The sequence below is a fragment of the Wyeomyia smithii genome, chromosome 2, assembly GCF_029784165.1.
Source record: "Wyeomyia smithii strain HCP4-BCI-WySm-NY-G18 chromosome 2, ASM2978416v1, whole genome shotgun sequence".
NCBI lineage: Eukaryota > Metazoa > Arthropoda > Insecta > Diptera > Culicidae > Wyeomyia > Wyeomyia smithii.
This window is the reverse complement of record NC_073695.1, coordinates 165,649,321-165,783,937: the sequence shown is the minus strand read 5'-3', so window position 1 is coordinate 165,783,937 and position 134,617 is coordinate 165,649,321. Positions and strand designations below refer to the sequence as shown.

Genomic DNA, 134,617 nt, shown 5'->3' with positions numbered 1-134,617 from the left:
CTGGGAGTGCTTCAGTTTGAGCAGTTTGCCTTGCGTTGCGGCTAGAAAAAATAGCAGAGAAAAGAAATTAAGAAATTGAATTGTCGAAAATTTTCAGCCAAAAGAAATGGATTTCGGAAAATAGAAGTTTAGAAGGAGAGGAAAGTAGACTAATGTCCAAGAGCCATTTACATTTTTGAGAATTCATTTAAACATGATTCTCAATAGCATGGACGTGTTTCTTAGGACATATTATGCACGTTCAGACATGTTACTGTCCCGGTATTATTATACAAGCGCTACATGCATTCTCTACTGATACTGTTCATTAGGGTGGTAATGACTTGTGTGGTAAAAATTGTCCTTTGTCGCATTTAGAAGTTCGCTCAGTCGAAAAGTGAAACTTTGACTGCTTTGAGCCATCTCTTCCCGGAGTCCGATTGAGCTGGAATTGAAAACATTTTTTGAGTAGATGAAACTGTTAAGCTTTATTGCTAAACGAAACTTGAAGGTCTCATTTTCCTATTCGTTCCACTGACCGCAGCTCAAGAATTTTCAATTCCAAGAAAGTCGATTTTTTGAATTTTTATTTTTGGATAACACCAAATCTCGACGTTTCATGCATTTTTAAGACATTTGGCATCAAACATTTTTTGATATTGACAAATTAATGAACTACCTGTGTATATTTTTCATCGGTCAAAAAAAAAAAAATACTTACGTGTTCCTAAAGTTTAATTTAGCTGAAGTTTAGTATGGGGCTTTTTTCGAAGACAAAACTTTTGAGTCCTACTCCTAAACGAAATTTGGAAAGTCGATTTCTGTTGCCACCCTACTGTTCATGTACGAGACATATTGCGGCTATCTCCGAGAAGAAGCCATTTTTAAGTTTTGAAACAAAACCCATCGAGCGGCACTAAAAATTAGCTCAATATTATTTCAGGGCAGGTGTCAAATTAAGTGCCAAAACCAAAAGTAAATTTAATACTAGAATTGTTAGATCAAAATGAACATACCGCGTAAGAAATGAAATAATTACACAGCATCAATACATCCAACATTAAGAGAGCCGAGTGAGTGAATTACCAAAAAAAAACGACAAACCAACATTAGCATACATATAAATGTCATAGATTATTGCACACGTTACTCAAATCCGGTAATCATTGCCCCAAGCAACATACAAAGAAAGGCACAATATGTGGTGTCGCACATTTTGGCAAATGCACAAAGAGTACTCAGTCGTATATTTTTGGTGCAAAAGAAATGCAAAAGAGCGAATGGGGAAAAGAGAACACAAAAGAAATATCGGGAGTGGCACACACGGTTTAATGGCAAATGTGTTGTGTTCAAACTTGTGTGGCTCTGTCTGCACTGAGGTGAATTCCAGTCCTGGCTACGGTATTAATCATTAAAAAGTGTGATTACCATAAATTACACACTAAGAATAATTTGCTACTCTCGGACACATTTTTCGTTCGACTCAATTCGTTAGTATGCGTGATAGTTCACTTTCGTCACAAAATGACGACACTATAACATTCGCGTACAACAAAAAGATGTCAAATGACACGGAAGAAGACGACGCGATAGCAAGCATTCGTTTGACAATTTTGTTCAAGAATGTGTTTTAGTTGCGAGACGCTCGCAGTGTCAAACGCAAATGAAGATTACATACTAATTTTTTTTTTTTATAACTCTAATATTTATTTAGGCCCAACCGCGAAGCATAACGGGGCCGAATGTCTTTTGGAGTAGGGAAAAGCCAGCTTGAGTAGAGCCTGTATCCCGACTGCTCCTCCTCAAACAGGCATAAAAACCCTCTCATCTTTTCTTTTTTATAAATACAATTTAAAAATACATGTCATTTAAACCTACGACTAACAATAACATGTAATTCCTTCTCTATGTTAAATATCAATTCTTAATACTATTCATTGAGGTGAGATGGTTCCTTATCTCTTCGAAATCAAAACTTATACCTAAGTTTGGTGGATCATGTCTCTCAGAAAGAAGCAATGATTCATGTTTCTAAAAAAGAATAACACAAGAAAGAAGAAAAAAGGAACAGAATTAGTGTGAAACTTTTTGAGGGTAGTTGTGTTGGGAAAAATAAGCAGAAACAGCAAGGAGATAATCAAATTTGATATTTGATATCTTTTAAAAAGTCATAAATAGGTATTACAAGCGCGGGGTTGCGGCTAGCAAGCGCATCCCGTACCTGAATCGTAGACGTCACTTTCTGTTTTTTGAGAGAATCTTTAAGCTTGGTCCTTGCTCTATGATACTTTGGGCATACGAAAACTATGTGGTCGATGTCTTCGTATCCTCCACATTCGCACATATTACTATCGACCAAGTTAATTCGATAGAGGTGTGCGTTTGCAACATAGTGATTGGACATTAGGCGCGAAATAACTCGCATAATTAATCCCGAGTTAAATCTAATCCTTTAAACCAAGCTTTTGTAGACACTTTGGGCGAGATCGAGTGCATCCATCGCCCAAGGTCGTCTTTATCCCACCTTTCCTGCCAGTTTGCCAGGGCCATTTGTCGAGGCAGGTGAAGATACTCGATATAGGTGATCGGTCTATCAAATATATCTCCTTCCATGGCACCCCTTTTCGCTAATAGATCAGCTTCTTCATTGCCTGGGATTGAGCAATGAGAGGGGACCCACACAAAGCAGATAATGAAAGACCGATCAACCAGCACTTCTAATATCCGTCTAATTTCTGGGAGGAAATAGGACGGGTGCTTGACCGGTTTAATCGATCGGAGAGCTTCGATAGAACTGAGGCTGTCCGAAAAGATGAAATAATTGCCTGGTGTCTTGAGCTCGATAATTCGCAGCGAATTGTGTATGGCAGCCAATTCAGCTACGTATATGGAGCAAGGTTGTGCCAATTTGCGGGATATGCGATGATCCGTGTTGAAAACGCCATATCCGGAATGTCCATCCATTACAGATCCGTCCGTGAAGAAGGAACTATCTTCTGGAAGGTGACCAAATTTTGCCGAAAATATTGATGGCACAACTGTTGGTCTGAGGTGTTCGGGGATTCCATGGATTTCATGTTTCATCGTCAAATCAAATACAACAGAAGAATTGTTAAGCGATGGTGAAATCTCACGGTATGGAGCAACAGCCGAAGGGTTTATCTCCATAGACATGAACCGCTGGTATACTGACATACAGGGTTTTTGAACAATTTCCAAACATTTCTCATAGTTCTCGATTAGCATTGGGTTTGCTATCTCCGATCTGATGAGAAAACGGAGAGCCAGCTCGAAAAGCCTCTCTTTAAGTGGTAGTACTCCCGCAATGACCTCTAGAGACATGGTATGTGTCGATTGCATGCAACCTAGAGCGATACGCAAACAACGGTATTGTATCCTCTCTAGCTTCAGCATGTGTGAAGCTGCGACACCTCTGAAGCATATGCTGCCGTATTCTTTACGGGCAGAATCGTGGTTTGGTAGAGTCGTATCAAGTCCTCTGGATGAGCTCCCCATGTGGTTCCTGTTACCATCCTAAGAAAATTAATTCTCGGTTGGCATCTTTGTTTCAGGTAATTGATATGTTTTTCCCATGTGCACTTAGAGTCATACCATACTCCTAGATACTTGAAGCTAGGTGACTGAGTGATGGGTTTTCCGGACAGAAGTAGCTCGAAACGAGGTGGTGGTCGCTTCTTTGAAAAGACTACCATCTCCGTTTTTTTCAAGCGAGAATTCGATTCCAAAACAACTGGCCCAACCGGTCAGATTATCTAGCGTATTTTGCAGGCTGTTTTTCATGTCTTCAGTTAGATTCGCCGTGACTGATACAACGCAGTCGTCAGCTAACTGGCGCATTGTGCAGCCGTCCGTCAAGCATGTGTCGATGTCACTGATGTAGAAGTTGTACAACAGCGGACTAAGACAATAGCCTTGGGGGAGACCCATGTAGCTGGTTCGTGTTATTGTTGAAGAACCGTGGTTGAAAAGTAAATGCTTTTCAGACAGCAGGTTGATCAAAAAGTTTGTCAATATAGGGGAGAATCCTCTTTGATGCAGTTTCTCGGAAAGAATTTCGATTGAAACTGAATCAAATGCGCCTGTGATATCCAAGAAAACCGAAGTCATTTGTTGTTTGCTGCCAAGAGCCATTTCCGCTTCTGTGGCTAGCAATGCCAGGCAATCGTTAGGGCCCTTGCCCCTACGAAAGCCGAACTGGGTCTCTGATAGTTGGTTAGTTGATTCTGCCCAGTTGTCGAGCCTACGCAGGATCATTTTTTCCAGCAATTTGCGTATGCATGAGAGCCTGGCAATCGGCCTGTACGAGCGATGATCTGCAGCAGGTTTGTCTGGCTTTTTGATAGCGATAATCTTAACCTGTCTCCAACCATATTGTTCCTGATAAGTGTATTGAACAGTTTAAGAAATCGTATCTTGGCCGAATCCGGCAGGTTTTTCATCAAATTAAATTTGATTCTGTCCGGTCCTGGAGCCTTGTTCCTGCAAGACGAGAGGGCAATTGAAAATTCCAGCATTGAAAATTCTGGTTCTTCAATCGCTGTTGTGTCTCTGAATTTCTGCTGTGATGGGACAGCATCTGGGCATACCTTTTTCGCGAAATCATATATCCAACGTTCAGAGTATTCATTAGCCTCATTGTTGTCGGACCTATTGCGCATTTTCCGAGCCGTATTCCAGAGGTAGCTCATAGAAGCATCTCTGGGTAACGTGCTTATGAAATTTTGCCAGTACGATCTTTTTTTCAGCTTGTGTAGTTTAGACTGTTTCAGTTCCAGCTCTCTAAACTGATCAAAAAGTTGAATGGAATGATCTTTCCTGAATGCTATGTATGCTGCTTTTAGAGTTTTTTTCATCTCGGTGCATTCTTTGTCCCACCATTGTTTGTTAGGACGAACTTTCAACTTGTTCTCAGGGGCGGGCCTCGTCTGAGATTGCAACGCGCTATCTAAAACTAATGTTGCAAGGAAGTTGTATTCGTCGGATGGAGAAAGCTCTTCGTTTGTTTCGAGCCCCTGGGATATTATGTTCGAGAATTTTTCCCAATCAATATTCCGGGTGAGATCATACTCTACTTCGACTGTGGTAGCAGACTGGAGCCTGCTCATAATCGAAATACTTATTGGCAAATGGTCGCTACCATGGGGATCTTGAATAATCTCCCATTTACAATCCAAAGCTATTGAGGAGGAACACATAGACAAGTCTAAAGTGCTCTCTCGTACTGGAGGCCTTGCTATTCTTGTAGCTAGCCCAGGTATATTCAATAGGGTCATATTGAACTCGTCTAGTAAGCTTTCAATAAGAATAGCCCGGCTATCATCTCCAGGTGCTCCCCACGCCATACCGTGAGAATTGAAGTCTCCCAAAAGAAGGCGTGGTGTCGGAAGCAGTTCCGTTATTTGTGTTAGCTGCAGCCGATTAATATTAGCTCTGGGTGGAATGTAGATTGATGCGACAGTGAGGCTCTCACCAGCAATTGTTATATGGCAAGCAACAATTTCTATACCATAAATTGCTGGAAGAGGAATTCGGAAGAATAGGTAGCATTTCTTGATACCAAGGAGCACTCCGCCATAAGAGTTTCCGCGGTCTAAACGGACGATATTGAAGTTTTGAACTGTTAGTGTTGTATCAGTTGATAACCAAGTTTCCGATAGCGCGAAAATATCGCATTTGCTATCGTGAAGCAGGAGTTTAAATTTATCTAGTTTGGGAACCAAGCTTCGACAGTTCCATTGAATGATCCTTGTTGTCGATTCGTCACTTCTGTTGTCTGGTTAAGACATCGAAGGATACGAACGCGAGGAGGGGCCATTTGGTGCTTAGTTGCTTACCCAACATGCAAATTGTTGGAAGCCAAGCCGAAATCATACTTTTAAGAGCATCGGATAGACCAAAAGTGGTGAATATCCATTCAACAATCATTTTGAATGAAATACGTCCATCAGAAGACGGTATTTCTGGTTCCGATGACAACTTAGCTGTGGGAGCAGCTCGTTTCCCTGGGAGTTTGGGAAATTCTTTTTCGCAATCAACCTTAAAACCTGGTGGTGGCGCTTTAGCATTTTGCTCAAGGGCGGGACCACGTGGGGTATCATTATGCGTCTTCTTCTGCTCCTTTCTAGGGAGTTTAGGAGAAGTTGCACTTGGCCGTTTTCGCACAGCTCCGGTTGACGGCAGAGGTTGATAGTCCTCTTCATCATCATTGGAATCAACGTTCTCCAAACTGGAGTAACGATTTTCCTCCTGCTGTAACGCAGTCTTCAGCATCTGTGCGAAGGACTGCTTAGTGCGTAGTTTGGTCGATTTTTTTAGTGCGTCAGAGCGTTGTTTGTATTTTGCACAAGTTTCAATTTTGTGTGGGTCGCCACCACATAGAGAGCATTTTGCCTCCTGTTCGCTACAAGCGTGGTTACTTTCTTTAGTTTCCCCACACTTGCAGCATTTAGTTTTGTTGCTGCAGTAGGTTTTTGTGTGCCCTAGCTGCAGACAATTTGTACACGACATGACTTTTGGGATGAAAAGTCGTACCGGTAATCGAAGCTTGTACAGCTCGAAGTAATCGGGGAGCACTTTCCCTTCGAAAGTTACTCTAAAAGAGTCATTCGGGGAGTAGTTGCCCATGTTGTTCTTAGAGTACATTCTCCTGCACTCTAGAATTTTGATTTCCGGAAGATTTGGATTTTTAAAATACCCAAATCCTCTCATAACTTCTTCCTCTGTGAGATCGGGTTCTGTTATTACGCCCTCGATCTCGATTGCGCGTGCCGGAATATATACCCGGTATTCAATTGTAAAGTTTTGATCTTCGACGACCGCATTTGCATGTCCGAGATCAGAAAAAGTCGCTTTTAATTTATCAGCTTTGACTTTATAAACCTCAATCAAGCTGCTGTATTTTGTGCGCAGAGCTTTACAGATCTGCACAACCTTGAGGTGTTTGTTTTTTGGCCGGAAAAATACTACCCAGCGGAGCCCGGGTTGACCCTCCTGGTACTTTTTAACCCGCGTTGGCGCATCAGTGGGTGTAGTAACCAAAGCTGTTTTGCGAGGTCTTTTGCGCTTTTTCACAACGCCAAAGAACTCACCATTGTTATTTTCGGGTATTTCCGAAAAGTCCATCCCGGACTCATCCACTTCAGAGGAAGATGAAAGGTCCGGGGTGATAGACAGTCCACCTACCGCCATTTACGGTCGGGAACTGTCTGTTCTCAAATGTTATCAAATGCACAGTTTTAATATGAATGTAAAGGTAATCACTTTATATAAAGAAAGAAATACAATGAGGGATCGGAATTTATATATATGTAAATATAAAATACTGCAGAATGTGTGAATGAAAGGAATAAGAGAGAGAATGAAAGCACTTATCTTGTATGTAGATGTAATTCGCTTGCACCGGTCGCGTTGCCGCTGCACTGAATGAACGCTGAGCGGCAGCGCCCCTTACTTTCCTTTGTTGGGGTTCCACCCCAGTTGAGTCGACCTTCACTGCTGCGGGACGGGCAGTTTGAAGTCGAACCAGCGCGACACCTTTCAGCATTCGCGCCAAAAACAACCACGACGCCACTACCACTACTGCGCAGGCGAGCACTAAAACAAAACGGTATATGTATGAGCGTTAGCTGTAGAGCACACACGAAAGTTAACTTCCCTGTACGGCAGCCGACTAAGCAATGACATACTAAATTTGTTCTGCCGAATTCTACAAGAACTGCTCCGAGAAGACAGGAATGAGGGTGTAGTGAGAGACCCTCGCCGTACGATCAATGGGGATGAATTTGGTTTCTGTATGGACCAAGGTCGTGATTATTCCAAACAAAGAGAAGAACGCTTATTTCATTGATGCCGGTTCGAAAAAAAGTTACTGTCAAAGTTGTACAACTCAGCGGGTATGAAGATACCTCCATGTTTCGTTTTACCTTACCACAGGATTCCATTCAACGTCACTCACTGTTTACCAGCTGATTGAAGGATAGGGAAATCAGGCAGCGCCTGGCAAACAAAGGAGACATTTTCGGCCTACATCGAAAATGCTTTCCATCCGTGGATTCTGAGGAAGCAGTTCATCTACCAGTAGCGTTCTAAAACGTCCGCAGAGTATGCAAAACTCGGGATCATTCTAGTATGGGTATGGGTATATGCTAACAGTTCAACCGGCGGATGTGGCAATGTTTTACCCTCTGAAAACTGAGTGAAGATCAGAACTGCGCTCATGGCAAGAGAACAATCATGGCATGATCACAGACAAACAGACGTGCCACTCGATGACGATTCCAGCGACCAGAAAAATAACGATTGTTTTGAAACTTTGCGTAGTGGGCAATAATGCCGCTAGTGTCGCTATAAGCAAGCGTGCACATGCATTATCAAAGACAAAAACCGTCAGTAATGCCGCTGGTGTTAATTTAAGCAAGCGTGCACACCCATTAGCAAAGACAAAAACCGTTTTACTAAAACAAGTTAGTAGGCAATAAGCTCACATGGTGGCGCACGAGTGTAGCATTTCGAATAAGGACGAAGATTTTTCAGCATTTTTCTTCGAAGAGGCACGTCTGTTTGTCTGTGGTATGATTATGTAAATACATGTAACAATACATGTTTAAAAAAAACTTAAAGATGAATGATATTATATTTATAGGTCGAGTAGTACGAATGAACCTATTACCTGGTATACTTCAGCCTGCGATTGAAAACCCCTTCAAAGATGATAACGTTACCAATGGATATCGAGCTTGCCGACTGTTCTCTTTCGATGAAAATGCAGTAGATTACTCTAAGTGCATTGCTGGTTCGAAAGACTTGGTATCCCGTTCCAAACTCCTGAATGTGCTTCCGAACTCAATCTTGGATCCCTTCACAAGTTAATTCCAGAAGCCGTTCCTGATCTGCGATGCGGATCGTGCAAATCCTGGGTCTAGTCGAGATCATTATTGCACGAAAAATGTTTAAAAAGCTAAATATTTCACAGATTAGTTCGGTCGATGATCATAAAATGAACTTAGAGATGTATCTTCTATGGTTCAAAATGAGAAAGAATTGATAAATGGTTCTGGTTTTAATTGGAAGCATAGACGTATTGACAGATACAAATGTTGACGAAATCGCCGAGGACTATTTGAGTAGGGCTTCGGTAGATGATATTGATAAGTATGTATTGATTTACGACGTTTGTTTTATCACTTATCTGACATTTTCATCTAGAGCAACACCTACAAACCATATGATGGGAACGCTGGAAACACAATTTGAAGTCAATAATTATGACTTTGGAGAACTACAAATCACTGTAGATGCAAGTAATCAAGAAATCTCAGAATCATTTATGGATACATCCGGTGGATATTTTTATGACAGTTTTGAAAGTCGGATAGATTCTAATACATGGAATGAATCTTAAACGAGCTCCTAGGCAAATACAAATGACACTCCTGTAGAACAAACATCTTGGCTCCCAAGAGAAAAATCGAAATTGCCTGAAACCAAACAGCCCTCCAGTTCTAACGTCGCGAAAACGTATGGAATTGCACCAAAAAATGAAAGAAGAGAATGCAAAAAAAGAAAAGTCTCTCTTTCTTTCAAACAATACGTACATTGTATACACTTCTTCAGAGTTCCGAAATAATAGGCCATCTATGGCCCACATTAGCACAGTTTTTAATTCTCTTGGGCCGCAGTCAATCGTCTACATAAACTCTGAAAATTTTATATGGACTGTATTTATTCAATGAGGTGTATATAAGGCAGGAAAAAGAAGACATTTTTCTGTGTTAGTAGCGAATAATAGGCAAAAACCACGTGCTATTGGACGTAGATATCCAAAAACAAGGAAATGTCATTTGAAATTGTATTCCGCATTGTTTATCGGCACAAGAAGGAAGTTTCTTATTCTTTTTTACATGTTTACATATAATAAAATACTTGTTTTAATTGAGATTTTTATGCAAAATATAGGACTGAATTTTGTTTTCGCGAGATACTAGAACCTGAAAATTTACAATTCATGACGAAAGACTTATATAGCTGAGCAACTTCTTGTACTGAACACGAAAGGATATGCCTGTACTAATGAATCAGCAAATGCCACCATAGTGTTTGATTCATTTCTAATATTCATTTGGACGATGTCTAGTAGGTTTGAAGCCTTGCAAAGTTATATAAAAAGGTGCTTCGAACAAATCATCAGAAATTATCAAATAGGTAAGTGGAACATAACAGAGGTTTCCAAAGAAAAATCATCCCCCATACTCTTTTCTCTACAAGTAACCCAATCTACTTTAGCTTCTTGCATTTTGAAGTGAAAGATTTTTCTACAAGTTAATTAAATATGTTTCCATCGCCTCAAACGAACAGGCTGTCACTCCACATAACAGAGAGAATGAACTGTCTGTCGGAGGTACAAATTGTGCTTGGAAAGTGAAATGCAGCAACTTATGCGGCACCAGTAGCAGAAACTGCATTCTCATATACATATACCTAGCACCAGAACATCCAACAAATGTCAATGCAGTGAAATAAGCTGAATCAGCCATGAAATACTATTTCAATATTCACATATGCGTTAAATTACTCTACTTTGGATGGCGACAGTCTCGCATGGAACACTCCGTTTTTTTTTGTGCACTTCCTCTGAGCGCGTCGGTTTTTGGATGGGGGGAAACCCACGAATTTTCGGAAGCAACCTTCTCAGTATGCATGAAAATGTATACCGGTCAGCACGATCCAGCTAAGAATCTCGTATGTGAAAATTTGAGAGACGCCGTCGTTAATTATGTCGAATTAATCGTGCGCAACAGCGTGAAATTATGAACAAACACAAAAAAATATAGTTTAACATTGGACCTATCGTTGACAATCTTCTACCAATGATTAAAAAATATACTTTAAAATATATTTTTATTTCATAGTGTCAATTTATGAACATAGTCAATTCAAAAAGGTAATTTGAGAAAGGGTACTGTCATCCTGTTCCAAGATTGACTCGGTAAAACTACTATCCCACAAACCACACTAAACTGTTGTTTTTTTCAGTCCAATAAAATAAATCTGACGCGAAATTTGGCAATAACACCTTTAATTTTTGTTTTACTAGGTCGATTATGAGTACCATGAACGAGTCATGATTGTTTACAGAGCACGAATTTAATGATGAATTTGAAATGGTATAGATGACAGATGATGCATAATATTTTTTTAAGTAGAAAGTTAGGTCTTTATGATTATAAATACCATTAGAATCAAATGGAATTTGGAAAAAGTTGATATTGAAGAAATTCACTTAGCTTTCTAGTAAAAATTTGCCTTCTACTTCTTCATGTTAAAGTTATTACGAAAATTTTAACTCTTTTTTGTATTAATATGAAATTGAGTGTTTGTTTTCTGCTACAGAAAATAATTGCTATAATCTCATTATGAAATATTCAAATGATTTTGTTTTTTTTCACGGAAAAAAGCTTATTATTTTTCACATCCACTGGGATAAATAACTCAGTATAAAAAAAATAACACTTTGTTCGATTAGGTAGCACGTTAGCAGTTCAAAATAACTTGAAAATGGATGCATTTAGGAAGGTAAATATTAAAATTTATTTTTGACGTAGAATACGTCTTACGGCAGGGACCCAATTTCAATACAAGGATCCAATTTCAAAACCGAAAACATTGAGAGCGTCACAAAAATTGTCCAATTTCAAACGCTTTAAACCCAGTCAGTTTTCAACCAATTTCTGTTATTTTTGCAGCAATCGATTGGAAAATCATTTAAGCAGCCGACCAAATGCAGAAAATTGTAATCTGATTGTTAAAACTATTGTAATATTGAAAATTGTTGAACATTGTCGAAACGCAAATGTCGACTTTTGATTGGTCGCTTGCTGTCTTTCCCTAAAAAGGACGACAGAATGGAGTACCTAGTTAGCCGGGAATGCACTCTTCGGGCTATATAAGAGACAGTTTCTCCTCAAGCAAATCAGTTTACTAGCAGCAGGCAGCAGCAGCGGACATCAACACCGATGGCAGTAGGCGAAGTGGATCAGCATCGGGCAACAGCGGCGGTGGTACTGGTTAGCTGCAGTTCTTACCTATTTCAGTTCGGCTTCCTTTCGATCTGAGTTGAACCCCACCAGCGGTAATCCGATTCAGATATCGTTGGGTGAATACAACCCGAAACTGAAAGAGACTCGCACCGCCAGATGGTTTGAGAAGCCACCATCATCCAGCGTATGTATATATAGGGTGTGTGCACATCACGTGTGTGAATAATCGTAGCGTGTGTCCCTAATATATAAGGTGTGTGGCTAGCGTGTGTGGCTTGCTATATAGCGTGTGTGTATGTTTATGGCGTGTATGCACGTCTGTAGCGCGTGTGTGCATGTTTATAGCGTGTGTGGCACCACCACCGCAACCACCACCGCCACCGCCACCGCCACCGCCACCGCCTCCGCCACCGCCACCACCACCACCACCGCCATCGCCAACGGCACCGCCAGGTGGTTTTAGAAGCCACCATCATCCAGCGTATGAAACAGTTTACTAGCAGCAGGCAACAGCAGCGAACGTCAACACCGATGGCAGTAGGCGAAGTGGTTCAGATACCGTTGGGTGAATACAACCCGAAACTGAAAGAGACTCGCACCGCCAGGTGATTTGAGAAGCCACCTTCATCCAGCGTATGTAGGGTGTGTGCACATAACGTGTGTGAATATTTAAAGCGTGTATCCCTAATATATAAGGTGTGTGGCTAGCGTGTGTTGCTTGCTATATAGCGTGTGTGTATGTTTATGGCGTGTATGAATGTCTGTAGCGCGTGTGTGCATATTTATAGCGCGTGTGGCACCACCAATATAATGAACTTAGAGATGTATCTTCTATGGTTCAAAATGAGATAGAATTGATAAATGGTTCTGGTTTTAATTGGAAGCATAGACGTATTGAATGTTGACGAAATCGCCGAGGACTATTTGAGTATGGCTTCGGTAGATGATATTAATAAGTATGTATTGATGTACGACGTTTGTTTTATCACTTATCTGACATTTTCATCTAGAGCCACACCTACAAACCATATGATGGGAACGCTGGAAACACAATTTGAAGTCAATAATTATGACTTTGGAGAACTACAAATCACTGTAGATGCAAGTAATCAAGAAATCTCAGAATCATTTATGGATACAACCGGTGGATATTTTTATGACAGTTTTGAGAGTCGGATAGATTCTAATACATGGAACGAATCTTAAACGAGCTCCTTGGCAAATACAAATGACACTCCTGTAACACAAACATCTTGGCTCCCAAGAGAAAAATGGAAATTGCCTGAAACCAAACAGCCCTCCAGTTCTAACGTCGCGAAAACGTATGGAATTGCACCAAAAAATGAAAGAAGAGAATGCAAAAAAAGAAAAGTCTCTTTCTTTCAAACAATACGTACTTTGTAAACACTCCTTCAGAGTTCCGAAATAATAATCCGCGTGTGGCACCACCACAGCCACCGCCACCGCTTGTTTGTTTTCATACAAAGAAAGATTATTTTAGAAATCTTTCGTTGTATAAAAATAAACAATTTTTTTTTGTAAAAAGTCCAGGGTGGAGATAGGAGGATTGGATAAAGCATATGCCCGAATAACGGTCTACTCAAAAATGAGAATGATAATAATGACAATACCTTTCTATACTAACATTCGCAGAATGAATCCTTACCTTCTTCAAAAAATAGTCACACACTATATTGCACAAGAGGAAAAGAGGTAGCGGCTGTCCAAGAGAGATAATGAATAAGAAAGCGCTCCGCTCCCTACACAACATGTTCAACAACAAAGATTCGGTAAGTTAGCGGGAAGCAACCAGAAAGTTCCGTTGTTTTGAGTCATACATTCGCAACACTGAAGACAAATCCACACTACTCCTCCAAAAATCAAGTAAAAAATGGAAGCAAAAATTTCAATCGAAGGTTATGTTGTACATAACAATATCCGATAAGAGAATTTGGAAACCGTGGTTCAAACCAAGCTAGGGTTTCACGAAATGATTATTATGAAACGAAGAAAAAATGGAGTTCTTTAACAGTGAAAAACGAACTAGTGGAGTGAGCACTCGAGACAGCAGGAAACTATAATAGTTTCGGTTCAAAGTCCGACGAAAAAAGGAAAACCCATTACTGATAGTTGCAAAAAACTGTAAAAAGTAAAACAATTCACCGAAATTCACCTCTAATTACCCAAATTCATTCAATTCAATTTGATTGTTATTACAAATAAATTTTGTTGAAATATACATAAAATATTGCATTTTTTCTCGCAATGAATCACGAATAACTTTGTAGAGGTTAGAGATAGCCATATTCTGCCTTCGGCAATGTTATTCTCTAGTGACGTAGCGTGACCGAGTGACACCTGGGGCGGGAAATTTGAGTGTCACCCCTTTCCCCCTGGGTGTCACTTCCACCAGGTTGCAATGAAATCATTTTGTTTTTAAAAACTGTGAAAGTTAGAACGTTCGTTTTCAATTGCACTAAATCTACCCATTTTTGAAAAATTGGTTGAGATTACAGTCGAATCCCTTTATAGCGACATCGCAAGGGACTGTCGTTATAGCGAAATGTCGCAATAATACGAAGAATTTTTGCATATGTAGAACAGAGGGTACCGTTGAGAATGTCGTTATAGATTTAGCAATGTCGTTATAGAGAGATTTGACTGTACCGCAATAAAGAATGACAAGTATTAGTTTTGGTATGCCGTTATAGAGGAAGGTCGTGATAGCGAAATGTCGCAATAAATCCACAGAGAACAGACGTTCATCTTCTTTTCAAAAGATGTGTAAAAACTTGCAACCGTCATTTACCACTAAGTGGTAATGCTCCCGCTATGTGGCGCTTTTGTCACTTACAAACCAAGCACTGATATCGATAAAATATTTATGCAGTGCAACTGGGGCACCACAAGACAGATGTCGTTAGTGTATTACGTATTTTGATTCAAATTTTTACACACGATTTTCAAATTTCTTTATATAAACATGAATGTCTGTTCTCTGTGATAAAACGAAGAATTTATTTTTTATTCCCCATACAATTTTCCATCTTTTGACAATGTTCAATCCTATATGGCTCAATGAACGGTATCCACTTTGGGCGATTAAGTGCCGAAATGTTTAAAAAAATATTCTTTTTTCGCAATTAGAGAAAAAATATTTCTTGCTTGGGACCCTAAACTTCTTCGAAAAACCATTACATTACAAACATGCTGCGTAAAAAACGGCTTTCCTGGGAAATCCGTGTGTAAAAAACACGTAAATTCCAATATCCGTGTAAAAAAACTGCGTGAAACGGCGTAAAAAAAATATTTTAGTATACACAACATGAAAATAAGGCAGTAATAGTTTTTATTCTGATACAACATTTATTACTTGCATACAATCAATCGCACGCAACATATAAGCGAAAGCTAAACTAGAACCTTTGCTTGTTTCAAACGGGTTGAAAACAAAACTGCTACTACATTTTCCATACCTACTAGCAGCTTATCTACAAACCCGTGACAAATGTTGTTGTCTTGCTCAACCAATAATGGGACACCGCCGCTAATTTTTGCTAATAAATCACACCAGTGAGCGCAACTGTTTGTGTATTGCCATCTATTAAAAAATTTCTGAAACTATCGATTTTTTCATTCACACCAGAACTAGATGTCGTTGCTTGGCTAAGAGTATTAAAGCGGTTCATCGTCAGATGGTAATGTAAAAACTTGATAGCAAATAGCCAGAACAAAATTTCATTGCTTCCATTCGAGCCCTTAAATATCCTAAACTTATCGGAAGTCAATTACTGGTGACTCCGCTTATCGTATTGCATTTTAAATTTGTATAAAGATTTCTAAGAGATAACTTGCTTTCTGCAACCTTGAACCACCTTAATGAGTATTGTGCGCATCCGCTTTCAACCACACGGCTCTCGCCCTAATTTTGATCTGTTGTCAAAATCAACTAGGAACGTTGCAATACCATTTAACATCGATACTTAGGATCGATACCTGCATCGAGAGCAAGTACTGATATTCCGATAGTATCGAGGCTAACGTATCGATACCTAAATGTATCGTTGTGAGATACCAGTTCATTCAATATATAAGTCATATTTCTTTTTTATTATTTATTCCTCAAGATAAAATGTTTAATTCAATTAAACTATTTATATAGAGCTTTTTGCGAGACGTTTCTGAACTCAATCTATGAATGAAATTTTGACAGAAAGCTCGGAACCGCTGACACTAGTAAAAGCAACATCATCAATTATCTACTGTTGACACGTGACACCTGTCAGTTCGTAAAATGGTCTATAAATTTACTGAATCTAGAAACACCAGCTTCTGCAGAAACTTAGTCGAAAGTCGATTACGCTTTTCCTTAATAATTGATCCTGTTTTCGAAAAAAGCCGTTTGCATGGCTCTGTAGATTTTACCTTCGGATCTGCATGACCGTAGGAAAGGATCGTTCCCGTAGGTTAATCTATATTTCTGTTAAATTGGCATTGCCGATGAGATGGCATGCATGCATACGATGCATCAAAATGGCACAGAAAACAGCAAGTTTTCTGCTTCGTTCGTTCTTCTTTACAGGGTTGTTGAGTTTTTTCGATACTGAGAGGTGTGTATCGATATGGATGAAGTATCGCTGGTAAAACATCGATACCAAATATCCGAGTATCGGAAGTAGAAGGATCGATTCTGTATTAGTATCGGTGGTATAGCAACGTCCCTAAAATCAACACAACGGGCTCATGTACGAATGGTAATAAGACTCAATGGATAAGACTCAATGGAGTGAATATAGGAAAAACATGTGTTTTGATAAAAATAGGTTGCATTTAGTGAAAGTTAGTACCAGAATGATAGAATTAAATTTATAGAAGACATTTGATAGCTGTATTCTCGGTCAATGAGCAAAATACTCGGAGAAATTTCGATTTTACTACTAATAAAAAAGCGCCATCTCTTGCCATTGGACATGTTTTCAGGTGTCCTATTGCAACTAAGGAATTCCAAGACAAATGACATAATAGAGGGAGTGGGTTGCTTGTTGGGGATATTTCAAGGGTTGTGTGGTTCTCCCATATACCGTACATGGGCGGGCTGTCATTTAAGACATTTCAAGCAGCTTTTTATTCGTCATTTAAAAATCACGTTTTGCTCAGAAAACGCGGCTTTTTCAAATAATATATAAAAACTGGTATAGCTTATGGACCCAAATCGCTTCATTATTTTTTCAACTTGAAATGTTTAGATGAAGATTTTAATTATTCAGATTAGACATATTTAGATTCTAGCAAAGACAAATTTTTGTATATGCCGGATCTTAATCTAGTTTTGGAGAAATATGAGTCTGAGTTCACTAAGGTACATTTTTTTATAGAAACTTTGCTCAGTCCTCACGGTAAGTTTCATGATATATTCAATTTATTTCCATTTCTTGAAAACAAAACAAATATGATTTTCCAAAATATTGTACAAATAATATGTACAGTATTTATTCAAAACTATAGAATACATTCTAGACAAATAAAATATATGAGAGAAACCATCCCGGTTCATTAATTTTGTATGTTTAGCATAATTAGTTTTGATTCGAAGCGATTTTAGTTTGTGATTCATGTGTATGTCAAATTGTGTTTTCGAAATGTAACTTCAACTAGCAAACATTCGGCTAGTATTTCTCATGTAAACTTAAAACAAAAACTCGAAACTAAGCTGTTAATCTATATCTAATTTTCGGAAATTTCCATCCACACCAAATATTTCCATAGCTGTTTTAGGTTTACCCGGTCGTTTCCCCTCATCAACGCGCCGAGTCTTCTCTTCCTCCAGGAAATAATCTTTTACTTCAATTAATCTTCCGTAGTATTTATCTAAAATTAATTATATTATCAAACTAGATACAAAATATTTAATATTTAATATACCTATTAGTACTTCACGACTGTCTTGATCACCTCCACAATCACTTGGCAAGCACTCTTTTCCAACATACGAATACATGTGTTCATTTGAAGTGTGTAGAAACAAAATATCAAGCAACTCTTTTTTCATGAACGGTTTTATCAACGCCAGTATGGTGTCCATGAAAGGAACAATGTTAGTAAAATGAAGTCCTTTCAATCGAATTGGCATAGCGTCTTGCAGATAGTACAAAAAATGTTTAATTGGTAAAACTCCCAGGCGTGCGACATGACCAAAAAGAACACCTTTCATATCAATTACTATTCTATACCCTGTCGCAGGACCTTCTTCCAGAAAGTTAAGATCAATAACATAAATCATTCTGTAAATATTTTAAATAAGAACATGTTTAGGTGATACAGTTTAAATAGTCTTACAGTTTGAAAATTTCTGCTAAATCAAAATTTGAAGGATCAAAATCCTTCAAAGCGCCGTAAAATACTACACAATCTTCCTTAGTTCGTTGAGGGAAAGTCAATCCATAGCTGTGAGAAAAAATGATGAAAAAATATTTGCATTAAAAGATAAGCGAATTGCTTACATGGTATTCATGGCCTTCTTCGTTCCTTGGTTCGTGACATCTCTTTTCGCAAAGAACATGGAAACATGTGTTCTGCACGTGTAATAGGCTTCTATTGTTTGTTTGGTGGCTTCTATCTTGAAATAATTTGAATGCAGAAACAAGATTCTTTCGAGCTCTGTAAAAGAAAAATAATCATTGAAACGATAAGGTTGGTGACAACTAAAATGCTGGATTTATTCTTATGCAGTTAAAAAAGGATGTACTAGAACAAAAACTGATTTATTGCACTCGAAGATTCAAGATGATTATTTGTGAAAGTCCCAGAACCAGCTATTCGACGAAGCTTTGTCAGAATACCAGAACAAGAGCGTTGTACGGTATTCACGACAAATTTTCGGATGCATCTCTTGATTCTATCAATCAACTGTTTGCAGTTCCTAGCTCTCAAGTTGTTTTTGTATACCAAGGAACTGTAGCGAGTACATGTACATAGAATTTATATTAATTATTGTTTGTAAATATTAGTTACTAAATATTTGCAAGCTTCAAATGAGGTTTCACTTTTAATATTTAAAAATGGTTTTCCAAATAAAATCGAATCATTTGTAGGTACCATGATGTGTAGAACATCATGATTTTTAGTACTACCTATGTTTTATTACGACGTTCTCAAGCGAGCCGCAGTATTTTGGGTAGTCAATGATTTTATTATTGCACCTTTATTTGTTTCTGTTGCAAGGTTTTATGCAAAACAAGGCGCTAAAACTCATTATTTCGAGTAAATATCATTCAAAGTTTGACCACCTCGTATGCTTTCTGCAAGCGGCTACAGAGAATTTTTGTTTTACTGTCATTATGAACTGTTCAATGATTTCAAATTATAATTTAAATTTAAGTTGTGTAACAACAATACATTCATTCAATTTGCAGGACAAAAGGCAACTCCGTGTTCAATATTTAGAAATTGAAAGACTTCTTACCTAGGGTTACCATTTGGTCGGAGTACTGAACAATTTGATACTTTTTTGAATATCCGGCATCAGTCAGAAAAATCAGGACAAATGCTAAAATATGAAAAATAAATCAGGACGTTCCAAATGGGTTTCAAAATCAGGACATGTCCTGCTAAATCAGGACGGATGGTATCCCTATTCTTACCGAAATTCCAATCTATCTAAAATTGGAACAGTCGATCAGATTTACACAATGCTTTTAAAATAATGACAAGTAGTCTTCTTAAACTGAACATATGAGGCAATAACATAAAATCTTTCATATTCACGCATTCATATACAAGCCCCGTTCGATTTTGGCAACTCGTCCAGAAACAGACAGTTTTTTTTTCATCCTATATTTTTCTTTTTATGTGGTTTATGATGACTTAGACTCTAGATACGTCCACTAATAGACCGGTTTTTGGATTCCAAGTCGTTACAGATGTCGCTTGATGGTTTTTGGTTCAATAATCCGGAGGTATCCGGAACATAACCGGAATAGGTCCGCATGTGGCCTCACACCAAAATTTCTCTTTATGGTTCAGCAAAGTATATTGCTGAAAGTGTATCAGCAAACCATTTGTTTACTGAATCACAGCATTTTTTTCAAAAGTTTGCTGTAATTCAGTTCTACAATTTACTGAATTTCGTTCAGTAATTTTATTTTTGCTGTAAACCAGTATTTCATTGATAAATTTACTGGAAACCAGTAATCGATTCAGTGATTCGCGAAAATACAGCAAAACTATTTGCTGAACAGAAAACAGTAAATGAATGTTTGCTGGAATCCAGCGAAAGAATTGATGTCAAAAAATTTTACTTCAAGCTGTCATTAGTAAAACGCGCCAAATCGCTGTGCAGCTGGTACGGGATCATCGCTAAGCTCTTGATAGCGGATATAAAACCATAGCTTAGTCACTGTTGGACTAGATAAACTTAAAAGTTGACATGATAATCATATATCTCTAGTTTAACAGTAATTTGGATATGATCCGATGGGTGTATGGAAGCTGGTGGCTGAAGGAAACATGGTTCCCTTGAACTAACTGGTTAACCAGTAAATTGATTTATGCTTTGCTGAATGTACAGCAAATTGTCATAGCTGATAACCAGCAAGTTGTATTTTGTTTTACTGAACATACAGCAAACGATCTGTCACTTTTATGCAATTGGGCATTACTGAATAATCAGCAAATTTTATTTTGCTGAACAGTTTGTTGGAAACACAGCACACCAAAAATCAGCAAAATTTTGCTGGTTTCCAGCAATGAAAATTTGGTTTGTATGACGATCTAGACACTTTATATGAAGTGTTCGAAGTAATTAGAGGCCTGGTACGGTTCTAATCACTGCTTCGATCATGAATATTGTATTACCGGAACATGTTCCGGCCTTATTCCCGGAGCTAGTTGACCGATTCCGGCTATCTTCGTTAGCAACACTGAGGACCATAATACCTTACTTTTGGCGGCCAAAATCGAACAGGGTCTGTAACGGAAAAAGAATTATCGCATTCTCCGTGTAGCATACAAGTATACAAGTTGGAGCACAACACGTACAGTACATTTGATCTTGTATTAACCTATTCCCCCTGACATCTATACTTTGATTATGGTTTATCGACTATACTTGCATTTTTCACTAATGAAACTGTTAACTTCGGTTTGACAATCAATAGATTGTATTGATTGCATATAATATGCAGCCATTACTTCACAACCTAATTTTTGATATTACATCCCTTCAAAATCAGGTCGGCGTGGAGCCTACCCGACATTATTTCAAGAAAAGCGTTCAAAGTTTAACCACTCCGTACCTATGATTTCTTCTTTGAAATCAATTTTTACCACAAAAAATGAACTCCAAACTCTTATTAGTCATCAACACAATTGACACAAACTGGATTGCAATTTTAAGATCAATCTTTTCTCTAACCATACTGAATAGTTTCTTCGTGCAAAATTTCAAGTATAATTGTTAAATTAAAATCAAAGTTTGAATGTCAGGTAATGCCATATGGCATCACCCGCCGGGATTGAATTAAAAAAAAATGGCGCTTGGTTCGGTCTGGTCGCACGCCGATCATCTCAAAATCACTTTCCATCGTTCTTTAGCTTCAACACAATTGATATTTTTGGCGGTTTTTGTCGTTGCAACTGGAACAGAATCTATAGCCACATGCTAACGTATCACGTGTGCCAAAACAGTGAAGACATAGTACACTGTGATTTCCTTACAGTCCGATGGCTTCATACCAGGCGAGACGTACGATGCATCGAAAAAAAGCACCTGCCAATCAGAGTCTATGTTTATGATATAGAGTCGCGCAAAGATGAAACCAAAGGAACCAAATCAGTGTCAAACGAGAGTATCAATCGAGCAATGTAAATAAACAAGGTGATAATGTTAGGTTAGGAGTAGATGAAAAGTGTTGTAATTAGACGTGATAAAGAATATGTGTTTTTCCGAAGTTTTATTACACATTTTAAATCCAACATTTAACCTGTACACTAGACTGGGACACGGTTATATGGGAAAAGCGATGGTGTTATTTTTCCGCTCTCATGCACTTTTCGTGTTTCTTATGGGTCCGATAACAACTGTGTAACTTTTCAGATCGACCGGTGAAACGCCCGATTTGCGCCCGATTTTTAAAGCTTCCATACGATTTTATATAGGAAAAACCACTTTTTCAAAACTTTATTTATAGAAATGTCCAGTTGGCTCCTAAAAATATATCAATACATGATATTTATAAGAAATATTCCTGGGAAAACCTTCTCTGAAGACCGCAAGACGCTACCTTGCTTGTGAAAAAAGATGTTCACCCCAGACAGATTGAATATCTGACGAACGGCTCACCATTGAATTTTACTAGCAATACTGCTGCAGCATGCTGCTGTTGCAAATTAAACCATGTGATAAGAAATTATATCGCTTAAATTTATCTTGGAAGCTTCCCCGAAGATACTATGAGCAAAAATCACACTTTGAAAATTAATTCCACGAGAAATTATTTCTCATACTTAAGCAAGTTTGCAATAGCAGCATGCTGTAGCAGTGTTGCTGGAAAATTTCAATGGTGAGCCGCCCGTCAGATATTCAATCAGTTTGGGGTGAATAGCTGTTTCTACAAGCATCGTAGTGCCTTACGGTCTTCAGAAGAGTTTTTCCCAGGAAAATTTTCTACAAATATCATGTATTGATATTTTTTTTTTAGAGCCAACTTGACATCTCTAGAGAATAAGTATTGAAAAATTGGATTTTCTCATATAAAATCGTATGGAAACTATAAAAATCGGGCGCAAATCTGGCGTTTCACCGATCGATCTGAAAAGTTACATAGTTGTTATGGGACCCATACACGAAAAGTGCATGGGAGCTAACATTTATTGACGTAGAATACGTCTTACGGCAACAATTACAGGGACCCAATTTCAATACAGGGATCCAATTTCAAAACTGAAAACATCGAGAGCGTCACAAAAATTTCCCAATTTCAAACATTTCAAACCCAGTCAGTTTCCAATCGATTCCTGTCATTTTTGCAGCAATCGATTGGAAAATCATTTAAGCACCCGTCCAAATGCAGAAAATTGTAATCTGATTGTTCAAGCTATTGTAATATTGAAAATTGTTGAACATTGTCGAAACGCAAATGTCGACTTTTGATTGGTCGCTTGCTGCCTTTCCCTAAAAAGGACGACAGAATGGAGTACCTAGTTAGCCGGGAATGCACTCTTCGGGCTATATAAGAGACTGTTTCTCCTCAAGCAAATCAGTTTACTAGCAGCAGGCAGCAGCAGCGGACATCAATACCGATGGCAGTAGGCGAAGTGGATCAGCAGCGGGCAACAGCGGCTGTGGTAGTAATTAGCTGCAGTTCCTACCTCTTTCAGTTCGGCTTCCCTTCGATCTGAGTTGAACCCCACCAGCGGTAATCCAATTCAGATATCGTTGGGTGAATACAACCCGAAACTGAAAGAGACTCGCACCGCTAGGTGGTTTGATAAGCCACCATCATCCAGCGTATGTATATATAGGGTGTGTGCACATAACGTGTGTGAATATCTGTAGCGTGTGTCCCTACTATATAAGGTGTGTGGCCAACGTGTGGCTTGCTATATAGCGTGTTTGGCTAGCTGTATAGCGTGTGTGTATGTTTATGGCGTGTATGCATTTCTGTAGCGCGTGTGTGCATGTTTAAAGCGTGTGTGGCTTGCTAAATAGCGTGCGTGGTTTGCTATATAGCGTGTGCATGTCTTGCGTGTCTGTACATGTCTATAGCTTGTGTGGCTTGCTATATAGCGTGCGTAGCTAGCTATATAGCGTGTGAATGTCTATAGCGTGTCTGTGCAGCGTGTGGCTAGCGTGCGTGGCTTGCTATATAGCGTGTGCATGCTTATAGCATGTGTGGCTTGCTATATAGCGTGTGCATGTTTATAGCATGTGTGGCTTGCTATATAGCGTGCGTGGGTAGCAGTATAGCGATTGAAATTTTCATATATAATTGCTAATAAATCACCTCATGTAGAATTTAGTTATCACTGTAAATCATTCAAAACTAAATAAAAAAAAATTTGCCATGTTGAAAAAAAATTATTCAGTTGTCAATTAATGGCATTGACAAACACAATTAACCTTTTTTGATTTCAGCTAAGCCTAAAAGTTTATCTGAAGAATTTCTGAGCTAGTGAGCCTGAATCACAAAATTTTTCGCGCAAGTCTTACTAAGTGCAGCAATCAGTTGTAAAATTATCTACGCTATCGTATAATGCAGAAAATTGTTATTTGAACTGTTATATCATAGATGGGGAATGCTGCCTGAACACACTTTGGCCTTGTCTATAGCCTCTTCGTAGCCACTACCTAAATTAAGATATCTTAGTGCAACTTGATACAAAAGACAGCCTCAAAACAATTCAATTTCATTCTTGTTTTGGATACGGCAGCAAGTGAAACCGCGGTGCCGGCTACAGAGGTAAACGTCATCTGGAGCAAAAAGACTTTTAAATTAACCCCAATTGAGTGTATTCCCAAACCTATTCCAAGAAATACATTGACATAAGACAGGCTGTCGTATTCTACGTTACCTCTGCGGTCGTGTCTTATAAACAACCTCTTCAACTATTTTTTTTACTGGTTCAGTACACTGGTTTAGTTAAATTAATAAAGGGGCCGTTCCTAAACCACGTGGTCATATTTTGATCACTTTTTATACCCATCGTACCCCCCCCCGTGGTCTTTCGTGGTCTCTTGGCCAACCCTTGTGACTTTAACCACGTGGTCTTTTCGTTTGTCAAGTGCCAAAAATTCGCTTAAATTTTTTACATTTTCATTATCAAACTTTCAGTACATTCTATATTTCTAAAATGCGAAAGCTTCATTCTTGACTTGATGCTTACCTTACCAGTCAGCTCCAGGTTTGCTGTTCGAAGAAGTCGTCTCCGCGCGCCCCGTCGCCTTGTTCCAGTCGGGTTGTTATCAAGAACCATTTTCACCGGGTTATCGTCCGACATTCTAACCACATGCCCAGCCCACCGTACTCTCCCGATTTTCGCCGTTTGTAGCTGATAGCTGATGCAACTCGTGGTTCATCCGCCTCCGCCATGATTCATCTTCCATCTGCATTCCACCACAGATGGTACGCAACACCTTTCGTTCGAAAACCCCAAGGGCGCGTTGGTCCTCCACGAGCATAGTCCAGGTCTCGTGGCCGTAGAGGACTACCGGTCTGATCATTGTTTTATAGATGGTTAACTTCGTGCGGCGGCGGATTTTATTCGAGCGGAGCCTCCTCCGGAGTCCAAAGTAGGCACGATTTCCTGCCATAAGGCGTCGAGGAATTTCTCTTCTCAAACTGCAACAAGGTATTCGCACTGCGGTAGGTGCGAACGTTGATGACGTCAGAGAAGAATTTACCATCGATTAGAACGTGGTCGATTTGGTTCTCCACTTGTAAGTCAGGTGAACTCCAGGTGGCTTTGTGGATGTCTTTGCGGGGGAAGAAGGTACTTCTGACTACCATACCGCGGGAGGCTGCAAAGTTCACACATCGTTGGCCGTTATCATTTGATGCGGCGTGCAGGCTATTCGGCCCTATCACCGGTCTGTACATTGCTCCCGTCCTATCTGAGCGTTCATTTCACCGATGACGATCTTAACGTCCCGTTGCGGACAACAATCATACACCTGCTCCAGCTGCGCATAGAACGCTTCTTTCTCATCGTCGGCTCTTCCTTCGTGTGGGCAGTGCATGTTGATGAAGGACCGGCCCTTAATTCTTTACTTACACATCCTCGCACTGATCGGCTGCCACCCGATCACGCGTTGGCGCATCCTACCCAGCACTATAAAGCCCGTCCCAAGCTCGTTGGTAGTGCCACAGCTCTGATAAAAGGTAGCCTCTCGATGTCCGCTTTTCCATACTTTCTGTCCCGACCAGCAAAGTTCCTGCAGTGCTACGATTTCGAAGTTGCGCAGATTTAGTTCATCATATATGATCCTGTCGCAGCCGTGAAAGCCTTACGATCTGCAGTTCCATGTACCGAGTTTCCAATCGTAGTCCTTATTTCGTCGCCTAGGTCTGTGCCGATTGTTCCGATCCGTATTAACGTCTTCGATATTTGCAACGTTTGGTGTTTTTCGGGGCGGCTTGTTGGGCCTTCCCCAACCCCCTGTCACGCCATAGGGCAATCATGTCAGCTCTGATTAGAGTCTCACGCTGACACCAGGACGTTGATCAGCCGCTTCTAACATGGAGATCAGGCGCTGTTTTGAGCCGCACCATCTTGGTGAACAGACGCTCGGGTTGGCGAAGCATTTCCTCTACCGCCGAGATATGGTTACCGCGCCAACGATCGCGTCGCACCTTCTCACTTAGCTATTGTCGGATGACAACATTGCCCAGGCAACGCCAACCAGTTGTGTCCATGTTTAAACTGGTAGTCTATTGTATCATATGACTCGTGGAGGCGTGAGATAGGAACTTGTGAGGACCGGAGCTAAGTTTGACGCTACTTCCAAGTTGTCGACTCACCATTTGACGCCCAAATTCTTGACTTGATGGCTATAATAAATTATAGGTAAAAAAAAAAGACCACGTGGTTATTTCGTTAGCCCACCACCCCCGTGCGTGGTCTTTCGTGGTATTTTGTCAAACCCCCCGTCCCCCTCTTTATGACCACGTTGTTTAGGAACGGCCCCAAAGCATCGGCTGTGTAATCTTTCAAAACTGTGTACCTTGTGAAGAATTTCAAAAAATGATATTCGCTTATGCATGGTGCAAAATAGAACTGTTTAGTTCTTAGCAACGAACGGCACAAAAACTGTGTTGCCGAAACGATAGATTTTCTATTTGCGCGACTCTATATACACATAGACTCTGCTGCCAATTTAGCACCGACCGGCACCGTTCTGTTTTACAAATTTTAAAACCTATGTGCCCAAATTTTCGAACATCGTGTTCAGAACGCGTGTCATCTCAACATGTTTATGTGTGTCTTATATTCGGGCATATTAGTAGCAAACGGTGAACTACGATTAAAATCGCGCGCTCGTTCAACAAAAACGTAGGATTTTTACACGGTGTGCATATGTGGGCATGTTTTGCAGAAGACTGTCTACAACAATGTCCAAAACACTATACCAATCAAACGAACTGTTTTTGTTCTACATTTTTATCAACAAAAGACACGGAAAAAGTTGAGTTAAAAACCTCGAAGTTCTTTGTGCTGACACATAAATCTAATTCACTGCGCCGAGTCCCTATTAATGATAAAAATATTACATAATTTTTGAAAAAAAAAAAATAGTAAGTGGGTTCTCTAAAATATTTATTTGATAACTAACTGACCCGGTAAACTTCGTCCTGCCTATTTTACTGTTTAATTTAATAATTTCAACCATTTAAAATTCATTGATTCCTTGCGATTTGTTTATATCGTTTGAAGAGAAGTACATAATTTTTCTATTTAAATTTTTCTATTTAAACTCAATGTTAGTGAAAAATACAGGCGAGTGCATCCGATTTCCACGTTGAACTGATTCAATTACATATTTTTCGAAAGTAGCAGGCCAAATATCTCTCATTGATAACATACCATGGCCAAAACCGATGCTTTTACCCTACGGACATATCCATATGTAGTAGTATTCGGTTATTTTCGACTGTTTTTCAGAAGTTGCCATTTTACAATTCCAAATGGTGTCTGAGGTCAATTTGTAACTCCATGCATCATTCTGGTTCCGGCGATACTCATATTGGGTGGAATTTGATCACCTTAGGCTATTTTTCAGAAACCGTAAGTCGCCATCTTGAATTTTAAAATAGCATTTGGAGACAATTTCTGGTCCCTGAGCGTCATTCTGGTTTAAGAAACACCCATATTGGGTGTTGTTTGATCATTTTCGGCTGTTTTCCAGGAACCGGATGTCGCCATATTAGAATTCAAAATGGTGTCTGTGGTCGATTCTAGCTCCTGTGTATCATTTTGGTTCCGAAGATACTCATATTGTATGGAAACCGGCCATTTTGACCGTTTTTTAGAAACTGGAAGTTGCCATCTTACAATTCATTATGGTGTCTGAGGTCGATTTTCAACTCCTTGCATCATTCTGGTTCCAGAGATACTCATATTGGGTGGTATTTGGTCATTTGAGGCTGTTTTTTAGAAACCGGAAGTCGTCATCTTGGACTTCAAAATGGCATGTGAAATTAATTTCTGATCTCCGGGTGTCATTCTAGCTCCGGAAACATTCATATTGAAGGGTATTTGGTCTTTTTCGGCTGTTTGCCAGCCACTGGAAGTAGCCATCTTTGAATTCAAAATGGTGTCTGTGATCGATTTTTAGTTTCAGTGCATCATTCTGGTTGCGGAGATATTCATATTTGATGGAAATCGGCCATTTTTGGCTGTTTTCCAGACACCGGAAGTTGCAATCTTCCAGTTCAAAATGTTGTATGAGGTCGATTTGTGACTTCAGTGCATCATTACGATTCCGGAAATACTCATTTTGGGTGGTATTTGGTCATTTTCCGCTGTTCTTCTGAAACCGGAAGTCACCATACTGGATTTCAAAATGGCATTTGGAGACAATTTCTGGCCTATTAGCGTCATTCTGGTTAAAGAAACACCCATATTCGGTGGTATTTGGTCATTTTCGGCTGTTTTCCAGACACCGGAAGTCGCCATCTCACAATTCAAAATGTTGTCAGAGGTCGATTTGTGGCTTCAGTGCATCATAAATATTCCGGAAATACCCATATTGGGTGGTATTTGGTCATTTGCCGCTGTTTTCAAGAAACCAGAAGTCGCCATCTTGGATTTTTTCGGTTGTTATCCAGAAACCGGAAGTCGCCATCTTACAGTTAAAAATGTTGTCTGAGGTCGATTTGTGGCTTCAGTGTATCATAACAATTCCGGAAATACTCATATTGGGTAGTATTTGGTCATTTGCCGCTGATTTTCAGAAACTGGAAGTTGCCATGATATTTGGAGACATGCCAGAAGAAGGAAGGGTGTCGAAACATTATGTACATGTTTGTTACCACTAAAAACATTCACCTGCCAAATTTGGTTCCATTTACTTGATTAGTTCTCGAGATGTGCAGAAATTAGTGTTTCATTTGTTTGGAACCCCTCCCTTACAGAAGAGGCAGGGAACCATTATGGACATATTTGTTATCTCTAAAAACATTCGCATACCAAATTTGGTTGTATTTGGTTGATTGGTTCTCGAGCTGTGCGAAATTCGTATTTCATTTGTGTGGGACCCCTCCCTTATAGAAAAGGAAGGGGTGTCAAATCATTATGGACATATTTGTTACCCCTACAAACATCCGCCTGTCAAATTTGATTCCAATTAGTTTGTTAGTTTTCGAGAGATGCAGAAATTTGTGTTTCATTTGTATGGAACCCCTTTCTTTCAGAAGAGGAGGAGGGGTATCGAACCATTATGGACATAATTTTTAACCCTGAAAACATTCACATGCCAAATTTGGCTCCATTCACTTGGTGAGTTTTTGAGATGTGAGAAATTTGTGTTTCATTTGTATGGGACCCCTCCCTTCCAGAAGAGGGAAGGGTGTCGAATAACCATGGACATATTTGTTACTCCTAAAAACATCCACATGCCAAATTTGGTTCCATTTGCTTGGTTAGTTTTCGTGCTGTGCGAAATTTGTGTTCCATTTGCATAGGACCCCTCCCTTCCAGAGGTGGAAGGGGTGTCAAACCATTATGGACATATTTTTCATCCCTTAAAACATTAACCTGCCAAATTTGGTTCCACTTAGTTGGTGTGTTCTTGAGATGTGCAGAAATTTTTGTTTCATTTGTATGGAACCCCTCTCTTCGAGAAGAGGGCGGAGTGTAAAACTTATGTGGACACATTTGTTACCCTTAAAAGCATCCACATGCAAACTCCGGTTCCATTTGCTTGATTAGTTCTTGAGTTGTTCAGAAATGTATGTTTCATTTGTATGGGACCCCTCCCTTCCAGAGAAGGGAGGAGTCTCAAACCATCATGGGAACCTTTCTCGACCCCAAAAACTCCTACATACAAATTTTCACGTCGATCGGTTCGGTAGTTTCCGAGCCTATATGGATCAGACAGACAGACAGACAGACCGACAGACAGACAGACAGACCGGACTGCATTTTTATAGGTATAAAAAGAAGAAGAAGAAAATAATAATTTCATGTTTCTTCCTTGAAAATCTTTGTTATTGTCTTAAGGTATAATTTTACAAAATTGCTGTATACGACTTTTCCATAGACGTTGTATCAATCAAAAAACCGTACGGGAGTACGTCTTTGTTTTCTATATTAGATTACATTTTGTGAAATTGAAAATGAAACTGGCAAATGTTGCGTCAGATTTCAAACGATTATAGCAAGCGAACGACTTAATGCATCTTAGTCATTTATGTCAGTGGATAGATAAAATGTGTGACAATTGTTTGATATAATGTTGATATTGTTACTTTACTACTTAATGGTGAAAAAAGGTGAAAAGTTCCAAGGTCAAGCTTTCCCATACATTTTCCTCGCTATTGGCTTGCTTCCCGAGCACGGATATCAATAACATAGACGGAATGAATTCCACTGCCTAAATAATTTGACTCAACAAAGTGTTTTGTTCCGTTTGTCTTTCTCGAGACTACGTGGCCACGCCCTCATAGCAAAAATCTACACTGAACTCGATACAAAAGACTGCGTATAGAAAATTCAGCTTCAGTCTAGTTTGTCATACAATAGCGGGTGGAGTATAGCTGTTAGAGGCATGCGACATTGAGAAACGAGAGCTGCATACGAGTCAACTTTCAGGCACTGCGGAGCATGTTGCCTTTATTTTGCATACGGCAGCAACAGTTACCATCGTACGCTGCAGGATATTTTTCTGGCACAGCTACTGGAGGGCACAGCGTTTTATTATGCGCGGTCAAGCAAAATATTCAATGCTACCGATGGTGCGATCATCAGCGTTCTGTAGCACACATTTCGAACTGGAGATTATGAAATCAGTTCTTTTCAGAACTATAAATGCTTGCACGGCGTGTAAAATGAACAACTTTATTTTAAAAAAAAAAAAAGGGCATCGCCAAAACCTTCACCATTTGAAAATATAGCTTTTTACCTTTCATTTGAGACCCTCCGAAAAATCATTCATCGCGGGCTTTCGAGCAACTTTTTTTTTCATTAAAAAGTATTCTGACAACAAAGCGTCTAACTATCGAGAGGATACTACGATGCTACAAATAAAAATAAAAATGCTAGAGCTTTTGTAGTGACACAGTGAAGATTGTAAGTTTAGTCGAGTGCAACTTTCGCTCATACTAGAATTTTTTCAAACACCCCTAAAATTTGAAATTATGGTCAAAATGCCGTTTTTTCCATCTCAGCGCATGAAAATTATTTTTAACTCATCTGGTTTCTAACCGATTTGGAATGTTTAAGCCGTTTTGGAAAGGGGAAAAATACAGTTTTCGAAATAAATACAGGTTTGTACTAACTTCATTAAAATATGTGAGTTATTCGAGCGTAAATCTCATTTCTTAAACTTCTCCACGAGTTATATGTTTCTTAAGAAAATCAGAACTTTTCACTCTTATCGAAAAATAATCTTTGGACTGTTTATTTTACGGTGCTATAAATGGAAAAAATGCAAGTACTTTTGATGTGACCAAGTGTAGGTTGTAGCTCTAATCGTGTGTTAGTTACGCCCAAACTTGAAGTTTTTCAAATACCCTTAAAATTTGAAGTTATTGTCAAAACTCCGCCCTTGGACCATGGTTCACATGTTTATTTTCAACTCTGGCATTTTTTCATCAATTCTTTATATATAGATCGTTTCGGAAAGGGAACATCCATAAATGACGTAGCTTTTTTTTACACCAACCCCATCGGAGCAGTTTTCTTAGTTTCATATTTGCTACGTAGTTTGGCTTGACCATTCCCCTCTTCCCACCATCAACTTTCGTCACAAAACTGCAAACCCCCCTCCTCCCTCGAATGCTACGTCATTTATGAATGTTCCCAAAGGCGAAAAATCAAGCTTTTGAAATGTATAGATAAATCTATAGATATGACTTAGGTGTACGTGTAATGAGTAGTTTTAAAAAAATTAAAATATTTTTTTTTTAATCTGAGAACAAATTTCCACACATCTTTATAAAAATGTACCTTAAATGCTCTATAATTTGTTACAATCCACACTAGGTGACATCAGATGTTTTTTTTTTTTAAAACTCTAATATTTATTTAGGCCCAACCGCGAAGCATAACGGGGCCGAATGTCTTTTGGAGTAGGGAAAAGCCAGCTTGAGTAGAGCCTGTATCCCGACTGCTCCTCCTCAAACGGGCATAAAAACCCTCTCATCTTTTCTTTTTTATAAATACAATTTAAAAATACATGTCATTTAAACCTACGACTAACAATAACATTAAATTTCTTCTCTATGTTAAATATCAATTCTTAATACTATTCATTGAGGTTCCTTATGGTTCCTTATCTCTTCGAAATCAAAACTTATACCTAAGTTTGGTGGATCATGTCTCTCAGAAAGAAGCAATGATTCATGTTTCTCTAAAAAGAATAACACAAGAAAGAAGAAAAAAGGAACAGAATTAGTGTGAAACTTTTTGAGGGTGGTTGTGTTGGGAAAAATAAGCAGAAACAGCAAGGAGATAATCAAATTTGATATTTGATATCTTTTAAAAAGTCATAAATAGGTATAACAAGCGCGGGGTTGCGGCTAGCAAGCGCATCCCGTACCTGAATCGTAGACGTCACTTTCTGTTTTTTGAGAGAATCTTTTAGCTTGGTCCTTGCTCTATGATACTTTGGGCATACGAAAACTATGTGGTCGATGTCTTCGTATCCTCCACTTTCGCACAGATTACTATCGATCAAGTTTATTCGATAGAGGTGTGCGTTTGCAACATAGTTATTGGACATTAGGCGTGAAATAACTCGAATGAAATCCCGAGTTAAATCTAACCCTTTGAACCAAGCTTTTGTAGACACTTTGGGCGAGATCGAGTGCATCCATCGCCCAAGGTCGTCTTTATCCCACCTTTCCTGCCAGTTTGGCATATGGCAGCCAATTCAGCTACGTATATGGAGCAAGGTTGTGCCAATTTGCGGGATATGCGATGATCCGTGTTGAAAACGCCATATCCGGAATGTCCATCCATTACAGATCCGTCCGTGAAGAAGGAACTATCTTCTGGAAGGTGACCAAATTTTGCCGAAAATATTGATGGCACAACTGTTGGTCTGAGGTGTTCGGGGATTCCATGGATTTCATGTTTCATCGTCAAATCAAATACAACAGAAGAATTGTTGAGCGATGGTGAAATCTCACGGTATGGAGCAACAGCCGAAGGGTTTATCTCCATAGACATGAACCGCTGGTATACTAACATACAGGGTTTTTGAACAATTTCCAAACATTTCTCATAGTTCTCGATTAGCATTGGGTTTGCTATCTCCGATCTGATGAGAAAACGGAGAGCCAGCTCGAAAAGCCTCTCTTTAAGCGGTAGTACTCCCGCATTGACCTCTAGAGACATGGTATGTGTCGATTGCATGCAACCTAGAGCGATACGCAAACAACGGTATTGTATCCTCTCTAGCTTCAGCATGTGTGAAGCTGCGACACCTCTGAAGCATATGCTGCCGTATTCTATTACTGGCAAAACCGTGGTTTGGTAGAGTCGTATCAAGTCCTCTGGATGAGCTCCCCATGTGGTTCCTGTTACCATCCTAAGAAAATTAATTCTCGGTTGGCATCTTTGTTTCAGGTAATTGATATGTTGTTCCCATGTGCACTTAGAGTCATACCATACTCCTAGATACTTGATGCTAGGTGACTGAGTGATGGGTCTTCCGGACAGAAGTAGCTCGAAACGAGGTGGTGGTCGCTTCTTTGAAAAGACTACCATCTCCGATTTTTCAAGCGAGAATTCGATTCCAAGGCAACTGGCCCAACCGGTCAGATTATCTAGCGTATTTTGCAGGCTGTTTTCCATGTCTTCAGTTAGATTCGCCGTGACTGATACAACGCAGTCGTCAGCTAACTGGCGCATTGTGCAGCCGTCCATGTGTCGATGTCACTGTCAAGCATGTGTCGATGTCACTGATGTAGAAGTTGTACAACAGCGGACTCAGGCAAGAGCCTTGGGGGAGACCCATGTAGCTTGTTCGTGTTATTGTTGAAGAGCCGTGGTTGAAAAGTAAATGCTTTTCAGACAGCAGATTGATCAAAAAGTTTGTCAATAAAGGGGAGAATCCTCTTTGATGCAGTTTCTCGGAAATAATTTCGATTGAAACTGAATCAAATGCGCCTGTGATATCCAAGAAAACCGAAGTCATTTGTTGTTTGCTGCCAAGAGCCATTTCCGCTTCTGTGGCTAGCAATGCCAGGCAATCGTTAGGGCCCTTGCCCCTACGAAAGCCGAACTGGGTCTCTGACAGTTGGTTAGTTGATTCTGCCCAGTTGTCGAGCCTACGCAGGATCATTTTTTCCAGCAATTTGCGTATGCATGAGAGCATTGCAATCGGCCTGTACGAGCGATGATCTGCAGCAGGTTTGTGTGGCTTTTTGATAGCGATAATCTTAACCTGTCTCCAACCTTTCGGGACCATATTGTTCCTGATAAGTGGCCGAATCCGGCAGGTTTTTCATCAAATTAAATTTGATCCTGTCCGGTCCTGGAGCCTTGTTCCTGCAAGACGAGAGGGCAATTGAAAATTCCAGCATTGAAAATTCTGGTTCTTCAATCGCTGTTGTGTCTCTGAATTTCTGCTGTGATGGGAAAGCATCTGGGCATACCTTTTTCGCGAAATCATATATCCAACGTTCAGAGTATTCATTAGCCTCATTGTTGTCGGACCTATTGCGCATTTTCCGAGCCGTATTCCAGAGGTAGCTCATAGAAGCATCTCTGGGTAACGTGCTTATGAAATTTTGCCAGTACGATCTTTTTTCAGCTTGTGTAGTTTAGACTGTTTCAGTTCCAGCTTTCTAAACTGATCAAAAAGTTGAATGGAATGATCTTTCCTGAATTCTATGTATGCTGCTTTTAGAGTTTTTTTCATCTCGGTGCATTCTTTGTCCCACCATTGTTTGTTAGGACGAATTTTCAACTTATTCGCAGGGGCGGGCCTCGTCTGAGATTGCAACGCGCTATCTAAAACTAATGTTGCAAGGAAGTTGTATTCGTCGGATGGAGAAAGCTCTTCGTTTGTTTCGAGCCCCTGGGATATTATGTTCGAGAATTTTTCCCAATCAATATTCCGGGTGAGATCATACTCTACTTCGACTGTGGTAGCAGACTGGAGCCTGCTCATAATCGAACCATGGGGATCTTGAATAATCTCCCATTTACAATCCAAAGCTATTGAGGAGGAACACATAGACAAGTCTAAAGTGCTCTCTCGTACTGGAGGCCTTGCTATTCTTGTAGCTAGCCCAGGTATATTCAATAGGGTCGTATCGAACTCGTCTAGTAAGCTTTCAATAAGAATAGCCCGGCTATCATCTCCAGGTGCTCCCCACGCCATACCGTGAGAATTGAAGTCTCCCAAAAGAAGGCGTGGTGTCGGAAGCAGTTCCGTTATTTGTGTTAGCTGCAGCCGATTAATATTAGCTCTGGGTGGAATGTAGATTGATGCGACAGTGAGGCTCTCACCAGCAATTGTTATATGGCAAGCATCAGAAGATGTTGCATTTTCTTCCATTTGTAGCACCGTTTAATAAACAGCCCAAATATTGTTGTTCGATGAAAGTCAAAAATTCTGATTTTCTTAAACAACATGTTACTCAGCGAATTATCAGCCAATTTACAAAAAAAAGCTTCTGTTTTATATCGTAATTGAATATAGTTTCAAACTGCTAGTGTACTTGCAGTACTTTTCTTACAAAAATAACTGAAAATTTTCAAGTGAAGTTGAAAATTTGTATGAAGAAGTTTAAAAAATTAGATTTACGCTCGAATAACTCAACGTATTTAAAAGAAGTTAGTATAGACCTGTATATGTTTCAAAAACTCCATTTTTCCCCTTTCCAAAACGGCTAAAACATTCAAAATCGGTTGAAAAATGAATCAAATGAAAAATGAAATCAAATGAATCAAAAATAATTTTCATGCGCTGAGGTCAAAATACCGGCATTTTGACCATAACCACAGAACAGATATGCAACTTCGAACAAAACTCTGCAGCAAATCAGTGACCAAGCTTTCGTATTCATTTTTTGCTGTTCCATCCTACATTGATTTTACAATGCATCGTTCGAACAGTTCGCTCCAATAGTTTGAACAACACCAAAAAATTATTTTTCTTTGCTTCAATGAACAGGCAAAAAGGTGACCTTGAATAGGTGAATCTATCAAAATCAAGTTAAGACAGGACCGCATTCAAGAGATCTTTAAAGCGGAAATTCAGTAACAATTCACAATCAACGTCAATAGAACAAATTGAACTAAAAATCTTTCAACCATTTTAACAAATTTTCTTGAATTGTACATCTCGCGACTGTTGAAACCATTTCAACCTGTTAGCTGAATTACTTGACTATCTTCGTTGGACTTGGAAACCAAATTTCTCAACCAACGACAATATTTTTTCTCGTACCGTTTTTTATACTTAACATTGCAAGTAATGCATACCATAGCACTGATTACGACATTAGGTATAATGTAGAAAAATGATTGTCGTTAGTCAAGATATTCAGTTTTCAACTTGGGCAACAATGAAATTCATTAAAAATATATCTACTGTACGATTATCATGAAAAGGCACCCTCACTATACCAGTACTGGGAAGAACAAAGGATTCTCTCGGCGAAAAGCGGCGAGAGTCTTTTTATTGAATGAATTGAATAGAAGCGTAATAAAATTTCGAGTGTAAAATGCGTCCTCTCCACCGCTAGATGTCGATACTTAAAATAAAGAGATTTTGTCTCATTTTTGGTTCTTCAGTTGAACAGATGTGCCATAACATCAAATTTTAGGGATGTTTGGTAAATAGTATGAGCGAAAGTTGCACTCGACTAACTTACAACCTTCACTGTGTCACTTCAAAAGTTCTCGCATTTTTATTTTTATTTGTAGCACCGTACTATCCTCTCCGTAGTAAACGCTTTGCTGCCAGACTACTTTATAATGAAAAAAAAAATGTTCGAAAGCCCGCGATGAATGATTTTCCGTAATGAAAGGTAAAAAGCTATATTTTTAAAAGGTGAAGATTTTGGCGATGCCCATTTTTTTTTAAATAAAGTTGTTCTACGATACACGCCGTGCTTGAAGATAAGAGTTATGAGAATTTTCACAACTACTACTAGTGTGGAATGTTCATCTATTTCTCAATAATCATTTTTACAATATCGACCAGGGCGCACCAAAGATAAACGTAGTGTCGCCTATGAATAGTTTATCACAGCAAGATATAACCTTCATTTCAAGAATTTTCACTGCTAAATTGAGTGATGTTCCGGTTTAATTGTTGTGTCCACTCGAACACCGTTATCAGTCAAATATTAGTAACAAAAATTAGTTAACCTAAGAACCAGAGTGATTTTCGTATCGGGAGAGCAAAAACTTTCTTTCAGTGCTTATGAAAATCACTTAGTAGTATCAAAGGTGTTTTGTTTTGTTTCTCTTTCTCTAAGCTGCGGGGCCACGCCCTAACGGCAAAAATCCACGCTGAATTCGATACAAAAGACTGCGTGTAGAATAGCAATGGGCAAGATCGATTCGATATTTGCAAAATCGATCTTTTCGGGTCGATTCATCGATTTTTTGAATTGATTTTTATGCGCACGATTTTCTACTGAATCGATCCTTTGGATGGTAAGATCGTTTTTTTTTTCGCCTGAAAAATAAATGTGTGCAAAGCGGATTGAAGACAATAGTGATTGCATTTATTGTTGCTAACGTAATCTGCGGCCGAATTCCGAGAACTCTTTTCTTTGAAGAGAAGAAAATTTCTTCATTTCTTTTTTTTTTCTCTCCGAAGAAGTGTGTCCTCGGAATTCGGTCGCTGATCTGAAAAATGTGTAAATTTTTTACCGGGATGACCATAGTTGGAGAATGGGCTAAAATTCAATAGACATGAAACCGAGAAAAACGCATTTCAAATGTTTTTGTTGGTTCAAACAATTGTCTACGTCCATGACAACTTTTTTCATGAGTATGTCACCACCCCCACAAGGTTCCAGCATATCCAGCTTTCCACGAGCGGTCATGGCGGATAGTGCACGCAGCCCATTTTGACGTTTTCTGTAGGTTAGGGAAGCTGGATAACCTTGTCGTCAAGTTGAAAAAGAACAATCCGCAGCCAAATTAAGTCCCTCCAGTATTTTTAACGCAGTAACCATTTTTTTGCCTTTGTAAACGCGACATCAATAGACAAACCCGTATGAAATTTGGTTAATACGCATGCGTTGTGAAATATATCAAGGATTAGGGGTGGGCGAAACGGCTCTTTTGCAAGAGCGGCTCTGAACCGACTCGTGGTTCACAATGATTCACGAGCGTTGACAGTTCGTGTTGTCTCGGTAAACTTCGGGTTCGCGCGTACCAAACAGTTCTGGTGCGCCCAAAAAACCGTGGTTCTTTTGCGTGAGCCGTTCGTTCTTTCGCTCTTTCCTAAGAACCAGTTAATATTAACGGCTCGTGAGCCGTTCGCCCATCCCTAGCGAGGATGAAAAGAACGACGAGACAAGTTTGCACCTCGAACTGAATAGCATGCCTTAGAATGTAAATATTCTCAACACGGAAACAGTTACAATTTTCAATCATAGGATCGTTAACATTGTTTTTGCTGTCAAAAAACAAATTTAAGTCGCAGCAATTATTCTTCGTAAAACAGCAATATTCGATGCAACAATCTAACGTTCGCTTACCTGACGCCCCTAATTACCAGACCACAAGACCGTCTCGAAGGTTGACGTATTTAGAAGTAGTGTTTAAAGTTTCGCCCTCACAAACAGTTAGCAAAATTTCGATTTTTTGGATAACACCCGACCTCGACGTTTTATACATTTCTAATAACCCGTTCACATGATGTAGTATCGCTCATCTTGATTTCAAATCCCATACTCCAAATTTTCCGTGAAAACTAGATGTTTGTTTGTTACAAGATACGCGATGTCACGTGATATCTGCGTGATATAGTGTGAACAAGGCATAAGACATTTGGCACAAAAAAAAACTATTACAAACTGTGCTTTTCTTCATAAGTCGAGAAAGTGGAATTTAGACCAAATACTCCTGAATTCCGATTGAGCTGAAATTTTGCATTGCATTGGATATTTAATTTACCATTTTAGATATTAGCCAATATTATTTCATATTTGCTACCTCTGCAAGTGCACTTTTTGAAAATTGGCTTCCGTAGGGACGTTGTTTACTATCGTTGTGGGTGTTTACTATCAGGCACCAATTTTTTGATTTAGGTAGAAAAGACATATGCGCGGAGTATTCGTTAACTCAAATATTGCAAAAGTTGAATTGAATGGTCGTGTATATAGCGTGCTGTATTCTGTTCTGCATAGTGTCGCGCTCGCCATTTTTGTTTATTTGCGTTTGGCTGCGGATGTTCCGATTTTTTTATGAATTGGGTTGTTCAGCTATATCAGTTTTTTATATCATCTGAAAGATATAAATTTTTTAAGTAGAACGTGATAGAAAAAAAAATTTTATCATTGTCCTTCGCTTTTTAAATCACGATTTAAAACTGCTTGAAATCTGCTCGAAACCGCTACAATGACAGTTCGCCCATCTACCAACTGTCATTGTAGCGATTTAGAGGGAATTTTTATATGTCATTGAAAAACCGAAAGAAAATGATATAAAGTTTTAAAAAATCACGTTTTGCTTAGAAAATTTCACTCTTCTGGATGATATATAAAAATCGGAAATCCGTGAATAGCTGAACAACCCAATTATACAGGTTTGGATTGCTCTTAGTGCATCCGAAAAAATAGACCATTTCACGAACTGACAGGTGTCACGGATCCTGCTGATGTTGATAATGCTTTCACGTGCATTATATTTCGTTCATGAATCAAGTTCACAAACGTCTCGTGAAATGGTCTATGGGATGAGCGACAGCGAAAATTCTTAGTAGAAAAAAACCGCCAAAAGAGTACACGCGGTAAAAAAAAGATGGCAATAAACTAAAAATGCCGTATCGTTAGTAGATGTTGTATACGAAAACTCGTTGAAAATGATTGATAAACCAGAAAACGCAAACAAAACAAAATCTCCATAATAGTAGCCAAAAAAGGTCGCAAAAAGCTTATACCGAACAAAAATCGATTTTTTGTTGGATCGATTTTTCAGGCACGATTTTCTTATAAATCGCTGTTATTGAATTTGATTAATCGATTTGGGAAAATCGATTATTTTTCAAAGATTGCCCATTGCTAGTGTAGAAAATTCAGCTTCAGTCTAGTTTGTCACATAATAGCGAGTGGAGTATAGCTGTTAGAGGTACGCGACATTGAGAAACTGAGAACTGCATACGAGTCATCTTCCAGGCACTGCGGAACATGTTACCTTTATTTTGCATACGGCTGCAACAGTAACCATCGTACGCTGCAGAATATTTAGCTGGCACGGCTACTGAAGGGCACAGCTACTGAAGGGCACAGCTACTGAAGGGCACAGCGGAGAGCAAAATTTATTATGCGCGGTCAAGCAAAATATTCAATGCTACCGATGGTGCGATCATCAGCGTTCTGTAGCACGAATTTCATACTGAAGATTATGGAATCGATTTTTTTCAGAACTAGTGATGCTTGAAGATAAGAGTTATGAGAATTTTCGCAACTACTACTAGAGTAAAATTTTCATTTATTTATGCATCGTTAGTTTTAAAATAACGACCATCAAATATAAACGGTGTGTTGCCTATTAACAGTTTATCGCTGCATATAATATATACATTTAGTCCTACGTCAATATTTCACCATTTAGGTCTGTATACCTTGTAATATTGTCATTTCTCCATGATTGGACATTTATTAATGTTAAGCTAATTATTTGTAGTTTTCATAAAAAAATAAGATACTGAAAATAATTGATTTTTGAGATAATAAAATAAATAAATAAACCCAAATCAATCCACTTAGCGGTGAGACCCAGCCTTTCACATACGAACTTTCTGCTGGATTTATTTTTCACTCTAAATATTTGGTAGCCAACAGCACTACTATACCGAACATTTAAAACATAACATTCAAACGCATATGAACATGCATTAACACCAGGGATGTTACGGATGTGATTTTTTAGACATCTGCAGATGCGGATGCGGATATGTGATTGCGGATGCAGATGTAGTTGCGGATGTCAATTTTCATGCGGATGTTCCGCCTTTACGGATGCGGATATCCGTAGCATCCTTTATGTTTTATTTTACCCATTTCGCATGACCATGTCGCTCTCCAGTGCAAAAGCTAATTAAACGAGCAGCAAATAAACCAAGGGAAATTTTTCTACAGCATTTTATGAAGCGATATTTTTTCTCAACATCCGCATGGTATGATGCGGATGCGGACGCGAATGCGGATGTCAATTTTCATGCGAAAGTTCCGCATTTGCGGATGCGGATGCAGATATCCGTAACATCCCTAATTAACACATACAAATTGTGACCAAACTCTTCGACGGTCACCATAAAATCCTATGGTCACTGAGCCAGCTTGACCCCTATTTATATTGTAATTTTTTAGTGTTAGCGAACCGTAGTGCCAGGTCCACAATTTGTGTTTGACGATGCCTGTTGTTTTTTTACACGTATAAATAATTGAGCTTGAGCTTTGTTTAATAGCCTCGTTTGGTGCCATTTTGCATATTTTTTGTATATAAATCATTTCTATTGTTTGCTTATATGAATTATTTATTTAAACTATTTCGTTATATTTGAGTCATCGGGTACACTGGGTTCGCTTTTTACGCGGGTTGTTTTTATGCGTTTTTTTAAACGGGATATTTTTACAATAACGCGGATTATTTTTACCTGATTCGGATGATTATTTGTACGCGGTATCAAATAAGTTTAGTATAAATATATCGAATCTAATCTTTTAAATGCGGTACAACCAACCGCGTAAAAAGCGACCCCAGTGTACAAACAACGGGGCGGTGCGCTACGCGGCAGGAGAGTCTACGATGAAAAGCGAGAGAATTTTTTATTATAACCCGGAGGAGTGCAGTCGCGCGTTTAAGGCCGTGTTTCGGAAGTTCTGGCTCAATAACGCCTTAAGTGAGACCCTTTGTGGCAAAATTGGAAGGCCATTTTGTACGCTAGTTTTGGCGCGTCGTTGAAAAGCGCGGCAGTGTTGGTTTACGTTTACACCTATTCGATATTGTGATTCGACATTTGAATTTGAAATTGAATATATACACATTGAACCGTTCAACAATGCAATATATTGAAAAATATCCTAGAAATATCAAAATTTCTACGAAGTACTAAAAACATATTTTGGTCCACCAAATTTTTACTTTGGCCCACCTTTATATCTACAGACGTGTATGGAAATGGTTCGGACTAGTTATATTTATGATCTTCATCGGTATTTTTAGAGCAACAATAGTGGGTTTGAGAAGAACATCCTTCTGCTGTGAATTTTTGTAAATTTTATGCAATTAAAAATGAAATGATTTGGCTTATAGCGGTTTGACAGGCATTCTCAACCAATTTCATACCGTTAAATGTGATAAATTAAGAAGTAAATTGTCACAAGCTGCTTCTTTGTTCACGTGCAACGGCCGAACGGTAATCAAAGAGATGTCAAAACTTGGCATGGCCAAAATATTTTTGCTTCAGAAAGAGGCAAACATATTTCGACCATACGTTTAACCACTTTTTCAACATTTTCCAACATGTTAGAGTATACAAACTGTTTCTATGACATTTTATTGATGTTACTACAACAACGAATTGTTTCAAAAGTATACATATTTGTTACAATAGCTTCCGGACGTTGACTTGTATATTACCACTTCCTCTTGACTTTGGGTTGACTCAGCCATGACTTTGAATATGTATGAACTAATTCCAAAATAACACTACTTAGAGCCAGTTTTTCGCCGAAAATTATAGTGTTGTATGATTCTTAGGTGTGTTATTCAATGTTGCATGCATAGTTTTCTAATGTTCATTGAATTTACCAATGAAATGCGTAAAATGTTACCGGGTGGGCCAAAATATGCATATGGGCCAAAATACCCCCGTTACCCTATGGGTGCGGATATTGAAATCGAAACATTATTAGACGTATGAAAATGTTGACTGGGTTGATCCCCCTTCTTCCTCCCGTCACATTTCGTCACAAATCTGCAAACCCCCTCTCCCCCCTCGAATGCTACGTCATTTATAAATATTCCCAAAGGCGAAAAATAGGGCTTTCAAAATGTATAGATAGATCTATAGATTTCACCTAGGTGTACGTGAAATGAGTAGTTTAAATAAAAATATATATTATGTTTTTTTTAATTTGAGAAAAACGGAGACGTTACCAACCACGCTAGGCCCCCGCTGATGTCCCAAATATTATTGTTCGATGAAAGTCAAAAATTCTGATTTCCTTAAAAAAACATGTTACTCAGCGATTTATCAGCCGATTTACTTAAAACAGCTTCCATTTTGTATCGTAATCGAATATAGTTTCAACGTGTTAGTGTACTTGTAGTACTTTTCTTACAAAAATACCTGACAATTTTCAAGTGAAGTTGAAAATTTGCGTGGAGAAGTTTAAAAAATTAAATTTGCGCTCGAATAACTCAACATATTGTAATGAAGTTAGTACAAACCTGTAAATATTTTGAAAACTCTATTTTTCCCTTTTCCAAAACGGCTAAAACACTCAAAATCGGTTGAAAAACAAATGAATTAAAAATAATTTTCATGCGCTGAGGTCAAAATACCGGCATTTTGACCATAACTTCTAATTTCAGGGGTGTTTGGAAAATTTCTAGTATGAGTGAAAGTTGCACTCGACTAACTTAAACCTTCACTGTGTCACATCGAAAGTTCTTGCGTTTTTATTTTTCATTTGTAGTACCGTACTATCCTCTCGGCAGTTAGACGCTTTGCTGTCAGAATATTTTTTGATGAAAAAAAAAGTTGTTCGAAAGCCCGCGATGGTTGATTTCCCGGAGGGTCCCAAATGAAAGGTGAAAAGCTATATTTTTAAATACTGAAAATTTTGGCGATGCCCATTTTTTTAAAATAAAGTTGTTCTACGATACACGCCGTGTTAGCTTATGTTTCAACACAGATGTACTCATGTCAATATTGATGATCTACTGCAGTGTGTTAAAGGTATTCATAAATCAAGTAGTTGGCTCGTTCTGCGAATAATTCCTGGATCGGAAAGGAGGGTCGAACGTTCTACGTTGTCTAAGCGTGACTTGACTGTTGTTAAAAATTATTCTTTCAGCAAGAAGTTGGCTGCCAGTGCGTCCGGATAAAATGTTCGTAAAAAAGACGATGTCGTTTATCTTGTGTCGTGAGTTTATCGTGTCAAGGTTCACCAGAGAGCACAAATTCTGATAGGGAGGTAGTTCTTCTCCATTCCACCCGAAATTTCTAAGAGTAAACTTAACGATTTTTTTCTGGACTGCTTCGATTCGCTGTATGTGAGTTACGTAGTAAGGCCGCCAAACGACACTTGCGAAATCGAGTTTGCTTCTAACAAGTCCTTTGTAGATTGCTACTATTGCGTGAGGATCATCAAGGTCTCGGCTATACCTTCTGACGAGAGAAAAAAGTGAAAACATGCCGTTCAATCACATCCCTGTCATGAACGTCATCCCCATACATTTCGCTTGAAGTAGTTTTTCTCTGGCTCTCTGGCTCGATTATACGTCAAAAGGCTGTCAGTGCTTGTGAAACAGCCGATTAAGCACTGTCCATGCGAGATCAACTATTGCTGCAAGTGGTGTGAAGAAATGCAGAAAGCGAAAAACGATTGTTTTGTTTTGAACGTTACATGGATTTTGTGCAGGACATAAATGGTCACGCTCAAACATGTTTCAACACGTTCCGGATAGCCCTACATTCAATATAGTTAGAAGCACGCAACAAATCCGTACAGTAACACATGCGGCACAATGAACGGAGCTTATGACCATATTTCCAACAGTAGCGCCATCATCATCGGCGGCGGCTTCAGGAAACTGTTGCCATGACATCGGTCTGCGTTCAATATGTCAAATGGCATAGGAACGTTTCTATTTTTCGTTCGACTCCAAGAACATAGCAACCTTTGATGTTTTTTTTTTATATTGGCTTTCCATAACAAACATTATTTTAATTTTTTTATTTCATACCTACTTAAAACAACGCTGGCTTTTATGAAAACTTGAAAACATCACACTGCATTGTTCAATTCGCTACACTGCCGCCTACTAAAAGGCCAATTGCGATAGTAGCAGGAATAAATAATTCTTACAAACCAACCTAACTGCTAATATCCTAGTCTGCAACATGTTTTACTACTACTATATGGTGGCGAACCAGCCTGTGGCTGAAAGCTACCTTAATAAAGTAATAAAAAAAATGTTTTACTACAGATAACCATACAATCTTTAAAAGTTATAATTCTATCATATTGATATGTATGCTCGAATGGATCGGTTACTAAAAAAATAAGAGTAATGTCCTCAAAAAAAAAGACTAAAAATAGCTTTATGATTCGAGTCGAAGCATCTATGTTGTTTTGTTGAACTTTTGAATTCGTTATACGTAAGGCAACATTATAATGATGATGTACCCAATATGTTTAGGTACAGTTGAATTCCTCACGCGTTTCTACATCATAGCGATTCGATTATTTAATTGCAATGACTTTGCGAAGTGAACCTTTTTTCAACTATTATACTCTGTTGGTGATGATGATGTATGGATGATTGCTCAAAAAACTACACAGTTGGTTCAATCAAGCGCATTAAACGTATAATCCCAAATAAATTTATTATTTCCTCAGTTATATACTATCACAGCATATGCCACCAAAACAATATGTGCATTCCTTTCTATTGTCTAGTTTTAATTGTCTGTACTTATTATTGCTAAGCTCAGTCAATATCGAGTTTCTTGAAATTTCCCTCCATGCCAAAGATTGAGCCAGAATCTTTCGGTTTGCCTGGTCTTTTTTCCTCTATGGCCTTCTTTTTTTCCTCCTCTAACAAGTAATCCCGTGCCTCCACCATATGCATATTGAAGTTATCTGCGAAAAAAATTAGTGCAAATATTGAAACTGTAAATCTGTATGTAGTCATTCACACCAGTACCTCTGAGTGTCATTAGTGAACCAGCCTTTCCTCCTAATTCGGACGTAAGACAATCTCTCTGTACAAATGGATATAAACTCTCGTTAGTACTATGGAGATGCAATATGGCTAGTAGTTCCTTTTTCATAAAAGGTTTAATCAATATTAAAATCTTATCAATAAACGGAACAACGTTTGTCAGATGGATGCCCTTCAGTCGTACTGGCATCGCTTCTTGTAAAAAGTGCAAAAATTTTTTAACCGTTCCGATTGAAAGTTTTGTTACATGACCCATGGTGACACCTTCCATATCTAGCACAAAAGTATATCCATGTACGGCGCCATTTTCCCGTTGAACAACTTCAGCGATCATCGTGAGGCTAATAAATATGGATAATAGTTATTCAAACACATCTAGGTTTACAGTAGTTACACAAATCAATACAACATACAACTTTAGCGTAGACTCGAATGAAAATAACGTTGCATCACTAATGAGCAATTTCCCAAAGATCACCGTATACTTATCTTTAGTTGGAATAGATAATGGAATGATAGTTCTGAAAGATTAAAAAACATTATGACCTACTGAAATTGATTTGACCTTAATATTTTACACTAAATCCATGACGGTATGCAATTCACGTGATGTAATATCCCGTGCATCAAAAAATTCAGGCACATGGGTGCGACAGGTGTAGAATGAATCGATCGTCGTTTTTGTTGACTCAATCCGGTGATAATTGGAATGCAAAAATAGTATTATTTCCAAATCTGGAAGAATTCGATTGCATTTAGTGATACGTTTACTATTGTGGAGAAGCAATAATTTTTCACAGTGTCCAGGCATGAAAAATACTTACACCAGAGCATGCAGCACAAATCAATAATTGTGTGACGATAGAGGAAAATGTGCTATGGACCGCACCTTGTACATTAACAGAATCACAATGCAAGACACATAAAACACCACTGAGAATACTACCAAACTAGTATTTATTCTAATTCAAAGCAATAGAAAAACACCAAATTAAAAAGAATAATCTTTAAACTCTCAATAGCAACATAAATGGTCGAAATGGTATGATATACTGCCATTTACAAGCACAGCACTAATTAGAAATCGAATAACCCGGTCAACATCGAATTTATGAACGATAACTGTTTATCTTGTTATATCATCCATGCGATAACAATAATAATATTAATGTGGCATTGAAGGAAGCAAAAAAAACTGGCAATCTAGCTAGAGAAGCTTCAGCATAAAATTTTATTAGTCCGTAACTTTTTTATGGAGCCCCGAAGTGTGCTCTGAGGATTGAAACTAGAATTTACGTATTGTCCATGATAGAAGCAAATTGGAAAGCAGTGAGCTCACCCAGCCAAGCCAGAAGGTATACTGCCGCGCATAGCATGTCAGTCTCATTTGCATTTTCGGCAAGCCGAGAAAAACGTGTTTTTATATGATTTCATACCATTGCTTCTTATGAGATGGGACGATATTTTTAGATGTTTTCCTGAAGTTTTTCAGAACAAAGTTGTTGAGTCCATCCATTGTTACGAGACTACCCGGACGAACACACACGATTCGCATAGATTCTCTAGGATTCCTCACATTGGATTCGTGAGCGTCCTTGAAAAGGATACCTGAAAAAAGAATCCTCAGGAATGCTTTGTATATGGCTCTAGGATTCTTGAATAAGAATCGTGAGTGGGAATCCTCGTGCTTGCGATTCCTTTCACGACTCCGTCACCGTGTTAATCGGTATCCTGGGGATTCTTACTCAGGATTCTCTGCGTGTTAGTAAGGGTATGCATAGTTAGGCACCATTTCCGCATATTAACTCAATTTTGGTGAAAATGCAAATGGGACTGACTTGCTATGCGTGGCAGTATACTGCCGTTCCAATCGTAGTAGTCCCATGTTCTACACAAACCTTATGCACGCTGGGACAACCATGCTTGGAACGGGAGTATAGTCGACTATTCCATTATGTGGCAGTATAGTCCACTATTCCATTATGTGGACTATTCCATAAGCACTGGACTGGTTCCATAAGCACTGAGGAAAACTGTACGTCACAGTCGAAATATATATTTGCGGACTGAATTTCAATATTTATTTCCAAAAAAATTAGTAGAGTATAACGGAAACCGATAACTATTTCTTTGATTTCTCAATCACTCTGCTAAGACGCTCGTTATAGATTTTCTAAATTTGAACTTAAAAAATGTTTTTCAAGTATTAAAGTGATTTTTTCGAAGTCCGTCCAAAAATTAATTTGGGCACTAGAGGGCTAATAATATAAAATGAGTCAATCCTACTATATCAACCAGCATCATGTGCTCAGGTATGATGCACATTGTGATAAGATATTTGGCTAAATAGCAATTGAAATATATACACCTGGTAAATGTATGCATGATATGTTTTAACCTAAAAGTTGCCAGCTTTGTCACAAAAGCTCAAAAGCTGCCAGCTTGAAAATATTTTTTTCCACACGAATTTTTTACTAATTAGACTAACGATCATCCCCCAGAATCCAATGAAGCGTTCACTAGCAACGACTTTTTTGTAGGACCCCACTGCGACTAGTATGATCTTCTGTGGCATTATTCGAACGTTTTTTTGCTGAACGCACTTTTTTTCTTTTTGAAGTGTCACTTATAGTGCTTGTATTCACCAAGACTTATCATTTTCTCATCTTTTTTATCGACTTGCGACGACAGATTATATCTCACTAAGCAGTTGTGGACTTCAAAATACAAGTTTCTTTAAAAATATTGATTGCATTTTTATTTTTGAAACTCAATCTGCACTTCTGAGAAGGGTTAACATTATCATTAGGTTATTGTTGTGAATAATATTTGGAAATCAATTATACTTGTACGGACTTCATATAAAATATTTTGACAAACTTTTCAAAAACTAAATCAATTCTAAAAAGATTATGCCTGAACAAGATTTTAGGTGATCAGCATGTATCACTGAAAGCTAAAATTAGTGTAGTGTATAAAGGGGTACACACCAAATTTTCATTGCTGGAAACCAGCAAAATTTTGCTCATCTTTGGTGTGCTGTGTTTCCAGCTATCTGTTCAGCAAAATGAAATTTGCTGATTATTCAGTAATGCTCAATTGCATAAAAGTGACAGATCGTTTGCTGCATTTCCAGTAAAACAAAACACAACTTGCTCGTTGTCAGCTATGACAATTTGCTGTACATTCAGCAAAGCATAAATCAATTTGCTGGTTAACCAGTAGTTCAAGGGAACCATGTTTCCCTGAGGCACCTGCTTCCATCCGCTCATCGGATCATAGCCAAATTACTGTTGAATTAGAGATGTATGATTATCATTTCAACTTTTGAGTTCATCTAGCCCAACAGTGACTTAGCTATGGTTCCATATCCGCTATCAGGAACTCAGCGATGATCCCGTACCAGCTGCACAGCGATTTGGCGCGTTTTACTAATGACAGGTTGACGTAAATTTTTTTTACATATCAATTCTTTCGCTGGATTCCAGCAAACATTCATTTACTGTTATCTGTTCAGCAAATAATTTTGCTGAATTTTCACGAAACACTGAGTCGATTACTGCTTTTCAGTAACTTTATCAATGAAATACTGGTTTACAGCAAAAATAAAATTACTGAACGAAATTCAGTAAATTGTAGAACTGAACTACAGTAAACTTTTGAAAAAAATGCTGTCATTCAGCAAACAAGTAGTTTCCTGATACACTCAATATACTTTGCTGAACCAGAAAAAGAGAAATTTTTGTGTGAGTGTCGTAAAGACAGTTTGCGCTTCAGAGAAGATTCTCTTATTAGAGTAATTTATCGTATTAACACATTCTTATTGATTTGAATCATTTACTTTAATGGTTTATGAAGGATTCAATGATTCTGAATTTAGGTACTTTGTTTAGATAAACAGTTAGTCCCTTAGAGTTTGAAGCTTATCTGCAGCCAATTAAAGGTAAAAGGTAATATTACGTTTCTTTGTTTCTTTTGCCTTTTATTGCGAAAAAATCTGGTCGGCGTGCAGCCAAACCGAACCAAGCACAAAAAAACCTAAATTAATCCATCTAGTGGTCGGACTCAGCCTTTCTCATTCAAACTTATTATTTGTAAAAATAGATTTACATGAATGCTTAAATCCAAAAAGGTATATTCACTCTTTGGGTTCTAAAATATTGATGTTGTAATTAAAGTATAAAATATGAAATTTGACGTAATGTAGTGCTTCAGAAATAGCGAAATATAAGAAATGACTCTTAATTTCGAACAATTTAATCACGAGCGATACCGGGAACGTTCAAATAGTACGATACCACATTTAAATCATGTTGAGGCCATATATATTGTTCAAAGCAGCTATAGTGTTGAATAGTCTTTGAATTTCTTTTCTTTACAAAACTTTTGAACAGTATATCAAATTTTTACGAAGTTTGTTATTTGTAAGTTTGAGAGATGACTCGTTTGTATGACACTAGATATGTTCGAATAAGTCGTGTAATACTTGAGATAATAGACTTTCGTTGTTTTACAAATCAAAACATAACGGTTGCTTAAGTTTGATTACAACCAAATGAAAAGGGAATGTATGGGGGAGCCAAACTTTGAAACCAAGTGTTCAATCATAATGCATCAGTTAATCCTTAACTATCCCGTTCATTCGATATCAATATTGTTCAAATCTGTTGTGTAGTTTCTAAGCTAATGAAGTTTGGTGATTTTCACATTTCGATACATTACAGACGAAGTTACATTCCGATTACAGCAAAATTCAACAGGGTGTTATGAGGCAGCTAGACCTTTCATTTGATACTAATTCTGTGGAAATCGGGTCAACCATCTCAGAGAAAAGTGAGTGAGCTCAAGTAGTCATCAGAATGTTTCTTTTCATAGCTGGATTTCACATTTTTAAACATAACAGGAAAAGTAATAATTCGTTCGCTAAAAAAATCATTAGGGTCTTATGGGGCAACAAGACTTTCCATATGACACTAATTTTATGAAAATCGGTCCAGCCATCTCTGAGAAACATGAGTGAGATTAAACAGTCTCCAGAACACGTTTCTTTCTGTAACTTCTAAACCATATATTCAATCTTCATAAAATTCAAAAGTTGAGGGTTTTTAGGTAGACCGTTCATTTGAAACCAATTTTGTTCAAATCGGTTGTGTAGTTTCTGAGATATTGATGTTTCGTGATTTTTACATTCAATGGGGTCTTATAGAGCAACAAGACCTTTCATTTGCAATTGATTTCATTAAAATCGATTCAGCCATCTCTGAGAAAATCGAGTGAGATTTGGAGAGCGTTACACACACACATGCAGAAAATGCTCAGCTCGTCGAAATGAGTCGAGTGGTATACGACATTCGGCCCTTTTGAGCACTTTTAAACCTTTAGTTTTTGCAGTGATTGCTATACCTTTCTAGGAGAAAGGCAAAAAATGAAATGATAGATATGACTTTTTATTTCATTTTCAATCCCGAGCAATGCCGCAAACATTGAAATAGTACAATATTAAATTTAAATGATGTTGAGGCCACATATTTTGATCGTAGCTATAGTTGTAAACAGTTTGCGGGTTTCGTTTCTTCCCGATCAGAAGAGCATAACTAAAAAATTACAAAATTCTATCAACGGGAGATACAAATAACATATTTTGATACGATGTCGTATTTTACCATTTGCCTTTGATAACAAAATTAGATCTGAATGAGTTATAACAACAAATCATGAAATGGAGTTGTCCTGAAACAAATCTAACATTTATTTCGTCACTATCAAAACCTGTTGTTCATAACAATGGTTGTTATTATACTGTTCTGTGTGCTATCTAATTTTGTTAGAAAGCTGATACGTTAGTAACAAAGTTTGATATGGGTTTGATATTAATAGAATATTTTTTGTTATGATTTCTGTTATTTTAACACCTAACGGGATCAAAAATAAAACACAATCTGAAAGGTTTTTCACATAACAAATTAACAGCCTCTGTTACATTTTTGTTTTGTCTTTCTGATCGGGTTTCTATAACTTTCAAACCACATGTTTAAACATGATGAAATTCATTGTTTAAGGGTTTGAAAGCCCATTTATTTGAATTCAACTATGTTCATAGCTTCTGAGATATACAGTGACACAAATCCGTATTCGTGCATCACCAAAAAATTTAAATCACCTAGTCACACGTAAATATCCTTTGTCATCTATTGAGTAGGCCATGAGTATTTTGTAGCGTGAACACAAACTGTCATTTCCAGTTACATTTGAGTGTGGAAAGTTGTTTGGTTTTGGTAAAATCTTTTCAAAACTCGTGAAAATTAAAAAAACAGTCCAAAACCATATTCGTACTTTTGTGTTTTAGACAGGTATTTCGAGTTTTATTTACAGAATTCTTCATTTGACACCAATTTTCGCGTAAGTATAATAGAAAACTTCCATAAGAATAGGAAAATATGTTTTTTTTTCGAATTCGTCGCTCGATGGTTATAGGTCGAAATCCTCACAATGGCGAGAAAAGGTAAAAATACTGCGATTGTGGAGAGAGAGCTTGTTGTTGCACACTACAAAGATGGTAAATCACTTCGGGAAATAGCCAGCTTGTTGAAAAGACCCAGATCAACAGTTCAGTACATTGTTAAGCGGTTTGTTGAAGAAAATAGGAGCATCGACGCACCAAGGAACTTAAACAGAAAAAAGTTGACCACGCAGGATGAACGATTACTGATCAGAAAAATACGAGAAAATCCAAAAACAACAGCTGTTGATATCGCGAAAGAACTAAATCAACGCAATATTGTAAAAATTTGTCCAGAAACGGTCCGTAACGTACTGAGAAGGAATAATCTTAACGCTCGTGTACCGAGAGAAAAACCATTTATCAGCCAGAAAAATAAGAAGCTCCGATTAAATTTTGCCAAACAGCATGAAAATACCCCAATGTCGTACTGGGAAAATGTTATTTTCGTTGATGAGTCCAAATTCAACATCTTTGGTTCGGATGGTCGTCGTTTTGTATGGAGAAGGCCAAACGATGAACCAAACATAAAAAATTTGAAAGCAACCGTTAAGCATGGTGGTGGTGGGGTTATGGTATGGGGGTGTATGTCTTCTAATGGTGTTGGCGATTTGGTTTTCATCGATGGTATAATGCATCGAACTGCATGTTTGAACATTCTGAAAACAAATTTAACGCAAAGTGCGAATAAAATGGGATTGGGCGGAGGATTTAAATTTTACCAGGACAATGACCCGAAGCACAATGCGCATAAAGTACGCATGTGGCTACATTATAATTGTTCAAAAGTAATAGATACTCCACCACAATCTCCAGACATCAATCCTATTGAAAATCTATGGGAATATTTAAATTAAAAAAGCAGAAACCACCAGATTTCCAATAAAAATGATCAAAAAAAAAAACATTTACAGGACGAGTGGAGTAAAATTCCAGCTGAATACACTAAAAAGCTGGTTAAAAGTGTTCCAAAACGGCTAAAAGCTGTGATGAAGAGTGAAGGTTACCATACAAAGTATTAAACACATTTATTCACACATGTTTATAAAATATAACTAGTTATTATTAATACTGTACGAATATGAATTTGAGTAAATATTGCTGTATAAATCAGTTCAAAACAATTCTCAGAGAAATAAAAATCACTTTCCCAAAACCATATATCACGTATTGTAGTTTAACATTTGCTTCATTATCGCACTTAAACAAACCATCTGGAAAAAAATATATTCTCTTGAAAAAACTGTTAAAAAAAATTGCATGGTGGTGTACGAATTCGAGTTTGTGTCACTGTAAGAGCGTTTTTCACATTCTGACGCAGCGCCAAAACTAAAAGTTTGATTACAATGAAATTCAATAGCAACCTAAGCGGCGAATAGACCCTTCATTTGACACCAAGATAGAAAGAATCGGTCAGACCATCTCTGAGAAAAGTGAGTGCGAAAGAAAGGTGCACATACACACGTACACACCCACACACAAACATATACACCTATACATGCATATATGCAGAAAATGCTCGATTCGTCGAACTGAGTTGAGTAGTATATGACATTCGGCCATTTCAATCATTTTTCTACCTTTTAATTAGCCAGTGATCGTTAGGAGAAAGTCAATATGTTTACTTTCATGATGTGATTTCACATTTTTATGAACAACGGACAAAGTTACAATCGGATTGCAATGAAATTCAATAGCAACCTATGGGGCAACTAGACCTTTCATTTGACACTAATTTTGTGAAAATCGGTTCAGCCATCACTGAGAAAAATGAGTGAGTTTAAACATCCTCAGGATAACTTTACATAACTTTTGAACCATATGTTCAATCATAACGAAATTCAAAAAATTAGGGTTCTGGGGACAGCCCAATCTTTTGAAACCTGTTTTATTGAAATCGGTTGTGTGGTTTCTAAGATATTGATGTTACGTGATTTTTACATTTTGATACATAACCTCTAAACTAAAAATCCAATTACAATGAAATCCAATAGCAACCTATGGCGCAACTAGACCTTTCATTTGCAATTAATTTTATGAAAATCGGTCCAGCCATCTCGGAGAAAAGTGAGTGAGAAAAAAAAGTTGCACACACACACACACATATACACACATACACACATACATACATACAGAAAATGCTCAGTTCGTCGAAAGAAGTCGAGTGGTATATGACATTCGGCCATTGGGACCACTTTTATACCTTCGGTTTGTCCAGTGATTGCTATACCTTTCTAGTAGAAAGGCAAAAAACAACATTTCGAGTTATCGGCCTTCCAACCTTAACCACTTCGTATGTTTTCTGCAAGCTGCAACAGATAATTATGTTGCAAAATCATTATAAAATGTTCAAACGATTTCATTTTTTCATGAAAAATAAATTATGAATTTTCCCATCCACTGGTGTTAATAATTCATTTTTTTTAAATGGCGCTTGGTTCGGTATGGCCAAACGCCAACCATCTGAACTAGAGGGCTTCGATCTGCTGGACTGCTTCGATTGCTTGGATCTGCTTTGTGTATGTTTCGCTGGTCTAAATCGAGAAATGCAAATAAATTTTGGAGAATATAGTTAAATTGCTTGTGGTAAGACGAACATTTTTCCCTGTATTTTTCCATGTCCCAGCACTATTTTCAGGCTGTTTGATAATGGACCCTAAAGAGCTAAGTGACTTTCTTCCGAACGGTAAATCATCGCATCCCGTTGCTCCGATTTTGCGACATTATTTGCCGTTCACATTCAAAAGCTTCCTTCAATTCCTGGTCACGGATGGAAAATATATTTAAAACCGATATTAAAACATTCAATACGTATTCAACTGAATGTTTGTCTAAGTGCTCAAAACGTAGCATTGCAAACAAAACAGCGATATTTTAATATTTACATCAACTTCTGGCTCTAACATACACGCAAGTCTATTACAGAGAACGAGTCGACTTGACGCGACCATGTATTTCAAATAAGTCGAGTTGCTCGACGAAGCTTCTGTGATATGGCCTTTTCTTCCTCGAAAACGAAAATTATCAAGTTCTCAGATAATCTGTATGAAAAAATAAATGATTTTCTGAAATAGACTTCAGATCTTTTTTTTTTCAAGCATTAACCATGGCATTTTTTCAATGCTTTTTTAAGTTTGGATGGTTTTCCTAGCCTAGTTGGTCTTGAGGTACGATGCTGGTCTAACAAACCAGCAGTGGAGGGCACCATTCCGCTAATTCGCTAATTCGCTAATTAGCGACGCTAAAATTTAGTTAGCGATTTAGCGATTTCGCTAATTTTTGAGCTGGTTAGCGAAACTGTTAGCGTCGCTAAAATTTTGGCCTTCGAAACGCTAATCGCTAATTCGCTAAATTTTGTAGAGAAGCGACAATAGAAATATTTTTAAAAAACTGTGAATTGCTGATGGCGTACGTAAATTGCTTCGAAAGATGAACATACTTTATTGCGAAAGTTACTTTTGTCAGTTTTTTTACCCTAGAATGGAGTTCCAGTTATCGTACAAGCCACAGGAGCATTTTGAAGAACGAGCACAAGGTCTAGATTAAATTTTCGGCACACCAAAAACTTTGGTAAATGGCAATGCGCTTGAAATTATGACAACTTTGGTTCTACTTTTTCGATTCAGATAATAATTGAATTTTTATGAAAACATTCCTAAGAGTATCTATTTTCAATGCAAGCTAGATAACTTTTGTTATTCTTGTTTTTACAAAATCAAATAAGAATACCGTTTCGTGAACCTCTTATTGTAAATACTTAGCTTTAAAAAGAAATTGTTTTCGTTTGTTTAACCAAAAAAAAAGATCAAAGTGGTCCAAATCTTACAAAACACGAGCAATAAATATAGCGATATGACTATTTACATATTAAAAAGTTAGCGATTAGCGATTAGCGAAAGTTCCGCTAATGTGGGTTTAGCGTTTAGCGTTTAGCGATTATCGAGCTAAATTTTCCAGTTAGCGGCTTAGCGATTAGCGTCGCTAAATTTTCGATTAGCGGTGCCCACCACTGCAAACCAGTCATCGTATTATTGAATCCTGGTTCGGGAGAGACTGTTAGTATTATCAATAGGGTCGTAGCCTCGCAATTATCCTGTATGCTAATAATAGACTGCAAAGTCTGTGTCCAATAAACAGAAAAGTCAAGTGTCGACAGTGAAATGTTAGTACCTACCTAAGCTTTTTTTCTGGTTTTTTTTTTCTTTTTCCAAGAGTTTGTCGTGTTGCTTAATGGGAATCGATTAGTCTTTCCAAACAAAGTCACTAAGAGAGAACTGTGAACGCCATGAACTATTAAGGATTGTAGTTAATGCGTAATGTAACTGTACTGAGATTACTCAAAGTATAGTCCATCGCTTTCACTACCTTTTTCCATTGTTCTGCCAAAGAGCGGATCTCACGTAGGAAGAATCCTTTATCGTAAGATATACCTACTGAATGAATCGATCCTCTTTTTGGTATTTCCGAAGTTGTCAAAGTGTTTGTCTGATAAACCATACCTTTATTCTTTTTCTTCATATATGAACCATGCTTTAAGTTCTATAATTAATGAAAATGGAGTTATGGAGTGATACCTGGTTAATATGACGGGAGGGGGAGAAGTTGCTATATGAATAAGTTTTCAACACATTTGCAAATAATATTTGACATTTTTATGGAGCCAAATCACTTTATCGTGTCGATATGCTCGCGGACGTTTTTTTTTTCTTTGTTTCCAGAATAAACATATCAATTGACGTCTGCAGAGGTTCCAATGACGTATTTACCCAATCAGAGCGGCTGATATTAAATTATGTATAGCTGGTCGTTCCATATGCACAGCACAAACTTTCGTCATCAGTTACTATTCGATGCAAAAATTCTTTTCTTGATCACCGTTGGAACAGTTGATCACAGATTACTTATAGCGAATTTCTTTATTCTATGAAGAAAAAAAAATTTCTATATTCCACCAGCTCACCTCGTTTTGACCTGGAAGCAACCTAACTGCTGTCAAAACCCAGGGTACGTTAATGACAAGGTATTCTGGACTGACCCCTTCATCAGTAGCAGCGAGGCTTTGACGTGTTAGCTTTGCAAGTTGCACGGTGTTCTATTTTAGTTTAATGTACATGTTTGTTCATTGCAGCGTAAAGGAATGTTATCTTGGGCTTTTTTTTCAACAAAAACTTGGTTATTTAGAGTGCCTGTATGAGTAGACATAATCTAAATCTCCCAAAAACCGACACTGATTCTGGTTAAATTTACTGAAGTCTCGTGTTCACTATTTATTTGAAGAACCCGATGACACATGTACACACATAAACCACACAGAGTTGACCTGCCCTATCTTCATGAACTTTCGCCCATACACGTTTTTGAAATTCAACTAGAGCGTAGATTCTGGTCTAAAAGCCTCTCCAACTTTTCATATGTCGACGTTTACGGAAACATTATCTCATACATTTACCTGCTGGATAATAACAAAAATCTATGTCCCTTCTTTTCATCTGAATGTAGTATCATACTTTAGCCTATGGATATTCCGTCGAAGTCGCATGATCAGTTTGTTTCAGCTTTAAAGATACACTTACCACGTTTTACTAGAGTACTATCGAGGAAAAAGTAGTAAAGCAAGTAGTATTTGCAGTAAAAAAATACTTTCGCGAAAAAACGAATTACGAACGGTTGATTGTAAAAATCGAGAGATGCATCCGAAAAGCGGACTTGAAGGCTGTAGCTTCTTAATTTGAGCAAAATGCCGGTATGAAGAAAGCCAAAGTTCCACCTATTGTGGTGATAGTTGCAAATTTTAAAGCTTTTCGTTCAGAACTTTCATCGTTTCTTTCTGATGTAAACGTTAATTTTCAAATAGGCCATCGAGGCGAAATTCGTATTTTGGCCGAATCTTCTGAAGGCCATAAACATCTAATACAGTATTTGACTGAAAAGATGTACAAATTTTATACCTATGATGCCAAAAACGAGAGACCGTTTAATGCTGTTTTGAAAGGTCTTTCAAATGATCAAACTATTGATAAAATTAAAGATTGTTTGACAGAATTATTTGGTTTTTCCCCCAACCAAGCAATTTTGATGAAACGTAAATCAAACGCAAAAATTAATAATACTGGAATACACCAGGAAAATTACTTGGTACATATTGATCGTACCAATGTAAGTAATTTGAATTTTTTAGAAAAGGCACATGTTTTTTTCAACGTGCGAATAAAGTGGGAAAACTTTAAGAGACTAAGAGGCATCCATAATCTCACGCAATGCCGGAATTGTCAAGCCTATGGGCATGGTACTCGTAACTGTCATATGAAAACAAAATGCATGATTTGTGGTGACTCTTCTCACACAAAGGACAACAAATTGGGAGGGAAAGTTTCGGTGAGGTAATGAACTTCATACGAAGTGCGTTGCCCAATGTGCAATGTAGCAAGGACATCAACTCGCCAAATAGTGATGTACCTGCTCGTACGCACTTAGAGTAAGTTGAAGCATACCACAATAGATCAAAAAATGGTCGCAGTGGTTCAGTCTTCTACAAGGGAACGCTTCGTCAAAAGGCCGGTAACGAACCTTTCTCAAATGTTCAATATTTTTTGTTAGTTTATAAAGAATGTATCTTCATGAGAAATAAATGAGTTTTTCTTTAAGTTCATCCACCTTTTTTGACAGCAGTTGAAAAAAATTCCAAATTTTTAGTCACCCGTTAGCTTTTATGCCATTTCGATGGCTTTATAAAATTTTACAACCATCGATAAGTAAAATCTTAGAATTTCGTACAGCTCTACAAATGTTTGACACGGGGTTTTATCGACAAATGTCACCAATTGTACATCTTAGAACTTTTAAAGCTATTCGGGATGTTCTTTACCTGTCAAATCAAAATTTCTACTTTTAAACGGCGCACACCGCTTTGCGAACGACAGCTCAGCTAAAGCATGCTCATCATAAACATTACCTAAAACACGATGACTATTTGTGGCACTCAATTCATATGTAAATGAAAATGTATCTCTTATCGCAATACATCATTGCACGATGACGTCACAAAACAGGAAGAAGAAAGAGATTTGACAGTTGTCGCGGGTTTGTTTACATAGTAAAATTTTCGGCTCAAATAAAAATGCGGAAGTGTCTTGTTAAAAATTGCGTTTCCAAGAATAAACTAAAAGATCACAGTAATGAATTCGCATAGGCGGAGAGTTTTTCCATCTTTTTCGTACTCGAATCATTCATTTTTACTCCTATCACATGAAAAGTGAATGGAACACCCTGTAAACAAACCCATGGGAAGTGTCAGAAAAGTGAGGTTATTTTTCGTGTGCAATGATCTATGACATGTTCAAAAGCGCACAACATCAGTAGTTTCACGGAAAATATTTACAAATGAAATTGTGAAAAAACACAAATGAAAAAGTGAAAAAAACTACTATGATTTCTGCACTGGTGATGTAAGCCTCCTTTTCCCTGTCGTGCTGTTTTAACCATAAACTGTTTTAAAATAGAAGGGGCCTTCACATCGAGCTCGTATACAAATACTCAGCCGTAAGCTGTGTATCTTCCATTACTCGCCAATGGAGGTGAGTATTTTTACGGCTGGGTATTTGTATACGAGCTCGACATGAATACCCATAGAGTGAGTGGTTATGATTCGATGAAGTCAATACCATCAATTTGTTTATGATACACATACAACTGTAAGACATGCTTGATAAAAAATGGTCTGCGTAACCAAAACGAACCAACTGGTGGTGAATAATTGATATTCCCGTGTATTTTCTGCAACCTCCCAAGAGAATTTTCGTTATAATATTATTATAAACTGTCGATTTCTTATTTTGATGAAAGATAAATTAATAATTTCCACATCCATTTGTGTTGGTAACACATTTTTCAAAAAATGTTGCTTACTTCGGTTTGGTTGCAATTTAACAAAGCACGATACAAAAGCGCTGTATTCACATAAAAAAAGATTTTGCAGAAATGTTGTCAGTGTTGAAATCGTAGCGCCACAACATTTATTCGACAGAGTTTGGTTTAAGCAAAGATAACTAGAACAAGATACCTAACTTCCATATTTTTCATACATTTTTGAACACGACTGATTTCCAACACTGCCATCTGATGACTTAAATTCTCATAAAATTGTCACTATGAGCAAAACCGATTTATCGTGCATAGACCGTCATCGATCGTTGAGCTGTTCAAGATTGTATATGAAAAAAATGTAGCAGTATGGTCAGCTCTAGTGATGGGAAATATCGCCCAAAACCGACATCGATAACAATCGATAATTTCGGGGCTTTTATCGATATTATCGATAAGTATCGATAATTTGACAGCTAACGTTTGCGGTAAAATTTTTTTTTTCAGATGGTGATGGAAAAAAACTATTTCAGATGGTGATGAAAAAAAAACTAAGACAGATAACTGAGTTGGATGAATTTCCCGTGGAAGGTTATCATGTTAGCTTCCTCACAAAAAAATATTACGTCCTTGCGTGCAGCCTTCCGGCAGTTAACCGGAACATTCGCCATGGCGGACGAAAACATGCGTGTAGCCGTGTTTTTTAGCTCTTTCTTCGTTTTTTTTGTTATTAATGCCTCCTCCGTTTTCGCGACAAAATTGTTGGAATAGATCTTGCGCTTCAAGTTTGTCCAGAAATTTTCGATGGGAAGCAGATGGGGGACAATATACCCAAGTAACAATACTGGTTTTATCAAAGTTTTATAGCGCTGTTTTTGCTGTATTAGACGCTATAAAACTTTGATAAAACCAAAATTGTTACTAGGGTACCTAGCTAATGGTAGCAGTGGTCATAGGCTCCTACAAGGGAGATGGGGGACATTGGGCGGATTCGCCGACTTCAGTACCACATCGATATTCAGCCGCTCCATCTCCTCCAACGATCGCTTCGAGTAGTTGGCCGACGTCAAATCTAGCCAGAACACCGTGTCTTCGCGCTTATGGTATTTCTGGATGAAGGACGCAACTTCTGTCAGGCACTTCGTACTATAAATTTCCCCATTCACGGCCAGCCCGGAGCGAAAGAAGAGCAACTTTGAAATACCTTTCTCACTGATTGTCAGCCAAAGCCGCACCTTCTTGGGGAACTTGGTCTGTGAAATAAACTTTACCTCGGTGCTCACTTCCTCCGTGGGGGAGGTAAAACACGAAGAGCCCTGCTAGTCGTTGCCATCCATGGTGAGATAGGTCTAGTCGTCCAATACCACTGCCGCGTCGCGATTCACCGGGAAAATTGACTTGACCATCTTATTCAACCGCTGTTGCTGCGTCATTGTCTGCAGCTCCGAGACCAGTGGACGGGACTGCCACTTCCTGCATGTATGTCCATGTTCTCCACACTGTTTAGAGCATGCACCAACCTCTCGGCCAAGTGCACGCAGCGACTTTTCCTCTCGGTCTTCCTCTTCAGCATCCTTTGAAGCTTCTTGTCGCTCAGGGTCGTTTGCCGTCCGGAACCGGGCTCTTTACGATGCTCTGATCGTTGGCCAATAGTGTCAAGATGTTGTAGCTGCCAGAACCGGCATACCCGGCGTTCACAAAGTCTTCGGGTTTTATGCCGGGAGTGCTTTCTACGAAGTAGTTTCAAGCCGAAGTTCGTTTTGAAGGTTGTATAATAAGGGAAATAATTGAAGCAGGCAAAATTCTGTCAATTTTTAAATGGCCAAAACTTCACGAAAAATGAATCAATTCTGACAAAACAGGTTTCATTTTACTGGAAAACTGTCCTAGTTTCCTAGTATTACTTGAGAACTGGACGTGACCAAGGGTCACTGAAAATGTTTCGGATTTCCGGAGTGTGTGCCAAAGTGTACATTTTTGCAACGCGCAGAACTTTTTCTGACATTCTGTTTCACTTAAGTTTATATGTTGTCAATAAATCAGAATTTATTTCGGGTTCATTTGTAGCCAAAGATTGAAAATTCGCCAAGGAATCATCGAGGTATGAATTTATTAAGTATGGGTGTTGATTTTGGCGGTTTTTTCCCTGTTGGGTACTAATTTCCTTTGAGCTTGCAGCATTCTAGCAGAATTCAATCGAACATTGTGGGTGTGTAGGTCTTATTAAACCAAGCAACTTTGCAAACTTGCGTTTGAAAATTTATCTGGATTAACATTTAAAAAGGTCAGCTTATTTTCACGCGGATTTTCTCTAAAAGGTTATTTAAGCAGATTTAAATTGACGTGGTTTTTTACGCGAATTTTTGAATTAAAGCGGTTTTTCAAGCGGATTTCTGAATTAACATGGTTTTTTCACGAGGCATGTATCCCCCGCGCAAGAAAACCTAACTGTATTTGAACTTTTTTCTTATGAAACAATATATCTTAGTAAAAATTATCTGAACTTTCCTTCAAAAATATAAAAAATGAGTTAAAGATCTCTACTCTGAAAAAAATATAATTTTAAAAACAAAAAATGCTTTAAGAAAAGATCGGTGATCTCAGATTTTTTCAAATGAAGTATTTTAGATAGACAATTTAGTTGCCTAATACGTTCTATGCGTTGCAAAAATGTACACTTTGACACACACTCTTGAGTCCGAAACATTTTCGGTGTAGGTTGGTCACACCAAGTTCCCAAGTAATACTAATATAAAACTGTTTTCCAGTGAAATGAAACCGGTTATCAAAATTGATCCATTTTTCGTAAAGTTCTGGCCATTTAAAATTCGAGAGAATTTTATTTATCTCAATTATTTTGTCTACCCCCTGTATAAATCAGGATACTTTTTTGGCGCAACAATTTCGTTGATTTGGTTTTTTAGTGGAACTAAAAATTGTTTGTTGGGTAACAGATACTTTAAACTTAAACAGTTCCTAGTTAAACTAAACAATTACCAGAGAATCACCAATAGACTGCCGCTATGCATGTCTATGATATTATAAGAGTTGGCAAGCCATAGAAAATGCATTTTATTACAATTTCGTATCATTGTTTTTTATGAGATGGTGCAAAAAGTTTGGATATTTTTTTAAAGTTCTCTAGTACTAAGTTACACGAACCTTTACACCACCCGCAACAATGCTAAATCTTGTCGAATAGCAGCACCCAACAAATACCTAGCGGCAAAAGCAACTCCTGGGGTAGGGTAGGAGAGGTCTCTTTTGGGTTTCCTTAACGTTAACGTCAAAAAATTAACGATAATATCGATGACCGGCGTTTATCGATATTATCGATAAGTATCGATAAGTTTCCCATCACTAGTCAGCTCAACGCTTAAGATAACATGCAGATCAATGATATTGTCATTTTTTGCACTTAATGCTATTGCCATATTTTTTGCACTTCAAAGTACGAAAGAAAAGTGTGAAGTTGACTGTCAGAGTGGGACTTTATATTGAGGAATTATTTATTTTCAGGTCTCATTCTACCAAAACTTAAAGTTTTATATGTCGCAAACCAGGTTTCAGAACCATTGTGCATATTATCAGATTCACCGGGATACCCGATTTTTGCTTTATTAACCTCGGCAAGAGTGGTAAAATTTGGCTGTAGAGCGTGCTCATAGCGGTTATCAGGAAGTTCTGATGGTACGCTCAATTTTAAATGATGCGCCGATAATTCTTTATTTTTCCGGAAAGTTTCATGTTTGAAAACTAAACATTCGTACACGTTATTATCATTTTTCAGATGGCAGCACCGTAAAGTCGTCCACATGGATACTGAAAAAATTGTTTCAGCAGTCATGTCTTGGTCTTGTCGTCAGTTGCTTTTGACGTTAAGTCATATTCTATATCATATTAACAGTGTATAAATTAGTTCGACTTTTGCTTGCGCGCAGCGACAATCATGTCCAATGAATTCTGCAAGAGTCAAGTATCTTGTTCTAGTCATCTCTTGTTTAAGTCTTGTCTGAAATGCAACAACATATTTATTGCCTGTTATTCAAAATTGTTATCCTAAATGAAACTACTCTGCAAACGTTTCTTTTTTTTTTTTTGAAGATTTTTCAGTAAACTAGGGTATAAATGAAAATGCAATTATAAGGCAACTACAATTGCTCCCCGTTGAACATTGGAGTCATTAAATGTGAATCACCCTGACTCGATCATCAATGTATATAACACAAATCACGTTCAGCTTATGTACAGATCTGCAATTAGTGAGCTCCGCGAAATAATGCTATAAAACTGCTTGGCTTTGAATATGAACAAACAAGTCTAATTAGCAAAATACTAAAACATCAGCAAAGTTACTAAGTAACTGGCATAAAAACAGCAGCGAAAAGCGTCGAACGATTAAACTTGTGTTTAAGAATGCATGCAGCTTATCTCTAGCTTGATAAAAACATCGCGCGTCGTTATTCGATAGGATCTGAACTTTTTCCGGTTAGGTATACTTTAAAATATTGAGGCACTCGTTAGCATTTAAAACGTGCCGAAAAAAATTTTATTGAAACCGTCTAGTATGGGGGGGAAATTAAAATTGTGCATGCGATAATTGAATTTCCTCTATTGGGTTAACTAAGAAAAATGTGAACGAAAAGTTGTACCGACTAAAAAAATACCGCGAAACACGTAGTTATGTTTGATATCATTGACAGTATACAGATGTAATGAGGAAATACAGTATAGATCATACGCAGTATAGAAAATTACATATAGAACAATAGTTGTATGACAATTTTTTTACTAATATGAAGTAAGTTAAATCCATATACACATTACATAAGCAAAGGGGAAAACTTCAGCCAATGAAACGAAAAACGAAAACGACTCTACATCTACAGTGCTAAGTTTTTAAAATTAGTACTAATTCTGTTACTATCAACCTACCAGTAATTTTGGGTAGATGGGGCTGCTTTTCCATCCATTCACGAATCTTCTGCACATCCTCGCGTTTGAGCTCCGGAAATTTTTTGTACTCATTTTCAACATCTGCCAGCTGCAGTTTTCCCATGTTTAGTATACGCGATTTAAACCTTTCTTCTGTGTTAGGTTCAGTGGGTAATGCACAATATTGAAACACGCACTCTGGATCTCTTGGAAGATATCGTGTAACCTCACACGCGGTTGCCAGTAGAATGCCAGCCACTCAAACGTATCTGGTCTTATTCAGCACGTATGGGAAGTGAACGGTGCGTTGCGTACCTATATTCAGCGATGATTATCTGATACATAAGCGGGGCTCACCTCCCTGTCACTACTGCTCAAACACCGGTTCGGGTAATAGTTGCTAAATCATTTTATCACCATCATTAGAATCATTACAAGCAGATTGATAGCATTGACCTAGCCGTTCACTACGCTAGCAGACGCTAGTAGTAGTATCTGAATATATAATGTAGATAACACCAAAATCATGAAGTAATAATTTTTGCTAAGTATTTTTGATGGCGCGTATACAAAATTGTACATAATAGAAAAACGTAGTATTTACTTACATTGAATATAGTCGATGAGATTGCATCCTTCCGAGAAATTTTGAAATTGGTACTTTTTTTTATTCCCTCATTAGAATTGGTGTATTTGAGAGGTTTAAAAACCATCATTTTGTTCATATGGCAGATTTGGAAAATTCATAATTTTGCAATTACCTGACCAACATGAACGGTTGCAAGTAAAAGTTTTCAAGATACAAAATAAAGCAGCAAGAAATGATTGCGTTTCTTTTATGATTTAGTACACTGTATTACTAATATAAATTACAAACGACAGCCTAAAGAGGCGCGTATTTCTTGTTCACCTATTCACCTGCTTCTCGGAAGCTGATGAGCAAATTTTTACGGTACTAGTTGTTTTAAAAGTCACAGTCTAAATCTTCAGTTTTGAATTTCAGTATTGTCAGTCCTTTCCCTTCACTATTGTGACAGAAATGTATATACTTTGTAATCTTATTGCTACAATATAATTTTAGCAGGTGTACGTGATTATTAGGGCGCCAATAATCGTATGGAAAAAAAGTGACCAGAAAATTTCAAAAAAAAAAAACCTATACAAAATGTTCACCTGCTCGAAAAAACACCCTGTGCAAAATTTCAGCTCAATCGGACTTAAAATGGGGTGGCGCAAAGCGATTGAAGTTTGGCTGTTTAGAAAACCGAAAAATCACCCAAGTGGGGGTACGTGAAATTTCGGTTTTCGAATTTTTTTTTTGATGCCAAATGACTTAAAAACGTCGAGAATTGGTGTCATCTGAAAAAAAAAATTTTTGCGAAAATTTACTCTCTAGTCTCTGGGACTTAGTCGTTTTTTTAATTGTGGTAGGCGGAGTTCAAAATGTTTAGAATTTATCTTTTGAAATTGATCACTAGTCTCTCGAAATAGCTTGCATAATGATATACACTATAACTAGCATCGAATACATTATGTTTCATTAGGGCGGTTCATTTATTCGACATAGGGTGGTTCATAATATTGTGTAAAAATGAGTATAAAATGGAAAAAATTACTTTTCACTGAATACCAATAGAAAAATTCCTGAAAATATAATATTTGTTATATCATTGTCGTTAGGGTGGTAATGTTGAATGGGGTTCTAAAGTTTTAAACGGTTTTCTGATTTTTATATATCAGCTGGAAGAGTGCAACTTTCTGAGCAAAACGTGATTTTAAAGAATGCTTACCGTTTTCCTTCGATTTTTAAATGAAGAATAAAAAACTGCTCGAAATGCCTAAAATGACAGTTCTCTCATATACCGTACATGGGCGAAACGTCATCCAAGACCTTTCGAGCAGTTCTTTCATTTTTCATTTAAAAATCGAAGGAAAATGATAAACATTTTTAAAAAATCACGTTTTGTTCAGAAAACGGGGCTTTTTCAAATGATGTATAAAAACTGGTATAGCTTTAGGACCCAATTGGAAAAATTATATGTAAAATGGCAAAACATTACAAAACAAATTTACAAAATGTATCAAACTACTCTGTGCAAAAAAAAAATATCTCAACCAAAATTAAGATTGTGTCTCGTGGAAAATGTTGAATGCCTTCATGTCATTTGCAAAATCACACACGGGTGGTAGGTACATGGAATTTTAATATTTGAAAAATGTTTTCGATTCCAAGTGTCTTAAACTTTTAAATGAAACGGTGGAAACTGATGGAATAAGTTATTACTTTGTTTGAAAAATCTACTCTCTAAGACACTTGCACTCGTCTTTCGAATGTTGTACCAGACAATTTATTCGTTTTATTTACCACAATAATGTCTTTTGCCAACACTTGATTGAACACACAGTGCTCTGGCTTATATAATCGAACAAAAGACTGTATCGATGTTATTCAGTGATAATAAGAGTATAGGGATCTCAATCAGATAGGCAACACAATTGACTCGTTCTTTCTGGGTTTGCGTCGTTTTGACAGTTCGACCATATATTTTCTGTCAAGTTTACATCATCAGAACATGAACGTGCCGGTGTGCGGTGTGACATCTTCGGCAAAGTTGTAGATAATAGTTTTGTTTTTCAAAAAAATATATAAAAACAAATTACTAATTTAAAAAAATATAAAAGAAAGTTAAAAATTAATTATCGAAAACAGCCCATTGAAAAAAAACGGATTTTTTTTATAAAAACTGCGAAAGTTTTCCTGAACAACGAAACCGGCCATGGAAAAATCAGAAAAAAAAGTTATATATTTAAATTATTTTTTTTTTCACAGGGTACATTTTTTTTTTTTGGAGGAACAAAGTTATTATTTACAACTTTGCCAGATACACTATGCCAATCAAATAAACCGTTTTGACTGTAGAAATATTCTTGATTCCTCATAGCTCTATTGGAAATTAAAAATATGTCTACAGTCGAACGGCATAGTGTCTTCGGCAAAGTTGTGAATAATATTTTGTCCTTCCAAAAAAAGTTGCCTTTTAAAATAAATAATTGAAAATAATTTTTTTTTCAAAATATGATAACTTATTTTTTTGATTTCTATATGACGGACTGGTTTCATTGTTTCGGTAATCTTTCGTAGGTTTTATTAAAAAAAAATCAAGTTTTTAAAAAATGAGCCCTTTTGAATAATTAATTTTTAATCTTTCTTCTAACTTTTGAACGAATAATTTTTTGAGTGTAATTTTTTGGTAAGACCGAATTATTATGTACAGCTTTGTCGAAGACGTCACAATAATCAAACGAGCCGAAGTGCTTTTTTTAATTTTATACTTATTTTTCACAATATTATGAACCACCCTATGCCGAATAAATGAACCACTCTAATGAAACATAATGTATTCGATGCTAGTTATAGTGTATATCATTATACAAGCTATTTCGAGAGACTAGTGATCAATTTCAAGAGATAAATTCTAAACATTTTCAACACCGCCTTCCACAATTGAAAAAACCTGAATTAATCCACCTAGTGGTGCAGAAACCTTTGTTATACTAACTATCACTTTATACATATTTGGCCATACAAAACGTATACCATCATAAGTCCAATGTCAATAATGAGTGAAATAAATTTAAAAGATAGTTTTCAGAGAATTAACCAAGGACGATCACTGAATTGAAGCTTAACGTGGTTTTTGCAAATAATATGAATGTTATCACTGGAGTACATGAGTCTTATTTTTTCGATCACAAACCAATTTTTAGATGCTGGCTAGAAGCAATTTTTTTTTAAATAATCGAACGTGGGGAAACAGTAAAAAATAACAATGATGCTGATTTCACACTAGAACAGTGAACATGTATGTTAGTTTAATGCGGTTCTTTTTATTCGCTTTATTTTCAGAAATCGCTGGACCTAGATTTATGAATCAGCATCAAGTTTTATTTACGAATTGAAGCAAACTTCTACAAACCTGCTCTCGAAATATAGTTTAGAATTATACAGAAAAAAATATAGCTATTGATGAAAGTTGTCAATTCAATTCTATCTCAAATGCATTATCTGAAAATGAAGGTTCTCCACGATCTTTGAGAATTTTGGCTTTTCAGAGTGTAGGCGAGAACATTATTGTTTTCGAAGGCCTAGGCTGTGTGAAAAAATCCGAAATAAAGACTTTTCAAATCTTGCTGCGATAACGAGATGTGGAATAACATGGATACTCTGTTTGCACTTAATCTTAAATTAGAAAGCAATATTTATATCTTACATGAGCATATTGTATCATTCATAGAGTTAAGCGACTTTTCACCTGCGCACACTAGTAAACGTGTATAGCCATGTGGAGTTGCTTCAACACTTTTTTCTAATTTTGCCGATTACGTTCACCAGCTACTTTAGATTCCTGGTCACAAATTTAAAACATAAAATAAGTATTCAACTGAAAAATTCTCCAGCTGCTCGAAACGTAGCATTTCAAACAAAACAGCGATTTATTTGTGTTTTTCTCCAATCACAAATGGTGACTTCTCAACACTGTTAGAAATTTGTAATTTTAATTGTTTGGATTTGTTTGCTTTCGCAATTAGGACTTATCATTCGTAGGGGTTTAAACCTACTTGTCAAAATAGTAAAGCTTTTCAAATTATCTGCATCGCATATAATTGTGTTACATGTTCACACTGTGGGATCAGATTTTGCTACAATGCTTGGCTCCCGAAAGCTGTAAATGTTTCTTACTATTTGCAAATCTAGGTTCAACGTACAATATTTTATAAGAAGTGAGGACGGAAGCTTCGGAAGAAAAGGAGCTAAGTAAGCATTGCATTGCAGTTTCTTCTAAAATCTGGTTCAAATTTTCAAGAAAAAGCTAAAGGGTAATTTATTTACACCAGTTAAGACGCACTACGAAGAGTGTAAAGATTATGAAAAGTTGTCCATGATTGTTGATTTCCTTTGAGAAATAAATAGCGATTTGAAAAAAAAAGGATAGAGAAGAAGAAAGAGCAGTGAGACAGAAAAATTATCCAGAAAGTAAAATATCCCATGTCTAAAATATACTTTGGTCAAAACTCTACAGTTCAAGCAACCAATAAAAGATCGCACAGTATGATTTTCAAAGATCTCTGGGGCTTTCATTTGAGCCAAAATCGGATTAAGCGTTCTGTAAAAAGAGTGTTGTTTTGTTATTTTTCTTTTTTGGGTCGATTTTGATATACTACACAAATAAACAACATATTTACACATACATACGTACAGGCACACATACACAAACATACATAAATTGTTCAATTCGTCGATCTGAGTAAATTGGTATACAACACATGGCTCTCCGTGCCATTAATTTTGCCTTAAAAGTTAAATGTCTCATATAAAAAATACTCTTTGATCAATATTTTGAAATCTAAGCCACTAATCGAAAATCAACTCGGTAGCATTCTGGGGGAGCACAGTAGCTTTCGTTTGCGTATAAGATCAATAAAATCGGATATTGCGTTCTGTAAGAAAGGTGCGTTAGTATTTTGCGGCACATACATACAGACAAAATACATACACACACACACACACACACACACACACACACATACACACGAACAGACATTGCTCAGTTCGTCGAGCTGAGTCGAATGGTATATACGATTCGGCCCTCCGAATCATGGATCTATTTTGCGTTTTTCGACCGATTTTATAACCTTTGTTTAGTATAACAAAGGTAAAACGACTAAGTCCCAGAGAGTAAATTTTTGCAAAAAAAAATTTTTTCAGATGACACCAATTCTCAACGTTTCATGCGTTTTTAAGTCATTTGGCATCAAAAAAATTTTTTTTCGAAAACCGAAATTTCTGCAAATTCGGAACAACATTAAAAACATTCAGCCCTTTTCAATTCATGATCATGAATTTCGCTAAACTGATTGAAGTGTCAAATACTAGCAGCAAATTTATACCATCAAACTCCGGCTAACAATAGCCCGTTCGAAGATTGCTTTTGCTTCGCACTAGTTTGCACACAAAAGTTAAGCACACATTTTGCTTTTTACAGAGCCGGATTTATGGGGGGGCCCAGGGGGCCCGGGCCCCCACATTTTTAGGGCCCCCACAAATCGACAAAAAGATTTTTTCTCTTTAAAAAAGAGATTTAATCAAAAGTTCGATTTACAGTAAGAAAATTCGAACAGACCATTACAATCTGACACTTTCCTTAAGTGTTATTTTTTCGCGAGCGCCAATATCGCAACTACATCCATAAGAGTTCACCTTGGATTCTCTTGGAATGACACACATTAACACACCATTTGAATCGAACCAGCGCGCATTAAACGCCTAGAGTTAAAGTTTGGCCGACTGTCATTAAAAGCGCCAATCGAAGTGTCAAAACTCGTTCCAATCGAACATCAGCAATGTTAAAACTATGATGAAAAAACTGTTGACTGTTTGATTGGAACTTTTCAATGACAGTCGGCCAAACTTTAACTCTAGGGCTTTAGCGCGCATGGGTGGTAAAGCAGATAAAGAAAATAACCCACAAGTTTTTTAATGCATTGCTTTTGCTCACTGGTCCGAATCAGGGATACCAGATGTGCTTTGCAAAATGCTGATTTTCTGAGCTCGTGTGCAAATTTAATTGACCTGCAGATATGTGTAGTTTTTTCCTAGTTTCCATTATTGTCAGAGTCGTCTTATATTTGTGCAGTCTTTCTCAAATTGTGTGCAAATTTTTGCCTGTGGATCGCATTTTTTTTCAAATTGCGGTAGTTTTTTTTCAGGTATCAAGAAAAAAGTTTGAAGATGAAACATATTAAAAATAGGTTGCGTGCGACTGTGAAGAATGAAAGGCAGTCAAACTTAGCATTATTAAGTTTCGAGTACGAGTATACTGAAGAAGTTATGTTGATTATTTAATTAATAAGTTTTTTTGCAAAAAAACTCGTAAAGCATAGTTTCCAAGCGAAGTGAAAAATTTGACAAGAAAAAAGCGTAAATTTTCGCTTGCGAAATCTGTCGTGAAAACCCGTTTGTGGAACACGCAGGTATTTCACCAGTCTGCAATTTACAGTTTAAGTGAAGCGAAATCCACGAGTTTACACTCCGAGCGAAGTGAAAATTGGCTGCAACTGACAGAATATAAACGCACGCAAGTTTTTGCTTGCTGCTGCTTTTTTCACTAGCGTTTGCATGCGTGGAAAAAGTGAACACAAGAAAAAGATGAGATCCACAACCTTTCGCGATCGCACAACGATTTCGCTTGATCGAATTTGTCTACAGTTCCTAGCGAAGTGAAATTTTTGCAGGTTGCATTTTTCACGAGCGTAAAACAATGATCATTTTGTATGAGATTTTCACTTCGCTTGGAACTCTAAATAGGACTTAAGAAAAAATTCTAACAAATTTTTGGTAATTTTTCAATAGCAAATGAATGCTTTTAACTCGTACGATAAAAAACAGTTTTGTTTTATTTTGGGGCCCCCACTATAACTGGGCCCCGGGCCCCCACAATCGTAAATCCGGCCCTGGCTTTATAAGAAAAAAAAAACAAAGAACATTCGTCGCCCTCCGCATCTTCTCGGATTCATTTAGAACGTTGTGTCATTCCAGTGTCTTGGTTTTCAAATTCATAAATTCGTTAGATTTTATTATGGAGCCTTCAACTTCAGCGGCACCACCTAATTCAATGTCTAGTAAGTTGTCAAATCATGGTTTTGTCCTCTTTCAACCATAGAAACCGGATTAGAAAGACAACATATATATAAAACAATGAAACATTGAAAAACACTAGAAGAAATGCAAATTGCAGCGAAAGAAATTTTTCCTGCTGATAAGTATAATGAATTTCAAATTTTCTGGAAACAATTCAACACAAGATTCAAGCGATCACAGCGGAAGATGATGATGATGACTTTTTCATTTTGTAATTAGTTTGTATTACTTATGTTGTTTTAGTTAATTTAAAAAAAATATATATATTTAGGCAAAATTTTTTTAGTTCGAGGGGTCGTCCATAAATTACGTATTTTTTTTTTCAATTGGGAGGACGCCCGGTGGCACTACTTGTGGTCAAAGATCATATAATTCTATAAAAAAGGAAAAAAGTGCCAAAAAATATTTAAAATTGGGTTTCGTGCTTTATGGACGGCCCCAAACGAAAAATGGATGCCAAATTCGTGTTCAGCGCTCCAAAGTTATGTAAATACCAAGTTTTTATCACATTTATCGACACTTTTTTTGCTTGGCCAGCCTTTGTATGGAGTCGCCCCACTGTGCGACCAGGTGTTTTCGCCCTCAGTTTCGCTCGAACTTTGCTCTCTTGCAAAGTGCGTTTTCGTCCGGAACCAGATTTTCTTTTGAAGTTATTTATATTCTCGAAGAGTTTGACAATAATGTATATGCATATTTTTTTATATCCAAGATTTTCAAAAATAGTAGAACACTTTGTAAGTTTTCAGCTTACCACCCCAGCTTTCACGGGGTCGATTTACCCGGCGGGCGGCGATGCACGGGGGTACTTCTACACAACGTAGATTTACTTGGGTGGAAATCAATTTAAGAAAATAAATAAATAACAAATAGAACAAAATAAATGAAAACAAGAAAACCTAACACTAACCTTCCGTCCTCCTCGCCGACTCTTCGCAATGGCGGGTTTGTGGAAGGCAGCCGTTGGCAGTGAATTATATCGATCAAGCACTCTGTAGCGACTTTTTCCGCACTGACGGGGTGTATTTCACGATGGGGCACACACACGGTTTCACTCCCGGCGGTATCGGTTTCTATCACTCCGACTCGCGTTGGTTCACGGTCAAGTCGCGATTTCTTTTCAGTTGGGCCAAAAAAACGCGTCCTTTTCTGTTGGCGGTTCACTGCGATCTCCCCAAATCAAAACACCGCCTGACGTTTCTGCTCGATCGCGTTTGAAACCCACACAACCGCACTTGTTTTTCTTCGCCGTTAACGCACATCACTTTTTCGTCGCGGGAGGAGAAACGGGACCTAATTTTATTTAACACGCGAGACAATTCACACCGATAATTTTAACCCTATCTACTAAAACACTTATCACAAATTTTTAAAAAAATCTAACAAGAAAATAACTAATTAAAATTAACATGCAGTGGCGAGTATGTTGCTTGCCACAACAACAAAAATCAAAACAAAACTCCTACACACTGACAAGCAACATATCTTTACACGCTCGCCGTTTGTCACACAAATTTGGGTTAGTTGCAACCTCGAGGGTTGCAACTTCAATTTTAGATTTTCCTTTATTTCGCTCACAAAAATTGCAAATCAATTTATGGCGGTCTTCTTCCAACAGCGCCTTTTTCTCAACTAAACGTCACTTGACAGAATCGACTGGTCGTGTTACCAGTTATATAAAAGTGAATCTTCATTTTGTGAAAAAGGATTTTCGCTTTGTGCAGCACTTCGAAATCGTAGACCAATTTAAAAGTTGTTCGGATTTTTTTCCTTACACGTTAGCAGGTCCGTCCCATTTGCATTATCACCGAAATTAAGTTAATAGTCGGAAAAGCTTTGCAAAAACATATAAGCATATTGTCCCATCTCACAAGACGCATTGGTATAAAATTATAAAAAACACGTTTTTCTCGGCTTGCCGAAAACGCAAGTGGGACTGACTTGCTGTGCGCGGCAGTATGGGGATTGTAAATTATTATACTAAAAAAATCGCCTCTTTTTTCGGCGACTTGGTTAGGCTGGCCCAAAATTGCGTGATTTCAGGAAACCCGAGGCACAAAAGCCCAGGGTGTCAGAAACAATCTTTACTATGGCGGCAACATTAGGAAATGCAGTTTATAGGGTGCTTAAGTTCGGCTTTTGAAAAGAGACAGGTTTTTGACGATTTTTTGTTTGATCTAGCACTTGCCCTCAGGTCAATAAAATAAGAAAGATAAAATTCTTCATCGCGTTTGGACCCCGAATGTGGAATCAGCAACTATACCCCACATGAATCCGTTTATACCCGAAGAATACAAGACTTCCATGATATCTTGGCTCAGTGGTACTCACCATATAGGCTGCTTATCTATGGCTACTTGACACGAACAATAACAACGAACCGCTACTTTAAAAAAATACGTTAGTTTTAATTGGGTTGTTCAGCTATGCAGCGGCAGTGAGGTATACAAAGGTGAGGAAGAAGAAGACATTTGTCTGTATTAGTAACGAAAAAAAAGGTAAACAGAAACACGTGTTGGGGTTGTGACGTAGATCTCCAAAAACAAGAAAATGCCATTTGGAATTGTGTTGCGCATCGTTTAACGAGGCAGGTAGGAATTTTCAGCCGTAAACTCTTATAACCTGTGAAAAATTTTTGAAAAAAATGTACCGAACATTGATTTTTGGGCATTGTTTTTTGACTTCTACGTCATCACTGTTAACAAAAACGAAGCCCTTTGAACCCGAGACTCAAACCATCTCCGTACCTTTCTATATTCCATTGATGCAGCGGAACGCGCACTCGGGGCAGCAAGCGACTGGAATGGTCCTGATCCAAAGTCCGATGAAGAAAAGGAAAATGCACTACAAGTGGTTGCAAAAACGACAAAGCAAAACAATTCATTGTCAGTTACTGGATTACATAAATTCATAATTTATGATTAAATTTCCTCTGACTTTTGTTATTGGTTATTACAAATATTTTTTGTTCAAATAAAAAACCCAAATTAATCCACCTAGCAGTGAGACCCACCCTTTCTCATTCAAACTTATTATTTGTTTAAATAGATTTACACGAGCACGAAAAATACACCTTGATAATATTTGCTGGATTTATATATAATTCTAAATAACAAATTTTTGGTAACCAACAGTGAAACTATATCGAACATTTAATCATAACACTCAAACACATACATTAACTTTGCATGTGTTACATGAACATGAAATAAATATGTTTCAAATATATGACGCGAAATTTTTTTTTCGATCGTGGTATAATCAAAACGTCACTGTACTCATATTTAGGTTGGACTCTATTATATATAGATAGACTCGATTATCGTTCGATGAAATATCATTTTAGATTCGAATATTCATAGTAGGATTTTTTTCTATTTCAAATATGACTTTCTCATTACAACTTTTGAACCGCGTGTTCGATCATAAGAATTATTCGGTTAACCCTTCACTAGCCCATTCATTTGATATCAATATTGCTCTAATCGGTAGTGTAGTTTCTGTGATAATGAAATTTCGTGATTATCACATTCTGATACATTACAGACGAAGTTACAGTCCGATTACAGTAAAATTCCATAGCGTGTTATGAGACAGTTAGACCTTTCATTTGACACTAATTTTGTGGAAATCGGTTTAGCCACCTCTCAAAAAAGTAAGTGAGTTTAAGAAATCTTCGAACTATGTTTCTTTTTATAGTTAGATTTTATATTTTTAAACATAACAGGAAAAGGAAAAGTCCGATTGCAAAAAGAATTGTGGGGCAACAAGACGTTCCATATGACACTGATTTTATGAAAATCGGTCTAGCCATCTCTGAGAAAACCGAGTGAGATTGAAGAGTTGCACATAGACACACACACACACACACACACACACACACACACACACACACACACACACACACACACAGACATACACACGAACACAAACGAACACACATACACGCACAATCACACACATACTCACACACACATACGCACACACATACGCACACACACGCATACACACACACACACAAAATTCATCAAATGCCAAAGGGCCAAACACAACGGATATGTTTGCGTTGCGGTGACGTTAATTTGACAGAAAATGTACGGGCTAACTGTCAAATTGCCGCAACGTATCTATTGTGTTTAGGCCGTAGTACCGTACAGGATCACCGGACAGGGTAGGTTAATCAGGGCCTGCCACAAAAGATAATTAGTACGATGGTCGCAGTGGCTCTTTTAGCCCCAATGCCTTTCAGGCATACAAAAAAAGTTTAATCAGAGCAACGAATAATTGTTTGCATGCTTTTGTTAGTGAAGGTTTCCAAAAATCAATCTTATCATGTGTCCCGTTTTTATCCCGAGAAAATCTGATCAGCCTAAAATAGGCTCAATGCAGAAAACATGGATTTTATCTCAGTATCCACGGAATAATATCTTATTAAGCTGAAAATCAACAAAATTGTTTGCTGGGTATTAGCAAACAGAAACTCTTGATCTTCTGAGCAACTGAAAATCGCAACTCACTAAATGGTGGAATTATTGAGCTAAATAGCGTTCAAAACACTCAAAATTACATGCACACTAGCGCTGCGTTGTGGCAGAATTCCGAATTACACTCTCCCCCAATCACAAGTCCTTGACCTGCTGAGCAACTTTGCCGAAGACCACAACTCTCTAGGTTTCCGGAATAGGCGTAATCTTAAACTCCAAACTTACATTCATAGAACATTAAAATACAATTATCAACAAAGCAAATAGTATGCTGAGCTTTATAAAACGCTTCGGCCACAATTTTCAAGACCCATATACAATCAAACTATTATATATTACATACATCCGACCAATTCTGGAATACTGTAGTATTGTATGGAATCCCTGTATTGTAACACATGAAGAACGCATTGAATCTGTCCAAAAACAATTTCTTTTGTACGCGCTTCGTAAGCTAAATTGGACAGCATTTCCCTTACCATCATATGAAGCACGCTGCATGCTTATAGACATACAAGCACTTAAAGAACGCCGCGAACTTTCAATGCTTTATTTTATCAATGACATCATTTCTCAACGCGTGCAATCTTCTAAATTATTATCGCAACTAAATTTTTATGCACCCAGTCGTAAATTAAGAAATCGTGAAATATTTTCGGAAAACTCTCACAGAACTAACTACTCAAAAAATGGCCCAATAAATCGCATGATGCGTCACTATAACCAGCACTGCGAAAATATCGACATCGCTATGGGCAGAAATCAAATCAAAAACCTAAATTAATCCACCTAGCGGTCAGACCCAGCCTTTCTCATTCAAACTTTTATTTGTAAAAATAGATTTACATGAACGCTTCAATCCAATAAATGTATATTCACTCTTTAGGTTCTAAAATATTGATGTAGTAATCCATACATATAAAAATGTAGTCCGGTCTGTGAGTCTGTTTGATCCATATAGGCTCGAAAACTACCCAACCGATCGACGTGAAAATTTGTATGTAGGGGTTTTTGGTCCCTATAAAGGTACCTATGATAGTTTGAGACCCCTCCCTCTTCTGGAAAGGAGGGGTCCAATACAAATGAAACATACATTTCTGCACAACTCAAGAACAAACCAAGCAAATGAAACCGAATTTGGCATGTGGATGTTTTAAAGGGTAATAAATATGTCCATAATGGTTCGACGCCCCTCCCTCTTATGGAAGCACATATGTCTGCACAAATTTCTGCACATCTCGCGAACTAATCAACTAAATGAAACCATATGTGACAGGTGAATGTTTTTAGTGGTAACAAATGATACACAGCTGCTGAAATTGACCACAGACCCCATTTTGGATTCTAGGTTGGCGACTTCCGGCTCCTGGGAAACAACGGAAAATGATCGAATTACACCCAATATGGGTGTTTCTTCAACCAGAATGACGCTCAGAGGCCAGAAATTATTTTAAATACCATTTTGAAATCCAAGATGGCGACTTTCGGTTTGTAAAAAACAGCCTAAAATAACCAAATACCATCCAATATGAGTATCTCTGGAACCATAATGATGCAACGAGCTAACAATTGACGTCAGGCACCATTTTGAAACGCCAAATGGCAACTTATAGGAAACAGTCGAAAATGACCAAATAATACTCAACATGGATATTTCCGTAATCGAGATGATGCATAGAAACCAAACATTGACCCTTGACACCATTTTGAATTTAAAGACGACCACTGTTAGTTTCTGGAAAACAACCAAATTAACTAAATACCTCCCAATATGGGTATTTCCGGTGTCAGGTTGATGCCAGAAAATCTGCTGAAAATGACCGAATACCACCCAATATGAATATATTCAGAATTAGGGCGCCAAAAGCCAAAAGTCGAAGATTTTGTCATTTCGATAAAACCATTCATTCAAAACGATTTGTCTTTTGACTTTGATCATATCCTATGGCCGATGCGTCGTGCATTTGCAGACTTTAAACACATCGCAAGGAATCAATAAATTTGGAACGTTCAAATAGTACAAAACCACATTCAAATTATGTTGAGACCACATATATCAATCAAAGCAGGTATAGTTTTAAATAGCCTTTGAATTTCTTTTCTTTCCATAACTTTTGAGCCACATATCAAATTGTTATGAAGTTTGTTATTTGTAAGTTTGAGAGATGACTTGTTCGTATGACACTAGTTATGTTCAAACTAGTCATGTAATCTTTGAAACAATAGACTTTCGTTGTTTTATTAACAATTTAATGCATAACGATGGCTTAAGTTCAATTATAATCAAATGAAATGGGAACGTATAGGGCAGCCAAACTTTGAAACCACGTGTTCAACCATAATTCATCAGTTAACCCTTAACAAGCCCGCTCATCTGATATTAATATTGATCAATTCGGTTGTGTAGTTTCTGAGATAATGAAGTTTCGTGATTTTCACATTTCGGTACTTTACAGACGAAGTTACAGTCCGATTACAGTAAAATTCAATAGGGTGTTACGAGGCAGCTAGACCTATTAGTTGACACTAATTTTGTAGAAATCGGGTCAGCCATCACTGAGAAAAGTGAGTGAGTTCAAGTAGTCTTCGGAATATGTTCCTTTTCATAGCTGGATTTCACATATTTAATCATAACAGGAAAAGTAATAGTCTGATTGCAAAACAAATCAATAGGGTCTTATGGGGCAACTAGACCTTCCATTTGACACTGATTTTATGAAAATCATGACATGAGTGAGATTAAGTAGTCTTCAAAACACGTTTCTTGTTATAAATTTTGAACCACAAGTTCAATTATTATGAAATTCAAAAGTTAAGGGTATTTCAGGTAGCCCGTTCATTTGAAATCAATTTTGTTCAAATCGGTTATGTACACTCAAAATAATTTTCACGTTATAATTACCGGAAAAGTTATGTGAATATTTTCCACTGTCATTTCCACGTAGATTTTACGTGATTGTTATTTAAGTTCAACATGATCTGGTGAGATGATTTATCCTGTGAATATTATTCAGTAGACATATGCGTTTCATGTGATTTCCACGTAGAATTCAACTACCGGTAAAGTGAAAAGCATTTGATTAACGGATAGCTACTACGTTTTATAAAACGTATAAATTTCGATTGTGGTTTCCCAAATTCTTAAGAGAGAAATTAGATTTCAGAATTTTTCGAAATATGTTGCTAGATAAATCGCACGGGCATGCGAAATTTCCAATCCGAAATTGGATTGAACGACATAAAAACTGACAAATATTAAGACATTCACCGTCGATAATTACTGTTGGCTGCTACTTTTTATGTTCAGGTAACTCCTGGATCTTCGAACTGAATCTGTGCAAAATCTGTAAGCTAAAGATTCCATGTCGAATTCTTATGGTTTTTCTAAATCTCACTCATTGGCAAGCAATCGATAAAATCAATTTTATGTTCAGAGGCCGTATTACACAACAGCCTCGCCATTTTGGTTCTTGTATTTTTGCACGAAGAGTTCATTCTGTTTGACATTGCCAAGTTCACGTAGATACTACGTGATAAAACATAGTATGCATGTGATTTTCACGTAGATGTTATGTTTGTCACATAAATCATGAAAAATGACAAAATAAATAAGTATAGGAAATTTCACGTAACAATAACGTGGAAGATATTTTGAGTGTAGTTTTCGAGATAATGATGTTTCATGATTTTTACATTTTGAACCATAACCTTCAAAGTAAATCTGATTACAATGAAATTTAATAGGGTCTTATGGGATAACGAGACCTTTCATTTGCAATTAATTTCACGAAAATCGGTCCAGCCATCTCTGAGAAAAATGAGTGAGAATAAAATTCTGCACATACACACACACATACATACAGAAAATGCTCAGCTCGTCAAGCTGAGTCGAGTGATATATGCCATTCAGCCCTTTGGAGCACTTTTATACTATCGGTTTTACAAGTGATTGCTATACCTTTCTAGGAGAAAAGCAAAACGACTAACTACTGGAAATAATGTATAGAATATACACACTTATATTAAATCACCGAGTTCGTCTTTTTTTTTACCGACTATTCAACAGCTGAGCGCTCGGTAAAACGTTCGGTAATATAAACCACTACCGATTGATCAGTAATCAAATTTTTGTTGCTTTCTGTCATTATTACCGACCTAATTTGTGAAAACGGCAAATACAATTGGTTGCCAAAACCACCGACCAAATATGTAAGTTGTGTAAGACAATACCGAAAATTCTGTTTGTTATTTGTTCACTTTTAATTATTTAAGTAAACCAGAAATATGATGTAACATTGTTTTGATAAAAAAATATTTTTTCAAAGCCGAAGATCCTCCGCGTGTGTCCATTAACAAGGCGGTGTAAACTATTTACATAGCATGCAACAGATGCTCCGAAGTAAAGGCAAATTATGTGATGGTTTGATGCCTAAAATATTTACAAATTTTGTTATTATATACTTACGAAATATTTGTACTATGCGATCATCTATTAGCTGAAGTTGTTGGAGAAAGTCCTCCATTTTTTCGTAGAAACTTCAATGTTCAAATGGAACCGAGAATGTGACTTGACAACCAGAACGAGAACAACGAATAGAAAAAAATTGACAGCTCTATAGTTGGTCTAGTAGTTTTTTACCAATATTCGGTAAAAGTTTAATTTACCGAACAGTTCAGTAGAAAATATAGCAGTATTCAGTAAAATCATTTGCTGAATACAGAAAATTTGTAAAGTTATATCAATTTTACAAACTACTCTGTATTTTCTCAAACTTACCGATCGAAATTGTAATAATAGTTACCGAACATTTATTATCTGATTGAGTGTGTAAGAAAACATTGTATTATTATAATTGTAGTCCACATTTGCTTGACGAAAATGAATAAATAAACGAATATTTTATCGTTAGAATAAAGAGATAGAGTTACATTAATCCGCCCATATCAAGTGATGCTAAACTTTTCGGGGTGTTGCAATATTCAAACTGGGTGTGCAATACTCAGTAAAGCGATTCCAAACTTATGACGGGTAGTGTATAGTATATGTGTAGAAGAGAGTCGCAGGTCTCTTGTCGTCTATACACTTAATTTATCTCGGCAAACTTCCCAACAGCTGAACGAGCTCGGCGAAGTTTTTAACAAATGTCAGCAATATATTTCGACGAGCCTTTAGCAAATATATCGATCTACCGTAAACCAGCATGTACACTAAGGTCGCTTTTACGTGTTTTTTACGCGGGTTATTTGTACGCGGCTTTTTTACGCGGATTCCGGAATTTACGCGGTTTTTTCACGCGGATTCCGGAATTTACGCAGTTTTTTTTACACGGATTCCGGTTTCCCTCCACTCGGAATGCAAAATTAACGCTAGTTTTTTTTTACGCGGATTACGGAATTTCGCGGTTCACGCGGATTCCGGAATTTACGCGGTTTTTTTACGCGGCACGTATCCCCCGCGTAAAAAGCGACTTTAGTTTATTGACATTTTGTTCGCCAAAGTTCTTGAAAATTCTGCCGAAAAGTTGTAGAGCATTTCGCTGAATTTATCAGCTGTTGAGTTCTCGGCAATAAAATCTAAGTGTGTATGATTTCAGCAACGCACTTGTATTCGTACTGCAGCGGTACTGTTCGTATTGCAGCGGTACATTTCTATACGTGTGCAATCGTGGAAAAACTGCAATGCTCATCAGGGCCGGCGGTTCATCTGGGTAGTGTGGGTAGTAGTACCCATTAGGAAAATGTCTCTGTGGGTACTTACCCACACGGAATTATCCCACTCCATTGCTTACTACCCACTCGGGAAAATAATGTGACGCCGGCCCTGATGCTGATGATGATTAAAAGTTTATCTCAAAAAATATGATTACCATAAACTGCCCAACAGGAGTTGTACATTTTTGCAGCGGTTAAAAGTTATAAGTTATTTTTATTTCATTTCAGTTTCGATACTCTCTAAATATTCGTGACCAGATAATATCGAAAGAGTATATTGCTAAATATACAAATTTATAGAAGAGTAAGAGCCGGCAAATACTTGTGAATTTTTTGGTCATCAGCTAAGCTTTATTCAAAATCTTTTTTTAAATTTGAACATTGTTAGATGATATTTTTTCATTTGTAACTTAACAAACAATATACGTATATTAGCTGTCCTCGTAATACAGTGAATATAATTGTTAGTAAAAGGAAAGAAACATGGCGAGAAAAAGAACAAAATTGAATTGTTTTGAACTTTAACTTAGTTGTAACTGTTGATTGCTACAACAACAACTGCTGGAACTTATCGACCTTTTGGTTTACACACTTAGATAATATCACCGAATACGGTAAAACAAATAACCGAGATTTCAACAGCTGAGATCTCGGTAAAAATCTCGGCAATAGATCAAAACACCGAGATTCTGTAAAAGCAAAAATAAAAAACCTGTCAAACTTTAACGAGATCATCGAAAATGTTTCGCCGAGCTACTCTGAAATTTAAACTGTCAAATTATTACGAGAACTTCGGTAAAATTCACTGAGATACGTATTTTGCGAATTTTGTTTAGACAACCCAGAATATAATCAAAACCATTAAATATACAAATTAATTTATTAATTGCTAAGTCAACCGATTCAACTAAATACAGCATTGTTAAAAACTAGAGAGTTTTATTGCTTCCAAGGAATAAAGAAACATTTATCACTCTGCAACTTCCATCCTGCGAAGAGAGTTTTTAACCTGCAATTGAGTGAAAAAAGAATTAATCGTTTTCTTCGAATTTTCTTTGCAGCAAAATAAACAAACACTGAGAAAAATAGTGTATACTCACTCAATATTTTAGTAATCAGATCATTGCAGATTTCTTTATATAATAATAAGCAGCCGCAAAACCTGCTCCTTTTTTTCTACACCCGGACTCGAAAAAACAGTTTGTGAAACACGCGTTATTCTGACAGCTCAGTTTTCAGGAATTTCGGTAAGAGCGTTTTTGTTCGACGAAATCTCGGTTAAATAATGTCAGGTTTCCGAGATCCGGTATTTTAGTTTACTAAACTCGGAAATTTCCGATAAACAAATTTACGATATTGCGGTAAACACGTTGAGTTTCCGATTTCTCAATAATTTTTTTTACCGAACAACGGTAAACCAAAATATTTTCAAGTAGTTCGGTATTTTACTTTACCGAGAATGCATTACGCAGTTAAGTGTGTAACATATCTTTATATGTTTGCCTATTAGTGAACCTATGTAAAGGCTGCCATATATTATTTTCAAAGTAAGATCCATATAATAAATTTGAACATCGCCTAATGTAAACGATTCTAAGGGAAGTCTGAGAATAAAAATACGAGAACCACTGAGCAAACGAATTGATTCTGTCAGCGGACTCCGTAACTTTTGTAACAAAAAACTCCTCGAATAACAAAGACTTGCATGTCTTTCGGTTACCAGCGTCATCTTTTCATACAACCCTAGGGCTGTGTACCTTGTAGTATTTTAATTTTTCAACAGGCCATGATGTGCATATTGCAGTTGTGACTGAAATGCTTTTAAAGCCCAATATAACACTTAGAAGAAACCCCAATTTTATGGTTCACAGGTTCGATAGGATTGATGTTGCCGGAGGTGGAGTTGCATTAATTATCCACCGTCGAATAAAACATCGTGTTGTGCCCCATCTTGAAACGAAGGTTTTTGAAAGTTTGGGAATTGAAATCGAAACAGATATTGGCATTTTATTTATAGCCGCAGTGCATTTACCTTTTCAATGCACTGGTGAGCAGAAAAATCATTTCAATGGAGATTTACAAAAACTTACGAGAAATAATTCTATATTGTTTATCATCGGTGATTTGAATGCAAAGCATCGATCATGGAATAATGCACAAAGCAATTCAATTGGAAAAATATTGTTTAACGATTGCTCGGCTGGATTTCATTCAGTTTTATTTCCAAAAGGTCCTACATGTTTCTCTTTTGTTAGTAATCCATCCACCATTGATTTAGTAATAACAAATCAAAGTCATTCATGCAGTGATTTGTTAACTCATGCTGATTTTGATTCTGATCATCTTCCCATAACTTTTTCCATATTCCGTGAAACTGTTTTAAATTCTACTAGGTCTGTGTTTAATTATTACAAGGCCAATTGAGATCGATATCGTACCACGATCGAAGAAAGCTTGAATTATGATATTGTTTTGCAAAATATTACTGACATTTACGGAGCATTAAATGGCTTGTGCAGGTGCAGTTAAATTCTCAATGCCCGGAACTTATCAGTTCCTAAAGCCTGTAGTACACTCTTTGTCTAATGGTCAAATATTTGACCTTCTGACATAATGGTCAAATTTATTTGACACCATGGTTGTTGTTTGCCCGTGTTTGCCCCATGTTAAAATTGGAGAGTGACAAATAATTATCTTTGACCAAATTTTTATCTGTAAAAAAGTGACAAATATTTGACGCTCGGTCAAAGAGTGTACTACAGGCTTAAGGCTAGAGTGAAATATAATACACCAATTATTGACAATAAGCTTCAACTTCTTATACGTTTGAAGAACATACGGAGGCGTCAATATCAAAGATCTCGTGAGCCTGCTTTAAAATTTATTTTTAAAGATTTACAAACGGAAATCAAACATAGATTCACACTCTTACGAAATGAAAATTTCATGAGAGAAGTTGAACAACTAAAAAAATATTCCAAACCTTTCTGGAAGCTTTCGAAGGTTCTTAAGGAACCTTCGAAGCCCATTCCAGGCCTCAAAGATGATGACCACAAATTTCTTACGAATTTACAAAAAGCTCAAAAACATGCCCAGCAGTTCGAGAGTGTTCATAATTTCGATTTGAACGTAATGAGTCTCATTGGAAATGAAGTATTACAAAAGTATGCTCAGATCACCAGTCAAGAATTTCTTTCTGAAGAGGTTTTTCTCTTTACATCACAAAAAATTATTCAAAGTTACTTGACTGACCGCAATCTTCAGGTTAACTATTTAAAAGGTAAATCTGATAAATTGCCTGTTAGAGCTGGTGTACCTCAAGGAAGTATTTTGGACCCAATCTTATATAGTATTTTTACTTCTGATCTTCCTGATTTACCACCAGGATGTGAGAAATCTTTGTTTTGTGACGATACAAGCAAAAGTAAAAGGAAATAGCCTTCGTGTCATATGCAAAGCAAAGCAAAGCCTTGGTGCTACATTCCGATTCAGAACTTGACCTTCTGTTTACTATACACAGACTTCGCAGCCAACTGTTAAGTGTACAGGACAATTACGGGGCTAGCGCTACGATCCTACTGACACCAACAGTCTCTCCCGAGTCAAGACTCGAGCCTACGACGACTGGCTTGTTAGGCCAGCATCGTACCTCAAGACCAGCTGGGAAGGCTGAGTGTAATATGCAGTAGGCTGCAAAAAGTCTAGATATATTTTCTTCATATTTGCAGAAATGGAAGATTTCTCCTAATGCATTAAAAACACGATTAATTATTGTTCATCATAAACCAAGAGTTTCTTTTCTCAAACCCACTAATAATCATGTTGTTAAGATGAACGGTGCAATATTAAATTGGTCTGATCAAGTTAAATACTTAGGGCTAATTTATGATAAAAATCTTACTTTCAAGGAGCACATTGAGAATATCCAAACAAAGTGCAATAAATATATAAAATCTCGCCAAATATGTGAAAAGGGCCCATGTGCCATTTGTAAACAAGTCAAATTTTCTTGTTTTCGATTAATACAAGCGTAACCTACCCTTACAAATAAGATTTACTGATCGAAGGGAAAATTTTCAAACAAACAATCTTACTTGTACGGATAGATCAAGCCTGTATTCATTGCAAAATGTGAAATTGTGGCTTGTTTACATATGGCACATGGGCCTTTTTCACATGTTTGGCGTGAGATGTTTGTATCCTCTAATCAACAGAAATCCTAGACTTTGTCTCAAGAATAAACTGTTAATTTACAAGCAAATATTTAGACCAGCAATGTTTTATGCAGTCCCCATCTGGACAAGTTGTACAACCAGAAAGATGTTTCAAAGGATTCAGAATAAACTTCTGGAAATGATATTGAAGCGTCCTCGCTGGTTTTTTTATTTCAGGTAGAGGAGAAATTTGCAACCAAACCCCTGGGGTGACCAACCTCAGGGAGTGCGGGGTTGGTTTGAGTCAGTGACCGGACCCACTAAAACCCCTCCTGCCTCCAGCCCATAATACGTCCCGGGACTACCGCTAAGTATTGCTTCGGGGAGCGGCTTTTATGCTTTGTGCAACTTCCTGGCTCTATAAGTCTCTTATCTAATTAGCTAACTGACATGGAGACTGGCAGTTAGCTAACACTGGCGTTTTGGTGGTCAACCTGTCGCCTGCTTTGCAACTCTAGGACTATTTGAAAGGCGGCTGCACAAACCGCCCTCCAGATGTTCGAGTCTTCACGCATCCTCTGAACTAGGTTGTCCGGAGCAGTGTCTGGCCCGCTCATTAACATCATTTCGCTCCGCGCACGCGCAGAATGAGGACATACGAAGAAGACATGCTCAGCAGTCTCTTCCGCATCCACATGGCACTCGGGGCACATGGGGAACTCCGCATGCCCAAACCTGTATAGGTACTGCCTGAAGCAACCATGACCTGACAGAATCTGTGTCAGCTGAAAGTTAACTTCTCCATGGCGTCTCCCGACCCACCCAGGTACCACCGGAATTAGTCGATGGGTCGATCTACCTTTCGTGGAGTTGGACCATTTCTGCTGCCATCTAATCATCGATAGTGATCTTCTGGTACCTCTTATGCCCCTTGTGTCACGTTGGTCGAAGCATTCTACGTCCTGCCTAATGTCTATGCTGATAGGCATTATGCCGGACAGGATGCAGATTGCGTCGTATGACACTGTACGGAACGCACTCGCAACCCTCAGGCACATGAGCCTGTAGGTACTTTCCAGTTTGCCACGATAACTGTTAGTACCTAGCGCTTTGGACCACACTGGGCCTGCATAACTAAGTATGAACGAAACCACACTGGCAAGAAGTTTACGCTTGCTGCCATTCACCGCTGAGCTATTCGACATCATCCGAGATAGTGCTGCAATAGCCGTTGAAGCCCTCTTGCAAGCATAATTGACGTGACTCTTATAAGTGAGCTTATCATCAACCATAACCCCCAAGAGCTTCAAAGATCGCTTTAAGGTGATGATGCAGTCCCCGACTCTGACCTGGCTCTGATTTGTGGTTATTCACAACCGTGACCTCCGTCTTATGGTGCGCTAGCTCCAGTTTCCTGGAGTGCATCCAGTATTTGACCTTGCGTATACAGTGCGCGGCCGTCAACTTGACCTCTTCGATCGACTCGCCGTAGACCTCTAGCGTTATGTCGTCTGCAAAGTCGACGATCACAACTCCTACAGGGAACTTGAGTTTCAACACCCCGTCATGTACGCATGACATTCCACAACACCGGTCCCAGGATAGAACCTTGCAAAACTCCTGCGATAATTGGGACGCACTTCTGACCCTCCTCCGTGTTGTAAACAAGTACTCGATTCTGGAAATAATTTTCCAGAATCTTGTACAGCGACACCGGTACATGGATGCTCTTGAGCGCAAGCGCTATGGAGTCCCAACTGGCGCTATTGAACGCATTCTTCACGTCGAGCGTGATGATTGCGCAATAGCGTATGCCCCTTCTCTTGCGCTGGAGTGCTACCTCCGCCGTCTTGGTGACGGAGAGGATAGCATCCAGCGTGGACCAGCCCTTCCGGAAACCGAACTGGTTACTTGCCAGACCGTTTACACCCTCCGTGTACATCACCAGTCTGTTGAGGATAATCTTCTCAAACACCTTGCCCGCAGTTTCCAGCAGGCCTGTTTGCCGATGGGTTCCCTGGCGGTTTCCCGGTTTTCGGCGGTAAGACCAAACTCCACCTGTCCGAGAAGAGGCAGCCATCCATGCACCTCTGCATGACTGCCCGAAACAGTCCGGGGCCGTTTTAATCGCCAGCCTGATTGCCAGGTTAGGGATTCCATCCGGCCCCGGTGCCTTGCTCACCTTCAGGGAGTTGGCGATCACGATGAGTTCCACATTCGTAACCCTAACCTCTCCCTCAATCTCGACACGGCTGTCATCACTCACGGATTGGATGTTCGGCAGGTTGGCCGACCAGCAGGTTGGCCAGCATCGCTGATGATCGCTCTGCAGGCACCAGCGCGCCTTTGGTCTTGGCCATTACGATCCAATAGGCGTTACCCCACGGGTTCGTATTGGCACTCGCGCACAACCTATCGAAGCAGGCCTTCTTGCTTGCCTTAATCGCACTCTACAGCACCGATCTTGCAGAACCGAATACTGCGCGGCTCTCAATCCTATGTTCGTCTGTTCGCGCACGCTGCATCCTCCGTCTTGCACGGAGGAACGCACTGCGGAGATCCGCTATCGCATCGGTCCACGAGTAAGCCGGTGGCTTCCCATTCCTAGGTTGGCGGGCCCTAGGCATGGTGGCGTCGCACGTCCGCGATAGTACTGCAACTAGTTGGTCAGCAGTCGGGCGGAGCCAACTGCCTCCATTGCACTCTCTTCTCATTGCTTCTTCGAATACTTCGGCATCGAAATGCATTGTCTTCCAGCCAGCGGTGTGAGTGTTGGTTCTACTCGTCACTTGCCGCTTCGTGTTGTTTTCTTTACTATAGCAAACCGACTGGTGATCGCTATTGGTGTAGCCATCGTCTATTCTCCAGTTCGTGATCAGTCCTGGGCTGGAGAACGTCACATCGATGATCGACTCCGCACTATTTCTGCTAAATATGCATTTGGTCCCGACGTTGGCCAGATTCAAGTTGAGCTTTGCCGAAGCCTCTAACAGGATCTTACTCCTCTGGTTCGTAGGGCGACTTCCCCACTCAACAGCCTAACCATTGAAATCATCCGCCACCATCAACTGCGTAACCATTGAAATCATCCGCCACCATCAACTGCGTTAGGCCCTTTAGCTCCATGGATAGCTGGTCGACCAACTGAGTGAACCTTTCGGTAGACCAACGTGGGGGAGCATAGACTTAGTAGTAGAACACTCCGTTCACCTTGGCAACCGCGTACCCTTCGTTTGAGGTGGAAACAACCTCCTGAACCGGGAACCTGCTTGTCGTCCATACGGCCGCCATACTGGACTCGCTGGTTCAGTACGAATGAACTACACACTGTAATACACAGGCTTACTAATGTGGAAACATTCGAAAATATCTCAAACAATATAATCAATAAGTTCCGACAGAAATCGTTACGATCCTCAATTACAACGATTAGCTCACTTATAGTCGATAAGATAAGGTATGTAGAGAAGGAGTAAGATTAGGTTAAGGTTTATTTTTAAATTTATTTATTTTTGTTTTTCTTGACAATTAGGTTTACAATTTTCCTACAATTATATTCACTTTACTGCGGAGGCAATTACTATCTTTAAAATAGTGTTGATATGTCACCGTTTGTGGCAGAGCACACAATATAAATTTTGAATAAATATTAGTAAATAATTAATTCATCACAAAACATCCCCCTCTTTAAAAAAAATTAAAATATGGATTTTATCTAATAAATATGCCGAGGAAAACTAGCTATTTGTCAAAATTTTAAATATATTTCTTTTAAATGCCTATCAAAGTATATTCGTATAGAAGTATAAAATCGTTTGAACATTCTGTGTTTCTGGCACGTATATCTAGCACTGAGAAGTTTTGTATAAACTTTAGGGAAAGTGTTGTTTCGTCGTTTCGTTTAGTGGAAACAGGAGATACGGATTATGCTTTCAAGCACCTTGTGCTTTAGTCTTTATGTTAGTAATAAACAAATACTGTTCACGTAATCTTACTTTTCAAACATTGAGAACTGCAAAAAGGCATTTCGTTTCTCACACAGAATCTGCCACCAATGAGTGACTTGCCACAATTTTTTCCGCTGCAAAGAAAACACGCCCCATGCCAGTGAATGATGCCCCAAGCAACTCCTTGTTCGGCAGGTCCAATAATTTCCTGACAATTGTGACATGATTTTGCAAAGTATGTTTCATAGCAGGTCAAGCAGAGAGGCATGTTGGATTTTTCATCGGGCACATATTGCTGTCCGGCTAATGGTGCATCGCATTGATAACAGCAAAAATGTTTAATGTGGAATGTAGCCCCTTCAGCCGCAGTATATTCTTTGGTAAAAATCAGCTCGTCACAAGCAGAGCAACGAGGAATTTTCAATATATCTGCCAAATCTCGAGCACAATACACATGACCACCATGATAGAAGTATACCAAATCAGCAAGTAGCTCATCACATTTGTAGCATTTGAAGCATTGCGGATGCCATGCGGCACTACCCCCAGCGCGTTCTGCCCTCACAGCAACTTCTCCAAATTTAATACTTTGCTTGCATCCGCTACAGGCTATTTCATCGACAGGAGATAGTGGCAGTTGATCAACTTTTTCATGAACTGATTGAGCAAAAGGATTAGTTGCAGCAATAGATGCAGTTGTCATTTGACTTTGGCGAATCTCGGGGTACATATTCATCTGTTCGATAGCTGGGATGGAAGAAAAAACTCCTTCCCTTGCAGTTATTTCGCTGACATTTGTTGAACTGACCACACCTGGGTAAGTGGAATAATTTGGAGTGGGTGGAATCGATCCAAAACCCGAATCCTCACTGTGTGAAACGTGCATTCCAGATAATTGGTGAGCAAGGCGTTCATCATTTTCCTGTAATTCTTGGATGGTAGCTGAATCTAAAAGACACGGTTCAGGGTGTGAAACATAACGTGTCATTTCCTTACGAAAGAGATCATCAGCAAGATATTCACTTCTAAATTGTGCGATTGGACCTAGAACTGAATCTTGGTGGTAGTTGATACCATTTCTTTTTAGCCGATGGAATAATTTATCATATAAAGGACCGCAAACAATCGCACTTTCAACCGCTTGCTTATCAATTTTCATGTTGTTCAATTTATCCTTGATTACTTCAGGTAATTTAGAATTTTGTAGATTATTACCCATTGGAATATTCGTCAATCGTAGTACACTACCCGGTTGGAGACCTGAATTTAAAGCGTCTTGAATGGTAGGAGAAGACAAAATATCAGTAAGTAATTGATTTGAGTTTTGTGCTTTTCCTATTCTGACTATTTCTTGAACCTGTGCTGGAGTCAAACCAAAAGTTGAGAGATCCGAATTTTTTATAAAATCTATTATTTCTTTTTGGAAATCATTGTCACTGTCATAGCTGAGAAACTCATCTCTAAAATCATCGATTGGTTGAAGAAAGCAATCTTGAGCGTAGTTTATTCCGCATCTATTCAGTTCGGACAACAATTCATCGTAAAAAGGCCCATTTAAGACAGCACTCTGAATAGTTTGTGTGTTTATTTTCATTGTCTCCAAGCGAGCTTTAGAAGTGGGTGACAGAAAAGGGCTGCTTATGAAATCCGGAAACAAAGAAGTTTTAGTTATAATCAATGATCCACCGTAAACCGGGGCATGTAAGACTGATCGTAATGGCTCAGAGTTGAGAATGGATGCTAGCACGGAATCTTTTTTTATCGCAGCTTGGCATTCTTTAGAAAATGTAAGCGTTGGTGCAAGTTGTTCATCCAATTTTAGTTTTCTTAGTGGCGTTTCTCGATGTTGTGGCGCTTCACGCCGTGCAAAATTTTTCACGGGTAGTGGAGAGTTAAAAACATCCTCCGTCATTTTTTTATACACATGTAAATCTGTAGAACCGGCAACAAAGTTATCAATTTCCGACTTAAATTTTGGGTTACTAATGTATTCTTGCCTTAGGCGTTCCAGGGGACCAAGCAAATGACAATGCTCGTGATAATGTATTCCTCTGGAATTAAGCGAACTAAAAACAACATCGAGCTTAGCTCCATGTTCCACTACGCTTTGAATTGCATCCGTATTAACTTTCATTAATTTTAATTTATATTTAGTCTTGTCGGATAGTAATGGACTGCCGATGAAATCTGCTTTCATAGCCTCGTTTTGTAGGCACAATGGTTGATCGGTTGTGACTGTTTCACCAGAAATTGCTGCTTGTATAAGTTCTGAACTCATAAGCCGTTTCATAAGTGCGTTTTTCAGCAGCGCGGAGGGAACTGGAACAGTATTAATGTTTGATTTTTGCAAATAACTTATATTATCACCAACACGGACAACATTTCCTTGGCCGACACAATTCTTTTTAATTTTTTCCACATACTGTATTAGCTGGGATGCCTCATTTTCTGAGAGATTGTGGCACAGACTTGCATCTAAGTCATGCGGAGGAACCTGATACTCTAACTGCTGTTTGCGTTTTTCTGCCGCCACACTACCAGCTATTGGAATGTTTTTCTCTCCTAATTTCGACATGTAATCGGAAGCTAGTTCTGGAGTCACATTTGGTGGAATCCAATCCAACTGAACTGGCTTATCGGTTAGTTCTGAAATCTTAATGTCTGAAAAAATAGTCTAGTAACTACTTTTTTTTTAAATGATAACGCAATATATACAAGCCGATTTGGAACGAATCGCTCCCAGTATCTCAAATTGTGCCCAGCCAGTCACATCATCGTCCTTGCAATCGTGTTGCTCTTTGCGACATTTGCAATTACGGCATACCTTGCGCCAGAAATGTAAATCCAATCCGGGACATTTGCTTTCTAGATTGATAAATTAAAGTTCGTTTCATACAATAGCTAAAAAACTTATTTTTACCGCAAACAACGCAGGGTGCTCCATTGCCGCTTTCATGGCCCAGCTTTGCTTTTATTTGTTCCCGACGACTTTCAAGCTTCACCAACCACTCTGGTGCGGCAGTCGTTTCTATCCCAGATTCGGCCATTAACTGAAAATTTTGAATGTTTTCGTGTTTGTTCACTACTAATATATTTAATTTTAACGTAAATACCTACTGTCAAGCCCTGTATTTAGATTCTACTGAGTCAATCACAACATTCAACGCAATTGCAAAAATTCAAACAGCAAATATATTCACACAACATTTACTTGACACGGCACAATACAAATTTAACAGCAAAATATGTTATGGCTCATACACAGCGTTGCCAATATGTTTTAAATAAAATCTAGCAAAACGAAAATAAAAAAATCTGGCATTCATTGTCGGATAAAATTCCCGACAAAATTTAAAGTGAAGACCTCTTTTTTGCTCTCGACGGGTTTAGGTAGAAAAAGGCCGACCACGGCCCGTCTCGCAATGATGACCTTTTTGCGAGACGACGCGGATGAAATCTGGCAAAAACCATATTATTTGTCTCATTTTCAAATATCTGGCAGATTCTGTGGTTTATCTGTTTGCCTGGCGCGCAAACAAAAATCTTGCAAAATCCAGATTTATCTGGCATACTGGCAACGTTGCTCATATATCCAAATGAGCTGCCCAACCGGCGAGATTTCACCGAGTTTTGTTCTGCGACACATTTATCCGACCGAAGCACACGGGTGCACTAGCGGTGGGTATCGAAACTAACTAGAGCTGAATATTACTTTAGAATATAATTAAATAAATTAAGTTTAGTAGCCAATATATTTCAGCGTCAGTACCAGCGGGAGTGAAAAGTACATACACTGATGAAAATACAGTCTGTTTGACGACGGTAGCGACATCACACTTTACTTTACCATTTAGCATAACGAGAGGTATTATTTGGAGGATAATAGAGGTTTCCCGTCAAAAATTTTTAATTCGCTCAAACGATGTCTTTTAATTTTTAAAACCGATCCTCATTATTTTTTTTTCTTTTGGGGTTGTAACTATTGAAAAAAAAACCGAAAAATGCACATTTTACCCCATCCTACCGAACAAACTTTTTTGCGTTTTACCCTTTTTCCTCTGAGATTAGTGGTGAATTTCATTCAACGAGGCAAATAAAGGTGGGGAGATAGCGGGATAAACATGCTCATGCTACAAATATACCATTATAGTGTTTATGAAGACAATAATAAACTAAACTTGATTAGGCGAGATCTTACACTCGGAACACGAGCCGTGTTGTACGATTCACGTTGTTTTTCAACCATGACGTTGTTTGGATTTACTGTTTTATGCTGACAAACTTTTTTTCCGCACCTCCATGTATATCATTGAATAATGTTTACATCGCTTTTCTGGCAGCTGTTTTCGATGTAAATAATCTCAACTAGGTAAAATAAACAAATACCTTGAAAAAGCTGTGTGACAAACCTTAATCCCACCCGTGGCAGGAAATGCAGCCGCAAGGATAAAGAAATTCGATAACATTGTAAGTATTTTACGATTATCCAAAACTCTCAAGTTACTAATATGTAGATGTGATTTCAGCCAACAAAGTAATGGGACATCTCTGGCGAGTGCAATTCCCGCGGTTCCGAACCGCTGCAACGGCAACCTTCAACAGCAGCAGCAGTACCCAACAATTTAACTACGGAAGTTAGTAGTTATAGTTATAGTGTTGAAGTGTTCTGCTAGTTATATATAGTGTTCTGCTAGTTATATATAGTTATAGTGTTCTGCTGCAATAAATCAGCCAGCTTCGGTGATTACGAAGACTTGAATAAATGTTAGTTTATTTCATTAAACGAATAGTTTATTTCATCAGGTTTTTTCCTCTGGCTTTTCGAGTAGTGGTTCACATAGCTTTTCGCTACAGTATCAAACTTTCGGTTCATTCTCCGCTACGGCAAAATAGCTTAGCATATCGTAGCGGGCAAGATAACTGGCGAACGAATGTTAGTGATGTTTTTGAGCTTTCCATACTTGTTTGTGTCCAGTACCGATATACTTCCTCTGCATGTACTCTAATTAGATATTGCATCGGTCATCCATAATTACTCGACAGTGGCTAAAAATGCTTAAATTTTAGGAGCAGGCTCGTTCCAGAGGTTCGAAGCAAGAACTGTGAATGCTAATGCAACCGGAGAAAACTGAGGCAGAAGCATTTAACGGTGAACATAATTTCAGAAGTTCGTTTTTCAGCGAATGATTTTATACCGCTCTTACGTTTGTTCAATTTGGCTATTATTGACGTAAAGAGGTACATTAGTGAATAAAATGATACTTAACGGAAAGGGAAAGGGTGAAAAAATGTTACATTCGTTGGTTCATATTTGTAAACCGTGGAACATTCCAAAGGCGTGCGAGATACTTTTGATAAATGTGGGACATTTCGCGGGACGTTTTTCTAAGTAGGACAGTTTGTTAAGCAGCGGAACTGTCTCGCAAAATGCGGGACATCTGGTCGATTAACTTACAACACATGCGCCTCGATTTTGATGATATAGAAGAATTGGTACAGAATGATCTGCATAAAAGGGCAACGAAAAAGCTTTTTAGTAGCAGTTGTATTATCTGACCCGGGAACAACGAATGAGTACGGGTGATAAAATAATACGGATGAGTGTTAAATAGGATCTGTTTATCAAAAATCAGCGAGTGATGGTCACGGTCATAATTTACTGTTTGTCCGAAAAGGGTTACAATCCAGATTATAGTGCGTTTTCGCAAAAGAAAAATGATCGCCGATCGGTTGAAGAGCATACATGCATTGAAGCAAGCATAGGTAAGGAATCTTGCCAAACTACTTGCACATTTGATTGCCGAAGGTGGTTTTGGTGTTATCAGTTTAGGTGATAAATAGAATGATAGTTTATGGAAAACGACAAAGTTACGCTTTGGTTGGCGAGGCAAATTATATTGGGAATTCTATTGATGGAGTAAATTTAGTGTCTCGAGGTTTTCATTAAATTCGTCCTAGTTTTAAGCTGAAAGAATTCAAGGATAGTTTGCCACTATTTCTGAAACATTTTCTGAAAAGAGGAAATACAGTCGCAGCAGCAACGAATCAGTCTTTCTGAACGGACCTCCGAATCGAGAGTTAAGTTTTAGTCTCGTCATTTTACGAGTTCCGGAAAGACTTTTTCGGTGCAGTTCCGAAAGAATTTTGTCAGGTAATTCGCGTTGGCGGTGTTGCTGATATTTGTTTGGTTTCTACGTGCGAAAAAGAAAGAAGGAAATATTTTTGCTTTTGTCTTCACGCACATTTTGACAATTACATACGAGAGTTTACGTAGGTGCGAACAGGCTTCGAAATCTCTCAACGCGAATAAACCGAATGTGTCATTTGAATTTGCGTGCAGAAGTTTTTTCACAGTAATTTAAACGATGCTTGGTTTTGTCAACAATTCCAGCAGAGATGCCAGATGTTTAAGAAAAATGTCTGCAACTGCTCGAAAAACCGGGAAAATGTGCTCGAAATCTGAAAAAAATCTATCCGTGATCCTACAAAGTCTGTAAAAATCTGCACACATATTAAGAAAATCTGCGCAAATCTAAGGAGACTCTGACAAAAATTTGTAGAAACCGTTAAAAAACTGCAAATATCTGCAAATCAATAAATATCTGCACACTGACTCCACAAATCTGCGTTTGCAGACAAATCTGCACATTTGGTATCCCTGAATTCCAGTACCAAGAACATGTCAAAAATGACAATGTTGCCAAAAGGTTGGGGTAGCAATGGGCGATATTGTATCTGTATCGGAAATATCGATACTTTTGAGACGATATTTCAATTTTTTGGATCGATACACGAGCGTCCGATACTCGACCGTATCGATACTGAAAACCGTGATATTTGTATCGATATTCTTTTATGCATACGGACCAGCTAGCTGACATGCACAGAACGGAAGGTCAACTTCAGGTATATGATCAAACAGAAAGTGCACACAAAGAGGACTGAAAAATCACGAATGAATTCTCTTTGCCCTCAGCAATATATATTTGTCGTGTACGTTTATGCCACTGCGACAGTGGTATAAAGTGGCATAATTTATTCGTTGTTTTAAATTGACGGTTATTTCAACAGTTTAACCTGTTCAATTCGAACTTTTACGTGCAATGCAAAAACGTTTTGCGAAAACAGCAAAGTTTCACATTTGTGTAATTTTTTATATTCGAAAATCTATAATGTGGCATAGTGGAAGTAAGTGAAAGTATCAACCCAAGCTATCTGATGTCCCGTACATGTTGGTTTGGAACACGAACCACAATCAATGCTATTCAAAACCGGGTGTTCGAAACTGTTAATGATGCAATTATTGCGAAGGTCTTCTTCTCACGATTGTATCATGTGTTAGCGCCAGTTATTTATAAAAATAAGTTTGAAACTTTATCGTTGTCATAAATCAAATATGGTGTTTTTTTGTTTTTGTTTAAAGGAAGTGCTACTATGTGTTGTAAGAAGATGTTGTACAGATAAACTTTGTTAGGCAAATATCTAGATATTTTATAATATTGAACCAATACCTTAGTCGACCATGAAATTTCTAAACAGGTTTCATCCTGTTATTTCATTATATCACACGTTTTATCGATCACCCGAGATCCAAACTCCGAAGGTATATCGGTTTTGGACTCATTGATGCTAGATGCATCCGATGGAATAAAAATAAGGAGGATGAGATTAGATAAACTTGGACAAGCTTCTGGAGCAACGGATAATGTGGTTGTACGAACGGATAATGTGGTTGTGGCATATTAATTTGGCGAACGATATTTCGATATTAACTATTCACGGATTTCTGGTATTTATATATCAGCTAAAAGAGTGTAATTTTCAGAACAAACGTGATTTTATATCATTGTCCTTCAATTTTTCAATGAAGAATTGAAATCGCACTAAATCGTATAAATAACAGTTGGTACATGGGCGAACTGTTATTGTAGCGATTTCGAGCAGATTTCTAACTGTTTTAAATCGGAATTTTAAAACCGATGGATAACGATAGAAAATTTTTAAAAATCATAATTTTATTTGAATGTGTGAATGAACCGGTTCTTAGAAAAGAGCGAAAGAATGAACGGCTCACGAAAAAGAGCTACGGTTTTTTGAGCGCACCAAAACTGGTGGATTCGCGCACACCCGAAGTTTACCGAGAAAATACGAACTTTCAACGCTCGTGAATCATTGTGAACTATGAGCCGTTCATATGAGTCTGTTCGGAACGGTGAGTGAGCGGTTCAGAGCCGCTTTTGCAAAAGAGCCGTTTCGCACACCACTATGTGAAGTCTTGCTCTTCGGCCTAAATAACACAGTTATACATTTTGCCAAAGCCCGTCGACATGTTGAGCAGGAGTGCAGGAGAGCAGGTCGTTTCACACCTACTGTTTTACTGGTCTTGTTTCGAAAAATGCACACGAAAAAGCAGGTCTTCTTCACACAGAGTTCTATTCCACAAAATCAATATGCGTCGAAGCGAAACTAATTTAGAACACTTTTATATTAAATTGAAATAAGTCTTAGAATGATCTTTCACATTATGTGGATGTAACCAATATCTTCTTTTCAATGGTAGTACAAAGGATTTTGCAAATAGGATATGCAATCTCTCTGGTGCAGCGATACTATGTAAATCGCAGATTCTAAAGCAAAGCAAAGCCTTGCTACTACATTCTAAATCGGAACTCGACATTCTGTTATACACCGACTTCGCATCCAACTGTTTGAGTGTACATGACAATTGCGGGGCTAGCACTACGATCCTACTGACACTAACAGTCTCTTCCGAGCCGAGACTCGAACCTACGACAACTTGCTTGGTAGGCTAGCATCGTACCTCGAGACCATCTGGGACGGTTCGAGATCGCAGATTCTATAACCATTCGATTCCTAATCACTTTTCGTGACGGACGCAATTTAAATATTCCTTTCATCCCCGTTCCTTTCAGTAGTAAAAATTTGCAAATTTCTAGATCGATTATATTATTCGTACTCATACGTCAAAAGTGTAATATAAAACATCTTTCAAATGCTTGTGATAATCATCATTGCTGGGAAACTTGAGAGAATTTCAAATTAATAATATAGAATAAACACATAACCGCATTAAAAGAGTGCACCTGTAGTGTTTTCGCATGGCAGATTTATATCAGTGTGTATGACAGATTTCAATAAAAGAAGTATAAATTCTATTTATTTTCCGTGTAAAAAGCGTTCTTTCCACCACAAGGGAGCGCTGCAAAATTCACTGAGCACTCAGCAGTTTTCGAATCACAGATGACCTTCCGTTCTGTGTGACATGTTACAAGGGCTAGTTTGAGTTTAAATAGTTTATTTGACACGGCACGATACAATTTATGTTTAACTGAGCCAAGTACATTTTTTTTTAATTCTAAATTAGCAGGGAAAAGAGGGAGGCCTTTTCTTTATTCTCGCGGCCGACTACGAGCTAGTGGGGATTTAAGGTGAGAGGAGGGGTGTTACAATTTTGTTTTTAACTATTTTATATTACAGAATGTATTCATTTGTACGTGGCTAACCAGTGATGTTCTATTTGAGCAGTTTTGGTCTGAGGTGTCTGCGTAAACATAGAGATGCCGAGTCTTCGTTTTAGTGTCTCCAGCCGGGTGTATCATTCTCTTTCAGTTTGTGGCAGAAATTGTATTCTAGCAAATAGATAAAGGAAATCAAATTTTAATGCCAGCATTTTTTATAAACCCGTATAGCTGTGTCATGTACTGGAGATCACCGCTTCCCAGAATGTCTCTAACGGGTACGTTCGGTTGTTTTCCTCGGGCCCGAAGGGAATCTATAAGCTCAGACCTAACACCACAGTATTCGGTACACGACCAAACAACATGCTCGATATCATGGTAGCCATCGCCACAAACACAGTGATTACTGTCTACAAGCCCTATACGAAAGAGATGCGTGTTTAACGTGTAGTGATTGGACATAAGTCTGGACATCACGCGAATGAAGTCACGACCTACATCCAACCCCTTGAACCATGCTTTCGTCGATACCTTAGGAAAAATGGAATGTAGCCACCGTCCCAGTTTATCTGAGTTCCATGATGATTGCCAACTGTTGAGTGTTCTCTGACGCAAAATGCTATAAAATTCATCATAAGCAATTGGTCTTACATAAATATCGCCATCAATAGCACCCACCTTAGCTAAAGCGTCAGCCTTTTCATTGCCCGGAATGGAACAATGTGAAGGGACCCACGCTAAGGTAACCCGGTAATTTTTATCTGTTAAAGCACTTAAAAACCGCCGTATTTTCCCCAGGAAATACGGGGTGTGCTTCACAGTCTTCATCGATCGCAGAGCCTCAATGGCACTGAGACTATCTGTGAAGATGAAGTAGTGGTCTATGGGCAGGGTTTCGATGATCCCAAGAGAGTACTGAATGGCAGCAAGCTCTGCGACGTACACGGAAGCAGGAGCATCGAGTTTGTAGGAGGCGGTAAAATTTTCGTGAAAAACACCGAAGCCAGTGGACTCATCTAGATTATATCCGTCAGTGTAAAACCTTTTATCATAACTAACATGTTTAAACTCATTGGAAAAAATCTTAGGGATCTCTTGGGGTCGCAATTGATCCGGGATACCAGAAATGTCTTGTTTCATAGTGGTGTCGAAGAATATAGCATTATCAGAAGTATCTAAAAGTACGACATTGAAAGGAACGTATGAAGAAGGGTTAATATAGTTACTATATAGCCACATAGTCAAAATATAAAGTCATAAATCTGGATTGAGATTGAAGGTCGACCAACCTCTCGAAATTTTCAATTACTAATGGGTTCATAACTGTGCATCGAATTAGCAACCGGTAAGAGAGATTCCAAAAACGATGTTTCAACGGAAGAATACCCGCTAGCACTTCAAGACTCATCGTATGGGTCGACTGCATGCAACCTAAGGCAATACGCAAACAACGATATTGTATTCGTTCCAGTTTGATCAAATGTGTGTTTGCTGCGGAGCGAAAGCAGAAACACCCGTACTCAATTACAGACAATATCGTTGTTTGGTATAACCTTAGAATGTCTCCTGGGTGAGCACCCCACCAAGTTCCGGTAATTGTACGAAGAAAATTAATCCTCTGTTGGCATTTTTGTGTCAGATACCTAATATGACAAGCCCAGGTGCATTTAGAGTCGAACCAGACCCCGAGATATTTAGCGACTAAAACCTGAGAGATCGTTTTACCCGTTAGTAGGAGCTGCAGCTGAGCTGGGTTATGCTTCCTAGAAAAAACGACCAGCTCAGTTTTCTCCGGAGAGAATTCGATACCCAGCTTGAGAGCCCATTCAGACAAATTGTCTAAGGTATTTTGCAATGGTCTTTGTAGATCGCTAGCCTCGCTACCAGTAATGGATACAACGCTATCGTCTGCAAGTTGCCTTAGCGTGCATGAATTTGCAAGACATTCATCGATGTCATTGACGTAAAAATTATATAAGAGAGGACTCAAACATGAGCCCTGGGGGAGGCCCATGTAACTAATTCGGGAAGTTGTCGAATCGCCATGTGAGAAATACATATGCTTTTCTGACAACAAATTGAGCAAAAAGTTATTCAAATTTGGTGAAAGTCCCTGCGAATGAAGTTTCGCGCTTAAAACTTCTACAGAGACAGAGTCAAAAGCCCCCTTAATATCCATGAACGCAGAAGCCATTTGCTCTTTTCGAGCAAAGGCTAGTTGAATTTCAGTAGAAAGCAACGCTAGGCAATCGTTCGTCCCTTTGCCCCGGCGAAAGCCAAATTGAGTATCTGAAAGTAAACCGTTTGTTTCGACCCATTTGTCTAACCGTAAGAGGATCATTTTCTCCATTAATTTCCGGAGGCAAGAGAGCATCGCAATCGGCCTATATGAATTGTGATCAGAGGCAGGTTTCCCGGGTTTCCGAACAGCAATGACTTTTACCTCCCTCCAGTCATGCGGAACAATATTTAGCTCAAGAAACTTGTTGAACAAATTCAACAAGCGTCTTTTTGCAGAGTCGGGTAGATTCTTCAACAGGTTAAATTTTATTCTATCTGACCCTGGAGCCTTATTGTTGCACGACAGGAGAGCCATTGAAAATTCCAACATCGAAAATGGAGGCTCTTCCGTAGTTACTAATAACGCGTCGCGAAAGGTTTTCTGTTCCGGTACAGAGTCCGGACAGACCTTTTGGCAACATCGAGTATCCAGCGATCTGAATACTCCCCACTTTCATTCGAAACGTCACGGTTCCGCATGCGCCTGGCGGTATCCCAAAGAGTGCTCATCGCTGTTTCCCTCGACAACGCGTTTACGAACCGCCGTCAGTACCCGCGTTTTTTCGCCTTTACTAAGCTCTTCATCTGCCTGCCCAGTGCCTCGTACTTTCGAAGCAGGTTGACAGTGCCGTACTCCCGGTAGTCCTTATACGCCGCGGACCTTCGCGCGTTCAGCTCAGAGCACTCTTTGTCCCACCATTTGTTGGGAGGGCGCTGTCTAATCGTTACCCCGGGTATCGGTTTCGTCTGAGCTTGAGTCGCGGCGTCGATTATCAAGCCAGCTAAGAACGCGTATTCTTCCTCCGGAGGAAGTTCCTCGTGAGTCTCGATAGATTGCGCTATAATAGACTCATAACACTTCCAATCAATATTACGTGTAAGGTCGTAGGAAATATTGATAGGGTTCGGGGGAGTTGAGCCATTAGCAATTGATATAACGATTGGAAGATGATCACTACCGTGGGGATCGTTGATTACTTTCCACTGGCAATCTAACGCTAGTGATGTCGAGCAGAGGGATAGGTCAAGCACGCTTTCACGTGCTGGAGGATTAGATACACGTATCGCTTCCCCAGTATTCAAAACTGTCATATTGAAGTCGTCGATCAAGTTGCAGATTAAAGAAGATCGGTTGTCGTCGTACAGCGACCCCCATAGCGAACAGTGAGAATTAAAATCTCCCAATATCAAAAAAGGCGCGGGAAGCAACTCTGCTATATCAGTGAGATGCCTCTGTTCAATTCGCGCGGATGGAGGGATATATAACGAAACAAGGCATAGGTCTTTTCCATTCATATTCGTTTGAATGGCAACGACTTCAATATTCGAGATCGAGGGGAGGTCGATTCGGAAGAAGGAATAGCACTTTTTAATCCCTAAAAGTACCCCTCCACCGTGTGAGTCTCGATCTCGACGAATAATGTTAAAATCGTGGAAATTGAGTTGATCGTTTGAATTGAGAAAGGTTTCACAGAGCGCAAATGCGTCACAATTGTATGTATTTATTAAATGAGAAAATAGATCGAATTTGGGGATGATACTTCTGCAATTCCACTGTAATACAGTGATAAAATTCCTAACCTCTTTCGCCGTATTAGTCATCGAAAGATATGATAGCTGAAATGAGGGGCCAAGTTGCTGCTAGTTGCTTCAAAAAGGTTTTCACTGTAGGAAGAAGGGCAAGAAGAATATTTTGTAGGGGATCTGGTATGTTGAATGTTTTAAATATCCAGTCCAGAATATCAGAAAATTTTATGAACCCTGTTTCTTTTTTATCTTCTGATCGAGAAATGGGTGCACGAGGGGTTTTTGGTGCCCCAGGAAGCGGTGGGTACTCCTGGTTTGATTTAAAATCAAAACCGGGACGTACTTGCTTCGGTTTTTCTTCACCGCTTCCTTTTTGTGTTGGTTTATTGGTCGTTCCGCTAGGGGTTATCTTGCGACCTTTGCGAGAAAGATTAGTGGAGTTGATAATTCTCCTCTTCCTAGATCCTTCTGGCATGGCATAAGAACACCCTTCGACGGGATCGTCAGATGTACCCTCATCGGTTGGCAAAAAGGAAAAGATGTTTCCTGTCGTGGGTGGCTCAGCACTCTTCAGCATTTCTGCGAAAGAGCGCTTTGATCGTTCCTTGAGGGAACGCTTAATTTTTTCCTCGCGCTGTTTGTACGCGGGACACGCCGAAAGGTCATGCCAAGTTCCCTCGCAGTAAAGACACTTTTCAGTATCCTCACTGCAAGCGGTCTCAGCATGATTGCCTCCGCACTTGCTGCAGCGTGCCTCGTTGCAGCAGTAGGTGGCTGTATGACCTAACTGCTTGCAGTTTTGGCAATGCATGACCCGCGGTACGAACAGGCGTACAGGCAGACGAACCCTATCCAAAGAAATGTAGTTCGGCAGTGCGGATCCGGCGAATGTTACACGGAAGGAATCCGAAAGAAGGAAAGAATTTCTTCTTCCCTTCTTCGATGGATACTGAATGCAATTGCTTGACATCCAGTATCTTCACATCTTGAATCAGGGGGTTCTTGAAGCAGCCAACCCCGTGACGCAAAATGTCATCGACCGTGAGGCTTCCTTCGGTAACCACACCGTCGATCTCCACGTCCTTGGCAGGGATGTACACGCGGTACTCTCTCGTGAAGAGCTCGTAGCTAGCAATTGCGTTTGCTTGCTTCAAGCTACCCACAACAACTCGCAGTTTGTTCGGTCTAACCTTTGTAATTTCGGTTACGTCCGAAAACTGTTTTGCCAGGTCCTTGCCGATTTGAATAATATTTAGAGGCTTCTTTATGGGCCTGAAGTAAACTACGAACGGACCTTTCGAAGCATCTGGGTAAGCTTTCACCCGTGTTGCCGGTACCCTTGGTACGGGGCTAGGTAGCGGGGAAGGTAGAGGGGAACTGATGGGGGAGATCTCAATCTCTTCCCCATTTGTTTCCACATCCAGGAATAGTTGCACCTGCATGTCGTCCATTTTGCGGGAGCGTTACGCTCTACCGCACACAAACGATAAATATTCGAATGTGGGGGGGTCAAGTAGTTGCTATTAAATTTTAAAAACAATTTTTCAAACTACAATGGATCAAAATAAAAAAAAAGGCAGTATAACTAATACTAATAACAATAGTAATAATAATAATAATAATAATAATAATAATAATAATAATAATAATAATTATAATAATAACAATAATAATAATACTATTACTAATAATGATAAAAATTCTAAATGTGAATACTTCACCGAACGTCTAAGTCACGACCTCACGGCTGATAGTAGGATTAATCGAGCTTCTCCGCAGAACAAACAATGACGATCCAGCTTCGTGTTGTGACACAATGGCCGTATCCTACACGCGACCTTGTAGATGCCACTTGTAGTTGACTTCCACTCGCTCGATCGTATGGTTGTCCGTGCTGCTAGCGGGGTAACAGCGGTGCGGGAGAATTATTCTTGCTGATATATCAGCTGCGTATCAGATCACTGGCGGGGTAGCCTGCCCCTACCAGTGTGCAGAAGATGTTTCTGCCGATAAACTGCCGGCTATTGTTATCGCGCAGCACAAGAACTAATCGACAAAAAAAAAAACACCCGTACGATAACTCGTGTATTGTTATTTTGCGAACTCAAACGGAGATGAACAATTTGCGTCTAATCGAGACGAAAGCAAAACAACGAATGATGTTACAAGGGCTAACATCTCAATGTGTACACAAGATCACCGCCACTTTTGATACGCTATGTTATGCTGTCTGTTAGCGTCAGTGGAGCCCACACATCTTAGAACCGCTGCGTTGTTGGCTGCGATAAAGCAAAGCAAATCGGATGGAGATGCCAGCTAGTTGATACGAGCTGGAACCACTGAAAAGCTGCCACTGTCAGTATAAGTATCGCACAAGCAGAGATGCCAGATATACAGACAAATCTGTATTATACAGACTTTCTGTGTTGCGATACAGACACGCATAAGCCTACAGATTTTATACAGACATTTAGTATAATACAGATATTACACAGATATCTGATATTCTACATAATGGTTTTACCAGTATACACATTAAAACGAACACAAAAACCAAAAGTCACTGTAGCCGTTGCTGGAAAAAGTGAACTAGGAACTGAACACTTTGCTGAGCATATTAATCTTGCGTTTTTGAGAGTGAAATCATGACAACGGGAATCGAGTCAGGCTATCGGGGTTTTTATCGGCCCCGTGGGCACTAATCTGCCTGTTTCGCCCCCAGTAACAAACAGCGGATTGTCTCGATCGATTGCCATGCAGGTTATATTGGTGAAAAGACCGTTTGTTCTATTCGGAGCAATATCCAACGTTGAAGAGTTGCTTAAAATGTTCCTAACCTTGAAGGTACTATTTTTATAACCGCGAGACTTCTGCCATCATGTATCAGTTTAGCTACATTACGACGAACGACGATTTTTATCACGGGAAAGACTCTCACTTCTATGTGTTACTTAGATTTAAAAGATAAATTAGCTATCGATTAATCGACCAACTATGATAGACTCGAAAAAGAACAATCAAAACAAGCAATAAAACAAAACAATCTGACAGGTCGACAAATAATTAGGCATCAATGTATCGGTAACTTTTTTTCGCAGCGGTATACAGACTTACACAGACATTTTTATGGATTATACAGACTTGCCAAAAAAAAGTCTGGCATCTCTGCGCACAAGTCTATTTGCACTAGCAAAACTTAAACCTGTATTACACTCTTTGACCAAGCGTCAAATATTCGGCACTTTTTGACAGATAAAAATTTGGTCGAAGATAATTATTTGTCACTCTCAAATTTTAACATGAGGCAAACACGGGCAAACAACAACCATGATGTCAAATAAATTTGACCATTATGTCAGAAGGTCAAAAATTTGACCATTAGACAAAGAGTGTACTACAGGCTTTAAATGGAGAAATAGATAGAGAGAATGTTGTGAGCCAAACGAAATGTCAAAATCTGAGCCAAACGCAGCATAGGGCTAAATTCGAAATTTGTTTTACTTAAGCCACACATTTATAGCCAAAAAGGAGTGCTCAATAATAACGTGTTCTCAAATACTTTCAAAAATAGGCATAGCTCTACGTTGCATTATTAAGGCACAAAACTTATATTGTTTCTCTGACAATTGATTAAAATATTGTTTGTTTACATTTATACTCAGCTTCATTTGTTTTTATTTCAATTATTTCTACTTTCTGCGTTAAAATGCATCCACAAACCCCTCAAACGAAAATCAACGTTATCAGAAATGATGTTTGGCTTCGATTTAGTTGGGCTATAACCCAACGAGCGGGAGCCCAACTAAAACGTAGCCCAACTAAACATAGCCCAACGAGCGAAATTTGACTGTATTTTAAAAACAAATATAAGTTTTCTGGTTACACGGTTCAGATCGAATATTTGCAAGCGGAAACTAACTCATGCTTTCCGACGACACAAGTTAGAGTACAAGTGAAAAAAAAAATTGCAATATTTGTTAGTTAGAAAAATTCAGCGGTAGACTTCACTATCTTATTTTCGCTGACATATCTAACTTTTTTATGTCATCAACTTCCTCATCAATTAATATGGAAGTGTGTCAATAATTTATACAAATAAGACGGGAGCTTCACAGCCCATTGGGCCAAAGAATACAAATCTTGAAGATATAAGTTGTTTAATTCATTTGTTTGCCAAAGCTCAGAATTTCTGCATTACCTGTATGTATTTGTTTGTGAAGTCATTTGATTCATGCTGCTCTAGAGAATGCGGATAGATACCAGAAAAACAACAAAAAGTCGGCACATCAAATTTTCATTGCTGGAAACCACCAAAATTTTGCTGATTTTTGGTGTGCTGTGCTTCCAGCAATCTGTTCAGCAAAATGAAATTTGCTAATTATTCAGTAATGCTCAATTGCATAAAAGTGACAGGTCGTTTGCTGCATGTTCGGTAAAACAAAATACAACTTGCTGGTTGTCAGCTATGACAATTTGCTGTTCATTCAGCAAAGCATAAATCAATTTGCTGGTTAACCAGTTAATTCAAGGGAACCATGTTTCCGTCAGGCACCAGATTCCATCCGCCCATCGGATCATAGGCAAATTACTGTTGAACTAGAGATGTATGATTATCATTTCAACTTTTAAGTTCATCTAGCCCAACAAGGACTTAGCTATGGTCCCATATTCGCTATCAGGAGCTTAGCGATGATCCCGTACCAGCTGCACAGCGATTTGGCGCGTTTTACTAATGACAGCTTGACGTAAATTTTTTGACATATCAATTTTTTTGCTGGATTCCAGCAACCATTCATTTACTGTTTTCTGTTCAGCAAATAGTTTTGCTGTATTTTCGCGAATCACTGAATCGAATACTGGTTTTCAGTAACTTCAGGGTGGCCACTCAATATCAATTTTCAATTTCCCGGTTTTTTCCCGGTTTTCCCGATGATATTTAGTGAAATTTCCCGGTGTTTTATTTTTAAAACATATGAGAAAAAAATCAATTTTCACATGCTTATTTGTGCCTTGCAAAAATTGTGTTACAAAACTATGAAAAACATTCCTCCTTCATCGTGTTTAGCTGTTTTTCGACTTTAGCAAGTACCTTCACGGTGATCTGCTGCACAATTTTCGCCCTCTTTATCTCCAAATCGTTGACAATCTTTGCCTTCTCGCGCTTTTTTGCTTCCTTCTGCATCTTTCTCTGTCAACCTTCTCTCGAGCTTGCAGTGCTTCTGTATCAGGATGCCAATGAAATGCGTGGGATAAATTCAAGAGTTGGAGCATAGAGTTTTTGTCTTCTAAAAAAATGTCTTCAGGCAGAACTTCAAGCGGACTTTGGGAAGAAGAGCCTCAGAGTGACCAATGAAAAAAATGCACATGAAACTGTCAAGAAGCATTTTGCAAAATGCATGAAACGTTGAGATCTGTTATTTCAAAACAATTTTTTTTTTCGAAAAACTTGGATCCTGGGACTTTAAAATTTTCGAGCTGGGGTCAATGTAATGTATAAGAAATTTTCTCATGGTCCGTAAAATAAATTCAACTGACACTCTGAATAAACAATTTGAAAAAAAAATTTAGCTCTTGTTTGTTTTTGATATAGAAAAAATCTGAGAAATCTTTAACAAATAGCTCTTCAAGGTGGCGTCTTTCCCCAACAAAATCAAGTAGTCAAAAGGTCCAACACAGAATGAAAAATTTTATTTTGCTGCTTGTGGTTAAAATCATACCAAAAATCGGGAAGTACAAACCGGGTAGCTCCGTTCCGGTCCGGTTCGAAATAAAATCGAGACTCGAAGTTACCGGTCCTATTTGACTTTTGACTGGATTCTCCCCGATGCGATGTCGAACACTATTCACAAGAAGTTTCAATACGCCTCCCGCGACGCTGATAACTTTTTGACTTGACTTGACTAATATATGTTACAGAACAGTAAATTTATCCACCTGATCAAGCCTGATTTTATTTGACGCAGATCTTGCTGCGAAGCCGCTGAACTGAAACCAACAACCAGCTTTCCACTATCCGGCAGAATCATGCCAGTTAGGTAAACATAAAAACAGGGTCTCATGTTGACATTTCATCAGAAACTGTTGAACAAATAAAGCGGCAGACATGAAGGAGGATGATTTCCCCGGCGTGAAGCCTAATTTCCCGGTTTTCCCGTATTTTTTTCCCGCTGATTTAAAATTCCCGGCTTTTTCCCGCTTTTCCCGTTTTTTCGGTAGAGTGGCCACCCTGAGTAAATGTATTTATCAAAAATTCAAAAAATGATCTCAGCTATAGTATCGATACTTCTGGTATCGATACTTTTTGACCGATATTTTGAGTATCTCGATACTTTTGGTTCTTCGGGTATCGATACTGAAGTATCGATACTCTCCGTCGTATCGCCCAATGCTAGGTTGGGGTGAATAATATTTTTCAGTGCTGCAAGAACGTAAATTTCCAAACTCAACATTCATGCAAGGTGAAAAAAATATTCAACATTCATGCATTTTCAACTTTTCAAAATATAATAGTAAATTTAATAAAAAATAATAGTAATTTAATCTTTGAATGCAAAGTACTTCGAAGAGAAAATATAAAAATAGGGGGTAAGATCCGACGGGAAACGTCTATTCATGGCACATATGCAAAATTTCACACTCTTTTTTCAGACCGTTTGTTCGTCGCCTGTTAGTCTGTTCTCTGTGGTAAAATACCGAACTACTTGAAAATATTTTGATTTACCGTTGTTCGGTAAAAAAAATTATTGAGAAATCGGAAACTCAACGTGTTTACCGCAATATCGTAAATTTGTTTACCGAAAAAATCCGTAAAACCGAAAATTTCCGAGTTCAGGAAACTAAAATACCGGATCTCGGAAACCTGACATTATTTAACCGAGATTTCATCGAACAAAAACGCTCTTACCGAAATTCTGAAAACTGAGCTGTCAGAATAACGCGCGTTTCACAAACTGTTTTTTCGAGTCCGGATGTAGAAAAAAAAAGAGCAGGTTTTGCGGCTGCTTATTATTATATAAAGAAATTTGCAATGATCTGATTAACTAAAATATTGAGTGAGTATAGACTATTTTTCTCAGTGCTTGTTTTTTTTTTGCTGCAAAGAAAATTCGAAGAAACGATCTCAGCTGTTGAAATCTCGGTAATTTGTTTTACCGTATACGGTGATAATATCTAAGTGTGTAGACCTAATATAAGAAACTCTCACATTGTAAATCTCAATACATGTTATTACCTACTGTTTACCATGCAACTTCTCAAACGACGCAGTATCGAGTCTCTTTTTTAGTTCTTCCATGCCAATTATTGACAAATAGTGAACAAAACAGATAGAAGTAACGTGCGTGCGAACAAATCGACAGAGCAAACTAAATGTAGGGACATACCCCTTGGCGTAGAAATAGATTTAGAGTGTAAAGAGAAAAAGGAGAGGGAGGAAAAAACGAAGTGAGATGCGTCGGACGCTAGCTGCGTGGTTGCAGAATAAAGATTGATTCAACTAAGAATATTCAGTTTGATTGGTTTGATTCATGTGAATACCCTACACTAAAAAGAGACTTCAAGAATTTTTTTTTCACCCATTAATGGGTAAAATATGACCCATTTTTTCCAAGAATATGTCTTTCTATAATAGAGTTCTCCATTTGATTCTGTATTGGTGTGATGCATTAGTGTTAGTGAGATAGTTTTCTTTGTTAGCAGTAAGAATCTCGAACAAAAATAAATAAACAGAGATAAATTCTACTCACACTATCTTAGATTACAATGGTGCTAATGTTCGTGAGATCTTGCTCGGAAAACTCTATGCGTACCATTTTACCCATTTCACATTTTCAAATTTACCCATTTTTTCGACAGCCGCATATGACAGTAAAAAATGGGTACAGCATTATCCATTAATGGGTTTTCGACTCTTACCGTGTAGTGAAGTGAAAACAGTGATATCAGGAATGCAGATTGGTATGAATACATATAGACTTTTAAAATGCGTATGTAGACTTTTTATTGTTAAATTACTGGTATTTGCAGGGTTTCCAAATATTGTGCAAATTTTTGCATAGGTCATCTTATATTGCAGACTTTTGCCGCTGCAATTACAATATTTTCTTACTTCAGATAGCTATTGTGGATTTTCGAACAGATTTTTCTGTTTTCGAGCAGTTGCTGACATTTTCAAAAAAACATCTTGCATCACTGAAGAAAAAGCATAACTGCTAATTCTAGGAAACTAATTTTTTCAAGGAAACGTCAAAGAGACGATAAAAATCTACTAAGGAAAAAATATCATTCTTCAGTGTTTAAAGTTTTCATTACAGGATTGTACTTGTTCACTGAACATATTTGTAAATTTGTTTATTACCATTTATTGGCAATCACCATTCTGAAGAATGTCTGGTCATCAATACGTGCCGAATCCGTCGAATTTATTTGCAGACGAAGACGATATAGACGACGAGATATTTCTACGTAACGCAAGACGAACTACTGCGAGCAGCAGTACAACTAGTCCTCCCACTACTGATCAAGGTTACAAGTTTGATCAGTTCCAGAAAGGCTTCTATTCACAAAACTACGACGTTGCAGGAGAGGAAAGTTACGGTACGAGTTCATTAATTGCTGGAAAGTCAGTTGTGGGGACAAACTTCACTGCCCGTCCAGATGTTCTTGGGCCAGAACCCTATCAATCTGGAGCAAATTACGGTGTGTACGGTGAACAGATTGCCAGTGGATATGTACCGGATTCCTATGCTGCTACAGGATCTACTTCGCCGTATGGATCCAACGTATACCGACCAGTGCCAACCGGAATATACGGTGAGCTGGACTCTGATGTAGATGATGAAATAGTTAGACAAAGACAGACCTTTGAACAGCGACGACGGGAATTAGAAGAAAGTACATTGCTTACATCCCAGCGTTGCCTGGGAGTACTCAGGGAAACAGAACAGGTTGGAATTGCGACTGCAGAGGAATTACACCGTCAGCGAGAGCAGCTTGAAAAGACTAAAAAGCAATTAGATGAAATTAACAACTCGTTACGATTTAGTCAAAAGCATTTGAACAGTTTAAAAAGCGTGTTCGGGGGGTTAAAAAACTACTTATCTGGTAGAATGGCACCGGAACAACAATCGCAACTCAGTAGCTCAACAGGCATACCTCGAACGAACATATCGCCATCACCAACTGAAGAAATTTATCCAAATCCGCAGGATTTTAGAATCCCGGATAAATATTGGCCTGATGCAGCTACTCGAATGCGACAGGACTATCATCAAGCACAAGATATGCCCCATACTAATGGAGCAGCCGTAGCAGGATTTAGTCATCAGCTGGATCAAAATTTAGATGACATGCGTGGTAATTTGTCCCGGCTCAAAAATCTTGCGTTAGATTTGAATCAAGAAATAGATAGTCAGAATGATCTGATAGATGACATTTCCAATCGTGTGGATGATGTAGATGTAAAAATTGGCAAACAAAATAAAGATATGAATCGGTTACTGAGAAAGTGAAGCTTGTGTTAAGTCGCAATTAAACAACAATATTCCTGAATCACAGAACAAGCGTCACTTTTCTTCGCACCGAATGAGACACACTGACATGAAAATGACACAAAGGCAAAATAATGAGGTATAGTTCTTAGCTAAACACTTTCTTTGTATAAAAGGTAAATAGGTATTTGAATTTTTATATGTTTAATTTGCTCGTTCTCGGATGATGTTCCATCTACAATCTCTCAGATCATATGCCTACTAGTTTGGATTAATAAATTAACCACATCCAAAGGTAAAAGTTGTGTAGTAAATGCAATGTAACCATCAAGATAGTTCAGCTTAAAAGAACTAAAGAAAATTTTGATGAATACATTACTAGTAGGTCTCTTGTCATCTTTCGTCTCATCGATCCATCTTGTACTAATCGAAACCAACATTCGAAGTGATTTAAAGAAGTATCTACAATATTCCTCCCTCTTTACAAGTTTTATAACGCATCTCTACTTTAATAAATAAATAGATATATAGAATAGCACGAAGCTACTGCAAGCAAACACAAACCACAGATTGTTATAGAATGATAGAATATTGATCGTTTATTTAACCTAATGGAGATAAAAATCAACAGTATAGTAAACAAACAAACATGAGGAACCATGAAAAGTGAACTAAAGCATATACTTATGTATGAAATTATATTGCAATGCTATCGATTGCGAGCAGTAAAATAAAGTATGAGAAATAAGGTAAAAATCAGACTATTATGGAAAACAGTTGATAATTCTTTGGTATAAGTAAAAGCATGGTTACAAATATAAGATACGATAATATGCAACAATATAAAAATACAATACAAAACAAGTGTTTTTATTATTCAACATGAGAGAGTACATGGAATAAGTTTTACAAACACAGTACAATACAAATTGTTGCAATCGTATAATTTTATAATTGAATATATCTTTTATCAATTGAATTTTGCCGTTACAAAGAGAAGCTCGTAGGTAGCTTATGTTCGACATTAGAATAAAAAGTTGGGTCTGGGTCCGGTTGAAAACCAGAACGAGCTCGTTCCGGTCGGCTTTGTTCTAGAGCCTGGGATTTTTTTTGCCGGTTTTTTCAAGAACGTTTTTTAGTGAAAGAATTAATTGTTTGATTATATCATAACAATCCAAAATAAGCTTTGCTCTAAAATTTAACAAACACTACTAATTGTTTGTAGGTATTTTATGTTTCATGTTTCCTTAGATTAAAAAAATCACGAATAAAATAGTGAAAGTAATTGTAGGCAAATGATAAAAAATATATAGATTAAGTGAAAAACAAACTAAATCTTTTTGAATTTTGGGGCTGCTGCTACCAAATGAGTTATTCGTTGTAACTGATTGGTATTCAATTGATGATTGCTACGTTTTTTGCCGGAATTTGTTGACAGTTTTGTTTGACATATCTTCTAATGTTTCTCTATTGGCGAGCCTTCAAAAGCCTTTGCTTTTGTAAGAGAAGGCTGAGATTTACGAATCACTGTAAAAAAAACCGATTCTGTCGGAACTCTTTAATCTTGTAACTAAAAATCCCTTTTAATACAGTTTTTTGTCCTACGTCACCATTTCAATCAGCCCATAGGGCTGTATACCTAGCATTATTTTATATAAATTTTAAACGCACTACACACAAAAGTTCAAGCGTTAATCAACCAATGTGTCCTCTCGATTCGCACCACATTTGATGCAACTTCGCAAAACAGTCCTCTGAAATGCATAAAACAACAGTTGCAAAATGAATGCATAGACAAAGATTGAAATCGGAATTTATATCATATACAGTGGTGGAAAAAATAATAGGTTTGAGCATAGAGTTTTCTAACAGCTCAGCCACGCACTCTAAACTAGGATTGTTTGCCTCATAAATGACTCTTGCTTAACTCTACCGGGGTTAAACAAATCGAAAAATGTAGTCTTTTTTGAGTTGCTCGGTACTGGAAATGAAATATTTATTTTGTGAAACACTATCCGTAAACAAATCACACAATATAAATCATCAGGTACGTCGGCTAAAAAGCCATGACTTACGCAACCAGTGGAGGCATTTTGACAGCATTTCAATTGCCTCATTGTCCATCTGACTTACACGGTGTAAAGTGCACCAATACATGCACGATTGGAGAGGTCTATGAATTGCTTAAAAATTCATCTGCATTTTAACCTACTATGTAGAAGGCATATTTGAACGCAATATCTGTGTGAGGTTGATTACATAATGGGCAATGATTAGGAAAATTCTATCTGTCAAAATTCATGGTGTTTTGTACGTGAGTGAAAAAACTTTCATTGACTAATATTTTAAGTTTTAATTTAAGGAGTAAATGTAGTAATGAAGATAGAAAATTAAACTAACTGAAAATATGATTGTAGAAACTACGAAAAATATAGTTCAGCAGGTGGGACTCGAACCCACAACTTCCAATCTCCGGTCAGATGTGTTCCCGTTACACCACCGCAGAACGTTAAAGACGTAGTTCTAGAATCGAGTTTTGTATCGCTTATCCAATTCTCGCACTTCGTACATTTACTCAGTAGAGACTATTATTTATAGCTGGCTATTGTTTCAACACCCTCAGTGGAAGTTGGAATGACTTCTCAGTGAGAGAGATAGAAACGTGCCAGTAAGTTGCCATCTCTACCAGCAGCAACATCGACTTGCGTCACAAACATTTTTACTTTTCTTTTTTCGACTCTAAGCAAAGTCATGCTATTTTTTAATTTTAATTTAAGGAGTAAATGTAGTAATGAAGATAGAAAATTAAACTAACTGAAAATATGATTGTAGAAACTACGAAAAATATAGTTCAGCAGGTGGGACTCGAACCCACAACTTCCAATCTCCGGTCAGATGTGTTCCCGTTACACCACCGCAGAACGTTAAAGACGTAGTTCTAGAATCGAGTTTTGTATCGCTTATCCAATTCTCGCACTTCGTACATTTACTCAGTAGAGACTATTATTTATAGCTGGCTATTGTTTCAACACCCTCAGTGGAAGTTGGAATGACTTCTCAGTGTGAGAGATAGAAACGTGCCAGTAAGTTGCCATCTCTACCAGCAGCAACATCGACTTGCGTCACAAACATTTTTACTTTTCTTTTTTCGACTCTAAGCAAAGTCATGCTATTTTTTAATTTTAATTTAAGGAGTAAATGTAGTAATGAAGATAGAAAATTAAACTAACTGAAAATATGATTGTAGAAACTACGAAAAATATAGTTCAGCAGGTGGGACTCGAACCCACAACTTCCAATCTCCGGTCAGATGTGTTCCCGTTACACCACCGCAGAACGTTAAAGACGTAGTTCTAGAATCGAGTTTTGTATCGCTTATCCAATTCTCGCACTTCGTACATTTACTCAGTAGAGACTATTATTTATAGCTGGCTATTGTTTCAACACCCTCAGTGGAAGTTGGAATGACTTCTCAGTGTGAGAGATAGAAACGTGCCAGTAAGTTGCCATCTCTACCAGCAGCAACATCGACTTGCGTCACAAACATTTTTACTTTTCTTTTTTCGACTCTAAGCAAAGTCATGCTATTTTTTAATTTTAATTTAAGGAGTAAATGTAGTAATGAAGATAGAAAATTAAACTAACTGAAAATATGATTGTAGAAACTACGAAAAATATAGTTCAGCAGGTGGGACTCGAACCCACAACTTCCAATCTCCGGTCAGATGTGTTCCCGTTACACCACCGCAGAACGTTAAAGACGTAGTTCTAGAATCGAGTTTTGTATCGCTTATCCAATTCTCGCACTTCGTACATTTACTCAGTAGAGACTATTATTTATAGCTGGCTATTGTTTCAACACCCTCAGTGGAAGTTGGAATGACTTCTCAGTGAGAGAGATAGAAACGTGCCAGTAAGTTGCCATCTCTACCAGCAGCAACATCGACTTGCGTCACAAACATTTTTACTTTTCTTTTTTCGACTCTAAGCAAAGTCATGCTATTTTTTAATTTTAATTTAAGGAGTAAATGTAGTAATGAAGATAGAAAATTAAACTAACTGAAAATATGATTGTAGAAACTACGAAAAATATAGTTCAGCAGGTGGGACTCGAACCCACAACTTCCAATCTCCGGTCAGATGTGTTCCCGTTACACCACCGCAGAACGTTAAAGACGTAGTTCTAGAATCGAGTTTTGTATCGCTTATCCAATTCTCGCACTTCGTACATTTACTCAGTAGAGACTATTATTTATAGCTGGCTATTGTTTCAACACCCTCAGTGGAAGTTGGAATGACTTCTCAGTGTGAGAGATAGAAACGTGCCAGTAAGTTGCCATCTCTACCAGCAGCAACATCGACTTGCGTCACAAACATTTTTACTTTTCTTTTTTCGACTCTAAGCAAAGTCATGCTATTTTTTAATTTTAATTTAAGGAGTAAATGTAGTAATGAAGATAGAAAATTAAACTAACTGAAAATATGATTGTAGAAACTACGAAAAATATAGTTCAGCAGGTGGGACTCGAACCCACAACTTCCAATCTCCGGTCAGATGTGTTCCCGTTACACCACCGCAGAACGTTAAAGACGTAGTTCTAGAATCGAGTTTTGTATCGCTTATCCAATTCTCGCACTTCGTACATTTACTCAGTAGAGACTATTATTTATAGCTGGCTATTGTTTCAACACCCTCAGTGGAAGTTGGAATGACTTCTCAGTGTGAGAGATAGAAACGTGCCAGTAAGTTGCCATCTCTACCAGCAGCAACATCGACTTGCGTCACAAACATTTTTACTTTTCTTTTTTCGACTCTAAGCAAAGTCATGCTATTTTTTAATTTTAATTTAAGGAGTAAATGTAGTAATGAAGATAGAAAATTAAACTAACTGAAAATATGATTGTAGAAACTACGAAAAATATAGTTCAGCAGGTGGGACTCGAACCCACAACTTCCAATCTCCGGTCAGATGTGTTCCCGTTACACCACCGCAGAACGTTAAAGACGTAGTTCTAGAATCGAGTTTTGTATCGCTTATCCAATTCTCGCACTTCGTACATTTACTCAGTAGAGACTATTATTTATAGCTGGCTATTGTTTCAACACCCTCAGTGGAAGTTGGAATGACTTCTCAGTGAGAGAGATAGAAACGTGCCAGTAAGTTGCCATCTCTACCAGCAGCAACATCGACTTGCGTCACAAACATTTTTACTTTTCTTTTTTCGACTCTAAGCAAAGTCATGCTATTTTTTAATTTTAATTTAAGGAGTAAATGTAGTAATGAAGATAGAAAATTAAACTAACTGAAAATATGATTGTAGAAACTACGAAAAATATAGTTCAGCAGGTGGGACTCGAACCCACAACTTCCAATCTCCGGTCAGATGTGTTCCCGTTACACCACCGCAGAACGTTAAAGACGTAGTTCTAGAATCGAGTTTTGTATCGCTTATCCAATTCTCGCACTTCGTACATTTACTCAGTAGAGACTATTATTTATAGCTGGCTATTGTTTCAACACCCTCAGTGGAAGTTGGAATGACTTCTCAGTGTGAGAGATAGAAACGTGCCAGTAAGTTGCCATCTCTACCAGCAGCAACATCGACTTGCGTCACAAACATTTTTACTTTTCTTTTTTCGACTCTAAGCAAAGTCATGCTATTTTTTAATTTTAATTTAAGGAGTAAATGTAGTAATGAAGATAGAAAATTAAACTAACTGAAAATATGATTGTAGAAACTACGAAAAATATAGTTCAGCAGGTGGGACTCGAACCCACAACTTCCAATCTCCGGTCAGATGTGTTCCCGTTACACCACCGCAGAACGTTAAAGACGTAGTTCTAGAATCGAGTTTTGTATCGCTTATCCAATTCTCGCACTTCGTACATTTACTCAGTAGAGACTATTATTTATAGCTGGCTATTGTTTCAACACCCTCAGTGGAAGTTGGAATGACTTCTCAGTGTGAGAGATAGAAACGTGCCAGTAAGTTGCCATCTCTACCAGCAGCAACATCGACTTGCGTCACAAACATTTTTACTTTTCTTTTTTCGACTCTAAGCAAAGTCATGCTATTTTTTAATTTTAATTTAAGGAGTAAATGTAGTAATGAAGATAGAAAATTAAACTAACTGAAAATATGATTGTAGAAACTACGAAAAATATAGTTCAGCAGGTGGGACTCGAACCCACAACTTCCAATCTCCGGTCAGATGTGTTCCCGTTACACCACCGCAGAACGTTAAAGACGTAGTTCTAGAATCGAGTTTTGTATCGCTTATCCAATTCTCGCACTTCGTACATTTACTCAGTAGAGACTATTATTTATAGCTGGCTATTGTTTCAACACCCTCAGTGGAAGTTGGAATGACTTCTCAGTGTGAGAGATAGAAACGTGCCAGTAAGTTGCCATCTCTACCAGCAGCAACATCGACTTGCGTCACAAACATTTTTACTTTTCTTTTTTCGACTCTAAGCAAAGTCATGCTATTTTTTAATTTTAATTTAAGGAGTAAATGTAGTAATGAAGATAGAAAATTAAACTAACTGAAAATATGATTGTAGAAACTACGAAAAATATAGTTCAGCAGGTGGGACTCGAACCCACAACTTCCAATCTCCGGTCAGATGTGTTCCCGTTACACCACCGCAGAACGTTAAAGACGTAGTTCTAGAATCGAGTTTTGTATCGCTTATCCAATTCTCGCACTTCGTACATTTACTCAGTAGAGACTATTATTTATAGCTGGCTATTGTTTCAACACCCTCAGTGGAAGTTGGAATGACTTCTCAGTGTGAGAGATAGAAACGTGCCAGTAAGTTGCCATCTCTACCAGCAGCAACATCGACTTGCGTCACAAACATTTTTACTTTTCTTTTTTCGACTCTAAGCAAAGTCATGCTATTTTTTAATTTTAATTTAAGGAGTAAATGTAGTAATGAAGATAGAAAATTAAACTAACTGAAAATATGATTGTAGAAACTACGAAAAATATAGTTCAGCAGGTGGGACTCGAACCCACAACTTCCAATCTCCGGTCAGATGTGTTCCCGTTACACCACCGCAGAACGTTAAAGACGTAGTTCTAGAATCGAGTTTTGTATCGCTTATCCAATTCTCGCACTTCGTACATTTACTCAGTAGAGACTATTATTTATAGCTGGCTATTGTTTCAACACCCTCAGTGGAAGTTGGAATGACTTCTCAGTGTGAGAGATAGAAACGTGCCAGTAAGTTGCCATCTCTACCAGCAGCAACATCGACTTGCGTCACAAACATTTTTACTTTTCTTTTTTCGACTCTAAGCAAAGTCATGCTATTTTTTAATTTTAATTTAAGGAGTAAATGTAGTAATGAAGATAGAAAATTAAACTAACTGAAAATATGATTGTAGAAACTACGAAAAATATAGTTCAGCAGGTGGGACTCGAACCCACAACTTCCAATCTCCGGTCAGATGTGTTCCCGTTACACCACCGCAGAACGTTAAAGACGTAGTTCTAGAATCGAGTTTTGTATCGCTTATCCAATTCTCGCACTTCGTACATTTACTCAGTAGAGACTATTATTTATAGCTGGCTATTGTTTCAACACCCTCAGTGGAAGTTGGAATGACTTCTCAGTGTGAGAGATAGAAACGTGCCAGTAAGTTGCTGCTGGTAGAGATGGCAACTTACTGGCACGTTTCTATCTCTCACACTGAGAAGTCATTCCAACTTCCACTGAGGGTGTTGAAACAATAGCCAGCTATAAATAATAGTCTCTACTGAGTAAATGTACGAAGTGCGAGAATTGGATAAGCGATACAAAACTCGATTCTAGAACTACGTCTTTAACGTTCTGCGGTGGTGTAACGGGAACACATCTGACCGGAGATTAGAAGTTGTGGGTTCGAGTCCCACCTGCTGAACTATATTTTTCGTAGTTTCTACAATCATATTTTCAGTTAGTTTAATTTTCTATCTTCATTACTACATTTACTCCTTAAATTAAAATTAAAAAATAGCATGACTTTGCTTAGAGTCGAGAAAAGAAAAGTAAAAATGTTTGTGACGCAAGTCGATGTTGCTGCTGGTAGAGATGGCAACTTACTGGCACGTTTCTATCTCTCACACTGAGAAGTCATTCCAACTTCCACTGAGGGTGTTGAAACAATAGCCAGCTATAAATAATAGTCTCTACTGAGTAAATGTACGAAGTGCGAGAATTGGATAAGCGATACAAAACTCGATTCTAGAACTACGTCTTTAACGTTCTGCGGTGGTGTAACGGGAACACATCTGACCGGAGATTGGAAGTTGTGGGTTCGAGTCCCACCTGCTGAACTATATTTTTCGTAGTTTCTACAATCATATTTTCAGTTAGTTTAATTTTCTATCTTCATTACTACATTTACTCCTTAAATTAAAATTAAAAAATAGCATGACTTTGCTTAGAGTCGAAAAAAGAAAAGTAAAAATGTTTGTGACGCAAGTCGATGTTGCTGCTGGTAGAGATGGCAACTTACTGGCACGTTTCTATCTCTCACACTGAGAAGTCATTCCAACTTCCACTGAGGGTGTTGAAACAATAGCCAGCTATAAATAATAGTCTCTACTGAGTAAATGTACGAAGTGCGAGAATTGGATAAGCGATACAAAACTCGATTCTAGAACTACGTCTTTAACGTTCTGCGGTGGTGTAACGGGAACACATCTGACCGGAGATTGGAAGTTGTGGGTTCGAGTCCCACCTGCTGAACTATATTTTTCGTAGTTTCTACAATCATATTTTCAGTTAGTTTAATTTTCTATCTTCATTACTACATTTACTCCTTAAATTAAAATTAAAAAATAGCATGACTTTGCTTAGAGTCGAAAAAAGAAAAGTAAAAATGTTTGTGACGCAAGTCGATGTTGCTGCTGGTAGAGATGGCAACTTACTGGCACGTTTCTATCTCTCACACTGAGAAGTCATTCCAACTTCCACTGAGGGTGTTGAAACAATAGCCAGCTATAAATAATAGTCTCTACTGAGTAAATTTACGAAGTGCGAGAATTGGATAAGCGATACAAAACTCGATTCTAGAACTACGTCTTTAACGTTCTGCGGTGGTGTAACGGGAACACATCTGACCGGAGATTGGAAGTTGTGGGTTCGAGTCCCACCTGCTGAACTATATTTTTCGTAGTTTCTACAATCATATTTTCAGTTAGTTTAATTTTCTATCTTCATTACTACATTTACTCCTTAAATTAAAATTAAAAAATAGCATGACTTTGCTTAGAGTCGAAAAAAGAAAAGTAAAAATGTTTGTGACGCAAGTCGATGTTGCTGCTGGTAGAGATGGCAACTTACTGGCACGTTTCTATCTCTCACACTGAGAAGTCATTCCAACTTCCACTGAGGGTGTTGAAACAATAGCCAGCTATAAATAATAGTCTCTACTGAGTAAATGTACGAAGTGCGAGAATTGGATAAGCGATACAAAACTCGATTCTAGAACTACGTCTTTAACGTTCTGCGGTGGTGTAACGGGAACACATCTGACCGGAGATTGGAAGTTGTGGGTTCGAGTCCCACCTGCTGAACTATATTTTTCGTAGTTTCTACAATCATATTTTCAGTTAGTTTAATTTTCTATCTTCATTACTACATTTACTCCTTAAATTAAAATTAAAAAATAGCATGACTTTGCTTAGAGTCGAAAAAAGAAAAGTAAAAATGTTTGTGACGCAAGTCGATGTTGCTGCTGGTAGAGATGGCAACTTACTGGCACGTTTCTATCTCTCACACTGAGAAGTCATTCCAACTTCCACTGAGGGTGTTGAAACAATAGCCAGCTATAAATAATAGTCTCTACTGAGTAAATGTACGAAGTGCGAGAATTGGATAAGCGATACAAAACTCGATTCTAGAACTACGTCTTTAACGTTCTGCGGTGGTGTAACGGGAACACATCTGACCGGAGATTGGAAGTTGTGGGTTCGAGTCCCACCTGCTGAACTATATTTTTCGTAGTTTCTACAATCATATTTTCAGTTAGTTTAATTTTCTATCTTCATTACTACATTTACTCCTTAAATTAAAATTAAAAAATAGCATGACTTTGCTTAGAGTCGAAAAAAGAAAAGTAAAAATGTTTGTGACGCAAGTCGATGTTGCTGCTGGTAGAGATGGCAACTTACTGGCACGTTTCTATCTCTCACACTGAGAAGTCATTCCAACTTCCACTGAGGGTGTTGAAACAATAGCCAGCTATAAATAATAGTCTCTACTGAGTAAATGTACGAAGTGCGAGAATTGGATAAGCGATACAAAACTCGATTCTAGAACTACGTCTTTAACGTTCTGCGGTGGTGTAACGGGAACACATCTGACCGGAGATTGGAAGTTGTGGGTTCGAGTCCCACCTGCTGAACTATATTTTTCGTAGTTTCTACAATCATATTTTCAGTTAGTTTAATTTTCTATCTTCATTACTACATTTACTCCTTAAATTAAAATTAAAAAATAGCATGACTTTGCTTAGAGTCGAAAAAAGAAAAGCAAAAATGTTTGTGACGCAAGTCGATGTTGCTGCTGGTAGAGATGGCAACTTACTGGCACGTTTCTATCTCTCACACTGAGAAGTCATTCCAACTTCCACTGAGGGTGTTGAAACAATAGCCAGCTATAAATAATAGTCTCTACTGAGTAAATGTACGAAGTGCGAGAATTGGATAAGCGATACAAAACTCGATTCTAGAACTACGTCTTTAACGTTCTGCGGTGGTGTAACGGGAACACATCTGACCGGAGATTGGAAGTTGTGGGTTCGAGTCCCACCTGCTGAACTATATTTTTCGTAGTTTCTACAATCATATTTTCAGTTAGTTTAATTTTCTATCTTCATTACTACATTTACTCCTTAAATTAAAATTAAAAAATAGCATGACTTTGCTTAGAGTCGAAAAAAGAAAAGTAAAAATGTTTGTGACGCAAGTCGATGTTGCTGCTGGTAGAGATGGCAACTTACTGGCACGTTTCTATCTCTCACACTGAGAAGTCATTCCAACTTCCACTGAGGGTGTTGAAACAATAGCCAGCTATAAATAATAGTCTCTACTAAGTAAATGTACGAAGTGCGAGAATTGGATAAGCGATACAAAACTCGATTCTAGAACTACGTCTTTAACGTTCTGCGGTGGTGTAACGGGAACACATCTGACCGGAGATTGGAAGTTGTGGGTTCGAGTCCCACCTGCTGAACTATATTTTTCGTAGTTTCTACAATCATATTTTCAGTTAGTTTAATTTTCTATCTTCATTACTACATTTACTCCTTAAATTAAAATTAAAAAATAGCATGACTTTGCTTAGAGTCGAAAAAAGAAAAGCAAAAATGTTTGTGACGCAAGTCGATGTTGCTGCTGGTAGAGATGGCAACTTACTGGCACGTTTCTATCTCTCACACTGAGAAGTCATTCCAACTTCCACTGAGGGTGTTGAAACAATAGCCAGCTATAAATAATAGTCTCTACTGAGTAAATGTACGAAGTGCGAGAATTGGATAAGCGATACAAAACTCGATTCTAGAACTACGTCTTTAACGTTCTGCGGTGGTGTAACGGGAACACATCTGACCGGAGATTGGAAGTTGTGGGTTCGAGTCCCACCTGCTGAACTATATTTTTCGTAGTTTCTACAATCATATTTTCAGTTAGTTTAATTTTCTATCTTCATTACTACATTTACTCCTTAAATTAAAATTAAAAAATAGCATGACTTTGCTTAGAGTCGAAAAAAGAAAAGCAAAAATGTTTGTGACGCAAGTCGATGTTGCTGCTGGTAGAGATGGCAACTTACTGGCACGTTTCTATCTCTCACACTGAGAAGTCATTCCAACTTCCACTGAGGGTGTTGAAACAATAGCCAGCTATAAATAATAGTCTCTACTGAGTAAATGTACGAAGTGCGAGAATTGGATAAGCGATACAAAACTCGATTCTAGAACTACGTCTTTAACGTTCTGCGGTGGTGTAACGGGAACACATCTGACCGGAGATTGGAAGTTGTGGGTTCGAGTCCCACCTGCTGAACTATATTTTTCGTAGTTTCTACAATCATATTTTCAGTTAGTTTAATTTTCTATCTTCATTACTACATTTACTCCTTAAATTAAAATTAAAAAATAGCATGACTTTGCTTAGAGTCGAAAAAAGAAAAGTAAAAATGTTTGTGACGCAAGTCGATGTTGCTGCTGGTAGAGATGGCAACTTACTGGCACGTTTCTATCTCTCACACTGAGAAGTCATTCCAACTTCCACTGAGGGTGTTGAAACAATAGCCAGCTATAAATAATAGTCTCTACTGAGTAAATGTACGAAGTGCGAGAATTGGATAAGCGATACAAAACTCGATTCTAGAACTACGTCTTTAACGTTCTGCGGTGGTGTAACGGGAACACATCTGACCGGAGATTGGAAGTTGTGGGTTCGAGTCCCACCTGCTGAACTATATTTTTCGTAGTTTCTACAATCATATTTTCAGTTAGTTTAATTTTCTATCTTCATTACTACATTTACTCCTTAAATTAAAATTAAAAAATAGCATGACTTTGCTTAGAGTCGAAAAAAGAAAAGCAAAAATGTTTGTGACGCAAGTCGATGTTGCTGCTGGTAGAGATGGCAACTTACTGGCACGTTTCTATCTCTCACACTGAGAAGTCATTCCAACTTCCACTGAGGGTGTTGAAACAATAGCCAGCTATAAATAATAGTCTCTACTGAGTAAATGTACGAAGTGCGAGAATTGGATAAGCGATACAAAACTCGATTCTAGAACTACGTCTTTAACGTTCTGCGGTGGTGTAACGGGAACACATCTGACCGGAGATTGGAAGTTGTGGGTTCGAGTCCCACCTGCTGAACTATATTTTTCGTAGTTTCTACAATCATATTTTCAGTTAGTTTAATTTTCTATCTTCATTACTACATTTACTCCTTAAATTAAAATTAAAAAATAGCATGACTTTGCTTAGAGTCGAAAAAAGAAAAGTAAAAATGTTTGTGACGCAAGTCGATGTTGCTGCTGGTAGAGATGGCAACTTACTGGCACGTTTCTATCTCTCACACTGAGAAGTCATTCCAACTTCCACTGAGGGTGTTGAAACAATAGCCAGCTATAAATAATAGTCTCTACTGAGTAAATGTACGAAGTGCGAGAATTGGATAAGCGATACAAAACTCGATTCTAGAACTACGTCTTTAACGTTCTGCGGTGGTGTAACGGGAACACATCTGACCGGAGATTGGAAGTTGTGGGTTCGAGTCCCACCTGCTGAACTATATTTTTCGTAGTTTCTACAATCATATTTTCAGTTAGTTTAATTTTCTATCTTCATTACTACATTTACTCCTTAAATTAAAATTAAAAAATAGCATGACTTTGCTTAGAGTTGAAAAAAGAAAAGTAAAAATGTTTGTGACGCAAGTCGATGTTGCTGCTGGTAGAGATGGCAACTTACTGGCACGTTTCTATCTCTCACACTGAGAAGTCATTCCAACTTCCACTGAGGGTGTTGAAACAATAGCCAGCTATAAATAATAGTCTCTACTGAGTAAATGTACGAAGTGCGAGAATTGGATAAGCGATACAAAACTCGATTCTAGAACTACGTCTTTAACGTTCTGCGGTGGTGTAACGGGAACACATCTGACCGGAGATTGGAAGTTGTGGGTTCGAGTCCCACCTGCTGAACTATATTTTTCGTAGTTTCTACAATCATATTTTCAGTTAGTTTAATTTTCTATCTTCATTACTACATTTACTCCTTAAATTAAAATTAAAAAATAGCATGACTTTGCTTAGAGTCGAAAAAAGAAAAGTAATAATATTTTAAGTGGAAAAAATAATAGGTGTAAAGTAAATAATATTGGACTTAAACACTGGTTGAAATGAAAGGCCAAAGTTAATGTAACGAAAGAAATTAAAGAATTTATTAAAACACCGATCTGATCTCTACAAGAGCACGTTTAACAAATAACAATGAAGAATAAAAGGACGCTCTTTTACGCGCTACTTTTTACTGGTACAGTGTTGCCATATTATAACACTGATAGGGTTGTACACGCGTAGTACCAAACTCGACAGGGGGAGCACAAATATTGTTCTTCCAATACTCCTCCTCAACATTTATTGCCACCATTTGGAAAGAGTCCCATCATTTTAGCGAACTGCCTTTGTTTGATTACACAAAGTGGTTTTGTAAGCACATCCGCCACCATGTGTTGCGATGGACAATACTTCAACTGTAACACTTTGTTGTTGCATAATTCTCTGACGTAATGCTCCCGCGTCTCAATATGCTTGGAACGCCGACTCGTTCGTTATGAGGTAACGAAGGTAATGCAGCTCTGGTTATCTTCCATCACCGTCACGGGTCCTTCGCATGGTTCACCCAGTTCTTTTAGTAGTTTCAGAAGCCATATAAGTTCTTGACTTGCTTCACTTAGTGCCACATACTTCGACTCCATCGAAGATAATGTGACACTTGTTTGCTTTCGACTGCACCAAGATACAGCTCTTCCAGCATACAGATAAACAAAACCTGTGGTTGACTTTCTGGAACGAATATCGCCCGCCCAATCCGCATCAGAATATCCGACAAATTGCCACCACAATTACTAAACGTTAATTGCCAATCTTTTGTTGCCTTCAAGTAGCGTACCACTCGCTTAGCCGCTACCCAATCGGCCTCAGTAGGTGTACTCACTTTCCGTCCCAGGATTGATGCACTTACGGCCGAGCACAAACCGCTATGTACAACAAGGCACCGACGAGACTTCTATAGACTGTTCCATCTGGAAAAGCACTGCTCTTATCATCTTCCTTCACGTATCCACTTTCCATCGGGGTATTTGCTTCTTTCGCTTCTCGTAGACCAAATTTTTCGACAACTCGGTTGATGTACCTCACGACGTGCTTGCATACCAAGAAAGTAACTCAAATCACCGAGATCCGTCATTTCAAATTGTCACTTCAATTGCTCGTACACGGCATTAATAATGGTTTTGTTCACACAGCCCACGATAATGTCGTCTACATAAACCAATAAATACACCGTCTTTCCCTTCACCACTGTTTGAAGCCAATGTTTTACAGAACACAATCCAAACGCTTGTTCCAACATCTTGCAGACTGCTTCAGCCCGTAAATGCTCCTCCTCAATCGACAAACCATGTGCTCTTTACCTTTAACCACGTGTCCAGGCGGTTGTACCATATACAACTCTTCATCAAGTTTGCCATGCAAGTAGGCGGTTTTCACGTCGAAATGATTCAATTTCATTTCTTTCCTACTTGCCAAAGCCAACAGAAGCCGAAAATTTGTGTGCGTGGTTACCGGTGCAAACACCTCGTCGTAATCTTCACCGTAGATCTGCGAAAAACCCTGCGCTACCAGCCATGCCTTATATTTGGTTACCTCTCCTAAAGCATTGTGTTTCAACTTATAAACCCAACGGCAACCAACAGGCTTTCGGTTCTCAGGTAAGTTTACCAGTTCCCATGTCCCGTTTTGTGAATAAGATTTCAACTCGTCCGCCATGGCCTTTTTCCATTCATCTTTTTGCTCACAGACCATAGCATCTTTAAAGTTCTTCGGTTCTACCGCGACAGTTCCGGCTACGAAACTGTCTCTTGTCTCTTCTATCAACCTACTTGCCGGAATGCCCTTCGTAGAGCGTCGGGAGCGCCTGGCTATTTCATCAAGAAGATAGCCCTGAAATGAAGAATCATCATCAGAAGCACTAGCATAGGGCAGCACATCCGAATTTTCAGAATCGTCCAGCTCCAAATCCAACTCAATCGAAGGTGAAACTAGCGGTACGTCAAAGGAAGATTTTGTTGCAACAGACTGCTCAGGTACGGTTTCCTTCACAAAGCTTTGTTCGAGAAACTTCGCATCTCTGCTGATGGTGACGAGTCCCGACTGCACATTCAAGAAGCGATATGCTTTTCGTCCCTCTGCGTAGCCCACAAAAACTAGCTTCTCTAACTTGCGATCCAGAGCTTTGCGTTTTACCTTCGGAACATGTACGTATGCTTCACTTCCAAAAACTCTCAAATGATTGTACGATGGTTTCTTCTTCTTCCATATTTCATACGGCGTACACACTACCGATGATGACGGGCAGCGATTTTGCAAATAGTTCGCCGTATTGATAGCCTCCCCCCAGAACTTTTTCTCCAAGCCCGAGTCAGCCAACATGCAACGCATCATCTCTTTTAGATAACGGTTTTTCCGCTCAGCCACACCGTTTTGTTGCGGTGAATACGGTGCCGTCATTTGATGCTCAATGCCACAATCTGCGAAAAACTTTTTCAAAACACGACCAGAATACTCACCACCCCCATCCGACCGGATGCACTTGGGATAGTGACCAAAATGGTTTTTAACCATGTTACAATATTCACGTATCTTTTCTTCGGCATCTGATTTGCGCTGCAGCAAATAAATCACCGAATATCGACTAAAATCATCCACTAGGATCATATAGTAAAAGCTTTCTCGCGGAGTGGCCACTTCCATTGGACCACCTAAATCGGTATGAACAAGTTCACCAACCTCACTCGCACGGCTTTTCGATACCTTAGGGAACGGTTTGCGACTCATTTTTCCTTCACAGCAAGGACCACAAACTGTGTTTACGTTACACTGGTTTATTTTAAAACCAAAACCGAGATTTTCACGCACTATTTTATTTACAGCACTTGAATCTCGATGCCCCAGACGACGATGCCACAAATGCTCGCATAAACCACTGTGTTTCGTTTCGGTCACCAGCGCCTTCTCTGGAAACTGCTTCAAGTAGTAAAGACCACCTTTCCTTTGTCCAAGCAAAACCACGTCACTTCCATTGAAAATTTTGCATCCAGACTTTTCAAACAGTACAGAGAGTCCGAGGTCTGCAATCTTGCTCACCGAAAGTAGATTGCTCAGTACATGAAAAACATTTTCTAAACCTACTTTCACTTGAGCACCTTTCCCGTTGACGCAATAAATTTTACTTGAGCCATCACCAACTGATTCACAGTATTCCCATCGGCCAAACAAATGATCGTCTCTCTAGATCGGTCAAGCTCACCAAGAATGGATTCATCGTTGGTCATGAGAGACGTAGCACCTGAATCAAGGTACCAAACACCTTTTTCCCCGACACTACCAACAGCTAAACACATTTCATATTCCACATCGGATTGGGCAGCCATATTAGCTCTCTCTTGCCGATCCTGCATCAATTTCCGACAGTCACGTCGATAATGCCCTTCTTTCTTGCAGTAATGACAAACTTTAGCTTTGTTTTTCTTTACTTTTTGCTTCTCACTGGAAATTTTCTGCTTTTCACCGAATAATCCAGTAGCATAAGCTTTCTCACCTCCGCACAGTGGGACGGATTCAAAAAAAGGCGGACATTAGCTTTTACGGAGAAACTATTAGTTTTATGATACTGATGTCTTCACAAAAGTTTCATAATTCTTTGAGTATTTTTATGCTGCAATGTAATATTTGAGATTAAGGGGGTATGTGTTAAGATCTCGAATAATTTTTTTTTGTTTCGAATTAAAATTCAAATTCTTTTATGAAATGTGAAATATTAAGTTATTTGGAGAATTTTTGTCGAAGAAAAAAAAATTCTATCTGTTAAGGGAAAAAAGTTATTGACCTTCTAATTAATGACCCCCGTAAAATCAGTTTTTTTACTTCAACTTTTCTAATTCAATTTTTACATAAAAATGATGCTCTAGAAAAATAAGAATATTGTAAAAATACATCTTTTGCAACCAGAAGTGTAGTTCTATCTATTTTGGTTACTGATTTATTGCGGATTTTAACTTATTTTTAGGCAATCTTTAAGGGGGTTTATTTTGAATGTGCGCAAGTATGCGCAGCCAATCTCAGTGACCTCCAATAGTGTGGCTAAATACCTTTCATTCCATATACGTATCGCGATGGAACCTTGTGGAACTTTTGAGAAAACTGCAAAAAAATCTGTTGATTCGTAAAGCAGTTTATGTTAACTCACACAAGAATACTGTACCATAATGATATTGTGTTATGGATGTCAGTTTGGAGCATGACATCGTGTGCATTTAAGTAAGCGTTGCATTTCAACTAGGTACATGCATAGTTCAACCGCATTTATTTTTTCAATTTGTTTACATTCAGTGCTGTGTGTTGTGATTACGGTGGAAACGAAAACATGTTTAATCCAGTTCGATAGGAATTGTTAAGTGTATGGAATAAAGAAGGGAATTTAGTATTGGAAGACAGGAAAAGGCGTGTTCTGGAGTACGTGAGTAGGAATCTGGAGTTGGGGAAGTTTAAGCACGAAATTCATCGAAATATTCGTGTATTTTGTGTGAAACTGCAAACAAAATGGCAGGAGTCTGGAAGGCATATTGAGCGGCTTAAGGAAAAAAACAGCTCGTGGCTTTCACAGTGCGTATTTCCTGGGTCATTAGTTAAAAAATATTTATCAAGTATCAAAACAAAACAGCGCGTGAAGAAAGATTTCGCCAATTTGACAGATCGTAGCAAAAGAAGACGAGTCGCTAGTCTGAGAACAGATAAAAGTTCCTCTGAAATTTCGTTTGCTGCTCAAATGGTTGCCCGAAGTGAGGGTAAAGAAGATGCAGCTAAACTTCTTGCGGAAGCAATGCAAACGACTCCAACGCGTTCTAAACGCATACGCAATGCTTGGAAAACATCTCGTTCGTTAGCTGTAAAGCCTGCTAGAAAGCTTTCTAACGTGGAAGCTTTGAACTTCTACGTAGAGGGTAATTTTTCCAAGAGCCTGTGGATCTGAGTGCGGGAAAACAATAAACTGTGCAATGTTCCGCAAATTTACCCGTCGTATACAGCTCTTATGGAAGCACGGGAAAAATGCCTACCCTCGAAACATTACATTAGCGTTTCTGAGTCTACGGCCGAAGTGAAACTACAGGCTTTGTTAGACCATACTGCAATTTATTTTGGTACAAGATGAAGTCCTGGCAACATTGTCGAAATCGGAACTCATGGATTTGGAGCTCATTTGCAAGTGGGGGTTCGATGGATCCTCGGGCCATTCCAATTATAAACAGCGACACACCGATAATAGTTTGGATGATAGCTCTATATTCATAACGTCTATAGTACCAATTCAGATACGTGTGAAGCATTGCCCTTCAAAAATAATATGGCAGAACAATCGTCCATCCTCAACAAGATTCTGTCGGCCAATTAGAATGCAATTTACTAAAGAGACAAAGGAGCTCATAATTCGTGAAAAACGTGACATAGATAACCAAATCAAGATTTTGATGCCTACGAAGACCCAAAATTCTTTTGGCGCCAATGTTTCCATAAGCCATGGCATGGTATGCACTATGATCGACGATAAAGTCTGTAGTGGACTATCGAACGTTTCGTGCCAGAAATGTTTCGTGTGTGGTGCAAGCCCTAAGGAATTCAATAATATTGCTAAAATTAAAAAGAAAATTGCAAACACTGAAATGTACAAATTCGGCTTATCTCCTCTGCATGCTCATATTCGGTAGTGATCATTACTAATACATCAACTTTGTTATTCTATTTCATGTAACGAATGTTAATTTTTTCTTAGGTTAATGGAATGTCTCTTACATGTTGCTTACCGATTGGATGTAAGGTGTTGGCAAGCTAGGAAACCACACGAAAAGAATAGTGTTTCTGCGCGCAAAATAAAAATCCAAGATGCTTTTAGGGATGTTATGGGATTGCTCAGCGATGTACCAAAACAAGGCTCAGGTACATCTAACGATGGAAATACGGCAAGACGTTTCTTTTCGAATTCAAAAACAATAGCATCAATAACGGGTTTGAACGTAGAAATAATTGAAAGATTTGCCACGATTTTATCTGTAATTTCATCGGGTTTTGAAATCAATACTGAACTATTAAAAAAATATTCAATGGACACTGCTTTGCTTTATGTTAATATGTACGGATGGTACAAAATGCCAGCGAGTGTTCATCGCATTTTAATTCATGGCCCAGATATCATCGAAGCTTCAGTGCTACCTATTGGTACTTTGTCCGAAGAACCGCAGGAATGCCGAAACAAAGACATTAAAATGTTTCGGGAATACTGCGCAAGAAAATGTTCTAGGTATAAATATAAGTGTAAGTGATATATAACGTTCTTTTTGCAATCAATTAG

The 134,617-nt window shown here is 38.1% G+C and overlaps 3 protein-coding genes, 2 long non-coding RNA genes and 1 other non-coding gene across 10 annotated transcripts; 4 read left to right on the top strand and 2 right to left on the bottom strand.

Moving 5' to 3' along the window:
* Positions 1 to 17,488: 17,488 nt before the first annotated feature.
* Positions 17,489 to 66,007, bottom strand: LOC129720667 (alpha-tocopherol transfer protein-like). Of its 2 annotated transcripts, none has more exons than XM_055672193.1 (5): positions 65,644 to 66,007; positions 18,536 to 18,692; positions 18,372 to 18,479; positions 17,958 to 18,316; positions 17,489 to 17,903 (listed from the first exon to the last, which is right to left on the bottom strand). In XM_055672193.1, the coding sequence occupies exons 1-5, from the start codon at positions 65,765 to 65,767 to the stop codon at positions 17,749 to 17,751; spliced, it is 903 nt and encodes a 300-aa protein (XP_055528168.1). In that variant the 5' UTR covers positions 65,768 to 66,007; the 3' UTR covers positions 17,489 to 17,748. The 2 variants fall into 2 exon arrangements, with proteins under 2 accessions (XP_055528168.1, XP_055528169.1); XM_055672194.1 differs by lacking the exons at positions 17,489 to 17,903; positions 17,958 to 18,316; positions 18,372 to 18,479; positions 18,536 to 18,692 and adding exons at positions 45,972 to 46,267; positions 46,332 to 46,690; positions 46,763 to 46,870; positions 46,928 to 47,084 and having other exon boundaries at positions 65,644 to 65,962.
* Positions 66,008 to 91,223: 25,216 nt separating this feature from the next.
* Positions 91,224 to 94,892, bottom strand: LOC129720665 (testin). Of its 3 annotated transcripts, XM_055672191.1 has the most exons (5): positions 94,754 to 94,892; positions 94,557 to 94,686; positions 94,352 to 94,501; positions 93,634 to 94,297; positions 93,422 to 93,568 (listed from the first exon to the last, which is right to left on the bottom strand). In XM_055672191.1, exons 2-5 carry the CDS (start codon positions 94,681 to 94,683, stop codon positions 93,553 to 93,555), a joined length of 957 nt encoding a protein of 318 aa, XP_055528166.1. In that variant the 5' UTR covers positions 94,684 to 94,686; positions 94,754 to 94,892; the 3' UTR covers positions 93,422 to 93,552. The 3 variants fall into 3 exon arrangements, with proteins under 3 accessions (XP_055528165.1, XP_055528164.1, XP_055528166.1); XM_055672190.1 differs by having other exon boundaries at positions 91,224 to 94,297; positions 94,750 to 94,885; XM_055672189.1 differs by having other exon boundaries at positions 91,225 to 94,297.
* A 1,061-nt stretch (positions 94,893 to 95,953) lies between these two features.
* Positions 95,954 to 96,423, top strand: LOC129720669 (uncharacterized). Its single transcript, XR_008727264.1, has 2 exons — positions 95,954 to 96,103; positions 96,163 to 96,423. It is a non-coding gene; the product is annotated as an uncharacterized LOC129720669 (long non-coding RNA).
* Positions 96,424 to 113,121: 16,698 nt separating this feature from the next.
* On the top strand, positions 113,122 to 115,673 carry LOC129720666 (synaptosomal-associated protein 29). The gene has a single exon (XM_055672192.1). It carries the CDS (start codon positions 113,307 to 113,309, stop codon positions 114,429 to 114,431), a length of 1,125 nt encoding a protein of 374 aa, XP_055528167.1. The 5' UTR covers positions 113,122 to 113,306; the 3' UTR covers positions 114,432 to 115,673.
* Positions 115,674 to 122,252: 6,579 nt separating this feature from the next.
* Positions 122,253 to 122,323, top strand: Trnas-gga (transfer RNA serine (anticodon GGA)). Its single transcript has one exon. It is a non-coding gene; the product is annotated as a tRNA-Ser (tRNA).
* Positions 122,324 to 129,747: 7,424 nt separating this feature from the next.
* Positions 129,748 to 131,520, top strand: LOC129720670 (uncharacterized). Of its 2 annotated transcripts, XR_008727265.1 has the most exons (4): positions 129,748 to 129,923; positions 130,013 to 130,469; positions 130,571 to 130,981; positions 131,145 to 131,520. It is a non-coding gene; the product is annotated as an uncharacterized LOC129720670 (long non-coding RNA). The 2 variants fall into 2 exon arrangements; XR_008727266.1 differs by lacking the exon at positions 130,571 to 130,981.
* The last annotated feature ends 3,097 nt before the right edge of the window (positions 131,521 to 134,617 follow it).

Excerpts from the sequence above, each read along its gene's own strand:
- LOC129720667 (XM_055672193.1), bottom strand. The coding sequence starts at position 65,767 with ATGGGAAAACTGCAGCTGGCAGATGTTGAAAATGAGTACAAAAAATTT. Across the intron at positions 18,693-65,643 it reads CCATCTACCCAAAATTACTG|AGCTCGAAAGAATCTTGTTT; the intron begins GTAGGTTGATAG and ends TTTCTTTTACAG. Across the intron at positions 17,904-17,957 it reads CAGTCGTGAAGTACTAATAG|ATAAATACTACGGAAGATTA; the intron begins GTATATTAAATA and ends AATTAATTTTAG.
- LOC129720665 (XM_055672189.1), bottom strand. The coding sequence starts at position 94,683 with ATGGCCGAATCTGGGATAGAAACGACTGCCGCACCAGAGTGGTTGGTG. Across the intron at positions 94,502-94,556 it reads AGCACCCTGCGTTGTTTGCG|AAAGCAAATGTCCCGGATTG; the intron begins GTAAAAATAAGT and ends TTATCAATCTAG. Across the intron at positions 94,298-94,351 it reads GATTCGTTCCAAATCGGCTT|ACATTAAGATTTCAGAACTA; the intron begins GTATATATTGCG and ends CTATTTTTTCAG.
- LOC129720666 (XM_055672192.1), top strand. The coding sequence starts at position 113,307 with ATGTCTGGTCATCAATACGTGCCGAATCCGTCGAATTTATTTGCAGAC.